We start from the raw sequence: 144,179 nt of genomic DNA on the forward strand, positions 1-144,179 counted from the left end.
TTTTGTGTGTGTGGTGCGTGTGTTGTGTGCAAAACCCAAAAGCTTTGGATATGACCCTCAGAACACACAATTGCAAATTTTAATGTGGCAGAGAGAGAACATGATTAAATATACCAGGAGCATGTTCTTAACTCTGCTTCGTTGAATTTTCATCAAAATAAAATAAAATGCCCCTCTCATGCCAGAAGAAGGTGCGCCTATCTATTCATGAGGTCAAAGTCTTAGCATTTTATATTCATGTTATTTTACAAAATTACCACACTGCACTCTAAGAATGACTCTGAGTGGCCCACAATCTAAAAATATGACTTAAAAATCCATCCCTTACAGAGCTTCCCTTCCCACACAAAGCATCCCCACTAACCTCTGTCAAAAATGGCAAAGATAATGCCCATAATTGACCAGGAGATTTTAATCCAGGAGATTCCAGTTTTCTCTCTCCAGCCTTTGCTCTTTAAAAGGGAGCAAGGTTGGAAAATACTGGTCCCAGCCCTCAAGAAACACAGTAATTTGTAGCATGCAATTCAGATTTTATACACCAGTGTTCATAGTTTTGAATGCTCTCCTTCAATAATTTTGAAACCTTAAGTAAACCAGCATATCAGGGAAAACACACATGTAACCTTTCTCCTTGATACTGCAAACCATGGGTGGGTGTCCTGGAACAATCAATTTCTTAGTCGGACAAAAGCATTTCATCCTGCCTGTGGAGATTAGTGAATGGAAAAGACAGGAGAACAATGGAACTGCTTGTCAGGTGTAAGGAGGTGAAATATGGCAGCAGATGCAGACAGGTAATGGGTGGAAGATGGAAAGAAAAATGTTGGCCATGCTTGCTTTTGAAACTGGCCCTGCCCAGAATTGGATTTAGCCCCACCAACTACGGATAAGAGGTTCTCTGCCGAAAAAAATTCTGCAGAATTCTACTTTCACCCATGCAGGGATATTATGCTGGTGCTATTGTTATTCTGCAACGCTTTACCTGGAGGGTGTAGAAGATAATGCTTATCTACAAACCAGTCCAGAATTCTGCCAGTTTACTTTTGTACCTGATCATGCATCATATCTAGATTGCTTCTAGACCTAAGAACAGTTTTACTGGGGCTGATAAGAGAATAAGCAGATGGGGTTTAATTTTACCTGATGGTTGTTCTTCCTGGCCAAAACTTGGTTCTGAGTAGTAATTTTCCTCTCCCCAACATAAAATTTCCCAAATATTGACCCTCCCACCAATATCCTGGAAGAGATGACTGATAAAGCCCAGGACTCAGAAACTCCCCATGATGGAAGTAGGGAAAACTCCCCTCACCTTTCCATATCTTAATTTGTTCCCTTGTAACTTTGGCTCCTGGTTTCCTAAGAAGAATAGGCTTAAGTTTTATCCTGCTGATCTTGTGACGATCAGAGCTAACATCTGGATAAGAGATAAAATGTCATGGGTAGGATTAAAAGGGAGAATAATTTTTAATTAAATGCAACCTGTGCAGGAAGAAAAGATTAAGGAGGGGGAGAGTGTTGGAAATATCTCCATCTGGTCAGTTGTTTTAATAGGGCAGGCAGCAACCTAGGTATACTAACTTGCCAGGCACACTGCTTTAAATACCAAATGGCCATTTGAACTAACATCCTGGCTATTCTAAATTCACACAGCAGTCTGTCTGTCTGTCCATTGACACATATTCTGGCCATGCTCTGTAAATGAATGATTAGAATAGATTTCAGTTTAGGAGGTGGAAACACTTTTTAAAAAGGACAGACTCTGGGTGAAGTGATGAGGAAATAGTTCAAAAACAAAATTCACAGTATTGTAGTGACTTTCTATAACTCCATGGTGCAGCCATTTTGGAAACGCCACCATAAATACAATTCTGGGTGCTGAGCTCAAAAAGCGTTACAAAGCTGGGAAAGGTTCACCAAAGTACTGGTAGATTGAGAATTTTTGAAAACATCTTGACAAGAGATGCCACCCAGCCACCCTCCACCATGCTATCGATCTCCTGCAGTGTGGCTTTATGCTTATCCTGAGTATAGCCTCTCTGCCTTCACCTACATCATGAAGTTATCCATAGCTAACCATGATGTACTGAATTAAGCCTTTTTGAGGCGTGGTTCCATAAGAAAACTGTGCAATATATCTTCTCACAACACACTAGAATAAAATGTGGTTGGGTAGCTTATAGTCTCTTGTGTCTTATGAACATAGCCACTGAGTCTCCTTGATTTGCCCATTTCATCTTCAAATGCACTACAGGTAGTCCTCACTTAACAACCATTCATTTAGTGACCATTTGAAGTTACAACAGTGCTGAACAAAGGAACTTACAATTGGTGCTCGCACTTACAACCATCGCAGCATCCCCATGGTCACGTGATCACAATCTGGGTGCTTGGCAACCAGCTTGTGCTTACAAAAGTTGCAGCGTCCCAGGGTCATGTGATTGCCCTTTGTGACCCTCCCAGCCAGCTTCCAGCAAGCAAAATCAATGGGGAACCACTTGATTTGCTTAACGACTGTGTGATTCGCTTAATGACTGCTGCAAAAAAGGTCATAAAATCGGGCACGACTCACGTAACAGTCACCCTGCTTAACAATGAATTTTCTGATCCCTATTGTGGTTGTTAAGCAAGGACTACCTGTAGTGCTCCACTCTCTCTCTGACATAGAACAACTCAGGCCTATTTTCACAGCACTTCCTTCTACTTGGTATTCAGCAAAGACTAACTTTTCCCCATCACTGGTTGGGCACGGCCTGTTCATTCTGAGGTCTTCAAAGTTCTGGATGCAATTCCTTTAGCCCCTTCAAAAATTTCCACCAAATTATAATTTTTGATGTGATTGAAAGGGAAAAATATATAATATTGGAAATAATCAAAGTAACTCTCTTTAATTAAGAGACTTTCAATTACATGTAGATTAATTTAAGTCACATTAGCTTTTGTTTTGGCCCCATCTACTTTTCAGAGTCAATCTCTGGCATAACCCTAGGTTGGTTGTGGGTAGCGCACATCTATGATAGGAAAGAGGAGACAAAGCTGCTTTTCACTTTTGTAGTCTGTTTGGTTTGATACTTGATATTTAATTTGAATTGACCTTGGAACCAACTATTCCTCCAGTCAGAAGTATTTATTCCCCAAATAGCTGAAGCACAATGTTTAAATCTGGTGTATGATACCATCTTCCTGGCTACGATCCTATGACCCCCTTCATGCACGTTGACAAATATGTATGAGCAAACACTATGAGATAGCAAGCAGATTCAAAAGCAAGTCTGGGAAATGTAAGTTGAGGAACCTTGGAAAAGGGTTGGAGCTTGGAAAACCTTGGAACAGTTGAGTCTAAGGGAAATGAAGGAAAGCAGGAAGGAGATGGGCGTACAACAGAAATGTACAATGGTAAGAGAGGCAGAAGTCCACATATTGGTTTGGAATAATAACCTATCAAATCATCCTGATGTATAACAGAATCACAAAATGAAGCTGGCTTCCGTCCATTTGGGCAATATACATAGTGAGACTGCTTTGTCGTGCCGTTTTTAAAACTCTGAACTAATGGGTACTTTGGCAACCGTTTCCAAGCCTGAAATCATTATTAATTCCTTTAGTACTGTAATAACATTGATGGAGATGAACTCTTATAACATTGAAATTGTATAGTATTTAGCAGTAATTAACGTCCTCTAATTAGGAAATGTTGCCAAGTAGTTTTTCTGTGCTGGCTCCATGAGTAGTTAAGTGCAGCTGGATGAAAATTAGCCACAAAGGGAACAGCTTGTGTTTTATGTGAAGTTTGCCTTTGATTGATTCCAAAATATATTTGTTTAATACTTCTTCATTATCAGAAAGGGGACATGGAGTTATCAATGTTAGAGAGAGCAATGAGACCCAGTTCCCTACCACCCACTAGGCTAACCTGATGGGGTCAGAAGCTAGAAAATTCACCAACCAGTCTTACTAGCTGGTTACTCTTCCAGAGCTAGGAGGTTTGGAATTTAATATAGCTATTGCTATAGAAATTGAAAGTAGCTGACAAGTGAGTTAGGGCAAAGAAGATATTGGTTTCATTTTCAATCTGCTGAAGAGCTTTGGTTGGATGGGAGATGAAGATCGTTGATGCCAGCTTGCCACTTTGGGATTGGCTAGCACTGGTCAGTCCCAAAGGCCAGTGATAACTGCCCTTGGCTTCCCCAGCGTGACAAAAGGTCATGCTGTTAATTGGGTGGTAGAGACATTAAAATAGCGTCTACTATAAGAGGTTCCATTATAGTTTTGCTGGGAAGATGTAGCTGGTATTTGGAGTTGCTGGCGGGATGAGAAGTATGAATTCCAGAAACTGCCTGGTGCTTTCTACACTTGATCCTAGCCTTTGCTGGGCCCTGTGCCTAGAAATACTCAAGGCCTGTCTTAAATGAGCTTTGAACTTCCCCACGTAACTCATCTAAAAGAAAGAAATGTCTTATTTCAAGAATGGGTAGCCTTGCAGAAGGCTTCCCCCCCCCCCCCCCCAGTTGTAATGTTTAGCAACTTGTTTCAGGCTATGATTTCATTGTATTGTGTTGTATACTGACACAGGGCAATATGGCTGCAGTGTTTCTGTGATCCTTGAGTATTTGATACTAGACCTTAGGGCACTATTGGATGATTTATACTGAAATGCAGAGCAATAGATTTATCATTTTTCCAGAATGCAGAGCAATGGATTTATTATTTTCTTGGCTCAATAAGAATAAAACAGGTAAAACACACACACACACATACACACACACACACGAGTGAATGAAAGAGAGAACATTTCCTGTTGTATGCAGTAAATGATTCCTGCACTAAACTGCTGTTGCATGGGAAGGTGATCACATATCAGGAGTAGAACATAACCTTACTATACAGGGATTCCAGGTTTAATCTCTAGGATCTCAATTAAAACAACAACAGATGCCAATTACTGGAACTGGATTCTTGCTAAGAATCTGGAGAGCTACTGTTTGTTGGAAGACTATACTAGTTAGGATATATATATATTTTTAATGCATTGGATCAATAATGTTCCCACCATGCCTCAGAATTCCTGGTTTTGCATTGCTGGGAAGTTTCATGTGAAAATTATAAAGGGTAATTTAAAGTGGCTTGCTGCTGGGGACTTAGCGAGAAGAACCTCCAGTATAGAAGGCTGTCAGAAAGATATTTTTGATAGACCTTCAATAAAACAGCAGCTGTTAGAAAGGTTGGCATTAAAAGAGAATGGTGATGCACCTCATTCCCATTATAGGTTCACACATTGCATTAGGTTATGATTAACTTTGATTATTTGAATAAACTACACTGGGCTGGGTTCTCAAATATGCTAAGCTACATAGACAATACTTGGGTTGAAAAAAATACGCTATAGCAAACCAAGCAAATGACATGGCTTAGAGCAGTGTTTCTCAATCTCGGTGGCTTTAAGGTATGTGGACTTCAATTCCCAGAATTCCCCAGCCAGCATGGAATTCTGGGAATTGAAGTCCACACATCTTAAAGCTGCCAAAGTTGAGAAACGTTGGCTTACAGCAATGAGCACACTGGTCTATGTATATTAGAAAGATTTGTATCTTTGGGCTATCCATCAATTCAATAATTATTATCCCATGTACCCAAACAAGCCTATGCATTAGGTAAGCTTGCCAAAGATCCCCCCGTTTTAAAAAAGAGGGGTTATTTGATAACATTGCCATAAGTTACTTTCATTTCTGCACGTTTTAAATATTCACAGCTAATGCTCTAAAATACAGTTTTTTAAAAACTGCAATTTAACCTTGAATATATTCAACAGCAGGCCATTGGATCTTGCTAAATCTTGTCCCCCTCCCCTAAAATCTTTGTCCCCTTACTTAATGGCACCCCTGTGGTGTTGTGTAGGCCAGACACCGGTGATAATGGAGGTTGAAGAAGAAATCTATGGAATAATTAGCTGGTATAGATGTAACTGAAGAGGGCTTTTGTTAGTAGCAAAGGCTGCAATCTTTGGGAATTTCTAATGCTGTCTGGAACACTCTTCTTGGTTCATTGTGAAACTTCAGAGCATATGGTGCTTCTGCTGGTAGGTGTTATTTCAAAGTTTTCAAATCACACTATGAGAGAGTCCCTCTGGTGAGCTCTTGGAATGCTTAGCAACTGTGAATTGGAAGTGACAGAATAGAGAAAGGGGGACTAAAAAAAAGCAAGCCAACGATACATTCTGTTTCCAAGAAAAGAGTACAAAATAAATCTATAAATTGAGACAGCTTTACAAGGGGAAAAGAGAGGCCAACGTTCCAAAGTGAAAAAAAAATAATGCCTAGATTGTTTTACCCCCTACTCCTTGTGGAGACCTCCCCTCCCTGCAAAAGTCATCTAAATGTTAAAATAAAAATATGGTCACTTTCTCATGCTGACATGGTGCACTAACATGTAAATTCAAACAACTGGCAGATAAAATATGGAGTCGCTTAAGATAGCTCTCAAGGGCCAAGTGGCTTTGTGGAACGATAAAAACCCTGTCTTTCTGTTCAGTTCTATCGGGCAGAAAAATCTTTGCTCAAATAATTTTCTCATGTTCAAAAATCAAAAGGAGTCTGGGAGCACCTTTTCAGACTAACAATTTTTATTAAAAGGCATAAGCTTTCAGAGGCTACAGCTCCCTTCATCAGATGCATGGAGGGACTTTTCACCTTACCATTTGGCACTGTCCACATACCTGGGGGTGGGGGTGGGGGTGGCAATGAAGTACTCTACCATGAAAGATTTCCTATCTAGAGCATGGTTCATTATTTGAAATAATTGGATGGATTTATTGCTTTCAATCAAATGGCAAAACTAATCAGCTACTATATCATTGTTATTTCAATATTTGGGCTTTCCTACTCAGATTATAGGGGGGAAAGGAATTATAGTGCCATAAGATACAAGAAGGAAAGTGCAAGAACTCAAAGATAGGGTCTGCCCTGGACTTCCTGGAGTCTTCAATAGGCCCTGGTGCTTCTTATTTATCACTAGGAAATGCTTCTGGGCAACCCAGTAAACCGCCTCTCATCCCTTCCTGATATCACTCTCCTTATCTCAAGGATCTCCAACTCTGATTTGGAGTAAATCTTGGTCTCCAGAATATGATCTCTGGTCAAAAGCTATTTCTGACATTGCAATCCCCACATGTAAGTTATTTCTAAAATAGGGGGCATTTCCTTTCTTGTCTTCAGGAAGGCAGTGGGCCATGAAGATTGGGCAGAAGTCCCCTCCCGCCAGTGGGGTGGAATTGTGCACTAGAAAGGAAATTGCATTCCAGCGGTTCCAGTTACACCATTATGGAAAGCTCCACAGATTTATATTTCCCGCTGTCAATATTGGTAGGAAGGAGCAGAAGTAGACTTCTAAAAAAGACTTTCACTGGGGTAAAAGTCTGTCTTCCATCAATCCTTTTTTGCCAGCCTAGAGTCAGCATAACTAATTCCCTCTCCCCTCCCCCGCTGAAATGGGAAAGGGAAAACACTGATATAGCAAAAGAAATGTTAAATTGATCTTCTTAACACACACATAAACACCCATGTGGGCAGCGCTTTGCAACTAGAGGGCAATCTGCCATTTTGCACACATACACCCCCATTTAATTGCCATTAGCACTGCACACTGTAAGCTTTTGAGAGAAAAAAATCTGAATTAGCTTGCTATACTTTTCTTTTTATAAAGCTAATTTGGAACCAATTCTCATGCAATAATTAAATTTTCAAGTTAAAATGGAACCGAAAGTAGAAAACAAAATAAAATAACCTGATTGCAATGAAACCACTCAGACAGAATAAGTAAAAGTCATTCAACATGTAGTATTGGCAAAGTACACCAACAGTTAATTCTAGAAGCTAAGTATCTAATCTAGTCTTCTCTGGAGAAGAGCTTTGGAGCTACAACCAGCATGAGATTGGTTTTTGAATGTAATCAGCACATTGTTGCTAGTCATAATTTTGACAGTCTTGATAGCTGGTCACCAATAATAAGGTAATTAAAAATTAGCATTTGCAGGTTTTGTTGATCAAAAAATATTCCCAAACTAAACTTTATGTTGCCAACTTTGCTCATCATAGCTATGCTTAGACTGTTTACAAGACAAATATTTTTGTGGAAAAGCTATAAAACAGGGATAGGTAGCCTGGGGTCAACCAGTGCTGGATTCCAACTCCCCTCAGCTTCAGGAATAAGATATGCTGTAGTCCAGCTTCTACCACAAGGTTGGCATTCTGGTGCCCTTTATGAACCTCACCTCTCATTCAGTTCCAGCCAGCATGATCAAGGGCAAGTATTACGGCAGTTAAAGTGCAAAGCATCTGGAGGGCACCAACTTGCCCCACCCTTGCAATCAACTTTACATGTCAAGACAAACCAGCCATCTTGTTATTGATATAGGATCTCCTTTAGTTATAGTATAATTCCTTGGACAGGGGAGGAATACTATCACCAATAGAATGTAAACAGATCCTGTATTTCCAGCTGTAGAAGAGAAAGTAAAAGGTCAGTAGGAGTCATTTTAAAAAACAAAACAAGCTCTAATAGAGGAATGTGCTGTTGGCAGGAATTAAGATAGGTTCAACCCTGGTTCCTTTCTGCTACCGCCTGTGGTAAAGTTCAGACAGATACTAAGTGTGCAATATTCCAAGGTTTATGTTGAGCACAGTGTTTAGGATACCAGACTGATGTTTCCGTGGGCTCTCTTGAGACCATGAAAGAGTGTGATATCTGAAGCTTATAACTACAGGTTGGAGGAACAGTAACATAAAGGCTGCATTCATACAGCCCTAATCCTAGCCAAAACTGAACAAATCTCATTAGGACTTGTACAATGTGTGAACTCAGATGCATTCTTATTTAAACTGTTGTAGTTACTTCTATTATTTGTAAGATTTTCATCCTGTCTTTCCTCCAGGACTTCAAGGCAGAAGGGAATCCATACATTTATTTTTTCCCCAATGTCTCCTTTTTCCAGTCTATTTTTTCTCAGGATCTCTATATTTGAAAATACACTAGCTATAGTTCATTGGACTAGGAATATTTTTTTAAAGCCACACGAAGCTTTATATTTGTTTGGGTGTCATTTTTCTCTAAATGTTTGCACCTTTGCCTACAGTTTTACCTATGTACAATTTTTGCAGTAATGTCCCCAAATAGCATGCACTACATTTTGTACAATTAGTCCATAATATCTTTTTTTTTAATTATTGACAATCTGTATTGTGTTTGGAGACCTTTTTTTAATTATCGCCATTTCATCTATTGGTTCAAAAATTCAAAATTAGATCCTTTTGTATTTTAATGCTAACTAAACTAATTTCTAATCCAGTGTTTCTCAACCTTGGCAACTTTAAGATATGTGGACCTCAACTCCCAGAATTCCCCAGCCAGCCATGCTGGCTGGGGAATTCTGGGAGTTGAGGTCCACATATCTTAAAGTTGCCAAGGTTGAGAAACACTGTTCTAACCTATTCTAAGGCTATCTAGCACTCTGTCCTCCAAATCTATCTTCACAGCAGCAGACCTATGAGGTGGGTTAGCCTGAGAGCTGATGACTGGTCCAAAGTCAGCCATTAAGTCTTCCTTGTAAAATTGGCTTTGAACTCACTCCTTAACCATATAATCTCTGGCTCTCAATTTTACTTCACTTTGTACAAATCAGCATATCTTATGCCAATCAACGCTCTTGGTTTTTTGGGTGGTAGTGGTTTAATTTTTTAACATTACAAGTAGAACAGAGAGCAAAAACAGACCTGGAATAGATCTTTAGAAACAGGTGTGACTTTGGAATAGCCGTATAACTCCTTTTCTTGTTTGCCTTCTTTGCAAAATTCCCTTTGCATCCATCTCACCTTCTTTGTTCCTTCATTCCAGACATGGGGCTTTGATGGCAGCTGTGCTGTTTTAAAGTTTTATCTCTAATTAAGAAATGGAATATTCAGCAATAGTTTTCACATAGGCCAGCTGTATCTACAAAGGATTTGCTATTTCAGAAGCACAGGTCCTCCTCTCTCCCCCATTTCTGCAAAATCTGATGATTGCTTCAGATTTATTGCTTCAGTTTTTATTAAAGGTAAGCTTGTCTGTTCCCAGTTGTAACCTGTAGTCCTTGATTTTTTAAAATGCACTACTGGATGGAATGTCAAACAGTTTTCTCTTGTTCAGTGTAGCAACTGTTAAATGTCCTTGAGTTTTTTTCCTTGTGATTTCTAACATACGTTCACATATCATATTAACTACAGTGTACTCTGCAAACCCTGGTTTATAATTAATTGTGTGAACTCAGCTGTGGCTTCTACAAGAAACCATAGTTAACACAACATAAAATATAAGCCAAAGTTTACAAACTACAATAGTTGAATTTACAGACTATGCTAAAGCAGTGTTTCTCAATCTTGGCAACTTGAAGATGTGTGGAGTTCAATTCCCAGAATTCCCAGAATGCTGGCTGGGGAATTCTGGGAGTTGAAGTCCACACATCTTCAAGCTGCCAAGGTTGAGAAACACTGTGCTAAAGAGAAACCAAACCTCATTATAATATAATATATGGCTTTAGCCAACTCAATGAAAAACAATGCAGGAAATCATAGGAAAGCAAAACTGATTGTGCCATCAAATCAGTGTCAACTTTTAGTGACCACAAAGATAGACCTTCTCCATGATGATCTGTCTCCAACCTAGACCTTCATACAGTGCACTCACAGCTGCTGTAATTGAATCCATCCTCTTGCTGGTGGTTATCCTCTTCTCGTTCCTTCCACCTTTCCCAATATTACAGATTTTTCAGGAGAGCTAGATCTTTGCATAATGTGTCCAAAATGTGCTAATTCGAGCTGGGTTATCTGTACCTTGAGTGAGAACTTTGAACAGATTTGCTATATAATTCATTTGTGTGTTTTCTTGGCTATTTGTAGTATTCTCAGGAGTCTTTTCCAACCCCAAAGTTGGAAAAGTGTCAATATTCTTTCTATTCTGCTTCAAAGTCCAAAAGTAAAGCTACTTGCCTCCTCTCTGAGACAACTTGAAAGATTTATGCATCTTCCTGAATGTCTCAAAAGTAGCATTTGGTGTTTATTCAATAAACCATGCCTTCATACAGAGCACTAAGCCACATTGTAGTTTGTTTGATTGTGGCTTAACATGTAACAAATCTTACCATTGTGTTTTTAGACCATGGCTTGTCTAAGCACATTATGTGAACATAGTCAAGTCTTGCTTGTTCCGCAATCCATGGGGTGATGTGCAGATCCAGGCTGATAGGCACAACCTCTAACCTCTTTACAATGTAGCTATTCCCTGGTAACTTTGCTTCTTATTCTGTGGGACTAACATATCTCCCTTAAGTGAAGACAAGAGTGGACACAGGAGAGGTAAAAATGTACTTTCTTATACTCTTCTATCAGATATATCAGGAAATGGGTTGAGATGCATGTTCTTACAAAAGCATTGGGGTCTTGGTAACCAAGGCAACCTTTTTGGGTGGGGGTTGCTTCAAGCCACATTTTTGGATGCCTGTCTCTTGCAATGCCAGTAATTGTAGATGAAGAGGCTGCTTGTTATGAAAGGCAATTAGCACTTGAAAGAAAGAACAGATTTAAATAAATGGGGTGTGGGGGGGGGAGAATTGAATGGTCCATTTCTAAAAAATGAGCTAGGTACTTTGGAGGGGGAGAAGGGAAAGCAGATGCCATGGTTTTAGTGTCAGTTTCCAATGAATCATACTGCAGCTAAACACAGTTTGACTCCAAAGAGACAAGCCTAGGGTAAGTCTAGGCAGAGCAAACCAGTAGGGCGAAGGAAGGAATTCACTGGTGGAGTAACTATGGCATGCAAAGCTCTACTAACCTGCTGCAGCTGGGGCCAAAGGGTCTTTTTCTATATTTTATCTTTTTATCTCCTTTTCTCTCATTGGCCAGAATAGCAGGAAATTAATGCCAAGGGCTGGCACACTCCAATAGCATCTTGAAAATCTAGCATGAAATCTTAACATTGGGGGTTAGGCAAAGCTTCTATTGCATCATCGCAACTGGCATCTTCTATCATACTCCATGGACCCCCCTGCTTAGCCCACCATGGGCCCATGTTGTCTTCCAATTGCCTAGTGTTGCCTCCCACCACTGACAACCTCCCAACACCAATAGAATGTCATTGGCAGTGATATTTTAGGTTTTCTACTCATGGAAGCATCTGGCTGAAATCATCTAGGCTAAGCAGAGTTGAGCCTAGTTAATGCTTCGATAGAGGACTTTTTGGGAATCCCAGGGCTGTAGTCTAGACTGGGAAGTGGAAGAAGTATCCTGGAAGAAGGCAATGGCAACATTCTTCCATGTTCTTGCCAAGAAAGTAACATGAATGATTTCATGTTTTTCCAGAAGTCACATTTAGGTTGAAGGAATCTTCACCTGGGAGAAAAACAGTAGTGGGAGGTATTCTCTACAATTAGAGCTTCCTTCTAATGCAACATTTCTCAAACTTGGCAACTTTAAGATGTGCGGACTTCAATGGCTGTCTGGGGAATTCTGGAAGTTGAAGTCCACACATCTTAAAGTTGCCAAGTTTGGTTACAGCACCTAGAGATTGGGAAGTCAAAAAAGCAGCCGAAAAGACAGTGCAAACTACTTCCATGATCCCATGTAGTGCCCATGTAGCCATCAGGACTTGACTTTGACTTAAAGGTGACCTTTTAAAGGTTACCATCAGCATAATTGTAAACTGTGAATAGCTTAGGCTGTTTAAAGATCTGCCTTCTCCCCATATCAACCTGTGGTAACTTCTGAAGGCTCTTTTATATGTCTCCAAGACTGTGAGATACATCTAGCTGGAATTACGGAAAGGACTATTTCAATGCAAATAGTGCAAAAACAGAGGGAGGGAACATGTGTTTCCAGATGTTGATGAACTACAACTTTGAGAAGTTCTTAGTAGGTTTGCCTATGGTTAGGGATATAGGACTTGGAATTCAGTAACAGCTGGAGAACCCATATGTTCCCCACCTTCAGGCTAGGTTTTGGCTGGGCTCATTTTTTGAGAAGCTATCTATTACTTCTCATTAATTATCTGTTAAAAGTGAGTAAAGATCAAACAAAAAAAATGCTTTAGGAAGAGATTGACTATGTAAGTTTAATTTAAAGTTCTATCCACATTCTGTTCTGCATATTCAGTTGCTTTTGTGGCATTACTGTTTTCATGCTATTAATGATTAAACTATTTATTGAATTGTAAACTGCAATTCAGGGATAAAGCAGGGAATTATTTATTTATTTATTTATTTATTTACTTACTTATTTACTTTTTTTGTTTTAAAAATCCTAGTCTGAGCCTATTTCCTCTGAAACCCCTCTAGTTCAGGATGGTTTTTCTACCAAGCCTTATTCTGAACTAAGTCGTACCTCCATAGATTAGTCTACTAAACCACCTACGAATTTATATCACTAGCAAGACTCTCTTTTTGAATTGCACCTCTAGATCCAATTTTCACTAGCTGATAAAAATGACCTGTATGTTTCTGAAAGCAACCTGCATGAAGTGGATGGTGCTTATTTATTGTCAGAATTAACTTCTTTCTAAAACCATAATATCTGTGCTGTCAAAGTTGGTTCTTCCTCCAAACGCCTTCCTTGCTGATGCTCAGCGGGTGAGAGTTGCATTTATAGCTTCCCAGAATAGAGTTAATGTTTGTAAGTTTCCACTCTTGTATGCCTACGGATAATCATGGTACTTAGCAGATGGTGCCTATGTGTTTCCTAATGCAATGACTTTTATGTGTGCAGTTGTCATAATTAAATAATGGTTCCCCACACCCACTTGTGAAACAACAGTCCAGAGATGTAATTCTGAAAGAAGAGAAGATGAATATTTCTTGTGTTTGTCCTAGGAATGTAGCACATTGAAGAAGTATCCCATATAAATGAACACATCCTCATCTCTTTCTTATCTCTTTGTATTCTTGGTTAAATGGAATCTGAAGAGCAGGGTGTGGGGAATGAAATCTCCAACACACAGCAAGCATTTTATACATTGTAGAGCTGGACACAAATGGCATTTTGGCTACATTTGTAGAGAGGGAAGGAACTGGGCTGATGATTTCTCTGAAGTTCTCAGTGGAAAATGGAATTCTTTAATACTTTTTCAAGGGCAGGACTCCTCCTAGTGGTGATGATAGACCCATGTGTGAACAAAGTTCCTCGGAGGAATTTTCTCTTGATGTCTTCCCTTTAGGATTTAATGGAAATGTGGGAAACCATGGAGGTGCAAACTGTTGGAAAGATTAGGGTACAATGAAAAGCAAGATACTCATATCCTTTCCCCACCTTTTATCCTAGTAAGTTCAAGGAACCCCACATTCCACCCATGAAGATTTCTCCATAAATAAATGTCTAGTCTAAATTATTCATCAAATTACATGAGAACTTTTTAAAAAATGCAGAAGAATTTCTCTATCTGGCATTAATATGTAGCCACAAATACCAAGGCTAAACATGGGTCTAAAGGATGGTTGGAAAACCAACCGATAGATCAAGGGTAGCAACATTATATCCACTGAATGTTTCCCAGTGTAATTCCTGCAGTCTCTTCTGTTTGCCCAAAGTGGTTGGGAGAGCAAAAATTTGGGATGGCACAACTTTGCATAAAACCAGTTGTAAATCTTGAAACCCGACCACTAGATGTTTAGCATCATGAAATATTCCATGGAAACAAGAAAGCAGTGAACTGGTAAATCTGAATATCATACAATATATCATCTAGGCAAAAAGCTAGTTTAAGATCAGGGTTTTCCCTCTTGCTTCCCTCCCTCCCATTAAAGAATCTTAAGCAATATGAGAACATTTTAAATAAATGAATAAAAGAAAACTCTGATGTAAGGAGGTTGTTGTGCTGTTTCCTGTGTTCAGACCAGAAAAGCAATTGCATGTTCAAGTGTTGTGATAGTTTAGCATTTCCCAAAGTTGAAGCGCAATATAGATTTTATACAGAGGAATCTATAGAGGGAGGATATTGCCTTATCTTCTATTACATCCTGAATGAAGGATTGTTGGTGGGAAGAAGGTGTCACACTGCACTCAGAGAAGTTTTAGCTTTAGTTGTCAAATTAGTAGTTGGCCCTTTTTTTCTGAGAGGTAATCAGTCATCTACAATGGAGTTTTGGATTCAGAATGGAACCTGAGAGATTTGGGCCGAAGTAGAGAAGTAAAATCCTTTTTCTCACTCCATCCAGCTAGTTTACCTTAGTTTGAAGTCACCTTCATCAAGCTTTGTTTGGGGCAGGGAGAGAAGAGGCAGATAATCCAGAAAGCACAATTTGGGGAGATAAGATAAAGAAAGGATGGGCGTCACTTCTCATCCCCAGATCTCTAAACTGAACCCCTATTTCAGCTTTACAAACCAACTGACATATGTGTATTTATTAAACATCTGTGTGTCTGGTTTCAAATCAGCATGGCTGTGAAATGCCTCCCCCCCCTTTCCCTAATTTAGGCTGTTTCCCACGTGGTAATTGCAGCTATTACTCAATAACTTGAGGACGTATAACTGCTATCATGGGTCGTTTATCACTGATCATTGTCTCTCATCCCATTAGGCAATTACCAAACAATAGGATACAAGCTGAAACATGATAAGCTCTTATTTAAATTGAACCTGTTCTGACATACATTAAACTTTCTTTTCTGATATTCATTATCATCTAGAGTTTTTTGTCATCTTTCTTTCTCTCCTCTGAGCCTAGTTGTCAACATTTGGTTTGAACAATGGGGGCCAGAATATACTAAGCCATCAGCTCTGTTTTTCCCTAGCCCTGGCAGAAATAAAGGTAAGTTTTCTTCTTTCCAGAAGTTTAAAATAAGGTTGGGGCATTGAGCTGCCCAGAGTCACCCACTGGGGGAGATGGGCGGCATACAAATTTAATAAATAAATTTTGAGTAATTACAGCCTAGATGGCCATCTTGAAGCAGAGACAGAACTTACACCAGCAGGAAGGCATGGATTTAACCCAATATTAAATCACTAAACTAGGAATGGATGATTAACTTCCTAGCCATCCCAAAGCGGCCTTGGCTTTCTCGATGTGCCTGTTCCAATTGGTTCTTTTTCTGATTAAGGGCCTTAAAATCTAGTTTGGGAGCATGAGGAGGTAGCCAAGGAGGTCTTTTGAGTGCAAGTGATGCCTCACTTTGGGAATTCTGGAATGTGGGATTTATCTCCCCATAGGAAATATGCTGTACCAATTACAGTCCTCTCTCTCTCCCTCTGCTCCAGGTTTAGTTTAGTCTACCTCAATCCTACTCAGAAGAACTTGAAAAGATTACCTACCTTCTTTGGCACTAGAATCTCTAATGTGGACAGAATGTAGGCAGAAAGTCTTCTGTGCTTAGGTTTTCATAACACACATTCACACAAAGACTAGGCTAAAATGGACATGTGGTAGGGAACCTAGCCATTGTTTTAGCATGGTGTGGAAATAACACTACACATTAAGCTATAATATGATTCATTTGTCCAAGCATGGCATGTTAAGTGAGCAGAGCAATTGTGTCTTGCTAGGGTTAAACAGGTTGAAGGAATTCAGCTTCCTTCCGCTTCAGTTATTTTATGTCCTGTAAATGGATAGTGAAGTTTAGTATAGATAGTCTGGTTCACTCCTTAGGTAGCACTGGAATTCATTGTATCAGGATGGAGTTGGGAAACTTCCTTAGTTCTTTCACATTTCAGTTTAGGTTCTAATAAAGTTCTCCATGATGTTCTTCTTGGAAGCTTGTAGGGCTATGCTTAGTGGATTTAAAACTGGTTGATGGATTTTACCCAATGAGCAGTCTTCCATGGCTCCTCTTTGATTTCCAGAAGTGATAGGCCAACACTAGGTTAAATCTTGGATCCAGAAAAACCAATAAAGGAGATGCTCAACCTCAAAGGAGATGTGTAGAAAATACAACATTTGGCAGAAAATGGAGAATGAAAGAATCGGGATTCAGAATGATCTTGACAGGGTATAGACTTGGAGTGATATTAATGTCAATAGACGTAGAGTGTTTTTATGGAAAACAATTATGTTACATTTTGTATCATTGGAGGATTATGGTGTATCCCTTTGCTGGGGTTCCTTTACTGCAAATCTTATTAGGAAAGCCAAATGCTAGATAGGTTTAGGACTGAATGCATATATCCTGTAAGTTTTATTTTAACTGTGATTTGTAAATATTTTGTGGTGTTCGTAGATTTTATTCCTTGTGTATTATTTTAATGGCTGTTTAGTTCTTATTTGTTAATTTTTTAATTGTGATTGGACTGTGCCCAGTGGAATGTGTATGATAAACAACAGTTTTTTATCATTTGTTGGCTTTTCTTGTTTATACATTTATACAAAACATTTACATCTCACCTTTCCTCTGTGAGCCAAATGTAGGTGACAGCATCACCTAAAATAACAACACGATTAAGTTCATGTAAAAATAGCTTGGGCCAGGTGATAAAACAACTCGTGAAATTCTAAAGCAGCAAAGGGGAAGGGAGATGTTGCTTTTAAAAATGATCAGAGATAATTCAGCCACAGTTCAGATGATTTCCAAAAGGGAGCAATAATCTAGTTTTTCCTCCCATCCCACAACGTGTTCATTCGTTCAATTTATATGGCCATCCATCTCAAACTCATGACAAATTCTTGCCCTGCTTCTCTTCCTCTCCTTTCTCTTAATTGCCCCAACCTATACTCTTCTGTTCTTTCTCTTGTCTTTTTTCTTCCCACTTTAAACACATTTGAGTGCACTGCAGATCAAAACTGCGCTCCTACCTAGCCAGCAGTTTTGTATCCGCAGAAGACCTCATTTGAAGGGAGGTCATATAGTAGAAAGAGGCTTGTGCTGATTTTTTTTATTTCTGAAGAAATGTGTGGAATCCAGTTTAGGGCCCTCTCCAGGTTGCAGGGCCCAGAAAGCCTTGCTTTAGCAAGGGACATTACAGGGGACATTGGGAAGGACGCTGTAGATTATTGTAATAGGTTCCTATAGGAGAAGATATTCCTTCAAATGATCTATCTATCTATCTATCTATCTATCTATCTATCTATCTATCTATCTATCTATCTATCTATCAAATTTGTCGCTGCCCATCTTATGAAACGACTCTGGGCAGTTTAGAACAAGGTAAAAATATCCAAACCGTAGCTTGTTTTAAGGGTCAGGCTGGAGAAAGCTTGACCCTTCCAAAGTTCACTTAAAAGACTGAAATCCTTTGAGCATGGAGAGGTTCTTTTGAGCCCAATCCATGAGCGTGAATACGCTCCAGATCTCTGGCAGACGATTTTCTTCTAAGAACATTGCAAGCAACAATAGTTTATTTTTAAAAAGGTTAAAAATGTCCTGTAAAAATAAATTGTTGGATTCTTCTTTGTGGTGGTGGTGACTGTTTTTCCAGACGTGCGTGTTACCATAAATATTCTTCCTACCATTTTATAACTTCTGGAGCAGACTGTAATCTGTTTAAAAAGAACATGAATCAGACTGGTAAAAAATAATTGGGGTGTATGCGTATTATAGTAAAGCTGTCAAAAAGTTCTTCTGGTTATGAAAAGCTTTGTTGTTATGACAATTGCATTATCTATTTTCACTTTTGAAGATGCTTGCAGGGTTCTGTGCGATCGGCCAAAAAAAAAAAAAAAACCCAGCAGGAATAATTAAAACAAATGGCAAATGAAGTTGGGGAGAACATCTGCAAAGACAGATCTCTGACAGAAAGCTTTAAAGTCACACATGTGAAGTGACAAACTTCAAACAGGATGAGGTATGTATGTGATGCATGCGTGCACACCCGCACACCCACGCAACTTGTCACAGAGGACTTCACCGCTCACCACCTGCCACCAAGGACTAGCATTATCACACAGTCAGTCCCAGTGCTGTAGATCTTCCTCTTGCTGCTTTCTCATTCAATTCATCACGAAGGGCACAAGATGCCACAGACACTTTTGGTGACTGAAGCCAGAGAAGTGTTTCATCATGCCTTATTCTCTTTCAAGAACTACCCATGCTGTTCTTATCACAAGAAGTGCTGCAAAAAAGCACAGCAGGAAATGGGGGATCTAGACCCCTGCTGGATATCTCTGCCTTCCAGACAGACCTTTGGAATGGAATTGCAAGGATGGGCCTGAAGGAGTTCAAGGCATGATGGGATCGGTATCAGACCCTAATTGGCCACGTGGGTTGCCCTGGGAGATGATTTGGAAGTTGGTACAAAGTATAGTTTGTCCATGAGTGGCATACAAGATCATTGTGGGCTGCTGCACTGATCAAGCAAGATGCCATTTAGGTCCTGGGCACAATAAGGAAAAAATGTAGGCAATTGTTTCTGCTAGAAAAATAGTCTTCAGGGTTGGAAGGCACTTGGTAATGGAGGCCAGATCTACCATTTTCCTTCACCCTTACCATGTCTTGCTATGGAAATGATAATAGCTAGGCACTCGTGTCAGTCAACCCCCAGATGCACTGGGACTGTAACTCCCAGAATATCCCAATCAACACTATTTCAGATTTTGCAGTCCCAACATCTCTAGAACAGGGTTTTTCAAACTGTTACTGGGGGTTTGTGAGAGACTAAGCCCACTTCTCCCAAGTTCACCCAAACTCAGCCAACAGCATCCATAAAAAATGTTCTAAGCCTTAATAAAAAATGTATTGCCCATTCTCTGTCACTGTGCTTTGTCTCTTGATTAGGGGTTCTGAAAATTTTGAAAACCTCCCTGCTGTAGAGTATGCCACATCTGAGAAGTGGTCGGAGCTGAGCCAACATTGCTGGGAATTTCCTGATCAAGCTGAGCAAGTGGTTGGTGGAATTATACAGAAGGCTCTTGTGTTCCTTTTTATTCTTTCCAGCATAATGGAAAGTTGGAAAGAGATTATTTAAAGGGATCAGGACTCTCTGTCAGCAGGATAACCTCTGAAAATGGAAAAGAGTGTGACTAAATTTGGAAGGAGAAGCCAGTAAAAGAAAGACCATGTTGAAAATGGGCTGGATCCAGCTGGGGGCTGCAGAAAAGAGGGAGAGAAAAAACCTCCAGGGCAAGCAGTTAGGCAGTGAATCAGCATGTTGTCAATTGCTCCATTCGAAGCTGTCTTCCCTCTTCCATTCTAGACATGCAACTCAGTGCAGACCTGGAAAGAATTCCAGAAGCCATGCTTAAAAGTCAGCAGTAAAAGTACAGGTAGTCCTCACTTAACGACTGCAACTGGGACTGGCAACTCCATTGCTAAGTGATGTGGTTGTTAAGTGAAATGTCACATGACTGTGCCAGACTTATGATGTCAGTTCTGCTGTGGTTGTTAAGTGAGGCACATGTGACCGCAACTTGTGACTTCCTGCTGGCTTCCCCGTTGACTTTGCTTGTCAGAAGCCAGCTGTGAAGCTCTCAGATGGTGATCATGTGACCCTGGGATGCTGTGACTGTCATAAATGCACAATAGTTGTGAAGTGCCTGAATCATGATCGCATGACCATGGGGATGTTGTAATGTCATAAATTCGAGGACCGGTCATGAAACTACTTTTTCAGCACTGTCATAAGTTTGAATGGTCACTAAACAGGGCAGTTGTTAAGTGAGGACTATCTGTAGTAACCTTATTGAAAATTGACAGCTCTGGCCCATATAACTTTCTCCAAAAGTCCTGGAACACTGGCACATTCAGGATGCTCAAGGGCAAAAACGACATTCCCTAGCCAGTGTTCAGCAACAGAAGTGCCCCATATGTGATCTTAGAAAAGAAAAAGATCGATCACGCATTTGTTTTGTAAATTTGCCCACTTACATGCAAAAAAGATAGACAGGGTGGTAGAAAGCCATGTGAGAGTGGATGGCAGAGTGTCAACGAGCAATCTTACCAATTTATATCTAGCTACGCCCATCATGGAAGCTACATTGTGAAGGTGCAAGCCCCATCATAATTTTGTGAAGGCATCCTTAATAAGTTTTCAAAATTCCAGCTGTGCTCACCGGTTTATAAAGGGCGCTTACTCTGGTTCAAATCAGCTCAGATCTGATTTCAAAGTTCTTGGACTACAGTGTCTATTACTCACTCACTCATTTATTTATTTATTAAAACATTTAAAAACTCATCCAGCTAATACGGATCTTAAATGCATCAACTGGAGATGATCAGTAAAGTTGGGAAAGGCTGTTGTAGCTTCAAATCCTGTTTCTACCTTCCTTTGGGACTTCCTTTTTTTTTTTTTTAACTCCTCACTCTCAAAATGTATCTTGACCGTTCCTGACATTTCTCTTGGGCTTATGATTTAGAATGAAGTATAGTGTACATTAAGGATACCATGGGCTCTTTTAGACAAGGATGACTATTTCTTTAAGGATCGGGATGAGTGCCCTGGCGCTCTCATGAGATGGCAATCTTCAAATATCTGAAGGGTTGTCACACATCAAAAGGATTGAACTTATTCTCTGTTGCCCAGAAGATAGGACCAGAACCAAAGTGTTAAGCTTACAAGGAAGAAGGTCCAGGCTAGACAACAGGAGGAATTGTTTTACTAGAAGTCTTCAAACAGAGCTGGGTGTTCATCTGTCAGAGATACTCTAGTGCAGTGTTTCTCAACCTTGGCAACTTCAAGATGTGTGGACTTCAACTCCCAGAATTCCACAGCCAGCCTTGCATCTTGAAGTTGCCAAGGTTGAGAAACACTGCTCTAGTGGATTCTGCATTGAGCAAGAGGCTGGATTAGATGATTCTTTGGTTACCATTTCAATATTTCCTGAAATATTGGAGAACAATCGCTGAGCAATAACTGGATTACAGTTCTTCATGCTCAGTGACTGACTAAGAAGAATGAGTGCTGTTTGGCTCTAATGGATTACTCTGAGTTTGGGAATGAGAAGGAATATTTGCAAAATATTGCAGGATTAGAACCAATATAAATTCCTTTCTTCTTATCAGTCCAAGGAGGAGCAGCCTCTCTGCTGTATCAAGGGGCAATTAGGAAGAAGATCAAAAGCGTCAAAAGGCCTTTAACATTCTCAAGAATAAATAGAGGCTAAAGCACACAGATCCAGTTTCCAAGGTTTTGTAACCTAACCCCATTTCCCTTGCAAAAAGAATCTGACTAATAAGAATCAAAATCTGGCTTTATTGATTGTACGCAGTCATTAGGCACTTAGCGTTGGTTGACAGTTGTCCGCGAGCATTAATCCTGACGGAATCAGGATTGCTGGGCATTGGAAGGCTGGTCATCTAGAAATACCCAGGATTCACTCATGGAGCAGATATTTTGTGTGCAGAATGCCAAGTTCAGTGCCCAGCCTATCCAGTTAGTGCTAGGAAAGACTTCTCTGTAACTCTACCGAGCTGCTGTAGAGAGGCAATATTTAGGTAGTTGGACCAATTGTCCAGCTTCCTATAAAACAGCTTACTGTGACCCTGTTATATTACCTTACGATTATCCTTTTGGTAGCAATATATTAATGGGCAAAATACAACATTGGACACTAGGTGGTGCTGCAACAGTGTTTGCCAAGCAAGCGAAGGGACAAAATTTAATAAATAATAGAGCCAGGAACAGAGATGAGAGAAAGGAGAGCGGGAGAGAAGGTTATTTGATAATCATGTGCTGTTGAGCTCAAATGAATAGATGGTTTTAGATTTTAGCACTCCTGTCCAAAGTAGAGATAATCAAGAACTGCTTATGAAGATATCTGCTTCCCTGGCCAGTCATTTCCCATCATTACAGCCCATTGCTAAGAAACAGAGACAGATGCTGGAAAAAGTTGGAAAAGAAAAAGTACAGTTGTGGAGGAATAGATGCTGCTAGAAAAGGTACTCACAATTTGTGGAGGCCCTTCCGCAAAGTGATTAGCCCTAAAGATTTCTGCCTTTAGGACACCCCCCCCCCCAAAGATTGGCCCATTTTGCAGGATTCAGGTCCCAACGTATAGAATCAGCAATTGGCTGGAAATCAGAATAATTTACTGGAACAGCCACACGTAGTCTGAAACATCAGAACAGCTGCATGATGGCCCTGAGGTATTTATTCATTTAGGGATAGGGATAGCCTGTTTTTCTTTCAGAAAGTACTGAAAATGGCTGAGTGTAATCATAAGCAGAGGGAATGGTTCAAAGGATGATGACATTCACCCCGTACACTAATCTTTGGATTGCTAAACTGTAATTGGTTTCCTGGAACACACCTGGCTGCGTTCACACATTACCCAAAGCCATAAGCTGGAGTGGCTAGGTCCGTGCATCACAAAACATACCCAGTCCAATGGGTTTACGACACACCAAGCCAATTGAACCTTATGATGTCTTACTATGTTTTATTAGTTATTTGCATTGGTGGGTCATCCTTCCTAAGACTTTCCTCACTAGTAATGTTTTGTACTGTCTCCCAACCATCACTCTGACAATGTAGCAGTAATAGGTTATATTGCTCAGTGATAATTGGATGAAGCGAGAAAACACCATCAATCAATGGGGGAAATTGTTGGAAGCGCTTAGCCTAGCTGGGCTGATCTCAAAAGGCTAAACAGGGTTGGTCCTGGCTGATACCTGGATGGGGGATCACCAGGAAACCCCTGGCTGTAAGCTAGGTGGGAAAAACTTAAAAGACAACAGCAGACCATTATCGTTTTGTTGCCAAGAAAACAACATGCATTGTTTACATCATCAGAGCTATCCCAGCTGAATCTCAAGTTGGATTTGGAAGTGGGGTCTAGAAACATTGTTCTGGATAAACATTTCACATGGGGATCCCTAGTATAGCTTTCTCAAATTATCCCCCAAATATGCGTGTGCACATGTGCGCGCGCGCACACACACAGAGGTTTTCTTCTGCAAATGTGAAAGCCTCAGCTATGATTTATCTGATCTCCTGGGAATAACGTCCACCAGCATTCCAGAGGCATTGCTAGAATCTTCGTTCTTTCCTTTGTAAGTGCATTAAAGACAGTTTGTATTCGAAAGGTTAACACTGTTGTGAAATGCTCCAGACTCTGACAGCCTGCTAAGAGGTCTGACAGAGCTCTAAATGGGTGTGTGTTTGCTCCTTACAACTCTCTCCCCCAATACTCCCATAGGTGTGAGTCAATCTGGGGACTCTGAAGGGAAGGAAGAACACTTAAGAAGCCAATTAAGAGAGAAAGAGTTTTCTCATCACATCTCTGCTTTATGCCCCAAATATTTTGTTCCCTTTTCCTCCCCATGACCACCCCCCCAGCCCATCTCAAATGACACACTAATTACAGAGCACAGAGGGTCACTGTTTGGTTTTTCGAGTGAATGTTTAATACAGTTTCCAGGCCAGAACAACCCTTTGCCATCTTTGATTGTCTTAAATAGAATAAGAATTTATTTTGAAGGTATGGAGCAGAAGTGTCCATGGAAAACCCTGTTGAAGGGCTGACAGATCCTTCTAAGAACAGCAGTGTTGGTTTCTTTGGCACAAGATAGCAAAACGTTTAGGATGGGCACTTCTGTATGATTTTCAAATCATATTTTTCTGAATAAGCCATAATTAGCTGAACTTATGCAGCATGCCAAGCCACATTTCATGGTTTAAACCCAAATCCCAAATAAACCAAACCATTATGATTTGTAAACTATGCTTTGCAGTTTAGTGTGATCTGTGATTTTATTCAATAAACCATGATTAAAAATAAAATGTTTGTACAAGTATACAATCTATGACCCAGAGCCTACATAAAACTTCTAGTCCCTTCAAAGTACCCCATGATTTTGCTATCCACATCTAGCAGCAAAGACCCAAATTTTGGAGGCATAATTGGGGATTTCCCGGGAAGTAATGGCGGACTGGAGGCAGAACCGATGACTGTGGCAGAACAAGAAGCTGGCGAATGGATCGGCGCTTTGAAATTCCTCCCCGGATAAAGGGAAGGACCTGGAATCTCCTATAAGCACTCCATACAGAGGCTCCCTGCTAGGAGACCATAGAAGAGTAGTCCCCAGTGGGTTTCAGAGCTCTGGGAGCCAAGGGAAAGTCAGCTTTGTCCAAAGTGCAGTTTGGAGCCTCCAAATGGACACTGGGTTCACCCACTTCCTTTCTTAATCACTTCGGGAAATTGCTTGTTAACTGATTTTTGGATATTAAGACAAGTTTCATCACATGAAATCATGAGAGTGATTCTCCTTCAGTTCTCAATGAAAGAAGTTTCATGTAAGTTTAAGGACTTAATTTTTTATTTTGAAATAAACAGCAAAAGGGTGGTTAGAATGTTGATTTGGAAAGTTATAAATGGACTAAGGGGCCAGATGGATTGGAAATAAGATTTTGAAATTAATTACCAGAATCCTTCCTGTGGGTTGTTTAAAATCCTATTTAAAATATATGAATATTTTGAATCTAAGTGTAAGAAATCTTCCCATGGGAAAATGTTGTGGATTACAGAAAAACATGATAAGAGGAGACTTTGCAGGCTGGACACTAGAGGCAACGGAAAGAACTAAAGATTATAATTAAAGGAGAAGATACCCACTAATACAGAATGAAGAAAAATATTTTAACTTTGGAAGAATTTAAGGATATTTGGAAACAATGCACTCAGAAATTTCTTTTAAGATTGTCTGCTACCATAAAAACGGGTTTAAAAGAGAAGATAGAAGAGGATATGACTGCGAATCTGGCTGTTTAGGATTTGGATTTAAAATGACAAGTTACAAGAATGATATGGAAAAAGATGTTACACTGGATTTACAAATGAAACCAGCTGATGTCTTAATAACTAAAGGGACATGCAAATAATAAATCAGAAGAGGCACTTGGATAACTTTCTTATCTTGGACTTACCAAAAAGATGTGTTATATTTATGAAGGAGTCCCTGAGAAAAGACAAAGAGAAAATGAAAAGAAATTAGCTTTTGGGACATTATTTAAAGGGAATAAACATCAAGATTTTTAAAAGCAAAAAGAAGGAATATAAAGTTGGCTTATTTGATCAAGGTTAAAATATATATGATGTTCCTTTAGTAGCTTGGAATGGGTTTTTCTCAACCAGGACTGAATGATAAAGCTTTAAAGATTTGTTTATAGATAAGATATGGGAAGAAGAGATTTTTTTTAAAGCTATGGTGTTAAAAGGAAAGCAAAGGAACACAAAGTTAGCTTATTTAATTAAGATTGGGTTTATCTGATCAAGGTTAAAATATATAAGCTGTTGTTTCTGGTAGCTCTTAATTGACTTTTTTTTTTTTTTTTAACTAGGGCTGAATGAGGAGGCTTTAAAGATTTGTTTATAGGTAAGAGATAAGAGATGGGAAGAAGAGGTTTTTTGCTGTATTTTTAGAGAAAGTGATAAATTACTGTGTTAAAAGTAAAGGAGTATAAAACTGATTTATTTGATTAAGGTTAAAATATATATGTTATTATTTCTGGTAACTCTTAACAGACTTTTGCTGATTAGGACTGAATGATGAGGCTTTATAATTTGTTTATTGATATGAGATAAGATATGGGAAGAAGAGATCTTTTGTTGAAAGGTCAGAGAAGGTGATAAATTACTGAAATTGTTTGTATTTGTCTTGATGGGGGGGAAGTCATTTCTTCTTATATATCTTTTTCCTTTCTTTTTTCTCTGCACTTTTTATTCTTTTTTTTCCTTTTTTATATTTTACTTAGTGTATATTAGTTTTTTAACTTTCTATTTTTAAGCTTCAGTAAAATTATTGTAAAAAAAAAAACTTTGGGGGTATAATTTTCTGAGTTTTTCCAAAGAAATGACAAAGAAAAAGGTTCAGCTCAGCATAATATATACACATATATGATTGATGTCCTTGCATGACCCCTCACACCCCAGTAGCCCTCAGAGTCAGGGGGAAAAAAAGCTCATATCCTAACAAGTGTTCGAGGAAAACTGTTTTCTCTCTAGAGAAATGGTCTGTCATGTTCCCAATGCCTCCCAGCTCACATTTCATCCAACTCACCTTAGGAGGAAAAGGAGCAGTACCACATTTAGGATTTACTGGAAAACACATTTCATCTGCTAGGCTGGTGTGGTGGCATGGTCCAATGAAGGCATTTTAGGCTTCTCAGGGCATTTGCTAATACTTTCAATAATCAGTTCTTCCTTCCACCACCCCGTGAGCAGTCTCTCACTAGAAATGCTTTGCAAACCAACAGGCAAATGTATACAAATACCTAATGTCAATTTTATGGGCTGTGTATAGAATTTAAAAACTTATTTGCTTTTTGTGAAAAGAAGGGAAGAGCTGTGGAGGACATTAGAAACTCTGTGAGCAGTAAACTCTGCAACTGGCAACTTTGAAGCAGGGACAGTAAATGTTGATTGCCTGACTGTTCAACCACCAGCCAGCTACGTTTGGGCATTGATTGGCTGAAAGTGCTGCCTGAAAGCTCCAGATCTGAAAGTATTTTTACTCTGCCGACGATGAGGACGAAGCAGAAAAATCACAGATGGTTTTTTTTTAAACACACATTGGAAATAATTTGCAAATGGTGTGGTTGGGCAGAGTTCTAAATTACCTTCTCTAGAATTCATTCTGTGGTTATCACATTCTCTTTGGATTTCTTTACAACCTTTCCTTCAAAGCGTGTGCAGCTTCTACCATTTTTGTATCCTAAATAAGTCTGTTCTCCATCTGATTACGGACAATCTCGGACAGTATAAATCTGGTTTCTGTCTTTTGCACTGAATATTGACCTATACCATAAATGATAATTTTTTGAAGTGGGGTTTTTCAACCAGTTTGCTTTCTGGGGCTTCTGTATTTTAGTTCCACTCCAAAAATATATTTGTAAATATAATAAAGCTAAGGAAGAAGGAAGTTGATAACAATGACACCAAATACAGGTACAATATTAAACTTCCTCTATAGTACTAAACCCACAGCTGCTTTTTAAAAACAGATGCTCCCTGGAATAAAGAAAAGTCACATTAACACACAGCACAGGTGGTGTCTGTGATAATTCTGCCCCCCCACATGTCTTGGGGGGCTCTTGATGCATATGTTGCTGTTATTTATAACCCCCTTCTCTGCCTCTCCACTTTATTTAGCACTTGCCTTGATCAAAGCAGATAATCATTCTCCTCCCCTGACACAGGCAGATTCCAGGTTTGAAAAAAAGGAGCTTGACAATGAAGTTTGGTAATAGGAAAAGAGATCCCTTACCTCTCACTTATTTGCACTGGCAGTTCATTAGGTAGATCCTGGACGGACACATAGAGATGTCAGAAGGTGTCTTCCACGTTTGTAAATTTGGCAGAATGCAGTAAGAAAGAAATGATGTTGTAGCACTTTGAACTGATAGAGGGGAAAACTTGCCCTGTATTAATACAACGTTACATGCCAGGGAGAGGGTTGGGTGACAACCTTTCCCCTGAAATGCTGATTTCATTTTTTAAATGAGCATTTCTTGCCAGGAGTGTTCTAGATCAGTGTTCCACAACCCCAGCAACTTGAAGATGTGGGGACTTCCACTCCCAGAATTGGCAAATTAAGTGCCTCTTCATTTTGGATGCCCACTTTGGCTAACGGGAAAGGACCTGTGAAAGCTCAAATAATCAGAGCTGTGCTTGCAGGCACCCTTTCAGCCCTTCAGAGTAGGCCGGGTCAGGACACAGATTCCACAAGGACTACTGGATCTCAGCATTACGGAATCTTGAAAGCCTGTCAGAGTTTCTTTCTTCCCCCCTTATACTAAAGAGAATCAAGGTGGGCCAGTCTTGAGTTTCTTTCTCACTCCCTCCTCTCTTTTGGGGCTAAGCTGATCTTTATTTAATGGCTGTTGCATTCCTTCCTCAAGGTTATTGCTGTACTCCACTATACCTGACCCCCGGAGAGTCTGCAAACACAACTCTGTCTTGGTTGCCTCATGCCTTCTCCAAGCAGGGAAGACCCAGGGCAGGCTGAACTGGGCAGAGCCATATTTGGAGACAGTCCAGCTGAGAGGCCTGCAAATAAGCCTGAGTCTCAGTTGGCCATGCCGTTCCTAAAGGGAGACAATAGGATGTAGCTGAGCTTACCAAAGCTATGATTTGTGCACACCACCTCCTGGAACCCTTGAAACTGGATGTCATAACTGGGAATTAAGTTTTGGCTTCCACCTGTGTGACATCATCTGGTCTACATAAGAAGAATGGGGAAAGAATCTGATCCTTGACCTTGATTTTGTTCCCCACCCTTGGCATACTTGAAATAAATTATTGAACAGATGCGCTGCATTGCATTACGTTGAATTATAACTTGTCCTTCTGGGAAGTTCAAAGTGGTTCTAATATAATTTATTACATTTCTTTTATAAACTTCCTCCAAGGAACTCAAGATTGCTCATACGGTTCTTTACTATCATCTTAACTTTGCCCAAATCTTAGGAATAAGTCTCACTGAATTTAGTAGGATTTATTTCTAAATGGACATGAACAGGAATATGCTGTCATTGTATGAACTGCAAGCCAGGTAGCCCCCTGAGTTGCGCATTACAAAAATGCAATTAGCAGTCTATAATACGGGAATGGTGGTAGTATTGGATTACAGCATAGGCTGGTTTTGTGCAAGAAAAACTTAGGACATTTTAAAAAACATCCAGTCCTGTAAGATCAGAATGCCGTATGCTCGCATTGGAAGTGTAGCATTGCCATCGTTGACTCAACTCCTCCAGTTAAATTCAGCTGTTCTAATAAATGTACACAGATCCGGGAAATAAGCTTGTTGCTCCTCTCCCGTGCAAATCTACTGAAATTGCCAATTGAAAAGGGCAAAGTGTACATAAGAACAAAGAATAGCCAAAGAATTTTCCTCTCAGCTCAGAGGCATCATAAAACTTTATGGAAGGTTATGGCTTCATGTATGGGGGGAAAGAAAGGGGTCTCTCTCCCCCCCCCCATAAGCCTTGTAAAGGTCAGCAGTAAAATTAATCAAATAAAATATGATAGGTACTCAAAATGTGTTAATCAAAGCACTATTGCAAAATTGATCAACTCTTCTTCAGAAAGTCTCTTTCCCTTTCCGCTCTCTCGTCCCCATGTGCAGTAGAGCAAAACAGCATCCCAAAGGATTTACTTTTAGGAGTTCTGATCTCAGCGTGAAACTGGGTATAACACGATTTATGTTGACACGGCCAGCTCTCGCTTATTCCTTTTCAGATGGAAAATGGCTTCAACTCATCAGGCAATGCCACTGCAAAATAGTACAGGGGAAATTTCATCACTTGGATGAACTTATTTATGGGGACAGATGTGCATGTGTACACACACAGAGGGAAATGCACAAAAGGAATTTGGTTCAAAAATTTGAGGCCATCTCTAAAACACTAACCAGGGAAATTAATCCTAAAACAGCAAAGTAATTTTAAGCACAAAATGATGGCTTGGGATGTGTTATCAAATTAATATCTCCCTGCTTCAAGCAGGTGATTGGAGTTGGCAACATCCATCTTCCTGGGGCCATTTTTTTTTAAAAGGGGGGACAGTTGTCCTAAGCAGATGATTAAAGGTGGTGGTAACCCCTCAAGCATTCTGGGAGCTTTTTAGAAAGCAGGTAATTATCCGAGACCTTCCACATAGCAGGGTGCTTCATGCAAATTATGATTCAGGGTTTGAAAAAGAATCTGATGGAGCTATACTCTTCATTCCAGGCAGTAAAACCATGAATGAATGCTTGGGAATATCATCTTTTGGGTGTCCCCACACTGTTGTGTTTCCTGGGCCATTGACTGCAATGAACAAAAACCAACAGAGGAAAAAATTACATTGAGAGTGAGAAGCAAAGAAAGGGGAGGCGATCAAATAAACATTCGGTCACAATGTGAAAAGGTGTCCGGCCCAGCCCAAGAACAACAGGAAAACAATCCAGCCAAGTTCAGTTTTTTATTACTTACCCCTTTTAGACAGAATCTTGCCAGACTAAATCTGTACTATGCTAACCTAATAGATATATTTTGGGAGAATCTAGGGAGAGGTTATCTTAAGTCTCTTCTTCTTCCCATGCTCCTGCTCTGGACTGTGTTGCCTCTTGTCTCCTCCTTGGAATGCACTCCCTCCTTCCTGAGAATCTGGATCTCTACTGCATTCCATCACAGCACCTCCCCCTTTGAAGATACATTCCATCACTAAAGGTCCTACAAAAGGGGGATTTTTTCCCCCTACTGAGCACCCATTTGCAGTCAGGCAAGGCATTCAAGATAAGCTACCTGCAGAAATCTGCTTCCTGTCTTATAGACTTCAAGCAAGCATCTCCCAATCTAGCAAACCATCACATGTACTATTTCACAGCACCCAAGACTGGGGGCTGGGGCTGATGAGAGCAGTAGTTCAACACCTCATGAAGCTGGAGTAGACCAGGGTTTTTCAAAGTTGCCAACTTTAAGATATATGGACTTCAACTCCTAGAATTCCCCAGCCAGAATTCTGGAAGTTGAAGACCACATATTGTAAAGTTGCCAAACAACTTTTGAAAAACATTGGAGTAGACTGATGTATATGCCAGCAATGTCCCATTGTTCTTAGCAAAACCAAACAGAACAACTAGGTAGCCAAAGGAATAAAAGAACCCATTCCTTTCTCAGTTGATCATTTTTATTATTTTCAACCCAATGGAAATGCTGGGGGGTGGGGAACTCGGTAAAGATCTGTCTGTCTTCCAGTACACTAACTCTCCCAAAATTAGAGTGAAACTAAATCTGATGTGGGAAAAGAAAGACAAAATTTTAAAATGGACTGGATCCAGTGGGGGTCCATGGAGAAATGAAATCCATAAAAAAATTCTCCTATGGGAGAGGCAGCTAGGTAGGTAATGGCTCAGATTGATGGCGAGTTCTATTCTATGCTCTCCTCCCTGAGAGCAGAGCTTTGATTAAGGGTTTGAAAAGAATTCCAGAAGCCATGCTTTGTAGACTTCCCCTGCCTTGTTATTTTACCTCATTGTATTTTTACTGGTGACATTTTGAAGGCACTCAGAAGCTGGTCTTCTCTAGGCAGGATACTGTATAAAATGGCAAACAATGCTTTAAAAAAATCTTGCAGATCATATAGACAAATTTAAAAAATGCAGAGTAAAAACCATACCAACGATAAGACCAAAATACCCCTAGCATAAAAAAAAGGGGGGGGGTGAGTATTTTAATATACTGAAAGAGTTCTTGAAATATCTGGAAGAATCAAAGGCCTTTAGCTAAAAATGCTAAAGGGCATTGACAAGATGAGAATACCACCAGTGAAAAAAAAGACTTCTCTTATAACCACCTGATTCACCTCTTAGGCAGGACAAGTAGATAAGAAGATAATGTGTAAGAGCCATCTGGTCTGGGGTAAGTGGCTTTTATCTCACTGGCTTTCTAATGTGAGTATCAAAATTGATCAACATGTTATGGGCATTACAAATGCCTCTCTCCTGCTTATCTACAATAACAGTGATCAAGAATGCACATAAGAGGCCTACAACAGGCTAAAACAAAAGGTTCTGGAGAACATCCTGTGCTTTTTATCAATAAGATGAGCAGAATGACGCTGGTCTCTTTTTGCCCTGGTTTGAGAAAGACACTTCTCAGTTTCCTTTCCTCACAAAACTACCAGCGCATTTCAGATGGATATAACTGAACCAGGCATCTCTAGTTCTTTGAAGTGGATCCTTAGTTCTATTTTCTTCTTTGCATTTCAACATTTGTGATGATACCTTATCCTTCCAAGCCATATACTGTAAGTGGAAACATGGATGAAGCACAAACTACTTAAAAAAATTAGGAGGATGTGTAAAATATTTATGAGTGGTTCTCCCTTTTCTACTATTTTCCTTTTTATTACAAAATAGAGATGTACAGTGCAATAAAAAAAAATAGACAACACCATTTATTTTTCATGTAAAGTGATACTGGCCATGATTTTTGTACATACAATGACGGTTTATGCTTTAAGACATATGTAGCATTGTAGCTAAGGCTAAATACATATTATGTCGAATGACTGTGTCAGGTATCCTGAAGGAACTGGGAAATTAACTTGCTTTAAAAAGAGAAAGAAAACCGATCTAAAACCAGGAAGAAAAGGCTGCCAGTTTGGGGAAGAAGCAGATTTTGAGACAAGTCTTTTTTCTATTCTAATTTGCTCCTCAGATTGTGATATGTTCTGAATAATTGCAACAATACAGCTGCAATCACTTAGAAGTTGTTCAAGCACAGGTGTGTTGGTGTAAGAGACTGAGAGTTCTCACACAACATGCTTCACCAAGTAACTGAATCGATACACAACACCGAATCATAACCTAACCAAATGGATTGTGTTTATCCCCAAAATTCATGAAGGGTAGCACTAACCACGCCTGTTATGGACATGCAGCCACCAGGTTTGTAACTGATCTGGTTTCCATGGGTTGCATGAAGACAGCTAGGATCTGTCTTTATATACTAAGTGACTGAAAAATAAACTCTGAAAGCATGTTTCCATTTTCTTCTGCTCTTGAATGTGAAGCAAAGGAAACTTCAGACGCTCTGGGGGTTGTAGTGCAGATGGGATATTCCAAAGTGTGGCATTTGGAACAGAAGTGTGAAGTTGGTATGAACTTGAGGACACATGGTATTTATGTGTCAAATTTTTATACCCTGATTGGCAATGAATCCTCTACTGAGACAGAGGGTAAAGCAGGATGAGGAAGAAGCAGTCCTGGTTAACAGCACCATGATGGAATGGAGAAGATGGCAGGGCACGGGAGAACTGCCGGTGTTTTCACAATCAATCATGTCCAATGAACACACCAAACAGGGCATTGCTATCTCTGTTTTGTTATGACACCAAGCAGGATACTGAGTGCCTTGGCTTATTGTGATGTTTGTTCAGGGCCCCTCTGTGGAAATAATGGAAAAGTCAAAGAGGCTGGAGAAATAGGAGGAGACTGATATTTTTTCATGCATTCTGCATCTCCAGTTACAGAGGCTTTCTAGAACATGTACAAGTCTACCTTGGTAAGCATCTATACTTGTACATTTCCTTACTTCAGACCCACAAGCTTAATGTGTGGATGTCAGGGATGTTGCTAGAGACATGCAACAGGTTCAGCAAGTAGCTTGGTCCTTCAGTGTGTGGATTGTATTTTCATGTGACAAACCAAGCCATCTTTGATTTACATAACATTTCTTTATTTAGTAGATCTGCACCTTACCTTTCATTCAAGAGCTCAGGGTGACTTCCATAGGAGTCTCCCTTCATATTTTCCCCCCACAACAGCAACCTCATGAGAAAGACTGAGAGACAATGGCTGGCCCAAAGTAATGTATTGAGTTTTTGGGGCTGGTGGACTTGAACCATCAGGATCTCCCCAATCCTAGTCCAACACATTAACCAGTATCCCACAATGATGTATAGACTCTGCTGCAATGTAGGCAGAAGAAATATGCAAAGGGATCATTTATAAAAGGAAGGGATTTCTGCAAAGCTACATCTGAACTGTAAAAATAGGATAATCCTTTTCAGGAACTGTTTGAACTAATGGCTGTTTTCAAACAAGTGATTTAACATTGCCACTTGAAATGATTTCACCATCCGTGGTTTCCCTCCAAGCTATTTACAATTAAAATTCAAATAAGGTCAGGTATCATCAGCTATTTATGAAAAAGAAAGAACCTTAAATTAATTTTTTTTTGCTTTGTCAACAAGCCAAGTAACCGAAAGGATCCTCAATTTCGTTTAATTGCAAGGGGGGAAAAGTTACAACAGCTGGATAGAATAGCAAAAATGATCATTATTCATTTGGGTGCTATCCTTACACACAAAAATAAGGTGCTCTCCATTCCCTAAGATATTTCTTTCTAATCCCATAAAAGAATCTGTCTTTGATTTCAAGTGGAATTCCTGCTGTGCAGGTTGCAACGCAAATCTAATTTGTGTGCAACAAAACCAAATGGGTTGAAATGAACTCTGCATTCCAAATATGTTTTTGTTTAATCATTGCCTTTCCTCATCTTTATAATGAATGCACAATCAAGTTATACTTCAAGGGGGAAAAAACAAGAAAAGTAAAAGAAAAATTGAGGGATGAGGGAATGATAATAAAAGAGAGCATTTGCTACTGAGAATTGTTGTAAGCTTCTGCTGCTGGCAAGAAGCAAGTGTAGGAAGGACATGAGATGTTCACAATTGTGCTGAACTATCTGAGGGGGGAAACGCAATGGGAGAAATGCTGTATTGGATCAGACCCTATCTAATCCAGCATTCTGGTTTCACAGTCCCTAACCAAATGCCTATAGCAGCTTAAGAGAACAGCTGGTACTCAGAGGCCCATAGTCTCACTTATGGATATACTCTAATAGCCATTAATATCTTCTACAAACATGTTTAATACCTTTTTAAAGCTGTCCAAATTGATGGTCCTCACCAATGGTTAGGGTGGTAAATCCCATGGATGAGTTATACTCTTGGTGAAGAAATACTTCCTTCTGCCCTACCCGATTCTTCCACCATTCAGTTTTATTGCAGGACATTGAGATCCAGCATTATGTTCCTCACCTTCTATATGATCTTCTTCTGCAAACCATGTGTAATTTTATATACCTCTGTCATGTTTCCCCTTTACTTGTTCTTTTTTCACCTAAGCTAAAAATCTCCCATTTTCTCATAAAGAAAATGATCATGTATCTGAAGTTTTGTTCCACAGTTTCTAGATCTAGGGTCTTCATTCTGAAGTGAAAAGGGACCAAAGTTAATGCAAGCAAATACAGCCACAGAGTCTCTGACTAACGTGTTTCAGTAAGTTGTGGGGACCCAGACATTAGAAGTTCCTAGATCTAATATTTTCCTGCTCTAAAAGCAAGAAAATGCCTTTTTGGGGAACAAAGTCCTGTCTGTACCTCAAAAAAAAAAAAAAGAAAAAAAGAAAAAAAATTGAAATCCTATCCAAAGCTTGTTCAGTCAGTAAGATAATGACATGTATCCAAGACTATCAGCTTGTAAGTTTTTTTCTTTTAGCACCACAGATCTATTTAAAATAAGCTGTCATAGTGCCAACAGGCAGTAATTTCTATCTACCAACTCCCTCTATTTCATTTTACATATGCCACACCCTAGAAAAAAGGGCATTTATTTTCCCACTCTATTTTTTCCCTAATTGTCTATGTTATGGTTGGATAACAGAGTGGGATGTATACCCCATGTTTTTGTTTAGAAGATGACATTTAGTTGTTTTCATGTGTAGGTGAACACTGAGGTGCACAGAGCGAGCCGATGTCACTTCTTGGCCTGATGACATGAGGAAATATACATTTATTGTTTTAAAAATTGTGTCCCAGAATAGTGAAGATCTCAGCTGTCATGAATTCAATCCTTGGCCACAGGATGTGTCCTCTGTTCTTCCAGTGTAGCTCACTGTCTTGCCCATAGCAGATGGAAAGAAGATCCATTTCATTTGGATGGAATCATCTGAAAAGAGACCTTCCAGACTAAAACAAAAGATGATGTAGGATGTTTCAGGAAGGATAGGAAATGGCCAAAGTATTTCTTTCTCTAACAAGAAGACTTTCTATTCATAGTGGCCAAACTATATCCAACTCATAGCCCTTATCAGGATTTAAGAAATGCCTGAGTACATGTTATGGAAATATTGGTCCTGATATGAAAAGCCATGTTCTCCATTGCTTACACAGAGTTACTGCCCATGTGGTTTTACTTTATTTAGCTAAGTTGCTAGCTCATTTTCTTTTTCTGCCATTGAAGTGAATAGGGGCGTCTTTATAGGTGAAGCAACTCAGTACACACACAACCAGAAAGAAACAGAAAGTTAGGAGGCAACCAGGTCTTCAAAATACTTAGGTCCATTCAACACATACATCTAACCATAGCACAAACACACCCTGGCAATTTATTTTTTTCCTGCTGTGTCCCCATGGCATTACTTTCATCTCACCCCCAGCTCTTGAGTTAGACAGGCTTAAGCTGTCCTTAGCTGTGCCTGTGTTAAAGTAGTGTTGCTCCTTTTATTCCAACACTCTCCAAGGATGGCCTCAAGGTACATTCAATCTGTTGGCTTTGTCTTGGAGAGAAGTCAAGAGACTAGGAACAGAGATAGTAAAGGAAGAGTAAGGATCAGCAGGGTGGACAGCAACATTCATACAAGTATAGTTATTTGGTGATTCAAGAGTGTTCTACTCAGCACTAGGGAAAAGCCCACAGTGCCCCCATTCTAAGTGTTAAGCATCATGTTTCCTTTGTAGGCATTTAGAACTCAGAGTGAAAGTGATAAAGACTACCAAGGCACAGGAGATACAGTTAATTTGAGATCATCTTTAAACATTATATAGTTTCTCTGTGGCTTCATATCAGTGGAGATGCTTTGCTATTCATGAATTTTCTGTTTTCTCTTTTGTTCTCTTTTTCGGTCTTTGCCTGTTTGTCTTGGGTCAGGATATTAACCACCTGGCACTTTCAAGACCCAGTTTCAATAAGAAATTGGAAATGCGTATATATACATATATAATGATAAATGTTTTATATCTGCAGATATTTCCATATATTAAAAGTATACAGGTAACACCAATACATGCCAAGTATTGAGTTATCTCTCAATGAATGTTATTCATACTGCATTGTTTCCTAAACAACTCTTCTGAGAGTCAAGATTAGAAAATCAGATCCAAAACAGGTGCAGGAAGAATCTTCAAAAGTCCAGGTTAAACAACGTTATAATCTGCTTTCATGCTGTGTTTTATTTTCTACTACAATTGCAACCTGGTGTTAGAAATATGAAGTTAAAAAGGCAGGGGAATGGAAAGGAAAGTGAGAAGTCATGAACGTATGTCTAGAAGTTTAATAAATGTGTCAAGGCAACTTTCAAGTTCCAAAAAAGCTCATCTTTTGAACCATTTTATTTGCTGCCTTCTGAAATCCACCGGGTTTAAATCAGTCCTGCAAGATCCTTGTTATTTTCTTTGCCTACTCAGACCTTGTGCTGTGCTTGAATACAACCCGGAGAGTTATATTTAAAAGACAAAGTTTCATTTAATACATTCCAAGAGCAAGAAATGAGACCCTGGATTTTTAGGGGCTCTTGATTTCTATGGCATAAAAAATAATACCACGCATTTCTCAAATAAGTTAAAATGGGTGGAATGAGGAACAACAAATGATTGTTTAGCTCTTTCCCCAAATAAACGTATGAAAGCAATTCCCCAGATAATGCAGATTCTGTACCCAGATAAAATCAACATATTGATATAATATTTGAAAACTGCAATAATTCCCACTGGCATAGAGTTATTTTGCTATTCCTTTAATTTAGCCCACTTGAATACCCCCAAACCCACCAATTTTATGGGAGATCAGATGAAGCATTAGTGATCTGTGATCATTTATCTATGAAATTGTCTCGTTTCTACGGGTTTTTTTTTTAATGGGAACAATTCTATTATTCTGCACTATATTGACAGAGCAATTTTTATCTAATAAGCTCCGGGAAAGCTAGTCAGGCAGTAGGAAAACATTTTGTTGCAAATTCTGTCCACCCTCCCCAGGAACAGATTGCTTCTTGAGTTGTGTTATTATTTGTGCAAGGCTGGACAGCTTGAGTGTGAGAATAATTTATTCCCTGTACATTTCTAATTACAGCAAAAGAGGTTCGATCAATGACACACTTGTCCATCTTGTTCTTTCTTGTCTTTCAGGCATGGTTGGCTACAGCTAAGTAGACAGACCAGTACAAAATACACGAGAAACACAACTCTGTCAGAAAAGGACTGAAGTGCTACTGTTAATTATTCTGGACCATGTGCTCGTTTACAACCCATCTAACATGAGAAATTGTCTCTGAGGTGTCAAACAGCATCACTTACGTAAGTGCAGGGGAAGCAGTAACAAAATGTTTGAGTGACTGGATTTGGGTGACCTGCCAGAGACCCACACCAGAAGCTTTGAGATTTAGCTCCCAATCTGTGTCTTCGAGTTTGATGTTGAATTTAAATTGGGACTCGCTATCTAACTGTTTCTTTTTTTAATGATAAAAAAAAAATCCCCATGAGTCCAATTCATTTGTTAGAATGGCATGGATCTACCTTTGCCTTTGCAATTATTTGTTTAAATCAAACCTAGGAACGCAGCTGTCATTCTCTCTTCACTTCTCGCTCTATAAAATAAGCAGGAAGAACAATGATTCTTTTGTAGCAACCCATCTTCATGCACGTTGAGTTAGCATATGAATGAACAAGATGCTAAGAAGGAAATGGAAGGTTTGCCTTCTTAAGAATGAGGTAGTCCTGCACATTTCTGACCCCTTTAAAACATCCCAGCTCTGCCTGTTAAAACAATCAAAGGATGGTGGTTATAGCTGGAAGCTATGCTTGTTTTTTATTTAAATGTACAGGTTTATATCTATTTCTCTATTTCTTGAGAGTAATTTCTTTTTTCTACCCATCTATTGCATAATTTTTTTCTGCACTACCTTGAGAAGAAGTTCTTTGTTAGAGAAACTTGACAGAACAATATGAGGAAAAGAACTTACGCATCATTAAAGTTTGCCCAACATTTATGGCGACCTATTGTAGTTTAGGCAATTTATTAACCACAAGAATATTGCATAAAAATGACAGCCTGATTTAAAAAGAAAGATTGGCTTACCAAAGATAGGAAACGTTCTACCTGATAAAGCATAAGCCTGTTTAATTAAAAAAAAAAAAAAGCAAATGTTTATCCAGATGAGCCCTGCAAGAGAAAGAGTTCGCATGCTATGTGAACTCAGGCAACAGTTAAGTAGTGATTCCTTCCTCAAAAAAGCTGGGTGAATCCTCTCTCCCCATTTTTCAGGTGTCTGTCTGTGTGAGATCCTTTTGGCTCCACAATAATCAAAAAAGGATTTTTGAAGAATCTGATTCTGCCTTAGTTCCTTATGCTAGTGAAACGTTTGGGAGTACGGAATCAACACAAGCCAAATCAGGTAGAAGTTATGGTGACATTCTTCTTGGTGAAATTATGCTAGAGTTACAGCTAATGGTCACCAAGATACAAGACAAATCAAAAATCAAAAGGTCTTATTCACATGAATAGATTCCTAGCCTTATAAGTATCAGGCAGGGAATAGCCAAAATAGTTTATATTGGTCAGATTTCTCAGCAAATACATGGCAACACAATTCCTAAATTTATAAAACATGCAGAACATGTCCAAAACAATCATATTATGGATTAATACGTTTGATCGTTTGGTACACACACCATGCTAAGAAACAAACTTCATCCTACTCAACCCGTTTAAGACATGCAAGCCCAGCCGAAGACTGAACCTAGATTCACTGAATTAATCTGTCCAAATTCACCAACCCATTACATTAATTGCCTAGTCATATTTCGGTATGTTGTGTTATCTCAAAGCAGTCTTCATGAATTGGCAAGCTTTCTTTGGCCAGAGAATTACATTATTATTCAAGGACTGTAGGAGATGTGACCATGGGATCTCCAGGGTGGTGGAATTGAATCCAGCCCAGTTCAAGACAAATAAAAGCAGAATAGTTTGTTCTTAGGGGAGAATTCATGGATTGGTTCAAAGGACAGAGCCAAGATTCTGGTGGTATATCAACCAATCTGGGGATCATAATTTTTCCTGCCCCATCTGACTAGTGTCGTCTCTGAAGGACAAATAGGATAATTCTATACTATTGGTGTGTTGGGGGGGGGGCTTCAATATTCATACCATGTTTGCTATGGTGAGACCTCCTTGAGACTTCAGAGTAAACATGGCAATCACAGAATTGCCTTAATACCCCATTAAGCTCACATAGTCGAAGGACACGGTCAAGGCAAGTATTCGCAATTGAGTAAGGGGTTGATGGCTTAAAATTTGGGTGAGGAGTGAGACTGCTACCTAATGCACTTTAAATTGGCAGAAGCTCCCCTCTGCAGATTTGGGAGATGAATTAAGATATTCAGCCCATGGAAAGTTATAAAATCCAAAGGATTCCAGCCAACTGGAAGGTTCTGAAGAGGCTTCCGTATGCCGGTACGGAAACCTCCTGTGTCTGCTGGAAACACTAGACATAATCTCTAAGCAAAGACTCACAGCTGCTTCATTTCACCTTTAAAGCAATGGGAAGAGTGTTACTTCACAAAACAACTTTGAAGTGCTGTTTTGCAGAAACCTTTTGTGGAAGTGACGCTCCCCTTCAAAGCTTTGCCCAGCCCTACTTAAAATGCATTTCCGTATTTTATTTTTTATTTATTTTTTATTTTATTATTAAATTTATATGCTGCCCATCTCCCCCAGAAGGAAATGCTTATTCAGGGATACAACTTCCCTGGATCAGGGGTGTATCAAAATTCCTCAGAGTTGCAGGTCCTCAGTTTACAACAGAAACTGACAGCTCAAGTAATAGGAAAGCACAGAGAGGGGGTGACTGGACAGCTGGTTTTCAACCTGTTCTTGAACGGATTGTATTCTTCTGAAAGGGCAGGTGCAGAGTCTGAGATCCTTCTTGGTCTTATATTATTTCCCTAGAAATACATGTAATTCCAGGGAGCTGGAACATTTTTTACCAATTTGGGCTGGTTCACCAAATAGGATGTTTCCTCAATAGATTGGATTCCTGTAGGATATTGTATTTGGGGCTGGCCTTGGAAATGTTTTGGACGCATTTAGGTGTTAAGATTCTCACTAGTTTGGATGGGAACATCTTATACAAAAAGAATTCTCTCAGTTCTGGATCCACTATTAAAGCCTTATCCCCAACCTCTGAAAGAACGCTGCCTCTTAGTTGTATACTGAAATCTTTGAAATGCTTTCAAAAATGCTGTTGCTAGAAAACGTTCCTGTGGGCTTATACAAAAGGGCGTCTTGCTTTGTGGTCTCTAATTTTGCAATGCTGTTCCAAAGGAAACCCAACTGGTACCAATCTTATGTTTCATTGGGTACCAAATTAAAATTTATATACATAAATTGCATATCACCTAAACTGATTTTAGATTGGCTGATTGCTGTTTTGTTAGCAGGTTGCATGAGAGCTATGCCTCTGTCAAACTGTATTACAGTATTGTGCTGTTTCTGTAATTTTAGATATAAATCAATTTATGATTGCCTTTTGTGATGGAACAGCATGGAATCGAGAGAGAGAGAGAGGGAGAGAGACCCATCTCTCTTCTCCAAAAGCAGCAGGCATCTGTAAAGAAAGCATTCCTTTCAGCTAATTGGTATGACGATAGGACTATCCTGTTCTTATTTACAAAACTACAGATTTATGTCAAGCAAAGCCAATTATGCTTAATGTTTAAACTATTGCAGGTGCTGAATGACTTTGTTGCTAGGCACTGGAAATGAAAAATGCTCTTTTAACACATCTCATTGCAATGGAGAGCATGTGCTCCATCATCAGTGCAAACTGAACAGATGGATAGCTTAAACCCTGCACTGAACTCCCGATACTTCTTCTCTCCCCCTTCTTCCCTTGTCTACCTGAAACGATGTCCCACATGTTTTCTCTTGCCTTGTCGTCCTGAAATTATTCACTTTTGAAAAACCAAAAAATGAAGTCACATAACTTACATCTTTCCTCAGGTATGTTTAACTCATTCAGAACATGCTTGGTCAAGTGTTGTGTTTTGAAAGAATGTTGACTTTGCTGCTGTAGACCAGAGGGATGGTCTAAGCAATCTCATCTCATCTCATCTCATCTCATCTCATCTCATCTCATCTCATCTCATCTCATCTCATCTCATCTCATCTCATCTCATCTCATCTCATCTCATCAATGGAAGGGAAAAATTGTTAGGGGGGAGTCCCTCTAGTGGTGGTGTGTTGTTTGAACTGAAAGGATTGTCATAAAAGTTCCCAGAGTCACCCCCATCAAGTTCACAAATGAAGACAGTTGTATCAATCTTTTTCTGTGCATATAGTGGGTATTTCCACACTACCACCATTTCTGCCTCCCAATCCTTCCAAAGCAGTTTGAAGTTGATCCACGAGTGACTTCTCTTCTGATGTCTCTCAGTGCTGAGAATAAAAAGCAAAGATTCACCACTCCATCCTGAGCTGCTGCAGGTCCTAAACAAAACTTTCCTCCCCCTCGCTCTTGCCAAGAGAGAAATGAAATAAATTGCTTGCACACCATCCAAGTTCCTGTTTCATGCAGCATCCAGATGCCTTCACCCCCCAATGTTAATTGTTTCTAATTGAGGAGTTCCCATAAGTGGAGACAAGAGCTGCCCATATCTTGCAGCATTTCAAAGAAAAGGGTATTTGCAAGGTTAGCCAGATATCAATTGGCTCTGCTCTCCAGCAGTGCCTATGTTGAGGTCCAGTGCTAGTTTCAACCCAGCACAGAGTTGCATCTGAAATCTCGTGTATTATACTGGTGAGGATGAGACAAAACGGGGTGTTGATGATCAACAGGAAAGTGAAAAATAGGGTTGGGAAGGTCTTGGGTAAAGTGCAGAGGATTATCTTTAATTAGTTGGATAACAGAAAATTTTGACTCGTAATAAATGGAACTGCTTAAAGGTTTTAATATAGTGGAGATTTTTTCTAAGGGATAAAAGTCCAGGACTTTAACTTTTTAATGTATTGTTTCATTTATTAACAGAACACTGACCTGTCCTGGCAATTTAATGTTTCCTTTTCTTTAGTCACTTCTAAAAATCACACTCTTAGCGTTTTTCTGAAGATTACATTTTTCTGCAATGCTATTGTTTAGTATTCTTTGTTGATGGAGTGGGGAGAAGGATCTCTGTTCAAAACTTTTCTTCAAACATTTGTCTTGGGTGGCCCTGCACGGTATAGCTCATGGCTTCACTGAGTTACGCAAGCCCCTTCGCCACGACAAGGCAGTGATCCATGAAGGGGACTCTTAGGTATATGTTCTCCTTAAATATAAGGATGACCAAAGCGATGACAACAGGTACAGCAAACAGCTTTAGAACTGACATGCAGATACTGAAGTGGTGAAGAGCTTCTGTCATTTAGGACTATCAACAGTAGAAGAACAAGCATTCAAGAAATATGCCGCAGACTAGCATTTGATAGAATAGCAATGAAAGCCTTGGAAAGATATTCAGATGCCATGATATGTCTATGCCGACAAAGATCAGAATCATGCAAGCAAGCAATGGCTTTCCTTTTGACAATCTATGAAAGCAAAAATTGGACTTTTTGTAGGATACAAAGAATACTGACACTTTGAACTTTGCTATTGGAGAAGACTCCTGAGAACACTATGGATAGGCAAGAAAACATACAAATGAATCATAGAAGAAATCAATCCACAGTTCTCATTTGATGTACAAATGACCAGGCTCAAATCAGCATATTTTGGACACAAAATCCTAACTTTCTTGAGAAGTCCATAATGCCAGAAAAGGCGGAAGGAAAGAAAAGAAGAGGGCAACCAGCAGCAAGGTGAATGGATGATTTACAGCACTGATGGATGCACCTCTGGAAGACCTGAAGGGCCTGATTGGAAAAGATCATCCAGGAGTATATCTATCTATGGAATCACTAAGAGTCAACACTGACTTGATGGTATGTAATCAATCAATCAGTCAAATGTTCCCTAAGTTTAGGTTGGATTTGCACTATTTTCTTTCTTTACCCACTCAGATTAAAGCATAATGGTCAATCATGAGAACACTTCCAAATCCATTATTATTAGAGAGCATTTGCAAAGTATCCAGTTAAAAGGTGTAAGAAAGGGAAAGAGAGGAATATAAAGCATCCAGTTCTCACACTTTCAATTTTATCAAGAGCAAGTTTTGTTTTAAAGCAAGCAGATCTTTAGTTACCCTTGCAAGAACAAGCCAAACAAATAAGTGGTGTATTACAAACAAGGATTACTCACAATATATTGTTTGGTGGTAAAATCTATGTCCCCATCACAAATTATTGCAAGAGGTAGGGTGTACAGCCCAGACCTGGTAGACCTTTCTCCTTCCTGCTGCTTTACTAGTACAAATACATTCTCCTTGCACTACTGCTATACTTGACATCAGCAAACAAAGAATGGTTAAGTGCTAAACTTGGAGTTCCATGCTAAACCGATCTGTGTATTATTCTACACTTGTTGCTGCACACTGCTGCTAACCATTGTTCATGGTCAATTTCCTTGGTTTTCATCCAGCCAATGGCTGCCAGGTGAGCCAGGAACTATAGCAAATATGCAGGTGTTCAATCATTTACAGCAGAATCAGTAGGCAGTACAAGATTAATTCCTAGAGTTTGAACAGAGAATGTAGCAGCAGGCAGAGTTTAAAGTCAGCACAAGAATCAAAGACAAGGTATTAGCAATAAGGGTAGACCCCAAAGTTCAGTTAAGCCAAAAAGCTGTAGGTAGTAGCTGTAGTGGGTAATCCCATGACCCTGAAGTTTTTGCTCAGACTGCCATCCAAAGCTCAACTTTGGTCATTAGAAAAGATTTTGCAAAGTTCTAACTCATGAGCTGGACCTTGCCCCTGTAAATAACTCATGAGAATTTTAGTATATTAGTTATACACTTATTCACTTGAACATTGGCTGGACATACACCTTTCGTTCCCTTTGTCACTGTGAGATGGACTTCTAGAATCCTTGAGAAGAAGCAGGAGACTCCTATTCCCTTAGAGACAGTCCCCTTGTATACACTCCAGTGTGATGGAGTTTATAAGGGGACTGTCTCTAATGGAACAGGAGTCTCCTGCTTCTACTCAAGGATTCCAGAAGTAACTGTCTTCTTTTTTCATTAAGCGCTACATCTATCTCCAAAAAATAGTCTTCCAAAGGGAAAGTTGTACAGTGGGAATTGTAAGAAACATTAGTTCATTCTAAAATGACTTTGGATCTAATAAAGTTTCTTATAACTCCCACTATACAACTTTCCGTTTGAAAGACTCTTTTAGAGATAGATGTTTCTGTACATACAGGGCTACCAGATCTGGTCTGCAAAACTCTGGATGACCACTAGATGGCAGCGAAGAGATATACAGAAAAATCTAACTCTTTGATGCCATTGTCTGGATTTCTGCAGTCCAGATCTGATACCTGTACTACATATCGAACATGACATTAGAAAAAGTCAACTTGCCTTATTAAAAGGCTCTGTCACCCACGAAACACTCTTTAATAGGAAAAAGAGTGAGATGTATGGATTTAGAATCATTCAAATGTAGGTCCTGAACTTATAGAGATAATTTTTACAGAGAGAAGCAGACATGAAAAAGATAAACTACAATCCACTATTGCTAAGTCAATCCATAAACAAAGAAAGGAACACATTATTAAAAGTTGACAGACAATAATCTGAAGACAGAGTGGACCAAGTTCTCAGTCATTTTCAGAGCATAAGTTCACAGGAGAGTCTCCATCGGGGACAAAGGAGAGGGGCAATCCAGGATGCTATCATAAAATGTAAGTGATTTCTCATGCTGTAAAAGTTGCTCCTGAAGAAGGCTCCCTCTGAATCCTTCATCATAGTCTTGCTGCAGATTATTATATCTGCAAAGCAAAAATAAATTAAACCTCTTTTGTGGTGCTATAAAATATATGGATATGTTTAATGTCTTCAAAGTCTGATATAAGAAAAAAAGAGAGAGAGAGAAAGGGAGAGTTGCTAAATCAAAACAATGGTTCATCCTGGCTGTCAGGAACATATGGTCAGATTCTTAATGTTGAAGGATAAAGTTGTGTATCCAGAAAAAGTTTAAGAGTGGAAGATGGAGTCACCCATCAACCCCCAGCCTGGATAACTTTATGTTCTCCAAACTTTCTTTGTGTAAGTGCCAACTATCCTGGCTTGAGAAAACTATGCTCCAAAGAGCCAAGCAATGTCATGATCCCACACCATCAGATTCAGCAGCTTCTAAACCATGGAAGACCATTTTATGGTCAGAAACCTCTCCCAGGCAAGAGAGACAGACTAGTCACCCAGAGTGAGATGAAGTTGTGTTGCTGAAGAAAATTTAGAGCGGATTTGTATGAAACTCTAACTTTTGCTCCTCAAGGATCTGTGTAAGATCCTATCTTACACAAGAAGCATAGACTATGTAACCACAGGATCAGGTTTATTGTCTGTTATCTGCACAGGAACCATTTAAAGTAGCCATAGATGGATATTTCTTCAACTTACTGGGCAGATGTGCTCTACAAAACACTAACATGCCAAGAGCTGAATATTCAAAGACTTACTTGTATGAAATGGTCCCGAAGCCCAGTGTGTTCATGATCATTAATGAGGCCAAGAAGAAGTAAAATCTCTCAAATTTACCCTCATTTAGAATGTTCGGAAACCACTCACCTAGAAGGATGGGGAAAATATATTTATATATATATTGAGAGGGATTCCAAAAAAGAAGAAAATTATTACCAAATTCTGCCTGCAATGGGGCCTCCTGGCACATTATTGCAGAATTATTTTTCTGTTATGGGTTGTGGGTCTGTTACAGTAGACCTGCTTATTCTAAGATGCACTGGGCAGCTGATAGCCTTCATGACACCCCAAATCTATTCTTGGATTCTTAAAGCTCCTTAAGATAACACTGCCAAATTCAGCAGCAACATGTCAATTTTCAATGGTTCATTTCCCTCCCTCTCCCTTAAAAAAAAACAAAACAAAAAAACCTTAAGCAGTAAAACAGATTTATTAAACATCTGGGAACTTTAATGCACCTATGTTATGCCACAACTTAAGAAAAGGGGAGCTCTACCAACTCTGGTGACATCTTCTCTTCTAGATAATTTATGCATTGTTTGGAAAAATACATTCATTATTATCTTGTATTCTGTTATATTAATACTGAATGAATTTAACTTCATGTCACAACTCCTGCTCTCTTTCCTGATTCGGTAGGGTTAAAAATCAACAAGGAGTTGGCAATCTTTTCCATTACCTGCTCTTCCCCTCCAAAACATTCAAAATCTCACAAGATTGCCAAACCTGATAAAACTTCAGCACTCTCATCCCAAATTCTTATGAGCTTCTCCGTGAGATGGCTAACATTGTACAAGAGTGGATAACATTGCGAGGTTTTGTCCATTTTTAATTTTTAAAATTATTTTTATTTTAAATGAATTTGGGCATGGTGTGGTTTATGTTTGTAGAGGAACTTGGAAAGAATCTTGATGAAGGAATGCAGAAGTCATTAATCGAGGGAAACAACAACCGAGTCCTGGGAAAAGTGTGAAAAACTCAAAATAACTCCATCTCGATTCTGTTTGGTATAAGAGGGAGCAAGTGGAAACTCTGGCTGGCTTTCAATATTCTATTATTATACTCTACAACAATAAAGTAGCATTCTTGGAATCCTTGAGGCATCTGTTTCTTGACCAGGCCTACCTTGAAGGACTTACAATGTTGGAGATCCAGATCCAATGGTACTGACTCTTTAGCACCTCATAACCTCTATACCAGGGTGTAGATAGATTGCTAAGGATTGTCTATCACTTTGCCAGCTCTTTATCCAAGAGGCAGCTAATCTCAGGTTACTTCCTTCTGCCTTGTTTCCTAGGCATATACACACTCAGCACATGTTGTTGGACTCTCCTCTGGGTAGGATGTAGCTAACTAGGTGCAAGACCTTTCCTATCTCTAGAAGAGGGGTCCCCAAACTCTTCAGCTCATCAACCCCTTCATGACACTTCAGATTATTCATCAACCCCCAAACATTTATTATATGAAAATAATTTAATAAATACTATTTTAACTAATAGTATTGTGGATAATAATAACAACATCATCATTTACCACTTGGATAGTCCCATTGACCCTTGGGAGTCGACCACTTTGGGGAACCCTGCTCTAAACGTATTTCCTGCCAATAAATATCTTGTCTGTTATAAAATCTGCTTCACTAATCATTGCTCAGGTTAGATTCCCCTCTCAGGAATGCTCAAATAGACACACATAATGCTTCAACCTCCAACAGTTTAGGTCCACAACAGTCACCCAGGTCCCTGACACCTTTAGATCCCATGTTGCCTATTCTAGATTTAGAAATATCCATTAATGATTTTGATTAAACATGTTGCAATAGTATCAGCCCAGCCCAGTCCTTGTCCCTCCAATCTTCTTCCACCTGTTTTTATCCACTTAATAACCAATTTCCTTGACAAATCACCACATCTTAACCCTCCTGTCAGGGGATGTGCAGAATAATCAGCTGAGATTCAACTCACATGTGTGAGTTTTCTGCAGGGCAAACCTATTGACCACTAGGAGCAGTAGATGGAGGGAGAGCAAATGGGCTCTGAACATTTATTTCCTTTCTTTGTCTAAATGTCAGCCCTTTGAGGTAGTTCAGACTAAGAAACCAGAATCTTTAATACTAAGACTACTTTTATTGTAAAGTTACAGTAACAGAATCTTGCAAGTCTGAAAGCGCTTCCCCCTCCCCTGCCTTTACTTTCCAGAGAACTAGGGAGGGTCCCTCCTAAGATGCTTTCTCCACCTCCCTTCCTGCTTTGGACTCAGATTTCTCATATCAGACCATTGTCTAGGCTGCGGCTCTTCCTCCTGTCTCTTAAGGTTATTTGCACAGCCCGTTACATCAAAAGACTTATTTGCAGGTCTCTAGGTAACATACCTCCTATTGGTTTGACTGATATTCTCAGAACTGTCTTATTTTCTTTCTCTCAACTTCCTTCTGCTATTGAGTGGGCAGTTCAGGTTCTCCTCTACCTTGATCTTCCTCCACAATGGCAGAGAGCACACTACAGGCTCTCAGCCATAGACAGGCTTAAGTAACTTAGGCTTTCTTATCAGTATATTACTTTTAAAATAAAGCTGATTTTCTTTCATGCAACACCAGCCTCAAGTACAGTTTCTTACAAAACCGATGCACCTAGTGTTGGTATTTTTCTCTACATGCATTATTTTGGAAGTGTCTGCACATGGGATCAACAGCACCAAAATGGTGGCCATAACCAGGTGTTGAAACTGCACCCCTTTTACGCATGTGCAATGCATGCAGCACACATTAAAAGGGTGGGCTTGGATCAGGCAGTTGCACCCATCATTTTGACCTTGTTTACCCCCTGTGGACAGCCCTGCATCATTTCCACTGCTAACCAACATACTCAAGGGTATGCAATTCCATAGACAAATTTCAAGATTCCTTCTGGCCATTTACTTGCATCAAAGCTAACATCAGAAGGGGAGGGGCCCTGCTAACTTTGCATTTAAAATAACCAGGAAAGCTTACTGTATGAGCCCTACAAGGTAGGCCAGACCAAGAAACCAATGCCATATAGGTCTAAAACTACTTTTATTGTAACAGCTATAGTAACAGAATCTTGCAAATCTGGATGTGCTTCCCCCTTCCCTCACTTTATCTTTGTCTGTACTAGGTGGGGGCTTGTCTGAGATGATTTCTCAAGTTATTTTCTTGGCCCGGGCTCAAGCCCCACTTATCTGACCATTGTTTTGGTAGCAGCTCTTCCTCCTGTCCTTCAAGACCCTTCCCTATGCCTCTACACTGAACACACTCTTTGCTGTACGCTACAAAATAGTAGGGAAATGTTGATGTTGGGAAAGATGTATTGATTGTTATTTTATTCACATGTAGAAAAATAAATACGTAATACACATACAGACATATGCAAGGAATGTTCAGACGACCTTCCATGCCCTCAGAGAAAGTGTGAGGGAGTTGATGGGTGACTGAAAGGATTTTATGCATGTAATTAATGCACGTACATACACTATGAATCTTTTACACAGCACTTTATGCATATGGAATATATGAACAGTAGGAGTTAGATTCTCATTAGATAGCTACCAGTCTAGCTCCCTTGGCATTCTAACCTCCCTCATGTGTTTCCTGAAGATGAGTCCCCAAAACTCTCTATCAAAAATCATAAAGTATGCTTTGGCAGCTGTGATGAGGCCAGTGGGATGTACATGGGTGTCATGACATCATCACTCAAATGTACTTGCGTCAGATACCATAACACAGTTGCATAATTGCATCATTTGCACAAGTCATTGTTTTGACATCATTGTGGCTTGATACAGGCACCACTGAAAGCATACTGCACATATATGACATGGAAAGAGAAGGGAAAATGAAAGGATGTATAAATTATTAAGTCCATCATTCTTTATGTGCATCAACATTTGCAGTGCTAAAATGCCTAGAAGGAGAAATAAATTTCCACTTAAGGATATGCAGTGGAGACATGGCGAAGTCATACCTGTTTGGAGATTCCAATCTAACTGCCATATTTTAGGTTAGCATCTTTGCATTGGCTCGCAGAATTAAAAGAATCTAACTACATACAAGTTAGTTTTAAATTAAAGAAAGAAAGATAGCTACATTTACTGTATATCATTAGCAAAACAGCTTCTGCTCTTTACAACAGCTTGGATCAAACTGTTCCACTTCCACTTTAGTTGGAAAAAAAAATTCAAATGTTGACAAACAGTGCATATCCAACAATCCATTTCTGCAAATTCACTATAGATTTATCCTTCCAATATTGCATGACAAATTATTTTTGCCACCTCCCATGAGTGGACATTCCATCATCCTTTTCTTTGATTCCAGATACAAGCGATACAGCCAAGAAGAGTATATACATAATTGACATGAAGTGGTCTGTTGAAACACATGTGAACAATCCTGGGGATATCAGTCACAAATCTGAAAATAAAAAGACAAGGCCAGTCCATGTGACTTAATGTTCCAATTCTTGAATTGCATCTGCTGATTATACCAATCCTTATTAAAAAAATATTGGAGCTGTCCTGAGCAACACTACCAAACAACAGATCCATAAAATACTAATTTCAATGGACGCATAGAGACGAATTTCACATTTTTAAAGATCTTCCACTGATTTGCCTAAACAGGGATCATAAAAAGAGAACCTTGAATGAACTAGTAAAATAGGAGAAGTGAAAACTTCCGTTGCCATTGTACATTTCTTGTTAAGGAAACTTCTTCCTTTAGATCAACACAAGCAGGCTGTCTGTTTTCTCTAACTGGCTTCTTAGACAAAACCGTCCAGAGTCACTGGGAGTTGGGCGGCATATACATTTTAATAATAATAATAATAATAATAATAATAATAATAATAATAATATAATAATAGTAGTAGCAGCAGCAACAACCACCTACATCTGCCAGCCATCCATGTAGCTCCTCCCTTTAAGTCCATTTCTACATACCATTTCTCAGGGATGTGGAATACTTCCAGAGTTTTGCTTTAAAAATATGCCAGCTGACTGAGCTCCTAGGTGCTATAAATGTCTACTTTAGTAGCTTATAAACTTTTAGAGCCATCATTCGCAATCAAATAGTCTCATTTTACACATCTCAGTGAATGCTGGGATGAAGGAGCGACCAAGTGTATCAGATGGAAGACTTATAACGTATATGAACTTCTGAGCTACAGTTCCTCTCATCCAGCAGAAAACAGCTAGACAGAATCACCTGCGTGGAGCTTAAAATGTGAACTGTCCTTGTTTTCACCTTCAGGTGTGAACCCTGCTCCTATTTTGCTTTTATTTGGTAGACAGGAAATCATTTCAATACAACAGTTCCCAACCTCACACAAAAATATTCCCAGTCCTGTTAAAATGATACCAATGCATCAGAACAGTCAAATATTAATGTCTATTTTTTTAAAAAAAAAAGATCCTCCAAGAACTACTTAGCAAAATCAATAAAAGGTTTAAATATGAAGCTTTATGAAGGAATAGTTCCCACTAAAAACTTTGCAACAGTTATTCATAACTTTATCATATCTGTATAGACTACTACAATGTGCTTTACATGGAGCTGCCTCTGATTAGTTCCTGGAAGCTACAACTGGAACAAAAATGTGTTGACACGATGGTTGATAGGTGTTAATGGTCAGATACATATTACATCAGAACTCAAGGCCTTGCACTTGTCTTTGTATGTACTTCATGGGAAATATTCCTAATAATCCCACATCTGGGGGCAGAGGGGTCAAGAAACGAAGAAGGTGCCATTGTTCTGTTACAGCACTGATATTGTAAATATTAGATTGGCCACCACTGTGATGGCCTTCTGAAAAGATGTTGGCACTGAATGATAGGTGGAAGTCTTTGGACTGAATGTCATCTTATGGTTAACTTACTGAATGCTGAGTTCTGTGATTACTATATTATGACAAATTTGTTATGAGAGGAAGCCTAGGGTATGATTGTTATTGTGACGTTTATATTTTTGGGGTGCTTTCTTGTTTAGATTACTTACTGAATATCTTTGTGGATGATTTAACTGTTGTCAACTGCCATGAGTGATAGTGAAACTGGAGGCATACAAATTTGATAACTAAATAAATATTTTAATTAATTGTGGGTAAAGTTATAAGGATGTAAAATAGCTACTCTTTTCAAAGTTTTACCCTGAAAGAAATGCTAGCTTTGGATATTATTGGCTGGTCAGAACATTGATATTATATAGTGTAGCCATTCAAAAGTAATTCAGTAATTTGAATTGCTGATTTTGCTGTCATAAGAGCAATGTTTGGGTTGTGTTTATGAATGGCATTTTCTGTCACATTTCATGAACTGTGAAGATGTAAGATGCTATGAAATATAGCATCTTAAGGAGAACTGCAGATCTCTTTCAGATGCTATATAATTTTCTAGATAAAATCAAGTTTCATAAAAATAAAACTGAAGTGTCAAAAGCTCACAATAATAAAAGGGATAGCAACCAAACTGAAGCGGAAGATATGATTGGAGGCATTTTTAGTAGCAAAATTAAAAAAATAAATAAAACACTCATTGAACTGCCATTAAAAATCAATGTGTACAATAAAACAATCATTATCACCATCATCATCTTAAGCTTTTGGAAACAAAAAAGATAGATATTAACAAATGTCAGAATCTTGATGGCTATATATCCTGTTGTATCTTGCTACAACTTCTCTGAAGATCCCTGCATAATACAAACTTTGAGCAAGGCCTCAAAAACCAAGGGGAGATTATTTAGGAAGAATATTCCCAAAATTCTGAAGAGCTTTTAGTATTAACTAGAGGCCATTATTGGGGATCATCTACACAGTCTGCCGTCAACTAGAAACTTTGGACATTTTTTTTTTTTTAACCATTGGTCATTTGCTGTCCGTTGCTGTCTTCTCAATTCTGGCTTTGTGTGCGTTCATTCTTAAGGCTTGGTCTTGTGCAGCCAGAATTAGCCTCTCTGTCTCTTCCTTCAACTTTCCTGCTCTTAGCCAGTGCTAGGTCTTCTTGTTATCTGCTTTGTCTGCAAATAACGAGTGGACCACCTAGTTAGCTGCTGCAAGAAGATTGCACAGACTGACTACAAACAACGGCATGACAAACTGCTCTGCTTTCCATGTTAGATTTATAGCAGTGTTGTCCAAACTTGGCCACTTTAAGATGAGTGGACTTCAACTCCCAGAATTCCCCAGCCAGCATGGCTGGCTGGGGAATTCTGGGAGTTGAAGTCCACTCATCTTAAAGTGGCCAAGTTTGGACAACACTGATTTATAGTCTCCTCTTTAGCCTAAGACTTCCTACAATAGAATCTTTCTTTCTTCCTTTTTTCTTATGAGGATAAAAACCTCAAAGATGCAGGCCTTTTTATTGAAGTATCTAACCTTTACTTGCCTTTTTGGACACTAAGCATCTGTCTTCTCTAGATATTCTTAACTTATTTGGTTCTACTTATCACATGTGCTCTGCAAAATAGGCAGTGAATGAACTAGAAGATTCCAATCAGGATACCTTAATTTTTTTCTTACATATCCAGCAAGCTGTCAAGGATGGATAGATCATTTCTGGTAGCAGCCTGAACACATCATCTGGGGAAGATGTTGACCATCAATTTCAATTCCATTTCCCCCCCTCTTATGTCAGAAGTTTGAACTGCTTGATTGCTGCAGGCTTTCCCTGATTTCAGCTTTACTCTACCTCCCTCTCTGAAATTCCCCACCTATGGGACATATGTACTAGCCTGAGTTTGACAGTTGCCATCTTGGACTACAGCTTTGAAGAGGAGGCTATGGATTTGAAAGCTCAGGGTTGTAAATATTGTACACAATGAAGCCACTCTCATGACAAAGAGAAAATCACAAAATTAAAAGACCTGCAAATAGAAGTAGAACAACTGTGGCAAAAGGAAGCAAAGATAGTAATAGGTGCCTTGGTGCAATCCCAAAACACCTGGAACACCTGGAGCATCCTTGAACACCACCGGCGTTGACAAAAATCACCATCAGTCAATTGCAAAAGGCAGCTTTACTTGGAACAGCTTCCATCCTGCAACGATACCGTTAACACCATCAAGCAACAACATCTGCCTATCCCAGCTCCTTGGGAAAGACTCGGTGGGTGAATAAAAATGCCAAATCCAGTTTAAACATCTGGCTGACTGTGCGACCAGCAGTAATAATAACAAATGGGTTCAGACCAAATTCTTTCACTCTTAGCAACCAACTCAAATCACAGTGTTCACATTACAACTTTTGGAAAAGTTACTTCCATAACATAGTGTGCACGAGAAGGCGGGGGGGTGGGATAGGGTTTATCACATATCTCATTAAAATGTCAAGGGAGGCACAAGAGCCTTAAGAAACCAGTTTCCTCAGTGTATACTGAAAATATCACTGTCACTTGTCATCTGTTTGCACTCATCAAATTTCTGAAGAAGTCTTATTTTATCATATTCACACTGTCTTTCAGAGATATGTTAAAAAAAGTGATTAGCACCATTTAAGGCTCTGAATGAATATCTTATCCACTTTGCCAGTAAAACACAATTCTGGATGAACAAGATGCTACTGGATGCAAAAAAGGTTTAGGTATTGGAATTTCTAACTTCTGTGCCCATGTGGGTCTGGGAGATTTGGATTCAAAATTAGTTCACAACCAGTAAATTGGACAGACTATTATAAATTAGCATCACTTCCTTAGAAAGGCATGCAATCAACAATTAAAAGGATATAACATTGGTAACATCTGTTTCTGTACTAAAATCTCAGTATAAAACTAATCACAATCAAATTTCTTTGAAAATTAATGGGATACAAAATAAATTTCACTGAGACTAAAACATGGCTAACCTTTTATGGACTAGGATCCAGAATGGTATTCCTCACTCAGATAAAAGTAAATAAATAAATACATTAAAAAAAAGAAGTGCTCAGGCTTTTTACATGGTAAGCCAAACAGCACCGTATCCAAATAATAGCAGTAATATATAAAACAATAAGGTTAACCAATAATGTATAAAAGCTGACCATTTGTGTGACATATTGGAAAAGCTGGAGAGAAAAGGTCTTCAACCAGCAAGGAGATATCAGATACAGGTAATTCTCGTTTACTGACCACAACTGAGACCAGCGACTTGGTCATTAAACGAAGTGGTCACTTTCCTTTCCTTTACAGACCTGCAAAGGTCGTAAATGCAAGGATTGGTCACAAAGTTACTTTTTCATCACTGTCATAGTTGTGAATGGTTGCTAAATGAGGCAGTTGCTAAATGAGGCCTACCTGTAAGATGCCAAGTTATCATCCCTCCCCCTCTCCCTCCCCCCATGGAAGACTCCACATTCACAATGCTACAATAGAATATGGGATTTAAAAGAACAAGTTCTTCCATTCATAAAAACAAGAGTATGGAACTCACCTCTGCCTCACCTAACAACTTTATGAATACAAATACCATCTACACATTGTCACTCAACTGGAAGTAAAGGTAAAATACTTCCTCAAATTGAACTCTACTTCTGGTTCCTCAAGTTTTATTTGGCAACAATGCAACTAATCCGACAATCTCAATTACACTTGGGGCTCCTTGGAGATCAAGCTTTACAATAATTTATTGACTTTTGTAAGCATAGCAGCTTTTGCTTTATAAGGTTTACATAGCAGCTTTGGCTTTTTTAAGGAATAAATCTATGACTTTCTGTGATGACAGGATTTTTCACATCACTATGAAAATTCCAAAAATTGACTGAGAAAGGAGAACTGAAGCTTTATATCACTGTTAACCTGGGTCACCTTACACTGCTATACTAAGGTGAAAAGGTTTATATTGTATCTTTATGTTGTTTTACCTTTGCACACTACCTTGAGTCTTTTATTTGTCAGCCCATATCTAAAAATCTAAATAATGAATAAATCAAATCCATGGCAACCTTTATTTCCTAAATTTGACTAGCTCACTGCATCCAAAGTGAAAATGAGGAAAAGTTTGTCTTCTTTGGGGGAGAGTGACTATACCAATTGCATGTTAGACAGAACAACTTATTTTACAGGAAGAGGCCAAAACACTGACAATTCTAACTATGTTCTAGAGGTGGGTAGCTGCAGGCCACATAAGGTTCCAAGACACCATTTTATGGCCCATCAGAGCATCCCAAGATCACACACTGCTGGTTTTGGGTGGCACAATTTACTATTTTGTTTTGCTCCCCCACCCCAAAAAGAGGCAAAGTTTCCATGCCTGTTACCCATGACATCATTGGTTCATGGCGCTTGGCTTGAAAAGCTGTCCACCCCTAATCTATGCCCATGGAGCTTTTTCAATTATACCTATATGTGCTATGAAGCAAGCACCCATAAAACCTTTGGAAGTATACTGAGATAGCTCCAGGGTGGAATAGTTGTCTTCTCTGTAGGAAGACTGGCACATTTGTTCTACCTAAGAGGCCATGAGAGTTAATACTGCCCCATGAACATATGAGAAAAAGTTATGTGAATGAAACCAAATCACCTCATTTTGCTTCATGACTGAAATCAAGCAAAGTGGAGAATGTTTTAAACAGAAAATTAGATCTCAGTGATGTACATGTTATTATCTTAAGAAAAATCACAGAATCCCATATCAAACATAGAATCTGGACATTTTTGCTCTTATGACGATAAAGTTTCTTGCTCTTATGACAGTTGAAGAAGTTATACTGTTTATATAATTATATAATTATACTGCCATATAATTACAACTATATGGCAAACAACTTCTAGAATCTTACAAAAGAATTCCAATGGTTGGAGACAAAGCTCCAGTACACCAGTATCTCTTATTTATGTGAAAAGTAGAATATGTTATGCAAAGCATCTGACAACCCAGGCATATATTTAGGAAAGAAAGAAATTTCCTCTCCTTAATTGATTTATACAGGTTGCAGAAAGCTTTTTCTTCATGCAGGATTGTGTGAGGTTGGAGCTCTAAATCATTAACATTCAGTTCTGTGTTATGGTGAAGATGCCAGACTACAAACTTGGAGAACATGAGTTTTAGTTCTCTCTTAGGCCCAAAAGCCAAGTGGGTGATTTTGGACCAGTCATTCTTTCTCAGCCCAACCCACCTCAAAGTGTTGTTGTTGTGGAGAAAATAGGCGGGAGCATTATGTATACTGCTGTGAATTGTACAAATAAAGGTGGGATATATAACTAATAAAAGATGGGATAAATAGAATAGATAATACAATAGATTAATAAAAAAAAGACCCTTCAGGGACCAACACTCCAACTCCATAGTAAGAATTGCATTTGTAGATCATCTTCAGATCTCACTAACAATGTGGAATGCCCTGTACACAGTGGTTTAGATTATCACCCCTGTGCTATCATTTCTGTACCAGATGAAGACATTTTAACTCTCCAAGGCTTTTAAACATCTATTAACTTTTGTCCAAGTTCTTAATCTCTTTAAGCTTCAGTGAATTTTCACTGACTACCATTTAGGTGAGCCAGGTTTTGGCCACAACACTTACGATATACCAAGACACATTTGTATTTTTACAATCTTTTGAAAATACCTAAAAGGACAATTAACCATTGAAAGATGGGGTAGAAATTTTAGAACATAACATTATTAAATGTTGTTATTGTAATATTTAGCATCTTTTGAATCCGTTTTACAGTATGGGCTTTGAAAAAAAATGAGATCAGCCTCTGACTTAGATAAGGGGCATCTTTCTTTGCTTATGAGATATGAATAATATATTTAGATTTTTATCCCACCTTTCTTCCAGACAAATATTATTCTCACAATCACCTGTGGGATAGATTGGGCTAAGATGTAGGTGGGAAACCTGCACTCCTTCGGATATTGAAGTCCCTGTCTGTTGAACACACGATCAGTGATAAAGGATGTTGGGACTTATAGTTCATCATCATCTGAGATGGCACAAGTTCCCTATCCTAAGGCTAAAAGATGGTTATTATCCTGAACACTGAAGGCTAAATCCTAAGGCTGAAAGTTGGTTATTAGAAAGCTTCATGACAAAGTAGAATTTAAACCCACTTCTGCCTGGTTCTAGTCTGGATTAGAACCATGACTGCAATAACTTCTACAAACATTTCCCCTCCACCTATATTTTATATGTTCCTTCAAGTGTAACAGGGCTAAGCATCACACCATTGAATGATATTAAAAACAGGCCCAGCAAAATGGCACCACATTAACTAGCATGTGAAATCTGCCATTGATACGTACTCTTACTATGCCCATGCCCACTGGCAAGAATGCATCGTGATTTCTTGGCATCTCAAGAAAGTGTTTGACTGCAACATTTTGCAATCAGGAGAGCAATAAAAATGACACCTTAATTTAGAAAAAGAAGGAAAACGGGATAAGGAATGATAATATATTAAAAAAAAAAGACTATGAAAAATAAGTAAGATGAACATAAATCCTCAATTCTCAAGTAAATTAAAAAATGACTGTGTCCCTAGTTAGACGAAGTCCCCGTTTTCTTAATCATGGTTTGTTGTAGAGGTTTGCAGTATAACTTCAAGAGAGGCTACTATGTTGTTATTGCAAATTACTTTCAAAATTGCTATCAAATAGTGATTCTTATTAAATGCATGATGAAGAGTAATCATGCTAACTATATTTAATTTGGGTTAAGTGAAATAATGTTTAGTTTTGCCCTGACTTGATCTTCTATTTTTAAATTATTGCCTACAACATGCCATTCAAAGGTAATATGTGGCCCTCCAATGGGAAAAAATGTGCATACCTTCTTTATTGAATAAAACACAAGTGTCCATATTTGTATAATATGCTAAACTAAAAAAAGGGGGTGAGAACTCATGATTTTTTTGGCCACATGGACCCATCAGAACTAAGATTACGCCACCAAAATCCTGTGCCAAAGTGATTTAATTTTGATAGTGTGGGCTTTCATATTTTTCAAGACCAGCCTAAGACTGGTCCAAATCACCATTTTTCAGGCCAATTTTGGGTTTAAGGGTGAGAATGGAAGTGCTCTATTATCCTCCTTAAAATACCAGCTCATGCAATGAAAAATGGTCCAAAATCAGCCCAGAAGTCAGGTGATTTCCTACCATTAAAGCTCTGGTAAAAAAATCAAAAGTTCTGTTCCACTCCTTTTGGTGATACCACTGTATCATAGGTTGGCTTCCTATGGCCAGGAATTTTAGGAGAACGAGCTGAAAAATCCCTGACCGCTCAAATGTTATTTATTTTGTCATAAACCATGATTTACACAATGGTTGGATTCACCCAATATTCTTAACCTACAAACAAGCAGATCACACAAATTTTAGTACTGGTTTTTCCTGTCTCTTCTCTAAATGCCATGGTTCAAAATACCGGTCTTGACTTGAAAGACCCAATGATCTGGAATTTTATGAGTTGAAGGACTGCCTGCATTTACATGAAATCCAGCTGTCCTTAAGAAGCCTTCCACAAAGGCCTTCTTCAGATCCAATCAGACTGGTAATCCCACAAGATCAGTTCACGTCCGATGTATCTCCTGATCTCTGCAACTTTTTAAAGAACAACATTTGACTCTACTCTTATTTGCATTTAATGATTATCTAAATGTTTTTCTGAAAATGTATGTCAAGCTGTCCTAGGATAAACAGAGACTGTTTTAAATGAAAGCATGCTTTTGTTTTTAATACTATATATTTTCCCCTTGAAATTTGTGCTGTGGTTGATTCTGTGTTTATTTCTTGCTTTGACTATATTCTATGCTGTTCTTTTAAAATATTATTTATAATATTTTTAGATATTTATAATCTTAAGTGCTTACAACAAGCCATTCTGGAGAAAATGTTTTGAAATACAGCACAAGCATTTCTAAAAAAATAGCTGAAATACTTTTTTGTTTTGTTTTTAGTTTTGCCCACCCTATGCTCTTATAGTGTAAGGTAAGGACTCTTAATTCATTTTCAGAAGAGGTTAAAAAAAAGGAGTCCTGTAACAGCTCCCATTAATTATTCCACCTTTCAAAATTGGAATGATTCATTATATTTTGAGGAATTCAGCCGTAGCTTAGTGACCCATCTTAATCATGAAAAAAAATCAATTCACTGCAGGTACTTAGACTTTGCTACACATTTCTAATGGATGTCAATGGTCAATAGGAAGAGGATAAGAATAGCTACTAAGAAAAGGGGGTGAGGGAAAATCACCTATCTTCATTTTGGCAGCAAGAACATTTTTGGTGAATTACCAACAGATCACTACAGGAATTTCACCAAGCATTCACATCTGATTGTTATCCTTTGGTTATCAATCTATTTATCTTCATTTCATAATGGGATAATAAGCTAGGCAGCAATAGAAGAAGATGAAAAGGAAGGAGGTGGAGGGCAAGGAAGAGGACAAAAAATAACATGCAAAGATGTGAATGTTCTATTTCGTTTTTCTCATTTTGATTTGAGAGGTGGAGGTGGTCTTTGGTGACATGAGGGAATAAAGATGTAGCTACAAATACAGCCAATGTGGTGGTGTGATTAAAGTGTTTGACTAGGACTATGGGGACCCAGATTCTAGTCCCCCTCAGCCATGGAAGCTCACTGATTGATTTGGGGATAGTCTCTCTCTTTCAGGCCAAACTACCCCATAAATTTCCTGCTCTGGGGAAAAAAAAGCAGGAATGGAATGTACCCTGAACTGAACTCCTAGAGGAAAGATGGGACATAAATCTAACAAATGTATAAATAACTGCCTTTTCATTGTTATTAAATAGCATAGTATAGCATAGCAGATAATACTAAAAGGCTACCAGAACTTACTATTTTGACATTTCTATGTTCTTATTAAATCATACATGCGTAGATACACAAAGCACTTGCACAAGGACTTATAACCATTACGGTGTACAGCGGAATCAGATGGGATAGGAATAGAAGCTGAGGAAGATTGGATGTGCAGACAGGCACCAAAAAAGATCTCATGATGATCTGCTCCTACTCAAGTGAATGGGAACTGACACGTTTCTTGACAGTAAAACACTTGACAGACACTAAATGGCAGTCCCCTATGCAAGAAAATAATAGGAAAAAATACAAAGGAATAGTCAGATCCAGACACAGCCTATATATACAGGATACTTTACCTTGTGAACCAATGTAAGTTGTTTGGATAAGGAAGGCCCCCATGATACAGCCAGCTCCATTGAAGAAGGTTAAGATTTGCATGGCAACCCCACGAATTTGGCCTGGCAGAAATCTGAATGTAATGAAGGCACCTTTGCAAAGCAAGGGAAAAAATAGTTATGAAGGAGAACTACACTGGGGATGAAGAGAGCCAGGCTAGAGTAATGGTTAGGGAGGTGGATTGGGACTAGGAAGACTTAGCCTGGAACTCATCCTCAACCGTAGAAGCTCAATCGGTATTTTGGGGGTCAATCGCTATCTCTTAGCCCTGCGTTTCACAATATCAGCAATTTTAAGATGTGTGGACTTCAACTCCCAGAACACTGAGTGGGGAACATGCTGGCTGGGGAATTCTTGGAGTTGAAGTCCACACATTTTAAAGTTGCTGAGATTGAGAAACACTGACTTAGCCCATCCTAGCCACAGGGCTGATAAGACAATAAGCATGGAGAAGAGAATACTACATATTAGGGCTTTTGCATGCTTCAAAAATGATTTGGAAGAAGTGCTTTGGACTTCAAACAGGACAAAAGCAGCACCTCTCTACTATTCATGAAAGTAGCCTGATTTTTTTCCAGACTTCTGCATGATCCTGAAAAAAAGATGCCGCTCCTTTAAGGAACACTCACGTTTTCCTCCCAAAGTCCATGCAGAAGCTTTTTAAAAAGGCAAGTATCTTAACAAACAGTAGAAAGTGATCCTATTTTGACATGAAGCCTGCTGAAGCACTTCTTTGGAATCATTTTTGTAGTTTACACAGATCTCCTATGTATGTTGCCTTGGGGTCCTGGAGGAAAGACAGGATACGTAATGCAGCCAGCAAATAAATAGGAAGGGATGTTTTTGCTCTAGCCCCATACTTGCAGCAATGCAATATTTGCAAGACAAGCATAGTTTTGTGTTCTGAAGGGAAGGGGAGAGGCAGGACTATATCAAGGGAATACGATGTTTGCTTCATTGGTCACTGGGCTTCCAATGGCACTTTTCCTTTCTCCACAGATTAGAAATGGGCAAACTGGCCCTGTGCGAGGGAGACAGCTGAAAAGTCCTCCATCCATAAAATTGCCACTGAACCCTCATAGAAAGGGCTATTTGGTTGATTTTGGAAAGGAGCATCCTGGGTCTTGTAGTATACTGAAGAAATGAAGGAGGTTAACCTGATCTTCAGCTCCTTTGATCACATATAAGGAACGGAGAGCCCCACCACGAGCCATAAATCAGACACTTCTCCCAACCACAAAGAGCATTATCCTTGAGCGAGCAATAATCACAAGGATGACTAATAAAAGCTCTGTCTGTAGGAATCATAAATAAGGCTGCCCAGAAATGTAGTAGAGGAACACCAGGGTGAGGACACAAATAAAAGAATCCGTCAGCCATCCCTAGTCAAACAGAAGTCTTTCTGGGTCTAAGTCAGTTGATCTGAAGATGAAGAAAGGGAACAGAGAAAGCATCTTACAGGTGGGAGTCACCAGAGTTTCTGCCACACCGAGCAAGAGGTACTGTGGAGCCAGATGGAGGCACGACATAGAGGAAACGAGGAGAGCTTTGCCTGAAAGTATCTGCTCAACCAGAGGAAAATGCTTCCTACGTAGTTCAAAGAACCCCGCAACAGCCATGGAAAGGGCAGCAGACGTGTTACCTACAACTGAGAATTAAACACAAAGAACAATTCATTTTGTATGGAAATATATACATTATAAATTGTAATCTAAATACCATGCTGAGGGAAAAATGATTTTTTTAAAAAAAAATTTCTAAATATTTGCTATCTTAATTCCCAACTTATACCAGGCATTTTTCATTTACCATCTCTTCAGTTGAAGAAGTTGTATTTTATCTGCATCGCTTATTATGGGGAAAAGGGGAGGTACATTTTCTACACCTCAAGCATTTTTGTAGCCATCGCTTTTACAGATTTTGAAAACTCTTCTTCTAGAATAATCAGCTGGCTTGCTCCTCTAACTGATGAAGGCATAAAGGTTTTACATGGCAGCTTTGCATCAATGAATGTCATTTCAGAAAACTACATGGATCAAGCGGGTCATGTTGCCACTTAAGTGTTTGATGGCCGTATAAATGACATGTCTCTCAGAAGGCAGCTGAACAGAGGGAGCAACGTTCTAGAAATGAGGACTATTTTCAGCAATATTAAATTTTTAGAAAGCCAAACAAAGCCTAATTGTCAAGCGGGTTAGATCAAGAAAACAAAAAACCACATAGTCTCAGTCGGTACTTTTAATGCTCCTTGGGGTAAACCCAGAATCTTGGGAACCACAAGAGGCCGAGTTCATTGGGGTGGAGTCTCTTTGAAAGATCTGAAATGCTTTTCCCCAGGTTTCTTGCCACCTGGGCCACATTGCCAATTTATGAGTAAGCTGCCAACAGATTCACCTTCTGTCTCTTGATTGTTGATGTCTATTGTCCCTTCCATTCCTTTCCCAGCCTCCTCACAATGTCTCACACCAATACTTTTAGCTCCGCTCATTATATATTAAGATTACTAATTAATATATCATTTTGGGCCAACACAATGCCTTACTTTAGGCATCTATAATACACATTGGAACTATGAAATTATGGCCCATTCTTTACCAAGTAGTGCACTCAGGTGTGAACAGGTGTTTTGCACCTGAGCTACACACACCTGAGCTTCATTGTCCACAAGTTTCAACAGATTTTTCTATTTATTCAGGCAGCAGCCATGCCAAGAATAGCTTCTGTTTTTAGCCATGCATTTACTCTTCTAGAAAGGGACGTACATTTTGTAACTCTGTAAAGCAAAACAATATTCTCTCTGCATTGACCTGAACCAAATTTCATACTGGAGTGCTTTGAGCAATCTATCAGTTCTGAATGCTGCAGAAAAACATTCTTTCTTTGGAATATATGAAAAATTGTGGGGGAAGGAGGAGAGGGTTTTAGTTTCTAATCCTGGGAAACAACTAATTTCCAATCACAGTTTCTTGGAGAAGGGATATGGATACAAACACTTTATTTATTCTCTGCACTTAATTATTATTTGTGCTTTGAACAGGAATCTCTGAAGAACTTTGGTGGAGCCAGTGAGAGAAGGAGGTAGCTTGTGACTTCCCACCATCCTCATTCCACCAATACATCCTTATTTCAGCTTCTCAGAACTTATTTTGACAATTTCCTTCTCCATTTCTCTCCATGTCCTAATGATTCTTCTATAAGTTACTTTTCACGTAGCAGTATTTTTTTTTTTTTTGGTTAGTCCATCTTCAGTTTTGTTATGACTTAGTTGTGCTTGCAATGTCACCTCCCCTCTCATCCAATAAATGCTGGGAAAAGCATACTGTATGCTTTCTAAAAATTCATGCAAGTTTACAAACCACTGGGTGCACTGTACCAATCAAAGTGATTCTGGAAAAGGAGGAATCTGAACACCAACTGTCTCTTCTGTGACACCAAACGAAACACTGAACCTTTCAAACTTTTGCAGCATCATTAGACTTTAGGCCAACATGTAATTGGAAGAATTGCCAGCATCGTTATCCGAATCTTCTTTTCTGCAGCTCAATTGAGACATTATTTTATTTTAAATCCTGAGTAATTGCCACCTGCTGTTTCATGTGCTTCTACTTTGCACAAAGCTTAACAACAAACTTAATTAGGCTAATTCTAGTCAGATTAATACTTCCTGTCTTTCCACACTGCCTGTGCCACATGCTATGTGGCTGCCAAATTAAATGGACGGATACAGGAAATGTTGATTCTAAATGAGCGCGTGCTTTAAAATGCACTGCAAGATGGGAGGTAGCTTAAACTGGGTGAGTATTCCAAAGGATCCATTCATGCAAATGGGAAGCTGTTCTAGTTTAGAAGTAGACATTAGCTGGAAATGAGGAAAGAGGGGCAGATCACAAAAGCAGAATTGCAGGAAATAGCCCAAATCTGTAAGGATAGAATCAGGAAGGCTAAGATTCAGAATGAATGAATCCAGGAAACTACCGACAAATCAGCTTGACATCAACACCTGGGAAAATCCTAGAAAAGATAATCAAGCAGTGGGTTTGCAAGCATTTAAAAAGGAACAAGGTGATTACCAGAAGCTGGCATAGGTTTGTTAAAAATAAGTTGTGCCAGACTGATCTTATTGCTTTTTTTGATAAAGTGATTAATTTAATAGATCAGTAGGATGCTGTGGTTATTGTGTACCTAGATTTCAGTAAAACATTTGATAAAGTTGACCTTAGCCTCCTCCCTAATTGAATGGAACAATATGGGCTGGAAGGTCTCACTACGAGATGAATTTGCAGTTGGTTGAAGAACTCTACTCAACATGTGGTCCTTAATGGATCCATGTCTACATAGGAGGAGGAATGCAGTGGGGTTTTCAGGGTTCTGTTTTGGGCTCAGTGCTCTTCAACATTCATATAACATTTGTATAAATGACTTAGAAAAGGAGATAGAAGGGTTGCTCAGCAAATTTGCAAAAGGTACAAAGCTGCGGGGGATTGTCATCAACTCAGAAGACATGGTCAAGGTTTAAAAGGATCTGAATAGACATGAACATCAGGCCCTCTCCAACAAAACACTATTCAGTGGTGAGAAATTAAGATGCAGAAATCATGGAAGGAAAAATGTATGTAGGAAAAATCCAGTGCACAGGTTTAAGGGTCTGGCTCAGCAATAACATTTGTGAGAAGCTCTGGGTGACCTGGTAGATCACAGATTAAGCATGAACCAACAATGTGCTGTAACTGGTGAAAGAACCAATGCAATCTTGGGCTGCATCAACAGAGTAAAATGTCAAGATCACAGGAAGTGATAGTACCACTCTACACTGTAGTAGTCAGATCACACTTGGAATACTGTGTCTAGTTTTGGTCACCACAATGCGAGAAGGAAAGAGAAGAGTACAGAAAAGAGCACCAAAGATGATGAGGATCTTAGAGGCTAAATCCTATAAAGAGTGATTAAAAGTTAAAAGAACTGGGTATGTTGTTGGACCTTAAAAAAGCAGGATAGGAAGAGTATTGACGCTTTTGAACTTTGGTGTTGGAGAAGACTCCTGAGAATACTGTGGACAGCCAAGAAAACAAACTGATGGATCTTCAAACAAATTAACCCAGAGTTCCCACTTGAGGCAGAAATGATCAGGCTCAAATTATCCTACTTTGGACACATTATGTGAAGACCCAGCTCTCTGGAAAAGGCTCATATAATACGGCCTTTTATTTGAACAAAACAGTACAGTTGAGAACTGCATATATGGATCTGATTGGGGTAAATTGTAGGGGTAACACGGAAATATGATTTGCATTTTCTTTGACTTATTTCTTTTTATTTTTAACATATGGCCTTATTACTGTTCTGTGTTTTATATTTTGTATTGTGATATGGCCTAATGGCTAATCAATAAAGTATTACTGAATGGAAATGGAAAAGACTCTAGTGCTGGGAAAGGTGGAAGGAAAGTGAACAAGAGGGTGACCAGCAGCAAGGTGGATGGACTCAGTTACAGTGACAATGGGGGTGCTGCTAGAAGACCTGAAAGACCAGGTTAGGGACAGATTGTCATGAAGAAAATCTATCTATCAAAAACAATTTGATGGCACATAATCAATCAATCAATTAATCAATCATAATCAAGGGGAGGCATGCTAGCAGACTTTCAGAACTTGAAGGGCTGTCACAGGGAAGAGGAATGTGCACTTATTCTCCAAGGGTAAGACAAGAACCAACGGGCCTCTAAGACCCTCATCATCTTACAGAAGTCTTACAGAGAGAGATCAAAACTCAAAATAAGGAGGAATTTCTTGGCTTTGACAGCTATTAAGCAGTGAAACAGCCTGCCTTTGGGAGTAATGGGGACACCATCCCTGGAAGTTTTCAGTCAAAGTTTGGATAGCCATTTGTCTGGGATGGTCTGAGGGTTCCACCCTAGACAGGAGGTTGGGCTAGAAGACCTCTAAGGTCCCTCCCAACCGTAGGATTCTATAATTGCCTCTACCTTGAGCTGGAGAAGACCCTCTAGTGTTCTGAAGGCAACACTGTGCATTAAACTCCAAAAAATTGGTGGAGCCAATAAAAGAAGTGAACAGAACCTGGATAGTCTTTAGAAAATAATATTGAAATTTTGCTCTAGTTTAGGAACCAATATACTGATATCAAGGTAAACCCTCCCTCAAATCAAGTCTGTTTCCTGGTAAATACTTCAGTACATCCACATTGGTCTTTTGGCAACAACATGGAAATTATTTCCCACTGCTATCTTCTGAGAACTTTTTTTGACTTTCCAATCAGCTTTACAGCCCTGAGATTTCCTAGCAGTCTCCCATCCAAGTACTAATAAGCCCTGACCTGCTTAGCTTCCAAGTATAGACAGATTGGCCAGGCATTGCTATCTAATGAAGTCATTGGCATATCAATTTTCCTGGCTATGATATGAAAGTGGTTCACCATAATTTTTTTCCGGGAAGTTTTTTTCAACTTTTCAATTGGTCTACAGCTCTGGAATTTCCTAATGGTTGCTTATCCAAACACTAACCAGATCTGAACCTGCTTAGCTTTTTTTAAGGTTCCAAGATGCTGTCACCTACCTGGACAGATACTGAAGAACCTTGTTTTAATGTTGCCTTTGCCACAGCATTGCAAAATGGCATCTGGCAGGTTACCATCTTGATCCCAGCTTAGAGCTCTGCTCAATCATGAGTTTTCTCAAACAATTTTGATGATAACTTTGTGCTCTTGTGGGAACAGGTCTCTGGTTTGGGACCTCATAAGTCAACTAGTTTCCCATAAGACCCAGGTCTGATTTATAACATTGCAATTAACTTCTGAATGTTTTATTGCTGGCTTTGGGCCATAAAAAGGGCACCTTCTTCCTTAGATCACTCTACTTTGAATTTGCAAACAGCAGTATTAAGTGGAGTGATATTTCAGCACATCATGGCCTAAACTGCTTTACAGGAATCTCATGAAAATTGACAAAATACATGTGCAAAATAATCATAACATTTCCTCAATTTGACACATACATTATTTAATCACTAGAAATTATTTAATAGTTATTTAATAATGAAGTTCTCCAATGATGCATAGCTAGGGATTCACAAATACTAATATTGTCCAGTATTGTCATGAGATACTCTCCATCACCTCATTAATTTTGGATGCCAATATCCTCAAAAGCAATAGCTTTTCTTTAGAAATATAAGCATTGTTTGCATCTTTTCATTTAAAAAAAATGATTTTATATATATAATCAGGAAAAGAAGCAAATATATAATAAAGAAGCAGATTATAATAAAGAGGAGGCTCACAAGCATTATAAAATTGACAAGGGAAAGAAAAAAAATGATGACAATTTGCACTTTTTTTTTTAGTACTTACCAATACAGATCATAGGATACCATCCACTTGTTTTGGCATTCAACAGACAAGCATTGACACACTCGAGAAGAGGAGCCAGAATTAAAAATGGTAAGATGCTTATTAAATTCATGGCAGCGATTGGCAAAAGAAATCCATTCAGATTCAAATTTGAATGCATTGTCTGTAGATAATATCCTGATGGAATCTGAATAGCAAAGAGAAATGCTTTAGTCTGGTTGATGACCCAAGTTTCTTCCACTCATAGAAAAGAAAGTTTTTCTCCATTTTCTTTACCCCCATTTTTGAAGGTGTATGTTTCATTGCATGCTAAAATTAAAGAAAGAAGAGCAAGAAAATAGTGGAGAAAAAAATATTGAAAATCATTAATACTTTAAGCACATTTATCTAAACAGCTTAATATAGATTTTTTTAAAAAAATCAGAAGTCTTAACAACAGAATAGTTTGTTTTTTAAAAAAGGATGATTTTTTTGTAGTTGTATTAGCCCATTAAACTAATTATTTCTTCCTAGTTAACAATTATGTATATTCATCTTATGAAGAACTGAAACAGGACAAAGGTCTGGACAGCAGAAAGAAAAAAAAAAAAGAATAGCTAAGAGGTGGTAGCTGCTTATTAGAATTTTGAGAATTAAAAAATAACAGGAAAGTAATCACAGGTTATAAGCTTATTAATTTAATAAAAAAACATGACTTAATTCAAATCTTCTTTACTGACCTATCCTTCATAAATTTAATTATTTCTGAAAACCACTAAAATTAGGGGTTATAGCTTCATTTATTTTTTAAAAAAAGCAAATTCAGTTCAGTAAAATACTTCTTTAAACTTTGCTTTTTTCTCTTATTGGTTTTCGTTATGCTAACCAGGCATTTTTACAATTCAACAGAGGCATTTCTTGATCAAAAATTGGGTATGAAATAATTTATGGTACTCTAAGTTGTTAATGGTGTACTAAAATAGGATATCTTTGATCTGCTAGTTAATCAGAATTTGTTGGCTATCCACCTGTATCCTATTACTTATATTACTGTGTTTTCTTTCCTTATTCTGTTTTCTATATTCCTTTAAATATGTACTTCTATCAGCTTTGTTCCTTTTTGCTTCTTCTTGAAATTATAATAATAATAAATGAATAAATTTTAAACAAGGGAAAAGACTCATGTATTATATAAAGGACATCATCTGCAGATGGGGGTGTCAAAGAAGATATAATGGTGATTCTGAGCACACAATGGCTGCCCCCCCCTTGACTTTATTGACCACCCACCTGTTATGGAATGGAATTATGAAGGCCAGGCTCAGGGAGATAAGCATTTTCTTAGCTCGCCAATTGAGCGTGGGAACTACAAGAGGATGAGACTGGCACCTCCCTGAGGAATTCACACTGTTGTGGCTGCCTGACTGGGGAGCTGGGGTTTCAGTCTGGGAAGATTCTTGCTAGAGGTTGTAGCTAATAAACATAGCTGGACTGAATTGGCATTGTTTCTAGGAGTTCCTTGGGCTAGGCCTGACACCACCCCACCCGGAGCAATGCCCCTGGAGCCCATCTTTTCTCAGTTCTCAACTAATCACAAGGCATGAAACGCCAGTGATAGGGGCAGGAGAGAAAAGATCTCCTTCTCATCTGTGTACATTTGTATGATAGAAAATTGGTTTATAAAGTCCAGGTATAAACAGACTTCACTCTGATAAGATGCATCTTCTTTTTTTACTAGAATGCAGAGATCTGCCAAACAAAAACAGTTGCAAAATGATGGTTTGAGCCAATTACTTCCTCCACGTAGTGAGCCACATGCTGACACAATGCTTACGTATAGGTACAAATCTATATTTTAATTTCTACCAATCAGATATTGCAACAGCCTAATTTAGAAGGAGATGACTTGGTTGTGAGAGAGAGAGAAGGGGAGCCAGAAAACCTTTCTGTTCTAGTGTGAATCATCACTTGATCTAACTTCTACCCACCCCAGATAAGTCATTTTTCCTGAAATTCAAGTGTTATAAACAATTTAGCTTTTTCTCCATAAGAAAATACTCCCTGCTTCTTGATTTTTTTTTGTTTACTTTGATCACTTTCAATTCCTCTTCCAATGTTCATTTTATCCTGTAGAGCATGTTTTTTTTCCCCCAAACATGCTGGCTGGGGAATTCTGGGAGCTGAAGTCCACACATCTTGAAGTTGCCTAGTTTGAAAAAGACTGCTGTAGAGGGAACTATACAATAAAGTTCCTGAATGTTTCCACCACTTAGCTATATTTCTAGAGAGCTTCCTTGGATCATCCTAAGAACAGAAGAAGAGGCTTTCTAGATCAAAGCAAAGGCCTTCCTGGTCTAACACTATCAGTCCTGCAGTAGCAAACGAAATGCATTTAAGAAGCTTAGACAGTAATTGCTGTCTTTCACTCTTGCTCTTCAGCAGCCACTATTCCAAGCAGGCTGCCTCTCATTCTGGATGAACAACATTTATAGCCATCAGGAGGAGAGACAGACCTCTCCTCCATAAATGCTTTGTCCCTTTTCAAACCCATCTACCCAGGTGACCGTTCTCACATATATGGCCAACACATTCCGCAGGTTAATTACACATGGTGTGAAGTACTTCATCAGGCCCAATTTTTCCCAGCAGATGACCTTGCATTCATTCAGCTCCAATTCTGTTGGAATTGGGTGGCTATAACAAAGTTGAATCAATAAATAAATAATTAAAATTCTATCACTGCGAGTAAGAGAGAAAAAGTTCTTCCTGTCCACATTTTTCATGACAAATAAGACTCTATCAGTCATGTCTCCTGCTCCTTCCTTCACTCTAAGCTAAAAGGCCCCCACTGTTGTGGCCCTTTCTAAAGGGAGCTACGGTAATCCCATAATAATTTTGCTTGTCCTCTCTGCATCAGGCACATTAATGGGTTCTAATATGGTGGACTGTGAAATGCATTTGAAACATATCTGAGCCTTGCTTCATCCAGTTGTTACCAAAGTGATAGAACTTCATTATTCAGTTTTCCCTTCCTGTTATCTAGGCCTTTGTGTTCTTCCAGTTTTTCATAACATGGACATATCCATATTCTAACAAGAAACCATGAGTTTTACAGATGAATGTGAACACACAAAAGAAGATTCCATTTTGTGTCTGAACCAACCTAATTTAAAACAAAAGAAGAACTTACTCACCTGCATAACACACAATCTATAGAGGATTTGAAAGGCAAATAAAGGAAAAAGACGGATGAGCAATTTTGTGTTTTCCACTTGTGTTTCAGTGTAGTGGCCTCCATAGTTTTCCTTTGCATGGTCTAGCCAGTTTGTTACGTTCCCACTGAAGTAGCGGCATTGTACGCAGCACACCTTCAATGCATTTATGACTATGCCACAGACAGTCAACAGGCAACTACCTAAGAACAAGACTGAGAGGTTAATAATCTGCAGTGCAGACTTTACAAGACTGAATCTGCCTGCTACAGTATCTGGCACTCCTTATCTGAAAGCTTTGGCAGATTTCAACTGGTGAAGAAGCTAGGTCAGGTTTGTAGCTCTGGTTGCTTAGAAATATCTTTCCACAACAAAATCCAATCTAACAACTGAAAGGATTAAAGCATTAATACCCGGGGCAGAAGACATACATTTTATTAAATGTACCATAGAATGGACACCCTTAGTTCCAGCAGGAGTTGTTTGTAGACTGTGCTTCACCACAGAAAAAACAGTAAGATGCTGATGTTAATCACATCCATGACAGATCTGCAAAAATACCCAACTTTTTCTTACTGTTGACAGTTGCATCATTGAAAGCTGAGGACCATCTCCTAAGTGAAGGATCAGTATTACAACATCTGTAGGCATTATGGTAGCTCCAGATGGCCTTCACAAATGGAGTCCGACATTAATTTTCAAAAAAGGAATGAAAATTGTTGAATTTTTGAATTCCTCTCAAACTTCTTGGGTGTTTTTGGGTGAGAATGCCAAGATCTGTTGACTTCCCATGATTTAGATCATTTTTGGATATGTACCTACACTAAAGACCAGCTATAAGATCTTTCTGGTCCAGCCAAGATTTCCAGACCACTGATGGGGAACGCTGATGATCAGGACTTAATGTGGTAGGCAGCCCTTTAAGTAGTTTGGCACTAAATTAAATAATGGTTTATTCACCATAGCGAGCATCTCTGGGTCTGGAAAGCAAGTCGTAATCAATGCCTATCTATGTCTGAAAGCATAAGAGAGGAACTCAACAGAGTGCCTAAAGTATATAGTATAGGAGACAAACAGCAAGAGGAAAGAGTTGGTAATTGAAGTAAGGGATTCTCAATGATACTGCACATAATGAGAGTGGTAGACCAAGTACGTAAACAAGCAACAACCCATCAGGCAGTGTCCTGGGATTGATTTTCCTAGGTCACCTGATTCCAGGTAAGAATTGGGAGAATTCCAGGCCAGGGTTGCCTCTGGTTCCTTATGCTGTCCAACAACCTTTGTGGCTAAAGATCCACATATCTGTCAAATTAACGTTCTTTCCGTTTCTTACTTTCACCATCTTAAATTTATTTCACCCCATCCTTTTGAGGGTGCGTTTTTTAATTTCTGTAATACATGCAAATTGTCCAAGAAATACAATTTTTGCATGCCATTTCCCCTAATACTATGTCCTTTTGCATACTCTTCTCAGAAATATGCATTCTTTTATGCACTTTCCCTAAATATCCAAATTTTAAAGGCATGTCCCTGAATCAGAGATCTGTGCCAAACAATCTGACAAAGTAGGAATGTTGAAGGAAAATCTCAGGCTGGGTTATGACATTTATTTGTGAAGTGAAAATTAGATCAATTTGCAATGAAACAAACTCAAGGCTTCTGGAAAATGCACACTGCTATGGAGCCTGATATTTTGCACCTTGGGAGAGAGTTTCCTTTGATGCTCAGGTGCCACATCGGCCTATACCTATTACAACTTTTCCATTCATTTCAGCTGAAAAGGAAACTGCAGAAAAATGATTGCAAACATGTACAGTCCTGTCTGGTGAAGGGGGAATCCCGTTTTCACTAATGCTCCATGCATACTTTGGTCTTTGCTGGGGCATAATAAGGACATTACTGTGATCACCTCCAGACCTACACATAATACATACTGGAATTTTGGAACAAAACTACAGGAACAGACTAAAGTATGTTTTATAAGCAATATTCCTTTCCCACCTTTCTACCTTTTCTCCTTTAAATCTTGGCTCCAGTGTTCTCCTCTGACCTTGAGTTAATCTATGCTACTTAATTACAGTAGTTTAAAAGGCTATATAGCTCTCTAGATGATTCCCCCCATCCCCACTTCAATCCTTGGTCAACTGCCAATTGTCAAAATTATAGCTGAACAAAGACATGCAAATGAAATCCTTGCTTGACATATGCTTGGCTCACATATGAAAAAAAAAAAGCTTCTTTAAAATAGAACTCAGTAATTTCTTTAAGGTCACCTATGGACTTGAATTATTGGCTTGAGAGAGAATTCTAGCCAACTCATCTTATTGGAAGAAGCTAAAACAAGGTTATAAATTTAGCTGTTTAGAAGCAGGAGAAGCCCTGCTTGGAAAATGGTCAAAAGGGATCTGAAAAGAGACAAAAAGAATCCCCAAGGAACAGTCATCATATCAAAAATCCACTGGGAAGGCAATCCAGAGGAGGTTTGGATTTACATCTGGGAAAATTTAGCCCAAGCGACACTTCTGTCATAACCCTGATGGCTGCTGAGTTTATGTAACAAACTGGATTATGCTAAAATGGGATTTGTAGGGTAATATTACCCATGGTCTGAGCCCGAGTTACCTCAATTAGGCCATCATTTTAAGTCATAATATAGTTTATTTCCTTGGGCAGTGCATGTTATATGAAACAGGGGAACTGTGATTTGCTAACCCATTCATAGGGATTAGTTTATTGCATGAAGCCAGACAGAGTACTCTAAAGAAAGTCCTTCCATAAAATAAGAATATTATTAATTTAGGAATTTCCTATGTTAACTAGACACTGCGTAACAATAAAATTCAGCCTTAATTCATTATCTGTAAAATGGGATCCATGGCACCCTAATTCACTGAATCATTGAAAGGAAAGTTCAGACCCTAAGACTGGTGCTATCTGCAAAATAATAACGATCAGGCACCTGAGGAAGGAGGAACCAATGTTCAATGGTGGCTTGGTCTAGAGGCTAAGGTATTGGACTAAAAACCAGGAGACTATGAGTTCTAGTCCTGCCTCAGGCACCAAGCCAGCTGAGTGACTTCGGGCCAGTTCCTCTCTCCCAGTCCTAGGAAGAAGGTGGCATTGGCATACCACTTCAGAAAATGCTCTCAGGTCCATGCAGTCACAGGAGTCAAGACTGACTTAAAGGCATCCCCTCTACACCCACATTGCTTATGACACCCTACAGCAGCCATTTTGTGAATGGGCCAGTCCCCTAACTGCCATTTTTCAAGAGCAATCCCAAAACAGTCTCAAGATTGCAAATATGTCTAGTAGGCCAAATTAGAAGGGCTTGCTCTTGTCTGTCTTCAGTTTCAAGTCTTTGAAACTGAAGATTGCCTTAGACCAGTGTTTCTCAAACTTGGCAATTTGAAGACATGTGGACTTCCACTCCCAGAATTCCCTGGGCAGCATGTCTAGGCAGTCACCCAGAATCAAGACTGATTTGAAGGTGCACCCCACCCCCCAAGCAGGGTCAGACCTGGTTAGTACTTGAATGGGAGATCACATTTCAAGTCTGTAGACTAGGGTGAGATGTTGAAAAAACATCATAGAAGAAAGCAGTGGCAAACGACTTCCACAATGCTGCTGTCCCCAGAAATTGCATGGATGTCTCAGCTGAGTTTGATCTGGGGGATTTTTATCTTTTTTTTTTTTTTTCAGAATAAATCTGAGGTCCTCCAATTCTAAATATCTAGAAATCTCAGCCAGCTAGGCCAACAGTGAGAAATTCTGGGAGTTTTGCCTGGCACAGATTTTCTATCCTTGTAATAAAGAATATGACAGTCTTAGGAGCTTAGCAATGAGAACATCCAGTTTTTTCCTATTTACTTTTAGTTCATCAGATTTCAAGGCATACCTTAGTCAAAGGCAGTATAACCGTGGCCTATATGTGAAGCTTTAGGTGCTGGAGAGTCCAAATTAGATAATTTTAAATGGCCAATTTTAAAACCTAGGATGTTCCCCCACTTGATTTAAAGAAGTGATTTAATTATCCATGTAATGTAATTGCTTACCTTTTGGAGGCTGATAAATCATTTCGCTACGTGCCATGTGAATTGTGATCAGTCCCATAAGGACTGAAACAAACGGAATAAGAAAGCCTAGGTTTTGGGCCACCGACTGCTGGATATAAGAAATGCTGACAAAGACAACAGCTGAACTTAGATTGACCAACCAATAAAACCTGTAAGGGGAAATGCCAACCATCATTATTTTTAAAGACAGATGAGAAAGAACTTTTATTTGTGAGAAGAAGCTGGTTTCTTTTAAAGTGGAAGTCATAGTGCAATTCTGAACATGATAACCCTGGGCCAACTCTCTGCTTGATCTTAAATTGGGCTGGTGATGCTCAAAAGAAGAACACTTAGATAAGTGTTACTAGACTGAAAATAGCTGATCCTTCTCTCTCCAACTATTCTATCTCACTCTCTGAAGCTAACCTATCTTCATGGGGTAAAGCTGACCTGAACGTAGGTCATGCTTGTGTGACCGCTCAATACTATATGTAGTTGGAATATCCCTTTTTCTCACCTCTTGGTAAAGCATGTCATCTGAGAGATTGGCTTTATTGTCCAATAATCCAATTGGACAGAAAAAAAATCAGGCATTTATTAGTTGTTACAATCCCCATGGTGATGACAAAGTCTAGCTGAAGTGACACTCAGCACTGGAACCCCTGAAAATTTTCTTACTTTTCATATGCCCAATTTGGCATGGAAAAGCTTTTTTTTTTAAAGTCTTTCTGTACAGAAGACCATTACACTATCACTCTTTCATTTAGCAAATTAGAAATATGAACCAGTTGGAAAATTACTGATTAGAAGTTTGAGAGTAAAATTCAAAATCCATAGTTGGTAATCTAGTTTTTCTCCTTGTGGAAGAATATGAACCAATCGATAGTTACTGATTACAAGCTTAATGTTCAGTTCTCAAATCCATAATTTTTGAAAGGACCAACCAAAACATAAAGGTAGGCAAAGCCTGTGCATTTTTCCAAACTCTTAAAAGGCTAGATTTTTTTTAAAAAAAGGTGTAGGTAATATTCTGAATGTAAGCCAGTGGTGTGCAGTAAAACTGGTGCAGACAAGAAAGGTTACAGTTGCTAATTGTAGGGAATTGAATCCTCTAAGATGGGGAGGTAAAAGAACAGAGGCACAGATTTGGGGAAGGGATAGGAATGGTTTTCATGCCTGAGGGACATAAAATGGAGAAGGAAGCTAGTTTTGGAAGGGTCAGAGACAGAGCTACCTCAGAAATATATATAATACCCCAACATTGGGTATGGCTGAGAATTCTAAGCATACTGTGGACAGTCATCAAACAGATCAACCCAGAGTTCTTGCTTGAGGCACCAATGACCAAGTTCGAATGATCTACTTTTGACACCTTAAGTGAAGACCCAGCTCTCTGGAGAAGGCTCTCTAATGCTGGGAAAGGTGGAAGGAGAGAGAAGAAGAGGACAGCCAGCAGCAAGGTGGATGCACTTAGTTAAGTGGTGATGAGTGCACCATTGGAAGAGCTGAAGAACGAGGTTAGGAAGAGATCATCATGGAGAAAACCTATCTATATGGTTGCTAGGAGTCAACATTGACTTGATGGCACATAATCAGTGGAGTGTGGGTATGGGGAGAGAAGGAAAGAAGAAAGGAAAAGTATTTGAAAATAGCCCCTCTATCTGCTGGCAGAAAGACTACACGTAGCCAAGAGATAATGGAATGACTCCTTATCCAAAGTCATCCAGAGCCCCTCTTGGTAGCCTGGCCAATGTAGAGCTAGAAGAGCTTGGAGTTTCTCCTGTAAGGTGGATTTGGTTGGGAGTGGAGTCATTTGGAGGACCAAGAGGAGGAGAAGCCAAGAGAATCAGATTGGAGGTCCAGTCTGGCAGAATGAGAGAACTACTACATGAGGCTTTTGCCAGAATAAATTAGAAGGAGGATATTTGCAAAGTGGTGGGGGGAGAGAATTAGTACAGGTAGTCCTCGCTTAACAAACACAATTGGAACCGGCAACTCTATTGCTAAGTGATGCAGTCATTATGCGTGACATCATGTGACTGCGATGGACTTACGTCACTTCTGCCACGGTCGTTAAGTGAGACATCACATGGCTGCAACTTGTGATTTCATGCCAGCTTCTCCATTGATTCTGCTTGTGGAAGCCAGCTGTGAAGTGTGCAAATGGCAATCATGTGACCATGGGATGCTGTGACAGTTGTAAATGCCTGCTGGCTGCCCGAATCTTGATCCTATGACTGTGAGGATGCTGCAATGGTTGTAAGTGCAAGCACTGGTTGTAAAGTTACTTTTTCAGCACCGTCGTAACTTCAAACAGTTGCTAAACAGGGCTGTTGTTAAGAGAGGACTACCTGTATGGAATTTTAAAAACGTACCTCATGCCTTAATACAATTTCATACTTTAGGCTACTATTAAAGTTACTGTTAAAGTTGCTCTTGCACATGTGTGTTACTGTTCATATGCCTGTGTATTGTTTCCTTATAATATAAATGAACGCTGTGAAAAAATTCATCATTAGATGCGGAACGTTCTTTGATTGGCCGCTCCTGGAGGGAGAGAACTCATTCCCTAGAGCTCCCCCTACTGGTGGAAGGTTTGGCAAGGTGAGATGAGAAGAAATTCTATAGGAGCCAAAGAGATGCTACTTAAAAGATCTTGGGGGCAAACAGCTCTCGAACTCAGAACCAGCTTCTTTTTCATAGTAAAGTTTACATAAACAATTACGGTATTAGATTTGGATTGGGGAAACCCTTCAGCTGTCACTTCAAAGACAGGATATCAGTGCATTAAATAAATAAACCCAATGTTCCAATGTAGCTTCTCCATCTTTTCCTCAGACCATTAAAAATTGTAACTTTTTTTTTTCCCCATAAAGACAGGAGCATAATCTCTGCAAGTGCATATACTTTCAATGCTACTCCTTCATCTTTTGAAAAGATGTGGTCAGCAACATTTTAAAAAATGATCACAACTTGCCAAACATTCACTGTAAACTTTGGGTAGGGTGTCATGAGCCTATATTTGTTTTAATTTGACTTTTAGCTCTAATGCTTTTTCAGTTAAATTAAGATCAACTGCTACATCAGGCAAATAAGCCAGAATTATAGCATGGTAACTATAATATTAATATCACAATCTTCTATTATTCTTTTCAGTCTGCTCTCCTTTCTTAGTTGCTACTAAACTGATAGTGATCAGAAAGGATTTTAAAAACCATTTTCAAGAAAATATATCATTGTATTATCACTAACATCTAGCAGCATGTTATGATTCAAGAAATAACATTAGTTATTTCCATACATTTATTATTTCTGTACACAATATTATAGAATTACAGCATTCTTTAAAGATCATCAAATTAGCTATAGTGTAAATCGTCACTTCCCTGTACGATCCTATACTTATATTATTTTTTTTCAAAAAAGTCTGTTCAATTTAATGACATCACAATATGATAATTTTCTAAAAAACAACTGTCCCATTGCCAATAAAAGACATTGGATGCAGTTCCTTGTTTCTAATCCTCCCCAATCTAAAACTGATAGAGCAATGTTTCTCAACCTTGGCCACTTTAAGACGGGTGGACTTCTACTCTCAGAATTGCTGGCTGGGGAATTCTGGGAGTAGAAGTCCACCCATCTTAAAGTGGCCAAGGTTGAGCAACCCTGTGACAGAGCAAATGTTGGTCACCTTGTTTTTGTCTCTCTCACAGTTCTCTGGTGATACCTGCTGAAAACTGAAAGCAAAATTTCCTGCTATTTTGATGTTGGAAACTGATGAAAACTATTTTATCAGCCTTAAAAGGAGGTACCACAGAGATAAAATCAAAGAAAGTCCCACCATGTTCCCACCCCAAACCCACTTTTACCCCCACATGTGACATGGCCTCATCCATTCTGTGGTCCTCTACCTTCTTCCCCCCAATGTCTTCTAAATGGCTGACCATCCTTCTGTTAAAGACTTGAATAAGCCAGCTAATTTTTCCCCTGACACATTTCCTCTGCTTTTCTCCATTGCTACTTCATCATTCCGTATTTCCTAAAAATATACGAACCAACTATAGGCTTTATCTTTCAGCTGGGAAGTATGTTTCAAAATGAATTAAATGCAATAATTGCAAGTGGCCGCATCTGTAACTAACTATTCATTTTGATGCACACATGCCCTGCCCAAAGATAGTGAATGTGCTTTTGTTTTAATTCATGAGGACTTTTGCTAGATCTCATCTCATCTAATTAATCTGCATATGATTAATAAACTAAAAGTGCAAATTTATGATTCTGGGGTATGGATCCTAAAAGGCCTTAGATTTTGTAGATCTCCTTCTCTGTAGGCACAGGCCTCTCAGAACTGACGGCCACTGGTGACCTCCTACACGCAACTCCATTACAATCAACTGCTTTGGTACGGACAAAGAATGAACATACTGTGGAACCATATACCAAAAACCCCTGCAAATGGGACAGCTGGAATCATAGTTCCCATTTTACCCTGGCTGCAACAAGCCCACTAGGATTTGGACATGGCAGTTTCTCCACCAAGGACTTTTGCCAGTGGCCTTCATAGGACCTCTGTTGGATTTTTTTTTTTTTTTAATCACAATGACAGCCATAATTCAAAAGCGGTTTTTAAAACCCCAGTAATTTTAGATCAAGAACATTTAAGGACTCCAAAGGTCAAGACAGAATCTTTGTATGCTGGAAGATGAGAGACTCTATGGATCCCCCAGTGGGTATTAACACTGAACTAAACAATCTTTCATCTTGTTAGAGCAGAATGTTAGTGGCTGAGTCAGACCAGTGTATTTGCCTAGCAGGCCAAACAGAATAGAGAGAGCAGTCGAAGAAAGGAACAATGATAAATCCAATTGGAGTGAATTTAGGACTGCAGAGAATCCTTTAGTGGTTGTCAAGAATGCCAGCAGGACACCTTGAGTGCAGGTCCCTGAGATTCTCATCCATTAAGATCACTACCAAAAGCCCCGAGAATGATTTTACCTTTCTTTAGATTATTTCAGCTCCTTTTCAATCATTTGTATCAAAAGCAGGTAAGCAAATTATCTTAGGGACACTGGGCCTCCCTAAGATAAGAATCCTGCAGAACTGAAAATAACTTGGCATGCATGATGTTTTAAACATATTATTGTTGTGTTTAATCTGATATGGTTTTGTTTTGTGTATTTTAGACCATGTTTTAATGTAGGCTTTTTATCAGTTGTTTTAATGGCATGCTTTTATTTGAAATCGCTTTGGGATTTTTTTTTTAAATGACAAGTGGTAGGACAATGTTATAAATAAAGTAAAAATAAAAGAAATGTACGAACAGCTGAGATTTAGGACAGAGTAAGATGTTACAAAAAACAACAGTTTGCTGCCCCAAAATGCTAACCCTTTCTCTCCCACTCCACTTCTCCAAAATGCAAAGTCCAAGATTATCATGTCACAGTGAGGAAGTAAAACAGAGGAATGGTATGTAAGGAGAGGCCAGGGTTGATCTAGCATCCAATGTCCCTATTAGAAGACCAGAATCTGAATCTGAAGGCAATATGCAATCTGTTGCTTTTCATCAACTAGCATTCAGTGGTATACTGTGCCCGAACCTACCGGCACCATGTAGTCCATGTAGAAGAAGTAATGAAGCAAGAGAAATCTGTAGAGTGGATAGGCCACTGGAAACCTACTTTATGAAGAATTGTAATTGTGTACCTTAGTGCTGTTCACATTAACTGGCAAAAAGCACAAAGTTTCAGATGAGGGCATTTCCCAGTTTACCTAGAGAAGTCATGAACTGAATCTAAGTCCATCTACATGCATAGAATCTGTCCTACTGTTGAGTTATCACCCTTTGGGGGCTGGAAGTCCTCAGTTTACATGTAAATGTAAGTCCAGATTTTCCCAGAGGTGTGACACACATGAAGCAGATTTATGTACTATTATATGAGGAATCACTACATATCACTCTCAGGTGTGGATTAATTTGCTCAAACTTTCAATCTCACAAAGATAGGGATTTGTTAACTCACTGAGCATTTCTGCTTACAGATAATGGGGAATGAGTACCTTAGATAAGCTTTAAAATATAAAATTGTTACACATCTATTTTAAATGCAGAGAAACATAGGTAAGTGTTCTTTCACTTCCCATCTTGATTAGTATATCCACCCCTAGCAGGAACAGAAATTAGAATTTGCTGAACATGGAAGAGGAAGAATCATACAGCTGAATGGCTACAAGAAAAGTCGTGGGCCAGAATCAAAAGGGATACGCTGTGTGCCAGAGCAGTGTATAATAATTATTCTGGAGAAAGTAGAATACAAAGGTCTATGCTTTAATTCTCATGGATTTTTTTTTTAATGTGAATACAGATTTTCTTTCAATTTTTTAGTTTAAGATCCACATTGGAATAAAGTCAATAGAACCCAAATGGGGACAATCCAGAATGATTACTCAGAAAAAACAAAACAGAACAAAAACATGAAACATTAAAAGAATCTAGTTTCTTTTAACAAGACTGTGCTTATCTTATGCACACAATTGCTACTGATTTGCACTGATTTTCAGTTTAATGCAGTCGCTGTCGATTTGCATTCTAAAAGTTGTACTTTTATGCGATTAAAAAAAAAATACGAATTCGTTTGTGAAGGTGGTCCATAAGGAAGCTGTACCGGGTACCAGGTTGGGGAAGCAAACAAACCATTCATACAAAATCTAACTTTTTTAAACTCTTGACTTCCCACTAGCTAAACATTTGATCTGTTCCTGTTTTCTAACAGGGGGATTCCTTTGTTCCAATTAATATCATATGTATTCACATCCCAGCTATTATGTGATTGTTGCTTGGTTAGAAGAAAATAATGATGACTCCAAGTGAAGCTGTGAGCAATTAAGGTATACCCAGAATAGGGACCTCAGAAGACAAGAAGTCAGATTAATAGTGCCTTGCAGTACAGGGGCCCCCAAAACTCAAAGCAATTACACGTTTTTTTAAAAGTCAAATTCAACATAGGCTCTATCCTCCTCCCTCCCATTTAGAGACACCCCCACCCCCAAAAAGCAAATGAAGAGGGGGAAGAGGCCAGGGCTGGTGCCTGGTTAAAGGAGGAGGAGAAAATAAAACACACGGTTGCTAGATTCACAGATTGCACTAAGCTATCATATGTGATGGGGTTTTGTATTCCCTTTATGTGTTGTATGAAGCCAGCCACTGTGTGCCACCATTTATAGCTTTACTTATTTACAATATTTATAGCCACCCCCAATCGCTCACACCTCTGGGTAGCTCACAGCGTATAGCAATACGAATAAAGGATATTCAACCTAAAAAGGAAAACAAAAACAAAAAAGTCCAGGAAAAAAAATCCGTTCAGAGAACCTAAACACACCCAAGAGGTCCATCACCCAGTCTGACCCAACTGGGGTTCATTCACTGAACCATATTTAAACAAACCAGGCCTTAATGTGATGTGCAAACTGGGTCTGTGTTTGTGTTAGGAGACAGAAAGAACCCAAGAAGGGGAACTGGAGGGGACCAGGAACTGGAGTAGATTGTTCTAAGAGTGTGAATGGAGCCTTGAAAGAACTTTGCTGAGAATTCTCTGTTAATTGTAGATTAACCACTTTTTAAGAGCCTTCATAGTTGGACACAAGCAACACAGATTTCAATAAATCTTGGTATGAGGTTTGTCCCTTTTGAGAGACAGGCGCCTTTCTTCCTCCCGTCTAGTCCTCATAAGAAACAGCCCTTTAAGAAGACATGTCTGGCTTGCCTTTCACATCTTTCCTCTACCCCCTTTTCCTTGGGTGCCGTGTTTTCAATTGCAATCAGCCCTGAGGAAGGATGACAAAGCTCCGTAAATGGTTTGCGGAGAGGTGGTCTTCACTAAATAAACCTACATCATTTATGGCCAATGAAGCTGCATGGAAAGAGATTTAGGTGAAATACTTCTTAACCCAGCATATAATCAATCTGTGGAGTTCATTACCCAAGACATGGTTATGGCCAGTAATGGGGACGGTTTTAAAAGGGGATCATATACATTCATGAAGGATAGGTCTATGCAGAGCTAACGGTTTTGGAGACCATATTCTATCTCCACGTTTGGGGCAATATGCCTCCATATATTAGTTGCAGGGGAACAATGGAAGGAGAAGGTCAGGATGAGGGTATTTGGAGAGGGTGGTTCAGGAACATTAAGGCTAAATGTAATGGAAGCATCTGAAATACCCTCCAAAATGCAAAAGAGACTTCCATTGGGAGGGCCACCCAAAATAGACCGGGGTTCTGGGAGCCACAGGGGAGATGCTGGTTGACTGCCTTTTTTGAATACCAGTCTAAGAGATGCAAATCAGCAACTATGGAGTCAAGGAAACATTACTTCAGACAACAAGCTTACAGGGATGGGGCCAAAGACTAAGCTATGTTTTACTAGTTCTATTATTACGAGAGCCAATGTGGTGTAGTGGTTAAGCCACCAGGCTAGCAACCCAGAGACCATGAGTTCTGGTCCCACCTTAGGCACGAAGCCAGCTGGGGGACCTTGGGCCAGTCCCTCTCTCTCAGCTCTAGGAAGAAGAAGAAGGCAAGGGCAAGCCACTTTGGAAAATCTTGCCAAGAAAACTGCAGGGGCTTGTCTGGGCAGTTGCCAGCAGTCAACACTGACTCGAAGGTGCATCATCATCATCATCATCATCATCATCATCATCATCATCAAAAATACTACAATGTGTGTTTCTTTCTTCCCCCCTCCTTTTTTTTGATACAGAAATTCATTTTCTCACCTGGCTTTCTTCAACTACCTTAAACTCCTACGCCCTGCTCAGATTACCTCAAGGATCTATTTTATATAAATTAATCTTCTCTTTTGTAATCAACACTAGGAAATGTCACTTTGATTAAAAAACCCACCTTCTCCTGAATTACTAGGACTGCAGTACAATAAATTCTCCTGAGCGACCATTTGGATGGGTCTTCAGCCTTAATTCTCTGGAGTCTTATTTAATCAAAATGATGTTGCTAATTAAGGATTAAAACCCAGAATTGAATTTTTAAAAAGGAAGATTTTTCTTTCTCGCTCTCTCTTTTGGGTAGGTCAAGGAGGAAGAATTTGCTGTGAAGAACCAAACAATATTTTTCCCTTCGGTAAAGCTGCAATATTTAGGAACAGATTTATTCCAAAAGGAGAGATGTCAAAGTAATTGGGAGGGCTGGTGGAAGAGAATAAAGAAGCTAAACTGAGAAAAACAATCCTCTAAGGAAACAAAAAGTAGCACATTTTCACGGATGCTTTAATTCTCAATAATAAAATGTATTCAGCTTCCTTAAAGCACATTTTCTAACTTTCTGTGCTCCTCTTCCACAGTCACAATGGAAATGTCAAGGTAAGGAGCCCAGCGATGAGACTAGGTCACATCTGAAACTACTATCAAATGATCCTTTTTTTCTGCTATCACATAACCACGTTGTTGAGATGCTTTCCTGAATTTTATTACGGGATAATCGGTAGCTGAATGGAGGACTTCCCTTTGCGACGCCCCTCCATTTCTGAAACTCATATAAGACACACATCTCAAGCAGGAGAGGCAGCCATGAGCTTTTACAAGCACCTACAGTGGGCTCAATTGTCTTCTTTTAATACTTCCTCTCCTCCATGTTAACACATGTGGAATTGCAGACATTGCTTAAGGGCAAGATCTACAGAAGCAGCTGCCAAATAATATCAATAGTGACTTTTACCTTCCTATTTAATCCAAAAAGAAGAATAGGCTATCAGTTTTACAATGCCTATTTTTTCTGATGCCGAAGTTGCTTTTCCAATTCTGCTGATGGCATCACATCTGGTCACCTCAATAAAGCTCAATTGCAATACTCCTGTCTCTCCCTGATGAAAATTTATCAAGTTGCATCCCATTTGCATGCTTAAAAAAGCCTCCTTATGATTGCCCAAGAAAGAGAAAGAAAAGCAGTTTTTGATTTACACCTCAACAATAACCTGAGTGGCTATCCTGAAGTGAGAACTTGGCTTTGTTAACAAGACTCCTAATGAAAGGATAAAAAGATCCTCATTAATTCCAGACCTTTGAAGAGAAGAAAGCTTCTTCCCATCTAGGAAGGATCTTCAGGCTTCTTGCTCAGCTGAGCAACTCTCTTCCTTTAGAAAAAGCTGAGCTGCCTCCATCATACCCAAGCCAGAAAACAAGGTTAGGTATATGTTTATATGAACTCCTATTTCTTCTCCTTGGTCCCGAAGCTAATTAACGTCCATGGACCCAATCACTGCAAACTTTCCTGAAGTGTGTGTCCAACATTTATTTTCATCTCCCTTGGAAGATGTTCCCAGTTCTGCTTTTAGGCCACTCTTAACCTTCCTTTCCCAACAAGCCTTGCCTTTGCTATTCTCTTTTCAATAAGTCCTACATTTCCAAAAGTAGTCACCTACCTTTGCTAGGAATATAGTAGATGTGATTTTATAGCTCAACTCTCTCTTGTAAACATTGTTTTCAACGAGTCTTACTGGATGTTTCTGCAGAGAAGGACCAGACACTATCTAGAGAAACTTCCTTTAAATGCTTTAACTTGCAATAAAATGCTTTAGAACTTTATAATTAAATATTCTTCAATTAACCTGAATTGCTCTGTTAAGGTTATAGTCACAGCTGAACATATCTAACCACCACCCTCCCCCATATTAAATATATGAGTGCGCTTTGCTAACCATTGAGTTTTCTGTACCTTTCCTGTTTATTGCACTTGTGACACGTTTGTTTTTAAACAAACAAACAAAGAAGTAAAACAACATATGAAGGCAACAGATATCCTCAGTGTTTGAGTCTTAATTTTGCATTTAAAATTGTGGTAAGATCATGGGGGAGACTTAGCCAAGCAGTAGTACATATGAAAAGAATCTGGGTGTCCTAGTAGATAACAAGTTCAACATGAGCCAAGAGTGTGATGTAATTGCTAAAAAGACAGATGCTATTTTGGGATCTATTAACAGAAGCATAGAATCCAGATCACAGGATTTCTCTGATCAGGCCCCACTTGGAATTCGGTGTCCAGTTCTGGGCACCATAGTCTAAAAAGCATCTCAAAAAACGAGTTCAGAGGAGGCCTACGTGATGGTGAGGGACTGGAAATCAAGTCTTGTAAAGATTGATGAAAGGAACTGATAATAATAATTGCTTACATTTATATGCTGCCTGACTCCCAGCAACAAATGAGCCATGTACCGTACACATTGTTTAAAGTGTTAAAAACAAGAAAAATAATGAGTCAAAAATGAAGAGTAAAGATGGCAAGGGTGATAAAACCAGATGGGAACAAGGAAAACAACCTACACAATCAAAAGTGGTCTTCAGTCACCCTCGCCAAAGGCCTGGGTGAAGAACCAAGTCTCCAAGGCCCTTTGAAACACCAGTAGGGTGTTTGACAGTAGGGTGGGGGCTGTTTGGATCTCAGAGGGAATTTTATTCCAGAGGGCAGGTGCTGTGGCAGAGAAGGTCCACTTCTGGGGTCCTGACAGATGGCTTTGTTTAATTCAAGGAACCTGGAGCACGCTGACCGTGCCAGATCAGGTAAACTGGGTAGATACTATAGGATACAGGCAGTCCTTCAAGTAGCCAGACCCTATGCTATGTAAAGCTTTATAGGTAATGAATTTTCTGACAGAAAGACCTGTCAACCAGTGGAAAAGGTTGCCTTATGAAGTGATATGTCCCCCTTCACTGGAGATTCATCTGAAATGCCTTTAAAGGATCCTGCATCAAGAAGAGTTTGGACTAAATGACCTTTGAGGGACTTTCCAATCCTAGGATTCTGTGATAAATTGGGTCATCAGCAATCATTGGACCCTACTGTTTGTCCCCTTCAATAATTAACCACATGAGTGAAATTCCATACCTTGCAACAAACAACCATTTTCAGATTTCCCAAAATGATACCCCTCTCACAGTTGACCATTTACAGCACCTGTACATGACACTGACCAGTAGAAAAATGACAGAAGTGCCTTCGATTTATGTTCATCAGGATTATAAACACTTAAAGGGCACACGATGGCTCTTATTCCTCCGGAGCCAAGGCAGGTGGCCAACAATGCAGTGTAGAAGAGGGCTTTCTGCTCCCTTTTAGCCAAAGTGTGAAGGACATAGTGCTTATCTATGAAAAAATCCTCGAAAGGAAAGGCCACCACAGGTAATAGGGCTGTACCTATAGGAAAAAAGAGGAACAAGTGAAAGCATAAAATAAACATGTCATTTTGGGAAGTTCTGAGGGAACATGTGACTTTTTTGAACTGGTGGGTGCTTTATAAATTTTGTGAGTGGGTTGTGGCTGCTCTGATAAAAGGGCTATTACAAGTGAGGTTGGGCATCCATAAAATGGCTGCCATGGTGGGCTTAGCTTGTCAGAAGATACAATTTACTGCCCTGTCACTCCCTCTCAATTATCTCAGCTGAAGCTTTGTCCTTCGGAAAGTCAATAGGTAGCACGCTTCCGAACAAAGCACAGGGCTGAAGCAACCTGCCATTCTGATTTTTAAACCCCCCCCCCCCCCGGGACCTGTGGTCGGACTCAGAGGCACTCTTGTAATAGATTATTTATTTATTTGTCAAATTTATATAGCCACCCATCCCACAAACAAGTGAAGTGCCTGTGGGCAGCACACAACAAGGCTAAAAACAATTCATTAATACATACCAAACAATTATTATTAATATTAAAAGAAACATTCAACATTGTAAAAAAAAAAAACCCAAAATAAAAGAGAAGAAGTATTAGGTGAAGAGATGTTAATAATATGGGGTGGGGGAGTGTAGTGGGTTTTGTATTTGGGTTTTTTATTTCTGTAAGCCGCCCAGAGACACTGTGAGTGAGTTGGGCGGCTATATAAATTGCTTAAATAAATATAGCCACCTCAATAATTCACCGGTCTCCTGGGGTCCCCAGGCCTGATGGCACAACCAAGTCTTGAGGGACTTCTGGAAAGACACAAGGGATGAAGCCAGCCTCACTTCAGGCGGGAGGATATTCCATCACGTGGGTGCCACAACTTTGGCAGGTCCAAGGCCGACCGCTTAGGACCTGCCAAATGTAGCTCTAGAGCCGACGGGACCCGCAGCGTGTCGTCTCTGCTGCTGAATTTTATTTATTTATTTGTGTGTCAAATTTATATGGCCGCCCATCTCCCACGAAGTGACTCTGGGCAGCGAACAATATTACGCTGGGTTATGCTGGAGGCATAATGAATAAATAATAAAGCTCCACCTTTAATTTTCTAAAATTAAACCAAAACATGAAATAAAGTCAGAAAGACTTGGGACAATATTGCTTACCCTTTCCTTAGCCCAATATCCGTATCAATTCCCTTAATCTGATAAATCTCTGCTTGTTCTCTCAAGGCCACTTAGATCCATTGATTATCCATCGATTACTTTCACAGCAGAAATTGCAGGAAATGCAACATACGGGCCCAATAAATAAAGAAATAATAGAGAGGCCAAATACGCTATTTCAAAGTATGCCGCTCATTCGTGTCTCCCATTTGGTACAGAAACATTCAGGTTTTAGAAAGCCATCATTTGAACACCATCTACATTTTGAAATAACCACCAGCAACAATAAGGCGCCCTGAGAAACTGATACCTACCGATAAAATGCAGCAAGGCACAGAGGTACACCAATCTGATCCGTCCCACTGGGTGTTCGGCAAGCCAGCCCATCAGAACTGGGGTCACCATGCATGCCCCAACAAAGCAAACGTTGAGCATGGCTGCCTCGTAATTGTGATACTCGAGCTTGATGGTGCAGAAAAGGAGCATGTTACAGACGATGCCGAAGAAAGTGAATTTTTCACACAGTTCCACCAGCAGTAAACAAACCATCACCTGGAATTCTTTCTCAAGCATTGAACCAGCCAGGCCAAGGGGATTGGCTTTTCTTCTTTCGTTCTTGGAGACGTGATTCAGAAGCTGTTCGTCCTGCCCAAGTCTTGAGTCTAAGAGAGGCATGGCTGGAGGGCTGCTGTGAGCAATGGGACGTGCTGTGTGTGCGTGCGTGCGTGCTTCCACTACCCTCTTCTGTAATTAACACATCAGTGAGAACTTTGTGTTAGATTCCAGACTCGGCCACAATTTTCAGAGCTTCTACTTCCATTCTTCTTCTTCTTTTTTAACAGATTCAAAACATTGATATTAATTTTATATGACGGCACAACTTTGGCAACCCCCCCCCCCCCAAAAAACCCTGTTTAATTAGCTTGTTAGGTAGCAAACATGATCTGTGCCCTCTCTTCCACCTACCTCCAAACAACAATTGCCGATTAAAATTATGTGAATCCAATACAATGTGCAGCAAACTTTATCTGTCTGTTACAGATAAAACACCTCAGCAAAATTCAAGTATTAGGATCGAGAAAATAACACGAGGCTAATATTCCGATGCTTTAATTAAGCAGCCACGAATGAAACTGGAAGCAAACAGATAAAGATGTGATGGATACATGTTACAGGATGAACAACAGCTTATCGTTATTACATTTTGTTATTTTCTTAGTTAAATCCAGATAAGAAAGTTAATTAGAAAAAAAGTATATTCCACTAGATTTAAGTGTAGTAAGTAGTATCTCCATCAACAAGCCTTCTTCCAAATAATTGCCAAGTGCTAATGAAAAGTTTGGGAGGCATGAAGGAAATCATCTGGGATATCTCCAAACCAAAATATATACATATTTCTCTGTTGCAACTTTGCTCTAATCTCAACCATTTGAGCAAGGTTTCCAGAAAAATGCTTATAGCTGAAATCAGCTGCAGTGTCAGTCTGCAGTTTCAACCGAGAGACTGTACTCGAGTACATGCTTTGCATGTAAAGAGGCCTAGGTTCAGCCCCCCGCATCTCCTGCCTGAAATCCTGCCAGTTGTTTTGGATCCAGACAACCATCAATCATGAATTGCTAACCACAGGACCTGAGTTGACAGAACATACTGAGTCAACACCAAGCAAACCACCTTGAGACTTAGCACCGTGTGTAAAACTAGCCATTGTGGTTTTTCATCCATGCTTTGTGGCTTAGCAGATGTGTGAATCCAGCCAGGGGGCCTTACTCAACCATCCATGATTAAATTGTGGCTTAATGAAATGTGTAAACCCAGTCAATATAAAATAGTCTCCTATGTTTCTAGAGATGAATATGTTGCAGCTTGTGTTCGTTTTGGCATTAAGGGACTCACTGCATTCTTTTTTACGAATGTTAATCCATTTAGGATCTTCTGGTTCTAGTCACGCCTTTTGTTTAGAGAAATTGATCTGTTCATTTACCCATCTACATAACCCAAAAATGCACAAATTTACACATTTCATTAAGCCACAATATCTTTCCTTCTCACTGAGTAACCCCTCCTTGTTCTAATATTCTTAGGACAAAACAAAACTTCCTTACAAACCAAACTACTCCTTCTTCTACGAGTGAAATACTTCTCCACCCTTTTTTGACGACATCCTGGGTGCAATTTTAAGGAACTTCATGCTTCTCCTGGAGGTTCCAGATATGGCCAGGTTTTCCTTAGAGCACTTTAAAACACAGCTTTTTTTCCATGCATGAATATTTAAGGCTGGGTTTCTCAACCTTGGCAACTTTAAGATGTGTGGACTTCAACTTCTAGAATTCCCCAGCCAGCTGGCTGGGGAATTCTGGGAGTTGAAGTCCACACATCTTAAAGTTGTCAAGGTTGAGAAACACTGCCTTAGAGACGTTACCTTTTTGTAACCTTCCTGTTTTCCTACCATTTATTTTGTCTTTTATTACAAGCAAGCAAACCTCAGCTAAGGTGAAAAAAGAGAACAGGTTCACAGTTCAAATTAAGAGCATACTGGATTCATCATTAAAATCATACAGGAAGCACCCTGGCTGGATTCACATTTTTTTTAAGCCATTGCTTAGAGAGCCATGGTTTCTTGAATAAACCATAATTGGCTGAGTTCCCACAACACACTAAGCCATACAATAGTCTTCATGGCATAGGCCAGGAGGTTTATGCAACAGGCTAAATTATGTACCAGCCAGGATTGCAAGGAGTCATCTAGAACTGCAAGGAGTAGGCCACATACACATGTGAGTAAATAGACAAACAAACCATGATTTACAAGCCAAAATGGCTGGCTAAACCGAGCATGTTATCCCCAAAAACCATATCATGGCTTAAGTCCATGGATCTCTTCCTCAACTTCTTTTCACAAACCAGGTAAACCTAGTTTATGCTAAAATAGATTAAATAACCTGCAAGCTCACCTCTTAATATACATTGCCTAACAAGTGACTTCCCCCACTCTTAGGTATGAGACTTCTTCTGGTGAGAAATACACACACCTCATCACTTTTTCATCTTTATTTGATTGGTGTCTTCAGCTGGTATTCATTTGAACTATAACTTTAAACGGAATGCTAGACGTTTCAACTCTTGTATTTTAGGTGATCAGAGCATATCTGTAAACTCCTGGTGAGGATGGTTCATAAAGTTAACCCTTTTTGAATAATAAACACAACCCGCTCACTTATTTATCCAGTTATGGCTAAAACATAAGGGAGCTTGTTTGGTTCTTGTTTAGAGCGCTCAGGGAATCCAACCAACTCTGGTTTATGAAAAAAAGCCCAAACCTTGGTTTAGCATGATATGTGTGAACCCAGTTTATTTATCTGGCTGGCAGCTTTTCCCCAAAACCTCCAGGAGAGGGTTTATTCCTACTTTAGTCCCTTAACTGCCTCTGACAGGGCTGGAACCTGGACCTTTCTGCACTGAAACCTCTAAGCCAGTGTTTCTCAAGCTTGACAACTTTAAGATGTTGGACTTCAACTCCCAGCATTCCCCAGCCAGCCATGCTGGCTGGGGAATGCTGGGAGTTGAAGTCCAACATCTTAAAGTTGTCAAGCTTGAGAAACACTGCTCTAAGCTAATCTCTTCAAAGCCTGAATGATTCAGTTTTTTAAAGGCTCTACATGAAAAGAATGTTTGATGGGCTTTTCAGTGGGTCTGAGAAGTGGCCAATCTTAAATATTTTGCTCCCTTGGACAAAGACAAGATGATGCCAGCTAGTCCTTCCACTCCATATGTAAAAGATGCAACTATCACATCTGGGCTACAAACCTATAGATAACCACTAGATGGTAGCAGTGGGTCATTTTTGGTCTCTCTTTGCTGACATCTAGTGGTTTTGCAGCCTGGATATAGCAGCCATAAGAAAGATTGGCCTGATTGACAGCTCAATTACATTTCACAGTGGTGACAGGGACAAGCAGCCAAGTGTGGTGGCCCAAGCATTCAATCAAACTACTCTGGAGGCTGAGACTGGCAGATTACTTGAACCCAGGGATTCTGGGCTGCAATGGGCTATGCCAATCAGGTGTCTGCACTAAGTTTGGCATCAATCTGGCGATCCCTGGAGAGCTGGGAGCCACCAGGTTGCCTAAGGAAGCACAAGCTTGCTAAACAACTTCGTCCTCCAACAGCTTCTGTAAGTTCCTTGCATCTCCAATTGCCTCACTTTGCCTAAAGGAACAGCCAGTTCAGATAAAGTTCTCACCATATGAAAACTTCGGTAAATACAGAGAGTTGTTGCATAGGATGAAAGATTAAGAAATGAGAGAAAAACTCAAGGGTGATCCAGTTAAGAATAGTCTACTTTCTGTCTACTGCAACAGGTTAAAATGCAGGAATTAGGAAAAGTGTGCAAAACCATTCCCAGAAAAAGTCCTCCCAATATACTTCTGAGTTTCAGGATCCATGAAAGATGTAGAAGTAAACTGGTTAGTGTTTAAACAACTTTTGCTATTGTAGCCCCTCATTAAATGGAAGGGAAGTCTATAGTCTCCCAGTTCTGTTCAGAAGAACCTCATTTTAATAGAAACACTTTCATTCAGTCTTATTTTGAATATTAAATTGGACTACTGAATCTCACCTGTTGTCTAGGCTGGTTTCACACCAAATTACTGTTGTTGAATTATACAGTAAAGGCCTCATTCATATACAGGCTGTGTTGGTCAATCACAATGGCTGCGTTTTCATGTTGTAAATGACATTATAGCTCAGCACGGAGATAACTCAGTCATTCAACAAATCATGGTATAATGCAATGTGTGAACCCATCAAATAAACTAGGAGAATAACACAAGAGATGGGATTGCAAAGGAGGGAAGAAATGAATATTTTTTGCAGGAGCGGTGGACAATACATGACTCTTCAGATTTTGGACTATGCTACTCTGGCACTAGACACATGGGGTGGTGGGACTTGCAGTTGAACAATATCTGGCGGGTGAGATATTTCTTCTTCCTTCTTTAAAGTTTAAATAATGAGAATCCTCTGGGCAGAAGACCAAGATGATGATGATGATGGTGATGAATATGATGATGATAGAAGCCTGCTATCCTACTAAAGTTAGGGAAAAGGTGTATGTATGTAAAGGGGGGAGAATCCTAAGAAATTTAACAATGCTGCTCCCCGCTTCTCTTCCCTCCTCTATCACCTTAATTATTGCCAAGTCCTACATTTCCTAGAGCATAAAAAAAAAAAAAATTAAGGAGGTACTTTGCCAAAGAAAAGGAAGGGAGCCTTCCCTCTGCAATTCAGGCTTTATCACTTACCTCTTAAATCTGAGATATTTTGCTTCTATACAATTCCAAACAGATATCATGCCCTCGAACTGAGGAATGATGGTGGTGTTTGCCTAGGCATACTTAGAAGAGAAAAATCCTTAAGCATTTTTTGAAAAATTAACTCTAGGGCAGATATTTGGTCAAAGTCCAGATGTGGTCCTGTGCCTGAATATTTCTACTCTTGATACTGTAAGCAGCCTACTTCAACCTGGTCTCCTCTGCATGGGGTAGATAATAGTCCCCATCATTGCCAGCCAGCAGATCCACTCTGGGATGGTAGAAATGACAATCCAATACTTCTAGAGGCCCCAGTTTGGGGCAGTTAATGTTGACCTTACCTTTCTGCTCTTGTTAGCGGCCAGTTGCTGAGCCTTCAGTTCTGTAGTGTTTTCTGAGGCCCAACCCTGAAACCACTTAGCCCATGGGAAAATGTTATGCACATTTATTTGGAAGTAAATCCCACTGTTCACAAAACGATGTACTTCTAGATAAATATGCAAAGGTCAGAGCACAGTCATCAAAGATGAGCATTAAACTAGACAGTTGGAGAGTCACTTACTCCCCCCAGAATTTATATTCTACACATTCAGTCTGTTTAGGTTAACAGAAGGAAATCCCTTCCAATTTACAGCATTACAAAGTATTGTTGAAGATTGCAGCAGACGGCTGGAATAATAGGAAGCGAAACCATTTGACCAAGGGGGGACTTTTCAACTTTAAGATTACAGTATGTATACTTTTAAATATTTTGGAACAGTGGTTAAGCCACTCTGTAAACTCTGGATATTTTTGCATGATTTATTGTGTTTCCAGGAAGAAGGGTTTCAGATATTGTGCAATATTCTTGGAAGATCAGTGTAAACTGAAAGGGGAGAAAGGGTGGAAATCAGGCAATAAAGACGTAGGCACTATAATCTTCCTTGCTAATTACTGGAGGCCACGATAGGGTTTGTTTGGGGTTGCCTTGTTGTATTGGGAGTCTAGACATTATGATTTATAAACCTTGGCTTATAACTTAGCATATTGTGTGACCACAGCCAAATAATAACAACAACAATAATAATACAGATAGTCCTCACTTAACAACTGTAATTGGGTCTGGCAACTCCATCACTAAGTGACATGGTCATAAAGTGTGATGTCACATGACCATGACACCTTACGATGGCAGTTGCAGCAGTTCTGGTTGCCATCTTTAACTGTGGTCATTAGGTGCAATGCTGCATGATCGCCATTTGTGACCTCCTGCCGGCTTCTCCATTGACTTTGCTTGTCAGAAGCTGGCAGTGAAAGTCGCAAATGGTGATCACGTGACCACGGGGATGCTACGATGGCCTCAACTACGAGGACCAGTTGTAAGTCTCCTCGTTCAGCACCATTGTAACTTTGAACGGTCGCTGAATGAGTGGTCATTAAATGCGGACTACCTGTAATAATTTATTAAACGTGTATACCATCCAACTCTCAGTGACTCTGGGCAACTCACAACAATCAAAGAAATTACAATAAAATTGATAAAACATAAAAAACAAAGATAAAGGATGGCAAGCGTGATGAAGCAAGGAATATCATTCTCCCTCACCCTCCCTTCGCAGCTCTTCTGAACAACAGCAGAGTGAGGCCTATTGAATAAAATATAGTTAAACAAAGCATGATCAGCACATTGAATGAACCTGTTGGTGTCTTATTCTCCCAGTCCATTCTTATTTCAGATCAGTGAGGCTTTTTCTCAAGTGTGTGTGGACTGAAGTCTCTGTTTCATACATACAAAGATTATGAAAATGAATTCTACTTCTCATTAGCAACCTCGCTACTGTAAAGTTTCCTAGAGCCCAAGCCAAGGACTTCTTTCAGTCACTTGTAGGCCAAATATTCTCTCTCCTTCCTTCCTTCCTTCCTTCCTTCCTTCCTTCCTGCCTGCCTGCCTGCCTGCCTGCCTGCCTGCCTGCCTGCCTGCCTTCCTGCCTTCCTTCCTTCCTTCCTTCCTTCCTTCCGCGATGTCTCTGGTGTTTTTAACTCGTAATCAGTCAAAGGGCCACAAAACCCACATGTAACTCAAAACATTGCCTAATCCTAACAAAGGCCTTTTTGCAGCATGATTAATCCCCATATTCCATGTTGGGGATAGAGAGAGATCTAGTCCTATCATGGAGTGCAAGAAAATTGAGATGATATCTGGATGATGGAGGCTTCAGCTTCTTGAACTCTGAAAAGACAGGAAGCAGAGATAACCGCTTGATATATTTTCTAGCCAAAAGAAAGTTTGGGAAGGCGCTTCCCAATGAGAAATGCTGAGCTGTTTCTGTAGCTGAAATTTGTTTCCCTTTTTAAAAGTAAAGTACACAAGGTAAATATGCATGCTTCAAATTAAAAAGAACACATCACCAATGCTTCCTAGGCACTTTTCTTGCAGATAGACGGAGAAATAGAGGAACCCAAAGTCAGGCCCCATAGACAATTTATTATGCAATTTATTTCATTTATTAATGGAATGTTTGAATTGGTTGCCATTTTCTTCTAAACACTTCCTTACTTGTTTGATGCATGACCTTTGAACTTTCCTAAGTACAGTAATATTTTCTCTGGAAAAAAAAGGTGATGGTTTATGGGGCCTGACTTTTGGCACACCCTGTGTATGTATGTATGTATGTATGTATGTATGTATGTATGTATGTATGTATGTATAGGTATACTACTAATGTTTTGGCACATATCCATGTTCAGCAATGGTTTTATTACCTTACAGCAGGTCTCCTCAACCTCAGCAACTTTAAGATGGGTGGACTTCAACTCCCAGAATTCCCCAGCCAGCATGGCTGGCTGGGGAATTCTGGGAGCTGAAGTCCACCCATCTTAAAGTTGCTGAGGTTGAGGAGCCCTGCCTTACAGGATACAATGAATGATACCATGATGCTCTCTACTGGCATCTGCTTTATTGTTTTACTTTTCTTTCTCCTTCTCTGTTTCTCTCTTCTTCAGCTTCAAACCAAACATATATAATTATATCTGTGCCAGGCAGTTTTTCATATATTCATAAGCTCTTGTCTTACTGCACCTATTTGACGTTTTTATAATTCAGAGGTAATTGCATTGCGATTATTTTTCATGATGCATGGTGAAGTTTTATATCGGGGAGTTGGCAGATATTCTTTATGACATTGTTTTCACTAATGGGTAAATTAGACCCAGCTTTATCATCTGGAAAGATTACTTTTTAAAAATCATATGACAAATGGTAAATGGGAGAAAGTGCTCAAGGTTCTTCTCCATCGTCTTATCTACTAAAATAGTATAGTGTGTGTGTATGTGTGTGTCTCTCTCTGTGGAGAATATGCAATTAGGTAATCAAGAACTCCCTACAACTGAAATATTAACATATTTAGATTTGGTTCTAGCTGCTCATTACTAGTAAAGGACAATAAGTATGATTAGGGTGAAGGAAAAATGCCTTTTAACTATAGTTCCATGGTAAACCATCTGCTCTGCTACAGAACTTCCAGATTTGATCCACAGCTTCTTCAGCTAAAGCTGAGAAAGACTCCAGTTTAAAAATCTGGGGAGACACTGCCAGGCAATGAAGACAGTTCTTTTAATTAGGTCTTTGCCAAATATTCACTAACTTAATTGTATTTTAACCTTGGCGATCTCTAGTATGGAAGGATGGTAAGTCTCACCTATGGTGCCTATGAATTGTTAGCTCGGTGAGCAAATTTACATACATTGGTAAACTCTTCCATTACATTCTGGGGCTTTGTAACTCGTGTGTATAACATCAGGATGGGGAATCTGAGTCTTCCACTTGTCACTGAATAGAGAAGATTCATTTAGTGTGGTCAGTGAGAGATGCAGGGAGCTATAACTCAGCAACTTCAGGGTACCCAATTGTTGATAAAAGTACCATCCCAACATAGTTCTATATATGTAACATCTTTGCACATGGAGTCAGTTCATAAGTAAGTATTGGGGGTGGATTGTAATCTTGTTCCATTCCCTGAATCTACATGGTTCCAGAGTGCCTGAACAGAGCTGGTATACCATTGAGCAGGAACCATGTGCAAATAAAAATTATGTTGAAAAATAATTAACACATACTTCATTATTTTGCCTAAATGATATTAGTTTCATACCTTTGGCCCAACTCAGCAATGATTAAGCCTAGATGCTTATATTTGTTTTTAAATGAATGTAAAACATTCTGAATTCTGTGAACTTACTTGGTGTTTTTTTCTACCCTTACCTAAACTCATATCAGATATTATGGCCCAGCAATACCCCTCTGAGAGCCACTTTGGTGTAGGGGTTTAAGGCACCAGGCTAGAAACCGGGAGACTGTGACTTCTAGCCCCACCTTAGGCAGGGAGAGGAATTAATTTCTGCTAAAAGTGGAACTTTCTTCTCCACTGAAAATTGCCTTTCATCCAATTACTTTTTTGGGGGAGGGGAGGGGGGTTGGAGCAATCTGTGCACAAACAGGCTGGATGGAGACTGCTTTTAAATGCGCTTCTCCCTATGAGAAAATAATCAGCTAAGCTAGAATTTTAGAAGCAATTTTGCAATTTTCTACCCAAATTCCCTTTTTTATTCAGCTACTTGCAAGAGGTCTCTATGATGTAGTAGAAAGAATGCTATGTAAATTGATTTAATAAATAAATAGACATCACATTCTCCAAAGGAACATCTAGGGAGCCAGCTTCTAGTCCCCATTCATCTGTAGAACTCATGGATTGATTTTCAGCCGGACTTATCTTTCAATTTAATCTATTTTACAGGATTGTTGTGAAGCTAACATAAGGTCAGGAAAGTCATGAGGATCTTGGTAGAAAAGCAAGAATAAAGTTTAGTGAATATTAAATACAGTCCATTCTCATGGGCCATCTGAATATCCACATACACTTTATATTCTTAGAGCTAAGAATATAATAGAATGAAGAGCTCATATGCTGCAGAGTAACGATGCAGCCATTGTTCCTCCCTATTTCACCTCCCAGATAGGCTGATCAGAGTTTCTTCTGAAAAATATATGTTCTTCTGTGCTAAGGCCTATGTCATAAAAGTTGCTTGCAAACTCCTCTCTATTATCTTGATTAGGTGAATAAGCTATCCCCTCTGTACAAGGATGCCAAATTCTATCCAGGTGTATGTTCTTCGGTATTTTGTAGAACGAGTCTCTATCCAAAGACACTTGATTTCAGAAGAAGTCTTCCAGCAGTCAGTGGGGTGTGCTAGGACTGCAAACTCAAAATTAATCTGAATTCAGTTACAATTCATGTTGTTGGATGAAGTCCCTTTTTAAAAGTAGCTGCTGACATGCGGCTGGGTGATAGCCTCACTTATTTAACAATCACCTTGTGTGTAGCTGTGTGTGTGAAAAGTGTCTGAATGAATAAAACACAAGGAGATTCTATGTGTTTGGGAGAAATGTTCCTAAAATGCTTGGGGTGGGGGTGGGTAGGGGAATAAATAGCCAGCCGAGAAATATTATCAGTGTTTCTGAAAAAGATAGTAAAGACAGAGTTTCTTCCTGAATTCTCCCGACTCTAATTCTGGTATTTTAAGTTAGTTTTACATAATAAACTGCATTCTCCCCCACAGTGGAACTCATATATACACTTTATAAAGATCTAGTTTAAATAGGAGTTACAACTCAACTAAGTCAATTTTAGAATAATGTATGCGTCTATCTTCTCATATGAGATTAACTATTCTCCATCTAACCATTTTGCTTCCCAAGGAGAAATGGGGTGAAACTGAGTTGATTTCGAGCCATTCAGGCTCCCTGATATTGTTTATTATTGAGAAATATGCTTCCTACGGGGAACATGATGCCTCTGAAATTGAATTGATGTCAGCTGGAGGGTAGATGTATCTCATTGCTTGTCTCCAAATGCACATTTGCAGTCCTTAACTCCCGGCTGCATGACGACTGAAGCACATGTGCAGAGAGTACCTGCACACGGGACCCACATGATAGAAATGGAGAAGTTTCCTGTAGTTTGGGGTTCGGGGTTCAGCAGCATCCAATGTGTCCTCTCTACTGAAGAAACTGTACATCTGCAAGGGCTACTCCCCCCCCCTTTCTCTTAGCAGACCAGGCTGATTATCTGCAGTTCCGCAAAGGGTTTAACACTTCTGAAATGCGCTGATTGTCTTTCACTTTCGTGGTTTTTCTCAGGGGATGCCTGGCAATATAATTGGGCTCCATCAGAGGCTGCTAATGTAGGTGGTTTTACTAATGACACCTCTGAACACTTAGAAGCAACACATTTTAATATGGACCCAGCTTTGCCAGTTAACATAGATAGCAGGTAAATCCTCAGGCTTAAAACAGAATATTCATTTCAAGGGCAACTATCTCATCCTTGCGTAATTTGATGCTAACCGCAAAATAATCTGGATGGAACGAATTGAGCTTTCTCCAGCCCTTTGCCTTCCAGAGGGGTTGGGACTATAACACCCATAATGCTGGCTGGCGATTCTGGGAAGTGTAGTGCCAGCACATCTAGAGGGCAACAATTTGGGGAAACCTGAATTAAACACATGGCGGCTACCAGTGAGAACGATCAAGGTCTAGTTTGTTGCTATTAACAGAGGTGGAAGAATTTCCCTGTGTTGGCGCAAATCGAAGCATTCCTCATCAAAGGAAAACTGGTAAAAGATGAAGGGGGGGGGAGAATTTTACCCACTCCTCTGTTTCTGTGGGACTCACCTCCATCCCCATCGTCCATGGCTGCTACTAATGTTCCTGGAGAAAAGCATCTTATGTGCACTTGCCTAAATGCAAAAAGCCTCAAAGAACACAATGGGGCTTACTCATGAGTAGGGATGGGTGAATGTATTAATTTCAATTTTTCCTTTTTGTAAAGACACAAGCTAAGTTTACTGAACTTAAGCTTAAGTTTGCTGCCATACATTTCTATGTCCTTTGGTGCAAATATGTATGCATTTTAATTTGCAATTTTTCCAATCTAACTTGGTTTTTCCAAACATAGTTGCCTAATGTAATGCAATTCTGCATATTATTTTTCTGAACTTCTGCATATGATACTGATATTGGCCTAATCTACTTTTTTAAAGCAGATTACTTAAAAAAAGTCTACTTTTTTAATGGCACACCACTCGGCAAAATTTGGAGAATAAGTACGTTCCTGTGATGGAATGGACTTATGAAGGCCAGGCTCAGGGAGATAAGCATGTTTTTAGCCCCCAGCAGGAGCGTGGGAAGTTCGGGAAGATGAGGCTGGCACCTCCCTAAGGAATTCACGGTGTTGTGGCTGGATGGCTTGGGAACTAGGGCTCAGTCTGGTGAGATTTCTGTCTGGAGGTTGTAGCTAATAAATGCAACAGTACTGTATTTGCATTGTCTCTTGGAGTTCTTTGGGCTGAACCTGACAGTTCCCCATCATGTATTCATTCACAAATGCACAATTAGGTAAGTTCCTGCTCAAGTGCAAATAAAATAGATTGTGCTGCCAGCTACTTCCTTCCATGCTCGCCCCGTTCTGTCAGCCCTGAGCCCAGCAAATGAAGGAGAATGTTTCAGGCTCTGCACTGTCAATGAAGTGATATGTAATGATAGTAATCTTGATGATAATCATTTCTGCGATAACCGTTTAAGGCCTCTTCTTCTCAAAGTGCTGCAAAGGCTTCACAAAGACAGCTTCGTCTCTAAGAAAACTAGAAGGGATAGAACTCCATGGATAGAAGGGTTTGGACAAGCTTCATCCCCCCAATTAATGAAACTTTTTTTAAAAAGTATTTCTTGGATTAAATAGCCTGGCCAGAATCCTTCCCAAGGAGGCATATGTATATAAATAAAATATGATTGTGCAATAAAGTAATTGCAGAGTTAGATAGCTAGATATGATACAAACATACATGCACCTGAGTGAGTTGAATACTATTTGGATTCCCAGAGTCTTTTGATTTGGGTAGACTATAAAAACTGTAAAATAAACAAGTTGTGTACTGCAAACACAAGACATGTGTTTCTGCAAATACTGTGTTGCCTCAACCTCCCTCTGGTTTACGGACGATCTTACTTTGATTTTATAAAGACCCACATTCAGCGCGTGACCATATATATCACGTGATGAAGGAAACTAGTGAAAATAATCCCGTGGATTGTGCAAAGATTTGGCAGGTTCCACATAAACTGTGGACAAAAATGATGAAGTCTTCTTTAAGTGAAGCTTGACCGCAGGCGACTTCCTGGACAGATCCACATAGCTTCTTGCATGCAGTTTGGAACTGGGTGACCACTAACACCTTTGGGGATATTTTTTCTGACTTCTTTGCCCTGCCTACAGTCCGGAAACTCCCTGGAGATCTAAACACCAATCAGGCTTGATACTGCTTAGGTTAGTACCCAAGGAATGCTAGCCTTCCTTTTCATCATTCCTTGCTCAAGGAGAGGACCAATGAAATGGGGTCCCATCCCAAAGGTGGGCAGGTCCATGGCATTCTCAACCTGAGTATGCCCACACCCATGGTGGCATTTATTAAAAAAATTGAAAATGGTTTGCAATTAAATAACAATAATTAAAAGCATAATTCATCAGAAACATGCACTAAAACATTACATGACAGCCAGTTTGGTGTAGTGGTTAAAGGCAACTGGACTTTAGGGAGACCGTGAGTTCTAGTCCCACTTTAGGCACGAAGCCAGCTGGGTGACCTTGCGCCAGTCCTTCTCTCTCAGCCCCAGGAAGAAGGCAATGGCAAACCACTTCTGAAAATCTTGTCAAAAACACTGCAGGGACTTGTCCAGGTGGTCACCAGGAGTTGAGACATACTCATTGGAAGATATATGCATAGAGAGAGAGTGTGTGTGTAAGCCATCCACATTGTAATCTGCCCAGAGAATTTTGGCTCCTGGGTGGTTTAAAGATAGAGATAAAAAATACGCAAAACAAAGACAAAGAAAGGGTAGCAACAGAAGGTTGAAAACCACATCACTATTACAGCCTTAGGAGAAGAAAAATGGGGCTGGAAGAAATGAGGGGATTCCAAAGTCAGCAATATGCCGGTCTTTGACTGTAATAAAGATTTGATCGACAAAGTCAGCAAGCTACCACTATAAAGGCTTACATCTGGGTAACTACTTGGCACACTTCAACTTGGGTGGGCACCTACAGCAGTTCCTCTGAAGATGAACTTGGGGGCTGGTGGAACATCTGGGAAGAGGCATTGCGCCAGGTTCTGCAGTCCCAAGCCATGAATGGCTCATAGTTTAAAACCAGTGCCTTGAACTGGGCCTGGAAAGGATCGTAATGAACTGGTACGATATGTCCACATCCCCCAGTTTCAGCCAGTGGCAGCGCTTTTGAGGAACTGAAGTTTCCGAACTATCTTCAAGGGCAACTTCACCTGTAAATTTGTTGCATAATCCTGTGAAAGATGCCGTATTTACAGCTGTCAGTCAACTAGCCTGTTAGAAATACAAATCGCTTTGGGAGAATTAATTGAATGCCTCCACCTCTGCTTCCTTCCCCTTCCCCTCCCATATAAATATAATAAGTGATAAGTAGGAAGTAGTAATAATAGGAAGTGACCCGGCAAGGCAATGAGCATGGTAGAAGACCTCATTCAAAGTAATTAGCAATCCATCATTTCCCTCCACTGCACCAAATTTTTATACTGACCTTGGGCCAAATACATTTGAGCTAGCACAGCTCGGTGTTAATTATAAATAATGCCTAAACTGCCTCCACCAAGGTTGGCCCCAGAAAAGATGGAAATGAATTTGGAAGTGGTTCAGAAGGAAGCCATAGCAAGGATAAGAGCATGACAGGGCATTCTGCGGAAATTCACCCAAATTCGCCAATGCGGTTGTCCAGATTCAACATCAGGAAAGCTGCATGTTGCTCGGGTTAAAGTGGGCTACGCTGTGTTTCTGGAGCTTGCTTAATTCAAATTGTTTAGCCTGGTTTCTGCTACTCATGGAGGTGAAAATAAAGCTTGTGAAAGCACCAAAACTGTAAACCTCAAACCAGCTTCTCTAATCTCGTTCCATGAACCACTACAGGACCAGAAACTGCTTTTTTCTTAAAATATCCCACCGAGAAACATTCAGTGTGGAAAATCCTATCCATGTTGTGAAACGTTATGTTCCTAGAGCAAAAAATGACCTCCTTTTTCAGCACATTGGCTCAATGTTTAGAAACTGAAATCTTTGTGATTCCTATAATCACACTCAAAGCAGAAACTTCCTTTCCTGCTTGTAGAAAGATAAGATAGTGCTTTCTCACTCGTTGGTTACTTTTCCAAGGCTGGAGATGGAAGGGGCCAAAAAAAAAAAAACCCAGACTAGAAAAAGCATATTTAAAGCAATCTAAGCACAAAACCCGATTAAAGATGCATCTGTTGTTTTTCATTTTAATTATTCACCTTTGTATATTGAGTTGGGGAAAGAATGGGCCTTCATTCATATCCTGCACTTTGACTACTGGTTGTCCTTAAAAAGTGCTTCATTTCTTGACTGTTTGCACATGACTCTGGACGTTCTTTTTCCTCTGCCCTGTGAAACCCCCTTTAAGCACAAATGCTGAACAACAGAGGGAAGGATATGGGAACAGGCGTCTTAGCATTGTTTCAAAAGGACAGAAAGGAAAAAAGAATTCCAAAACTTCTTCCAAACTCTAGTCTCACCCACATGGATTTTGATTGTACACAGGGGTTCCCACAGCAAAGGAGGGCAAACTTTAATTATGGAAAACTCTGCCCCTCAGTGACATCACTGCCCAAGCCCCTCCCTTACACAGGTCTCGTTCTTGCTTGCTGACAAAAAACAGGCCCACAAGCTCAGCCAATAACCAATAATTAATTGCCAATAACCAGCCAAGAGCATACAGTACTGGCTGTAGCCTGCTTGTGCTGGCCTGTTTTTTGCTGCCAAGAAATAATGAAACCATCATTCTACCATCCTCTGTTTAGATTTTTTTTTAAAAAAAAAATCTGGGAATCAAGTTATACCATTGGTTCTCTGATCTGCAAGTTGAGTTATGGCATCTGGGCTTCTTTTCTTTTGGTTAGATACGTTTCGCTGCTTCTCCAAGCAGCTTCTTCAGTGTAGAAAGTTGTTTGTAAATGTTACCCAGGGTGGCCGAGTTCCTCAGGAACATGATGGGCTCGTTAAAGGAACAATAGGAGATGTGATTAGTGTAGTGTAGTGATTAGACTAATCACATCTCCTATTGTCCTTTCAATGAGGCCATCATGTTTGTGAGAAACGCAGCCACCCTGGAAGACATTTATGGGGTCTCCCCAACCAACTTACTAGACTGAAGAAGCTGCTTGGACAAGCAGCAAAACGTATCTAACCAAAAGAAAAGAAGTCCAGTTGCCATGACTCAACCTCCAGATAATTCCACCTGGATGACTGAGAATCTTCATCAACATTAGTTCCCTGACTATAGTGCAGGGCCCCCCTGAGGGTACTCACTTGAAATCGTCTACTTTCTTACTGCACACCTTCCCCTCCCCCAGTTATCAAGACCCGCCCCTGCCCCTGCTAGTTTCACACTGTGTGTGAACCCAGCCTTAAGGCTGTAAACCAGACTTGGTGGGTTTATTTAAGGTGTGAAGCCCACCATGTGGATTTATGCAAGAAACCAAGGTTAAAATATGGCTTAAAGCAGAGGGTGAACCCAGCCAATAAACTGGAGTTCTATGGAGGTGATGCAGGAAGAAAACAGCTTTGCAAAACCCAAGAATGGAAGAGCAACTATTTTTAAAGCTAGATGAATAGAGTTGTTTAGATTCTATGGAGCCGACATCTCTTTCTCTGTCTGGAATGTCATTCATAACCTGTTGGAGTGTCTTGACTACTGTTTTGTTTTCTTGAAACACATTTCAGCACCTGAAATTTGAGCTCACTGATGCAATGAAGAAATATAGGATCCCTTTTACCCCAAAGTCCTAATATACACTTGTTCTCTTAAGAAAGGATCTCCCAGTACAGTGTTTCTCAACCGTAAGAAGCTTCTAGGACAGTGTTTCTCAACCTTGGAAGCTTTCAGATGGGTGGACTTCAACTCCCTGAATTCCCCAGCCACCATGTTGAAGTCCACCCATCTGAAAGCTTCCAAGGTTGAGAAACACTGCCCCAATGGCTGAGATATTTGCCTGATCTGAGTTTCCCAACTAGAAACTTTGACCTGTTGGCATTTATTCAGATAATCCCTCTCAACCCCAGATTCAGAAAAGATAATTATCTTGCAAGGTTACCATGATTAGTTAATCCTGCAATGAGAGTGCAAGAACTATTACAACACTCTTCCACAGCGGCAGCATTTTGTGTATTTGCTGATTCACCGGAGGGGAATTGCTCTATAGCTGTATGAATCAAACAGACAACTTGGGCAAATCTTGTTTAGAATGTGCAATGTTTTTCAAGTGGAAGGTTGTCGCTGGTCTGTGGATGGCATGCTAGGGAATGCATTTAAATAAATAAAAGCAAACAGCCCTATCCAAGGCATTGAAAACAGACTGTGCACCCTACTCAAGCCATGGGCTACTAATAGACTAGGTCAGTGTTTCTCAACCTTAGCAACTTTAAGATCTGTGGACTTCACCCTACTCAAGACATGGGCTACTAATAGACTAGGTCAGTGTTTCTCAGCCTTAGCCACTTTAAGATCTGTGGACTTCAACCCCCATGCTGGCTGGGAATTCTGGGAGTTGAAGTCCACAGATCTTAAAGTGGCTAAGGCTGAGAAACACTGGATGAGGTAAACCACAAACAGTTAAGAAAGAGTATCTTCATAGTTGTGAATTTCTCTAAGGCTCACAAGTATGGTTTCAGATCTTCATGAAGAATGAACTGAACCATCTACTGACGAGGTGACGGCCTCATTCTGAACTTTTCCTGGCTTTCTCTCTTTGTACAGAACCTCCCCTTTGCAACAGGAGAAACCCAGGACCGCAAGTGATGGGAACAGTGACAAAAACAAAATGGTCTGATGAGCAGAAGCCTCATTTCGCTTCCTGAAGCCACGTCTGGTAATGCGGGATTATTGAATGGGATTACTGATTGTGGTTTGTATAGCTTCTTGCCATGATAAGAGGGCTTAGCATGTTGTGTGGATTCAGCTGTTGTAATTTGTAAGCCATCATTTATGGTTTAGCATGTAGCGCTCACCCAGCAATTGTGCTCCTTCAAGAAACCATGGTTTGCTTAATGCAAGAAGCGAACATCGTCTTCCGCATTGTCAGCCACCCTGCACTTGGATGGGTGAAGAAACATTGTGCAACTCCCCGAAACAAATTGGTACAACAGTTAAATATGTGTGGCATGATGGGAAAAATTGGTCAATCTGTGCTTCTGGCTCAGCATTTGTACGGTCAAGCCAGCTTTGTATCACACAGTGCTTCTTTCGAGCGGGGTGGGTGGGAGAGAATGTCCCCAGTGGCTACTAATATCTAGCACAGGCCCATAAAATCATTAGGAGCAATGCTACACCGCAGCAGAAAATCTTTGCCGAAAGAGTCAACCTGGTAACGATTCGACAGAGGACGATGCATTCCTGCAAGCTGGCAGAAAAGTTCAGGGTGAAAAGGAACTTGGGAGGGGGCAAGGGGGGGGGAAGACAGATACTTGCACTTTTAAGTTATCTCTGCCTTTGCTGGCTAAGCAGATTTTGGTTATTATCATGACTCTCAATTGGCTACAAAGGTGGCTGTGCCTTGGGAGAGGAGGAGGCTAGAAGAGTACCATGGATTAATATATTCCGTGTTAATAGCTGTCTGAGATAAATCTTCCAACCTTTCTGCGTGTTCTGTGTCTCCTGCTCTTTAACACTATGTTTATGGAGGAGCTGTTTTATGGTGTCTTGGAGTCTCAGTGCGTCTATCAGTACACCTGTACACGCCGATGTGGAAGTGCATGCAAGTGCGTAATGAGAATCTATGAGATCAGTGAACCCCTGCCGTGCAGAGGCTGGCGAGCTGGCGTTGCAAAAGAGAAACTAAAGATCTGGGTGTAAACGTGTGGCAAATCCTACCAAGCCAAATAGTTGCAAAACTTAAGGCCGTTTGAGAAATGATGGGCATACAAAAGTAAAACGCTTCAGGCCACAAAATTGTTAAATTTTAGAATTTAAGCATTTCAGCTCTGGCGTCCACACCTTTTAGAGTGGCTAGGAAACCAATCAGCTTAGTAAAAATATTCATTTTTTTTTTTAAAGTACAACTCTCGTTTCACTCTTCGAAGAAACAGGATGTTAAAGAAGCTTTTCATTGAGAACAATGCCTATGGGAAACTTAAGTTGATATTTATTTATAAATAGGAAGGAATAGCCACAAGGGACAGCAAAGTTCTCCATTTCTCTTTGTCTGCTATGGGTAGCAAAAGGATTGCATTATTTGGAAACTCTGTCTACTTGTAGGGGCAGTTCAGATCACCTTGAGCAAAGAAATTCAAACCCTCCATTGCCAATACCTACCCCGACATTTACTACCTTTCAGACATGGGAACACTGATTCCCAGAATTCTCTGGCATGGCCCCATTGGTGGTGGAATTCTGGGAACTGAAGTCCATGTATCGGAGAACGTCAAGGTTGACAAAGGCGGTATAAGAGAATGACAGCATGGCCAGATTTCTGTAAGAAACCCCAGAACAGAAGACTTGGAGTATTAACAATATAACTGTGTCACAACTAGCAATATGAGAATGATGTTTAATTAAGATTGCAGGTTGACAGAGGTAGATAGCACAGAAATTGCTTGATCACAGGCAAATTGCCTGAAATTCTTTGCTCTCATAAGCAGATGTGTGGAGATCTAGATAATGCTATCAGCAGAGAACAGTTTTTTGCAAGGGGCAATGCCCATTAAAATCCAATTAGAAAGTCCCAGTCATAATCTTTGATAAATGGTTTTGATTAGTCATGCTGATTGCTTAATTAATGGGTTTAGCTAGCGGTGGGTGGGTGGGTGAGTAGGTGGAACATGGTGGCAAAAAAGCTGAGGTCCCTCAATTTTTATCTTTCAGCAAGATCTGCAGAGAGACAGCTGTTGCAATAGATTGTGACCGAAAGACATACTGTAATGTGGAACATGATTTAAATACTGGGAATGGTGGATAGGCCTGAAACTCACATGGGGCTGCTGGGATATAACAGTCTTCCCAATCTGGTGCCTTCGAAGTCTCAGAATTTCCAGCCAGCATAAGCTGCACTGAATTTCTATTTAAACTGAATTTCTAAATTAAATAGAGTTGCTAAAAGCACACAGATGAAAACTAGGAAGTACATATTTTCATGCATAGGCACATTAGCTTTTGTTTTGAAAGCCATGAACTTGGAGGTGAGGTCAGTTGACCCCTTTGAGGTATGAGCAGAGATGTACTGGGGTGTGTGGATAGAGATAAGAAGAGGTGGTGCTTTTCACTATTTAACACTATTCTGAAATGTACCTTTACCTGTAGATGCAGCAGCCCGCCTTACCTCATTGTAGTGCCCCCCAAATATTGAGGGACATTGAAGTGGGCTTTTGTTCCTTTTTTGCCAGTTTCCCTGTGCTTGTCAGTTTCACACACACCTTCCCCCATAAAAGACTTGGCTGCCCAGCTGTTAATCACTTTCACTCTACTGGCCTGCCTTGCTCTTCTCTGGAGCCATCTGTGCCTCTGGCATATTTTTGTATTTCATATTATTTTAATTTGGGAGGTGTCCAAATAGGGTGTAGGAGGAGAGGCAGACAAACTAGCTTAAGGAGGACATGCAGAGCCTTGAAGGGGGACCTACCTCACTCCCACTAGGTTGCCGTTACCAGTAAATGTTTTCACCACTGGCTGGTGGTAAGTTGAAAGAGACAGTAGTGAGGACAGGGGGAAAAGTCACAAGTCGGAGCAGCACTGTTCATTGGTAACTCAAAACATATGCATCAGAGGCCCCCCAGAGATTAGCAACATGGACAACAAATGTGGTGGTGGTGTGGTTTGGTGCCCATCTACTTAAGGGTGGGTAGGTAGCTCTTTAGCTCAATAGTAGGCAAAGGCCTTCGGTATCATATGTGAACGAAGTTAATTGTAGCTTGCTAGTAGTTAAATCAATAGTTTAAAACTATGTTTGAACCAAGCCATTTCTATTGTCTTCAACTGGATTTATTTTCTATTTTCCTTAGAACCACATAAGAGAAACATTAGGGGATTGGATGAAACAACCAACCAACAACCAACAAAAAAAATTCTAATTTTGGAATGAAACAGTCTACTGGATGTGTTGGAAGTTTGAGTGTTCTGTACTCCAGGAAAACAAAATCTGAAGCACAGGGAACAACTGGAATTAAAAACAAACCCTAACTTCCTTAAATAAAAAAAATATTCGAGCCACAAAGTAGATGGAAGAATCATCTATGCTGAATGCTATCTATCATCCAACTACAGAAAAATTGGCCAAGAGGATTTTTAAAAAAACACTATACTGGTAGGCTGGAAGATTTTCTATTTAATTGTTACTTTCGATCTCTGATATAAGAATACAATATTTTAAAACCCACAAAAATATGTTGGGAGATAAGAAGTACTCAGCATTTCATTTTATCGACATTTATGGCCACTACAGCAAAGCATTTCATTTTTTTCCCCTCCCCATCAGAACCAAAACCACTCAAACCATTCTGGGACAAATGATTTGAGGAGGCTGTTTTGTTCTGCACTTAGCGTAAAACTCTCTTAAAAAAAAAAAAACACTTTCCATGACCCTGTGTTCATAACTCCTCCATATTTTTTCTCTTTAGCAAAAAATAATTTGCGAATTCATTTAATGAATTTAGATTCTTAGCAACAGAATCTACGAGCTTGAATAGGCAAGCCGCAGTTTTAAATAAACACTACGCATAGTTAATTCCAGAGCAAAGAAAAGAGAAAATTTAATGTGCTCGTGGCATTCACATCAAAGGCTGCAATACCAACTGCATCAATAAACACATTAAGCAGCATTTAGGACAGTGTTTCTCAACCTTGGCAACTTGAAGATGTGTGGACTTCGACTCCCAGAATTCCCCGGCCCTGAACCAACCGGATTGCCGCACAACCCCCTGGATAGCGAGCTCTGAATGGTGCAAATCATGTGAGAATCTGACCTGTGTGTGTTGAATGTTGCATCAGGCCCCTTATGCAGTCGATTAAGAGGTTTCTTAAACACTCTTCCTCCTTGTAAGCCCTGCCCCAGCAATGGGGTTCAACTGGATATATGAAAAGTGGGGAGTGCATTAAAACAGGAGTCCAAAACTTGATTAAGCCACAAGGCCACCCTTGGAAAGCCACTTCAGGGACTGCCCTAGGAAACAGCAGGAGTAGATCAAAGGATTTTAAAAGCGGGCAGGGGAGAATTATGTTATGCAAATATTAATGTGGAGTTGGATAATTAACATTTAAGCATATTATGGAGACCTGGGCATCGTCTCTGATTGTTGTGTAAGCCAAGCTGACAGCACAGAGCATTATTTCTCAGCCTTGGCAACTTTAAGACGTGTGGACTGCAACTCCCAGAATTCCCCAGCCAGCCAGGCTGGCTGGGGAATTCTGGGAGTTGAAGTCCACACGTCTTAAAGTTGTCAATTGTTGAATAACCCTGCCATAGAGTCACTGAGAGTCTGGTAGCTTACAAGTTTAATATACATTTATTTTGGGGGGCACCGCCTGTTAAATGAACACCGCTGTTATGTTTCATTAACTTGGGTTTAGAATGTTGTGTGAACCGTGCCTTATATCGATCTCCCTCCCCTGCCCTCTCGGCTGATCCCACCTTTAAAACTCTGCAAGCACCGGTCCTTTAAAAAGCAGGGAATCAATCTTGTCTTCGTCCCCCCGTTTTCTGAGGAGCGCGCAGCTGGCTCTGCCCCCTAAACAATCGCACGAGAAGCTTTTTGCAACGAAGGGGAAGACGAATTCCCGACCCGCAAGCTGCGTCTCCGAGCCCGCTATTCCTGCTACGCTCGCAACGGCTCTCTGCACACGCCCTTGCGCCCTAACGTAGCATAACTGAAAATAAACGAAGCCAAGAAAGCGGGGCGGGGAAATAAGTCGGTTGCAGGGCCTCGTGGGCGGCGGCGGAGACGCCGAGCCAAAGGTCGGGCGCGTTGCAAGAGGCCGGCGTGAGAGCGGCTGGGAAACCACAAGTGAGCCAGTCGCAGCAGAAAGCCGGGAGGAGGACCGAGGTGCCCGGCAGTCAGCAGAAGCGGAGGAGCAAGGAGCTGCAGCACCCCGGCCTGGCTCGGTAAGCAGAACCCGGCGCTTTTGGCCCGCACTCGGAGGAAGGAGGGAGGGAGGGAGGGCGGGCGGCGGGGCTGGAAAAGCTGCGCGCTTTGGAGGCGCGCGCTCCTTTTCGCCCGCTGCGCCCGGAGAACGGGAAAGCGTTTTGCAAGAGTTGCGCCTGCTTCCTAGCCTGCTTGGTGCGACTTTCCTAAAGGATTGTGTGTGCGGAAAAGTGTAAGCCGGGCGGCGATTCCCTCAGACAAACGGAGAGTGCAAATATCTCCCCCCCCTTCCAACTGGGACGGTGGGAAACTGCCCCCGGGCACGCAATAGAGGCGCGCATGGAGGTCGTAACATGGAGGACTTTCGCCAATCCGGAAGCAGGTCTCCTTTGCGGCCTCAACCCCATGTCCTTCTCCTCGCTTGGTGCGGGGGAAGAGCGAGGGAGGGTTTTCCGAAGGGCTGCGCAGAAAGGCAGGGGGGTGCGCCCCACTCACCGCGCTGGAGGATCCCAGTGCCCTGTTGCACAACTTGGCCGTAGTTCGGGGCGTGCTTCGAAATGACTTGGAATCTGGCATGGTTGCGAAAGGTTGTGTAGAGGTTGAGCAACCACCTTACTTCGACTATGAAGGCTAAGCATGGGTTTCACTCAGCGCCAAAGAAAAGTAGGCCGAGTTCTTGCCCACCTGCCAAACTGGTTCACGTGAATAATTGCTCTGTCCTTGAGCATGGGCACTCCCCGACGTCAGGGGAGGGGGAGTTCATGTTTGCAGGAAATGTTCGTTACTTTTTGGCGCAAAGTGAGCTCTGCCTGCAAGACGCAAGCCAGATGTAACTTTTTCCACCTGTGACAATTAAGTTTCAGTATTAGCTGAACTAGGACAAGTGTGAGGATAAGGTGAAAAGGATTTAATGCGTGTTACCTGTTCTGGGGAGGAGAAAGCAGAAAGATAGAAATGCTGTCCATGCATATCATTTGTTATACATGGTCCTTTAGTTTATTAATTAACGTGAATTTATTAAATGATGATCAGAAGAAAGGTGCAGCAAAGGAACCTGAATCTCTGGAAGTTTATCCTTGAAAAATCTACAGTTTATCACTTTACCCCCGGAGAAAGTGCTACAGAAAATGGCTTTTTATTCCTTCTCTTGCAAAGGAATATTACGAGTTTTTTTTTTTTTTTTAAACCTCAGCCTGATGCTTGGATTAAATTCACGTTAGGTAGGTCGGGGCTAGAACAGGGCTATCTGCAACAAAGCAGGAAAGGTTATGGACAGGGCTTGTGCGGTGATGTAGTGAACATGCTGGAATGTCACAAAAGCTCACCTTGTTCCTTGCTTACCATCAAAAAACAGACCAGGCGGCCCAGCTGGCTTGTTTTCTGCTGGTAATTGCCAACTACCAGCTAGGAGTGCTGGCCTAGTTTTTTTGTTTTGTTTTGTTTTTTTGACAAAAAACAATAAGAACAATTATTTGCCAACTTGGAAACATAACAGATACTTCTAGATCAGGGGTTTCCAACCTGGGGTGCCCAACCTGAGATGGAATTTCAGGGGGTGCGACAATTTTATGCACTGAGTCAAAAGTTTATTTTTTAAAATTCAATTAGAATTAGAACATTAGAAATTAGATTTCTTCATCTTCAGATGTGATATTACTTTTGTAGGGGGTGTGAACATTAATCAAACATTTCTTAGGAGTGTGGATCATAGAAGAGGTTGAGAACCATTGTTCTGGATGGAAGACATTAAAGTTCTCTTGGTTAGGAAGAACTGCAGTGGTTAGAATATTTTACCACAGCTGAATTTTCTATTTCAAATGATTCCAATTGAGAAAATGTACTAAACAACTGGCTTAGAAATGCAATGAATAGTAAAAGGCCAAGGATAACATTCAAGAATTTGTAAGAGTCAAAATAATAAGGCAGTTCTGAATTTCAGGTTGTATTAATGTGCCAGTTGTTTTTTTATTATTTTTTTAGTAATAACAAAAAAGGAATAAAACACAAAGATACATACATTATAAAAAAACTTACATAACAAGTGCTTTAAAATAAGTGGAAAAATACAACAGAAAAAATAAAAATATAAAATATAATGTCATTACAACAGTAAAGTTACAATTCCATATATTTTTATCTAATGCAAATATGCGAGTATATGTGTTTATTTCTAATGCAATTATATAACCATCGTGCTTTTTCCTAACTTACTGTATTTTGTATAAATGAGTCCCATATTTCATTATATTTGTTCATACAAAGTCTACATCTATAAGCGGTCTGCTGATAGGTGGCAAGTGCAATCAGGTCTTCAATCCATTGAATAAATGGGGCCATGCATTTATCTTTCCAATGTTGCAATATCAATCTTTTGGCCATAGTAAGAGCATGGAGAGTCCATTTACATTGTCCCATTGTCAAATCCATGTACTAGGTGTATAATTCAAGGGAATATGATCCTTTGAAAATTTTAGCTTTTGTCACACTGTCACATTTATATTGTCCACTCTCTCCCAAAACTTGATAAGCATAGGACATTGTAAAAACATGTTTTAAAGAAGCATTATCTTTGTTATTTCTCCAACAAAATGCTGTCTTAGTCCTTTTCTGTACAAACATTATAGAGTCCAATATATTCTAAATATTATTTTTTGTTTTATAAGCCATAGTTTAAGGTCCATTGACACTCTTGCTATAGAAGTTAAAACACTCTTGTGTTGTCTAAGCAATATAGAAACCTCTAATTTTTTATTCCACTCATCTCTCAACATTTGTGTGTCAAATTGATTTATTGATAACAAATATCTATAAAAGCTAATAGTAGTTTTTTTAGTTTTAAAGGATTTAACAAGTTGTTTTGGTATCTCGGGTGTCTCAGAAGCTGAAAATGTTGCTGGTCCAAACTGTTGTTAACAAATGTTGTAGCTGTAAATATTGCCATTGGGTTACATCTGGTAGATGATATTTATCTCTCAACACAGCATATGTTAAAAATTCATCTTCATCATCTATCAGTTGGTCCAAAGTCAGTACCCCTGTTTCTGTCCAATTTCTCCCTATCACCATCTTTTTCCCAACTTTTAATGCTGGGTTTCCCCATAAAGTCAATTTAGTATGGGAAATATTAAAGTATTGAATCTTTTTTTATGAGACATTACGTTCCATAGTTTCTAACTGACATAATTGTTTCCAGAGATACTGGAGTTCTATTGTATTTAGTTCCTAATACTGTCCATCCAGCCAAAAGTGCTATATGTATATTCCAATGTTGCCCAAATCAGAAAATTAACAGCAATTGTTGTCTTCCAGTATTTAATACTTAACATGCCAGTTGTTTAAACACGTTGGTACCCTCTAGGTCAGTGTTTCTCAGCCTTGGCAACTTTATGGTGTATGGACTTCAACTCCCAGAATTCCCCAGCCAGCATGAATACTGTACATCTCCCAGAATTCCATTGGTACTACATCTCCCAGAATTCATAGCCAGCATAGTCTGGGAATGTGGGGTTTGATGTTCTAAAACATCTGATGGGAGCCCGGTTGAGGAAGGCTATCCTTAATTAGGATCTCATGCTGGAACTGGCTGATACATCTCTCATAGAAATAAAGCCAACTCTTGCAGCGTATTAAGCCATGATTTAATTGTGATTTACTGAATAAGTCCCAGTTGGCTAGCTTCACACAACATGCTAAGCCATGAACCATAGTTTACAGAGTACAGTGGCTGGGTGCACATGACACACTGAGAAACCATGATTTACAGGCCACAGTGGCTGGCTTTACATCACGCACGGAAACTGAACAAACCGCATAGTGGTTTAGTGCAACATGATTTCCCAATCAAAAGCTGCAGGCCTAGCTTTCTCTTTGGGCACTGGGTCAGTTCAACTTTAAGTCTTTATATGCAGGTCATAATCTAAAATTTAGGGACAGACTGAGATCAGTGGAAGAGGCTGGTTTTAAATACAGAGAATGTGAATCCAGAAAATACTGATTGAGTTGGGTTCTAACCATGCTTTTTCCCTGTAATTGCTAACTCAGATTTCCACTCAGAGGAATCTTTTGCTAATTCATAGTTGAGCCCATGGCACACCTTTGCTTTTTAAACCAAACTTCTTTAATTGGCCGCAGCAGCAGCTTAGAAAACTGTAAAGTTAGGCCTAGCTTATAAAAGGCCCCAGCTCTGCCACAGCAAACAGAAGCCCTTCTCACGAAGCATCAAGAGAAAAAGAAATTTAATTGATGAGTTTACAGCAAAGTGGAGAGGAAAAAAGATGTCTTCAATCAGGTGTGGGTGAAGTGCATTTTGATAAATGCTGTTCAATCAGCCTTGACTAAATGTATATTATTTGGTCTCCGCCCGCCCCCCCCCCCGCTGCAGAAATGCCAGATGAGAGAAAAAAGTTTTTGCTCATTTGCAACATTCTTAAGGGTGCAACCTTTAGCAAACAGGAGTGTTTGCAGATGCGGGGTGAGTTGGTCTGTATGCAATCCAGCACAGTGATTAGTCTGACTGGAGGTGCAATTGCTTGTGACCCAGTGGTGGTTAGAACAGTGAGGGTTGGGCCAACAGTTAAAACTTGGCCTGCATAGGATGTAAGCCCATGAATCTGGTCGTCTGAGGCAGAAATTCCAGAATGCAAGCTTGACTGTTGCACCAGAGGAATTTGTTGCCGTCTGTGAGCACCAGAAATTGACTGTGGGGTATGTTTGCTCACTTGGAAAAAAAAGGAAGGGAAATCCTTTAAGCTTCTCTGACCAAAGTGAAGGATGTTCCTTACTGACTAGAATCAAAACAACATCGTTTGCTGTAAAAATTGGCTTGTTGTATGTAATTTAATTTTAAATACATAAGTGTAATTCATAGGATTGGTGTCAGGATGTTAAATAATTGGCTCCAGCATGCAAAGAGGTTGCTTTTGGAATTGTGCATCCTTCTGATTCAACACAAACAACTGCTGCAAATGTATTTTTGTTTATTTGCATCTCTATGTTCAGGGCTGACTGGTCTCTTCATTCATTTAGTCATGCAGCTTGATCTTAATCAGGTTGTACAAAATCTGCATTTTGTATGGTGTTGGGATTCAGGTCTGGGTCAGAGACCAATGTCTGAGTCAGGGCTCAATCATGGAAGCTCATTGGATGACTTAGGGCCAATCGTTCACTCTCCCTATATATCCCCTGTAAATGGGGTATAAAACAAACATTCTTGGACTGGAAAGGTTGACATTACATACATCTGCATACTGTCTGGTTCATCTACCATGCTAAATCATCATGCTTGGTTTGGTTTCGGCTGAGGTGGGATCAGGACCAAAAAGTTATTAGGCCAGGACAAAAGCTGAATTAGATGTAATTTAATTTTAAATACATAAGTGTAATTCATAGGATTGGTGTCAGGGTGTTAAATAATCTCCTGTTTCTTCCTACACATAAAAAACTCTTTGTTAGGGACCTTCTCCAGTTGTGGCTAGTAATAGATAAGTCGTCATATATCTACCAGGTGGCAGAAATGGTGATATTGTATCTTGAATGTTGTATGCTTTTCTCCCTTGTGTTTCAGGTCTTTGGTGGAAATTGGCCAAGATGCTAAACTTGAAGGAATTAGATGCTGAAGTGACCCTGGCATATGTCAGATATGCAGTGATTCTCCTTGTGAAAATGATGCTTATGAGCACAATCACTGCTGTCTTCCGAATGAAGAAAAAGGTGAGAGATGATAGTATGGCCCTTGAGGAGGAAAAGCTCAGTTACAGAGAGTGATGGATGGGGTGAGACTTGGGAGCACAACTCTGCATGAAGGTGATAAGCCAAGAATTGTGGGAGTTGTGCTTTCAAACCCATTTAGAAAGCTCTAGGTGGATCTACACATGCTAAACCATCATGTCTTTGTTTTCTTTATTATGGTATAACACTATGTACAAATCAGGCCTCTGTTTTTTTTAATAAACCGTGATTCAAAATAGCCTGGTTTCACCTTATGTATAGATTTCTGTATTCCATTTGTGTACCCCCACAATACAGTCATGACTCTTGGGTTTACGTCGGTGTAAAACATCTACAGTAAGTTAAGATAAATAAAACATCCATGGTAGGTATGATAATAATAGTAATAATACCCACAGATCTGAAAAATCATTTGGACACAATCGGACTGGGCAAAATCTCATTTCAGCAGTTACAAAAAATTGCATTACTAAGAATAGTGCATATGTTTACAATAACTTTAGCTTTCCTAGATCTTTAAGAAGGACCAAATCCACTTAGAACTATCTGATAGACCAGTGTTTCTCAACCTTGGCAACTTGAAGATGTGTGGACTCCAACTTCCAGCTGGTTGGGGAATTCTGGGAGTTGAAGTCCACATGTCTTCAAGTTGCCATGGTTGAGAAACACTGTGATAGACTGTGTGTAAATGGCAATTTTTGTTGTTGTTGTTCAGTCGTTAAGTCGTGTCCGACTCTTCGTGACCCCATGAACCATATTGTGCCAGGCCTTCCTGTCCTTCACTGCCTCCCTGAGTTTGCTCAGTTTCATGCTCATTGTTTCAGTGATGCTATCTAACCATCTTATCCTCTGCCATCCTCTTCTCCTTTTGCCTTCAATCTTTCCCAGCATCAGGGTCTTTTCCAGAGTCCTCTCTTCGTATTAGGTGACCAAAGTATCTGAGCTTGAGCTTCATTATCGATCCTTCCAATGAGCAATCAGGGTTGATTTCCTTTAAGATTGACTGGTTTGACCTCCTAGCAGTCCAGGGGACTCTCAAGAGTCTTCTCCAGCACCACAGTTCAAAGGCATCAATTCTTCAGCGCTCAGCCTTCTTTATGGTCCAGCTCTCACAGCCATACCTTGCTACTGGGAAAACCATAGCTTTGATTATGCGGATCTTTGTTGGCAAGGTGACGTCTCTGCTTTTTAATATGCTGTCTAGGTTTGCCATAACTTTTCTCCCAAGGAGCAAGCGTCTTTTAATTTCATGGCTGCAATCTCCGTCTGCGGTGATCTTGGAGCCCAAATAAATGAATTCTGTTACTGCTTCCATTTCTACCCCTTCTATTTGCCAGGAACTGATGGGTCCAGATGCCATGATCTTAGTTTTTTTAATGTTGAGTTTCAAGCCAGCTTTTGCACTCTCCTCTTTCACCCTCATCAAGTTCTTCTTGACTTTCTGCCATCAGGGTTGTATCGTCTGCATATCTGAGGTTGTTGATGTTTCTCACTGCAATCTTAATTCCAGCTTGTGATTCTTCCAGCCTGGCATTTCTCATGATGTACTCTGCGTATAAGTTAAATAAGCAGGATGACAGTATACAGCCTTGTCGTACTCCTTTCTCTATTTTGAACCAATCGGTTGTTCCGTACCCGGTTCTAACTGTTGCTTCTTGGCCCGCATATAGATTTCTCAGGAGGCAGGTAAGGTGGTCTGGAACCCCCATCTCTTTAAGAATTTGCCACAGTTTGTTGTGATCCACAAAATGGAAGGCTTTTGCATAGTCAATGAAGCAGAAGTAGATGTTTTTCTGGAACTCTCATGCTTTCTCCATGATCCAGCAAATGTGGGCAATTTGATCTCTAGTTCCTCTGCCTCTTCGAAACCCAGCTTGTACCTCTGGTAGTTCTCGGTTCATATACAGCTGAAGCCTAGCTTGTAGGATTTTGAGCATAACCTTGCTAGCATGTGAAATGAGTGCAATTGTGCGATAGTTTGAGCATTCTTTGGCATTGCCGTTCTTTGGAATTGGAACGTAAACTGACCTTTTCCAATCCCGTGGCCACTGTTGCGTTTTCCAGACTTGCTGGCATATTGAGTGCAGCACTTTAACAGCATCATCTTTTAGTATTTTAAATAACTCAGCTGGAATACTGTCATCTCCGCTAGCTTTGTTGTTAGTAATGCTTCCTAAGGCCCACCTGACTTCGCTCTCTAGGATGTCTGGCTCAAGATCAGTGATCACACCAGCATGGACATCAGGGACATTAAGATCTTTCTTGTATAGTTCTTCTGTGTATTCTTGCCACCTCTTCTTAATCTCTTCTGCTTCTGTTAGGTCCCTGCCTTTTTTGTCCTTTATCATGCCCATCTTTGCACTAAACGTTCCTTTCATATCTCCAATTTTCTTGTAGAGATCTCTAGTCTTCCCCATTTTATTGTTTTCCTCAATTTCTTTGCACTGTTCATTTAAGAAGGCCTTCTTATCTCTCCTTGCTATTCTCTGGAAATCTGCATTCAGTTGCTTATATCTTTCCCTTTCACCCTTGCTTTTCGCATTCCTTCTTTTCACAGCTATTTGTAAAGCCTCATCAGACAGCCATTTTGCTTTCTTGCGTTTCTTTTTCTTTGGGATGGTTTTAGTTGCTGCCTCCTGTACAGTGTTACGGACCTCTGTCCATAGTTCTTCAGGCACTCTGTCTACCAAATCTAATCCCCTAAATCTATTCATCACCTTCACTGTGTACTCACAAGGAATATGATCTAAGTCATACCTGAGTGGTCTAATGGTTTTCCCTACATTCTTCAATTTAAGCCTAAATTTTGCAATAAGCAGCTCATGATCTGAGCCACAGTCAGCTCCTGGTCTTGTTTTTGCTGTCTGTATAGAGCTTCTCCATCTTTGGCTGCAAAGTATATAATCAATCTGGTTTCGGTATTGACCATCTGGTGATGTCCATGTGTAGAGTCGTCTCTTGTGTTGTTGGAAAAGAGTGTTTGCTATGACCAGCTTGTTCTCTTCACAGAACTATATTAGCCTTTGCCCTGCTTCATTTTGTACTCCAAGGCCAAACTTGCCCGTTATTCTGATTACTCCTTGACTTCCTACTTTAGCATTCCAATCCTATGATGAAAAGGACATCTTTTTTTGGTGCTAGTTCTAGAAGGTGTTGTAGGTCTTCATAGAACCGGTCAACTTCAGCTTCTTCAGCATCAGTGGTTGGGGCATAGACTTGGATGACTGTGATGTTGAATGGTTTGCCTTGGATTCGCAGTGAGATCATTCTGTCGTTTTTGAGGTTGTACCCCATTACTGCCTTTCCCACTCTCTTATTGACTATGAGTGCTACTCCATTTCTTCTAAGGGTTTCTTGTCCACAGTAGTAGATATAATGGTCACCTGAATTAAATTCACCCATTCCCGTCCATTTTAATTCGCTGACTCCCAAGATGTCAATGTTCAATCTTGTCATCTCATGTTTGACCACATCCAGCTTGCCTTGGTTCATAAATCTTACATTCCAGATACCTATACAATATTGTTCTTTACAGCATGGGACCTTCTTTTCACTTCCAGATACATCCACAGCTGAACGTCCTTTTGGCTTTGGCCCAGCCACTTCACTCTTTCTGGAGCTACTTGGAATTGCCCTCCGCTCTTCCCCAGTAGCATATTGGACACCTTCCGACCTGAGGGGCTCATCTTCCGGCGTCATATCTTTTAGCCTTTTAACATTGTCCATGGGGTTTTCTTGGCAAGGATACTGGAGTGGGTTGCCATTTCCTTCTCCAGTGGACCACATTTTGTCAGAACTCTCTGTCATGACCTGTCCGTCTTGGGTGGCCCTGCATGGTATAGCTCATGGCTTCACTGAGTTACGCAAGCCCCTTCGCCACGACAAGGCAGTGATCCATGAAGGGCGTAAATGGCAATAACAACAGTAATAATAATGGTAGTTGTAGTAGTAAGCCAAAATGGCATATAACTTCATTCAGTCACCTCCAACAATGCAGCACATTCAACAGAGATGGTGGACTCTTAGTTTATAAATGCTGTTCACATTTGCTTACCAGAAAAGAAAAAAATGACTACGAAATCTTTTATTTTGCTAATTCTATGATAGGTTCTCTGCAGGGAGGAGGTCAAAAAAGTCAACTTTTTTCTTATCATACCCTTGGGATACCCTTGGATGGCAGAAATCAAGATACAACCTTGGGTAGCGTTTCAGCGACTTTTTACGCCTCATGCTGACCTCATAATGTCTTCTGTTCTGTGGACCCTTCTCTTGAATAGGCATTTGCTAATCCTGAAGACACAGCATCAATGGGGAAAGGAGAGAATGCAAAGAAATATCTGAGGACTGATCCTGATGTGGAACGCGTACGGAGGTAATCTAGGAGCTTCTTATCAAGTATACATGTAAATAAAAAAATAATGTATGGGGTATTGGAGTGCAAAAGGCCCTCACCAATGTGCCTGAACTTCATTTTCAATCATTGGCTTAGAAAAATATTGAGAGTTCCTTCCCTCGGTCCATTAATAACCCTGTTGTTTCTTTGATGATCCTCTGTAGGGGTGTGCAAAATGTTCCGTGACTGTATGCTTGCACACCCCTATCTCCTCTCCTGGCCGTGTTTATGATAGCCTGTGCTGTTGCAATGTCTTGAGTTTGCATATTTAATTCCCACAGTCAATATGCCATTTAATTCACACCAGAAATGGGTAGGAGCGTGAATTGGCCATGCCATTGTTCCGGTGCTGATTTCTTGAATACAATCTGATGCTTCCCCTTTTCGTAACAAACAAAACACATGCACACACACACACACAAAAAACCCCAAGAGAGTTGGAAGGAAGGAGAAAATATCCCAAGGTTGATATTGAGATTGTCTTGTTTCCCTCAAATAGAAAATTAAGCTCTAGTTTTTATTTGGATGGCGCTTAATCTCGGAAGCTTATGAACAGAGCAGAGGGCGCTTAATTTTGAAAAAAAAACAAGCCATTTCTTCTTTTGAAGATTAATGCTAGTTCCAAAAGCAGTTGTTAATGTTACCAGTAGGGAAATCCTATGATTGGAACTGTCTTTATGCTAGGACAGTCATAATCATAGCAGATCTGGACTGCAAAAACCAGGGCTGCCACTAGATGGTAGCAATAGCTCTTTGTGGTCCCCTAATGGTCATTTGGATTTTTGCAGCTCAGATTGATTGACTCTTTTTTATCCCTTGCCAGTAAGCAAAGTTCTCACCACAATTTTCGCAAGAGTTTGTATCATGGGTATGTAGAGTTGCTGAATATGTCGAACTAGCATATCTTGAGCATGCATCCTTGAAGATGTGTCCAAATTAAATGCTGCACTTTCAGGAGTTTCCTACATGGCAGGCCTTGGAATCACAAATGCGATTGTCACATTTGCCAGAAAGTGGCCCAGAGTGGAAAGCTGACATCCCAGATGCAGCATGATCTGACTTGCAGGAAGCGTTTATTCCAGCTCCCCACCTTTACCCTCCCAACCTTCAGGATTTTGAGAGCAACCTATTCAGCAACACATTCTGTGATGGTCCTTAAATTCTGCTTTTCCAGTTGGGTTCATGCTTCCTACTAAAACTACTATAGATCACCATGAAGGGTGAATATAGCACTATTGTAGATTGTGAACCGTGAGTTATATTTTAGCCTTTTGAGTGAACTTAGCTATCTACATTTTATTCAGTAAGATAGGATTATGTAAACTGTTAGTGCCACATGCAAACTTTGCCACTCGCTCTCCTCATTGTAGCTTAGAACATTAATTGCTGTGCCATATCTTCTCCTCCGTCTCCATCCTGTTGAAGATATATGTATATGCATAGAAAATTGAGGGAAGGGAGCAATTAATAGAGGGATGTCTGGAAGATTGGGCCCAAATGTGCCAAGTTCTTTTAACTCAGTTTTTCCCCAGTCTGGTATCCTCCAGATGTTTTGGGCATCAATATCTTTTCTTTCACGGCATATCAGTGTTTTCCTTGCTGCCTGGGGACAATAGGAGTTGAAATCAAACACATCCTGAGGGCACCAGATTAAGGAAGGTTGCTTTAACTGATTTTTAAGATGGTTAGAATAGAAGAGTCTCATGTATGCAGCACTGGTTTAGATTACATGAAAGTGTAGTGTGTTTTCCAGGGCTGGAAAGTATTGTAGATGTATGGGCTTTTCTTTGGTACCAAATATGAAGAAACATCTAACACTGTGAATCTCCTTTGCTTCTTTCCCTAGAATCCATCTCAACGACCTTGAGAACATTATTCCATTTCTTTTCATCGGATTCTTCTACTCTCTTAGTGGTGTCACCCTCTCTACCGCTTTACTGCACTACCGAATTTTTCTTGGTTCTAGGATCTTTCATACCATTGCCTACCTGGTACCTCTTCCCCAGCCCAGTAGAGGTTTGGCTTGGGTGGTTGGTTACTTAGTTACCTTTTCAATGATATACAAGCTTATGATGGTTGGTTTCAGTATGTCTTAGAGAAGAAAGCTAACACCATGTTCAGCCTGATGTACTTTGGGGAGTGCCTTGTCAATCCAATAGAAGAGAATATATGGAGGAGTCCTTGGTGCTCTCTGAGCTTGATTGTTTGCAGACATTTCATTATCCAACTAAGTAATATCAGTGTGACTGAGTGTGGGGTTTGCTCCCTGTTTATATACAGTAGTTTGCTGTGTCAGTTTTGGTGGGTGTGTGGTTTTCTCCTTGGTAGTTCCTTGATTCAAGGAACTACCTTAATCAACAAACTACTAAGGAACTATCTTAATCAAGGAACTACCCAGGAAAACCACACTCCCACCAACACCGGCAGGGCAAGCTACTGTGTATAAACAGGGAGAAAACCCCACACTTACTTGCACTGATGATGTTACCTAATTGGGTAATGTAATGTCTGCAAACAACAGGCAAGCTCAGAGAGCACCAAGGACTCCTCCATTCATTCTTCCTCAGAGAAACTCCTTCATATCTGCCGCTCAACTTTCCAGTGCATAGTAGTGTCTCCTGGGATGTTGGACCTCTCAGCTGCCTTCAAGACCTGACACTGTAACCTAAAACTCTCCCATATTTCTTGCCATTGTATGCTAAGTCTGTGGTGTGTGGAGAAGCTGTCTTCCAAGGAAATTTGTCCCTGTTCCTTCTCTTTAGAGCATCACTGAGTGGTAGTGCAAATACTTTGTGTTCTAGGTACAACCTCTGGTATCATAAATAATAAAAAACACATAGAAGACAATGGTTATATTCTCTGTTTCTCTCCCTCCCTCCCTCCTTCCTCTCTCTCTCAACATGTGAGAAATTCAATGTGAGTGATTAAATGTGAGGCCATCATTCACACAAAGCATTGGCTGTGCCACTGAGCTAATATCTCTCCCCAGTTTGCCTTTTTTCAGAGTAACTGAAGATGGTTGCCTCTTTATCCTCTGATGATGTTTTAGGTAATGCCTGTGCTTATGCAGTCTTTTTCAAACAAGATTGTGAGCCATGACAGCAAGATGAAGCCAGCATACATAGAGGCAGTTTTCTATGGAAGTGTCAGATGTGGAAGGCTGACAGTAAGGCAGTGGTCTCTGACTTAGGACCATCCTGATGTGCTGGGATCATCAGTGGTTCTGGCTGGGAGTGATGAAAGCTATAGACCACCACATTTGAGACCCCCAAGCTGGGGATGGCTACGACAAGGAATGGGCACTTTCTTCGCCCTTCCAGTTGCATCAGTTTGATAGCTGTTGGCAAAAAAAAAAACAAGGACCAGTTGGATTTCTGGTGTAACACATCCAGTGTTTCTTGGGTCTGGTCGCAGAACTCCCTTGTTTCAGTGCCATGAGAGGAGGGAGGACTTCCCCCCACTTTCTAAGCCCTGGAACCTGGCCTACAGTAAGTGATGGTGGAATGCTCATTTTCTAGGATATTAATTCTTCAGTTTGTAATTTTTGAGAAACTGCATTATCTCCGCAATAAATGCAGACCAGATGAGAAATGAGAAGCAAATAATGGCTTATTCTGTGTTACATCTTGAGTGGTCAAAGTGCAGCCTTGCAGATGGCCTCAGATTACAACTCCTTTTAACCCTGATGATTAGCTATGCTAACCGATGGATATTGGAAGTTCAGCAGTACCTGGAGAGCCATCCGTTTCTATGCTTGTAGATCTGGGAAGTAAACAGTACTCTTGAAGCTCACAAAGCATGTCTCAGTTCCAGCTCTTTATCCCTGTTAACTTCCCATCTTCACCCTGATGTGAGCACTTGTTTTGAGCCTATGGTTCCTGAATAGTAATTCAACATCTGGAGAGCCATACATTCCCCACCCCTGTTCTAGATTTGAGATTTTATGGCACAAGGCCATAAAAAAACCAATACAGAGAATTTGCCCAGAAAGTATGGGCTTTGAATGTTTCACTTTGTTTGACATTCCTCATGTTCCATCAGCATTCCAAATACTTTTGTTAAATTTAGGTTGGTTTCTGTTCCAGTTTGTTTGTTAGATATGAACCTTGTGAGCAACTTCCTTTACTCCTGCCTTCTCCTTCACGTGTTGTCTTAGCTCAAACTGCTTGGAATGGCTCATGCAAGCTTTAAGATTTTTAATGTGCACCAACTCTCTTTTGAGGGCATATATGAATGGTAATTTTCTACATATGCTATTTTGGGATGTATCTTTTTGAAGCATAAATAATAAAGACAACAGCAGTAAAAAATGTGTTCGAATTTTTGTGGCTGTTTTTTTTTCTTCTTGTCTACAGTTAGCAAATAAGATGTCACAAAGAATCAGGGACTCAAAGCATCAAGTTCTTTGAAGAATATTTACCTTCATAATAAGATACTGCAAGCAATGCCAGTCCTTGTTGTAAAAGAGACTTTGATACAAATAGGTGTTTTAACCAAGTGCTGGAATAAACACTGAGAATGAAATTTCTCTTAGTCTAATGTAACGTATAAAAAGACAGGAAAATGTTTTAAGTGGCTCTTATTATGTCTTAGCTTTCTTGTAATTTTCATTTCCTATAAAACAGAAGGGGCAATTGGACCCTTCAAATCTATCTCCAGAAACAATAATACATGCCCAGTAGCTTATATATGTACTAGGAATGGGTAACCAAATTTAGCTCAAGGATTGTCCTCCAGACCGGGTAGCATCAAGAAAAAAGCCTGAGAAAGGGCTCTTTCTTGGTATAGAAAGAGGGACAAGGAGAAATCATCTCTGCCTTTTTAGGCAAGGCAAAGTCTCCATCAGGTCCTAGAACAGGACTTCTGAGCACTGAGTGACACACTCCATGAACTATATTATTTCCAAGAACAGATATGTGGCCAAATGCTCAGAAGTGAAGTACAATGTTTCTAATCTGGATGGATGGGAGGGTGTTACTGAAAAGAATCAGGAGACCTGGGGTGAGAGTGTTGAGCCTCTTATTTAAGTAAATTGGAAGTACCAGGCTTGACCTCTCTTCCTACCAATACTGACTGGAACCAGCCATGGAGAAAGAAGGAGAACCACTATAACAGAGTGCCTCCCACTCCCTGCAGTCAGTCCAGAAAGAGAGCATGATTGATGGTATCGAAAACCACTGAGAGCGCAAGAAGGTCCAGGATGATTGCACCTACCTTACCCTGGCTTCACCACAGGTCATCTCCAAGTGCAATTGATGCTGTCCTTGAACTACATCCCAGCCTGAAACCCAACTGAAAATGGTCTAGATTAGTGTTTCTCTCTCTCTTTAAATAAATTTTATTAAATTTCAGAAAGATTAAAATATAAAAAGGAAAAGAAACAGAAAAGAGAAGGTGTAGAAAAAGAAAAGTAACTTCTGACTTTCCTTGGTACAGGTATATAGAATACATTCAGCTCTTACTCTAATATCTAAAGATTTACATAGAAAAAATAATTTTAATCTAACATTCAAAAAGGTCATAGAATCAATCTATTTCAACAATACATATGATCAGTACAAGATATATCTATAGGTATAGATTAGTGTTTCTCAACTTTGACAACTTCAAGATGTGTGGACTTCAACTCTCAGAATTCCCTGGCCAGCATGCTTTATTCTTCACTCAAACTGATCAGTTGCTCAAACTGATTGGAGTGTCTCATGCAAGCTTTAAGATTTTTAATGTGCACCAACTCTTTTGAGGGCATATATGGTCATTTTCTACATATGCTATTTTGGGTTGTATCTTTTTGAAACATAAATAATAAAGACAACAGCAGGGAAAACAAGTTTCTAATTTTTGTGGCTAAAATCACAGGATTCTATGCTCTTCCATAGGAGTCACAGGCTCAAATTCTTCCCAAGATAACCTCCAACACCTAAACTGGACCAGCCCCAGTTGGAGTACAATTCCAAGCAATTTTATCTGCTGAATGCCTAGAATACTCCTCACAGTGCCTCAACAGATGCTGTTGGAGTTTATTCCTCCCCAGCAAAAAAACAAAACAAAACCCCAAAATGAGCTGCTGGCTGGCTATCAGCAGACTGATGAGAACAGAGAAATGCCTATATTTGCTGCCATTATCACCACAATGTAATCCCTAATATGGGCTCTTACATGGCTGTTATGGCTGTATAAGAAATGCTTGTGGTGATATTAGAGGCATATTCATTGGGGACATGCAAGAAAGAATATGCAACTGAAAAAGAATAGATCAAAGACCAAAGTGGCTGTAAGGGTATGATCGTAAGTTATAAATAATAGGAAAAAAAACCAAATCAAGACCCTAGAACAAGTAGATTAATTTGTGTACCTTGGCAGAATGTTTAACAAAGATGGGGAAATGGAGAAATTTTTAAAAAGTGCAAATACTGGTAGAAACCTATGTTGCCTTTGAAGAATTAAAGTTTACTGAAGTAAAAGGGGCTGTGTGTAAGTTTGTCCACTATTTTATATGGTTTTCAGTTATTAAATTGAATGTTGTGGGTGGTCAACAAGAAGAGATCAGGTCAAGAATGAATGGATGCTGAATGAGTTTGGATTGAATACTCGAGTGACCAGTATGAAAAGACTATATAAAGTTGGTTTGGTCACATAGAATGAGGATTAAAACACAAAGCAAACGTATAAAGGAAGAGTGAATGGGTCTGGAGTATTCATGGAGTGCTTGCTAGCTGAAGCTAGCAGGGACCAACATTTCCCAGGCCAAACAGAATCGTAGCTCTTTTGCAGTCCTCCTACAACCTTGAAGCCAAATATTCATTGACTCAGAAAAAGCCTTGGATTGAAACTCTGGAGCATGAACTAGGGTTCTCTCCCCCAACCCCCTATATATAATTTTATTTTTTATTATTTTTTTTTAATTTATTATTTATAAATTATGTTGAGTCTGTGGAAGCTTCTGCTGTTAGGCAGTCACAGAATGCAGAGTTGAGTTTCTGCAGAGTAGAGATTATGTCCTTGGATGGAGTTGATGAGATCCTGAAAGGAGAAGCTTAAGAATCAAGAAGCAGTGTATGAAGCCATGTATGGATATGGTGAAAGCAAGAATAGTTTGTAAGAGTAGAAAGATATGGAGAGGGAGAGTACATGGTTTTGATATGAACTAGATTTAGCTATATTTCCTTTTCTTATGCCTTTAATTTCTATGGCTTATTATTTCTTAATCTTTTTCTGCACTTTGCATTACATTGCTTACTCTGTCAGAGAATAGCACAATTGGTATGGAAATGTATCAAACTGACATAACATGAATGCTACTCTGGATTCCTCAAGACCCCAACATGAACTTGTTTCCACATTAGTAAGTTGGGACAGTGGATTGAGATGTCCTATGAATGCTAAGAAATTTGAGAAAACAGGGTAGTCTGTACATAGGAAAGAGCCAGCATCTTCAATTTGGTTTCTCCACTTAGGCCAGCTAGCTTTTATGATATTTTATTCTGGAGTTCCTACTTCTACATGGGGCACGATATCTCTCCCTCTTTATCCTGTATGCCTCTGAGTGTCAGCTTCTCAAAGTAAAAGGCACCCCTAGTTAAGACTCAATTGTATTGTTTAATTCTCTCGGTTGCAGAGGAGAGAAGCAGACTTTAAGATAAACAACAACAACAACAACAATGATTTAAGGGGAAAACCCAAAAAATATAAATTATAATGGAATAAAATACAGTTTTATTGCAGCTCAATTGTTAAGCCACACTTAAACTTTGACCATATGGAATCATAATGTCTTATCTTACCATTCTGTCAATTCAGTCAGTTCAAAGGCTGAGAGTGCACAACCTTTGGTATGTGACATGACAGCCTCCTTCCAAGAACACACAGCAATCTTTTTTTTTTTTTTACTGCAAGCCGGACTTGATAGATCCAAATTCTTCATAAATAGATGAATTCCAAATTTTTGGAATACATGTATTTTTGAAGTTAACATCTTTAAATCGTAACTTCCAGGAAGTTAAGTTCAGTGTCCTCTGCCAGTGTCTGGAAACTGTGTTGACGGAGAGGAACAGATTTTGGCTCAGTCCTGCCAAGACTGGGTGGTTGTGGATTTGGGGCCCCTTGGACTTCAGTACTTTCCATCTTTATTCTTAGATGGGGTTGCACTTCCTCATTCGAGACTGGTCGTAATCTGGGGGGTCATCTTGGACTTACAGCTCCTGGTCAAAAAGCAGGGGGCAGCTGTGGCCAAGAGGACCTTTGCACAGCTTCATCTGGTGCTCCAGTTGCATCCATTCCTGGATCGGGAGCCCCTCCAGATGGTCACTCATGCCCTAGTCACCGCACCGCAATTGGACTATTGTAATGAGCTCTACATGGGACTGCCCTTGAAGACTACTTGGAAGCTGCAGCTGGTGCAGAATGGCACAGCATGGGAAGTGTTGGGCATATCCTGTTATGCTCATATAACATGTATCTTCCATGAGTTAATTGCTTCTATGTTAATTCAAGGTGCTGGTTGTCACCTTTAAATCCTACATGGCATAAGGTTATTTGGTTGTTTGAGGGACCACCTGTCTCCCATGGTTTCAGCCTGCCCTGTAAGATCTGGCATGCTTGTTTTTTTCCTGGTTCTATCAATTAATCATCTAGCAGACTCAGGAAGTTGTTCTTCTTTGTTATAATGCTTGCCCTCTGGACTATCATCCCGCCAGAGATTCAAATGTGGCCCCAGTGGTCCATGAGCTGCACTGCTTGCCAGTAGGCTTCTGGGTACATTTCAAAGTGCTGTTGTCACTTTTAAAGTCCTTCATGGCACAGGGCATGATTATTTGAGGGACCACCTATCTTGGGGCACTTCAAGAGCAGCCTCATGTAGAACGCATTGCAGTAGAGCAGTTCTGAGGTGACCAGGGCATGAGTAACTGTCTGAAGGGCCTCCTGGAGCTGTGAATCCAGGAAGACCCTCCAAGTTGCACACTAGTCTTGAATGGGGAAGTGCAAGACCAACGGTGCACCCCATGCAAGACCAACGGTGAAAATGTTCCTGATCCAGAGGAATCCAAATACCCACAGACACTCAGTCTTGTCAGGACAGAGCCTGCGGCTGTCCTTCCCCGTCCAGGCTTGAACAGCCTCCACACCAGTGTTTCTCAACCTTGGCAACTTGAAGATGTGTGGACTTCAACTCCCAGAATTCCCCAGCCAGCATGGCTGGCTGGGGAATTCTGGGAGTTGAAGTCCACACATCTTCAAGTTGCCATGGTTGAGAAACACTGCTCCAGACACTGGGACAGGACTTTGACAACTTCACCTGCGCAGCCCATGATTGAGATATACAATTGGGTATCATGCACATACCCCGAACTGTTGGATGGCCTCGCCCAGTGATTTCATGTAGACGTTAAAGAGGAGGGGAGAGAGGGGCTGTGGCACAATCTCTCTCCTCCTGTCAGCACCAACTGGAACTGACCACTGAGGAAGGAGGCAAACCACGGTAGCACAGGGCCCCCCACTCCTCTTCCCTCCCCTCCCCTTTTCCTTAGGTGACATGCATTTTAGAATGCCAGCCTAGGAGTAGGGACTGTCTGGCCACTTACATTTGTAAGCCTCTGAGGATTTTGGGGTAATGAGCAGATTAAAAACATCCAGAGGACATACTTGCATGCAAAATATGAAGTGTATTTAATGTAAAGCACTTTTTCACGAAACAGGGGTTCACTGAAACCTGAAAAGCAGCCAATTCTTTTCCCCCCAATATATGCCATCCAACTACATCATCATTTTTATCATTGCCAAATTTTATGGGCCGCTCCAAAGTTGTATTGTTTTTCATTATTCCTAAACACGGCACAATGTCTGCCAATTCCCCTTCCTAGTTTTAGCGCCTCTGACGCTACTTTTTGTTAAATAAATGATTGAGACCTGCCACTAGATGTCTCTCTTTGGCTTTTCGTGTTTTGCAGAAAGAAGCCACTGCATATCCAGATTGTGGAGTAAAATAGGTTTGGATTTCCAGTCCTGCACCGAGAAAATTGAGGTTTTAGGCCCCGTAGTAACATGGCTCAAATAGTTCCAGAAATTGCAGTTCACGAAATAAATGAAAATAGAAATGTTCTGAGAAAATATAGAGCTATTGCTGGTTGTGGCTGTAACACAGCAGCCTTTCTCCATTTTGGCATGTGAGGCGATCACAAAAGGCCTGCTGGAGGACATTTGGGGGGTTCCAAGTCCCAATACCTCTAGAGGGCATCAAGCTGGAGAAGGCTATATCAGTAGAGGTGAATATGTGTAGCTCAGGGTTGAACTGTGGAGTCCTTGGGTTCTCTGAGCTTGGTTCTTTTCTTGCAAACGTTTGGTAACATCTTTAGCACTGAAGATGTTACCTAGCCGGGTAATGAAACATTTGCAAGAAAAGAGCCAAGCTCAGAGAACCCCAAGGACTCCACAGAAGGTTATATGTTGTCTAGAGAAGCAGATGCCATTTTCTTTCTTTCTTTCTTTCTTTCTTTCTTTCTTTCTTTCTTTCTTTCTTTCTTTCTTTCTTTCTTTCTTTCTTTTTTTCTTTCTTTCTTTCTTCCTTCCTTCCTTCCTTCCTTCCTTCCTTCCTTCCTTCCTTCCTTCCTTCCTTCCTTCTTTCTTCATGAACTTCTGCAACTTGACTAGACACAATAGAGGAAAAATACTGTAACTGTATCATCAACTGGAACCCACTGGATGGGTTGGCCCAACACACTAGATTAGGGCACAATGAGCTTATGAACTCAACCAATGCTGAAATCAGGAGTTGTTAGATCTGTTTGCAGTGTCTGAGTGTGGTGAGCTACTGAGGAAGCCACAGAGGCACCTCAGTTCTCCCGTTTTGCTGTCCAGCTGCCATCAGGGTGTAAACCCCACTGTAGAGCAGAAGGAGCACCATCATCTGGAGAACAGGAGATAGACAAGCACAGCCCATTGGCCAAATGGTGACCCCAGCACCCTTTCGTGCTTCCTCCAGCACTCCTAGACCTTCTTGGCATGGGTGAGGCTAAACTGTTTATCCTATTTCTGAGGAGAAGTTCTGCTGAGTTTGATGTTGAGATACTTGTAACTTAAGTCTTATGAAAAGGTAAGGCATCCATTTAATCCCCCCCCCCAAAATGACACACACACCCCTCACCACAATCAGGGTAGTTAATCCCATTTGGGAGGTTTAAGAGGAAAATTGATATCTGTATGTAAGGTATAAGTCACCCACTTGCAAGATTCTGTTAATGTAGTGTTAGAATAAAATAGAATTTAGCTTATCTGGTCATGTTTCCTGTTTAGTCTGCCTGGTAAGGCTGCTACTTGCAAGTCTGAAAGTACATCTCTTCCCCCACCCCACCCCCCGCCCCTTTTACAGCCCAAGAAACTAGGGAGGGTCTCTTCAGAGCCTCTTGCCCCACCCCCTTTCCAGCTGCAGGCTATGCTGTCTCTTATCTGTCTGTTCCCTAGGCAGCATCTCTTCGCCCCATCTCCCAAGGTCTTTCCCACATACATTACAATACACCAAAGAACTGAGGACAATGCAGCAACAAAGTTTATAGGCATGGAAGCAATAGGAGAACTATGGGACTGGATGCTGTTGAGGATTAATTTGTGATTGTACTTTGTGGCAGTGATGGCTGCAAAGAAACCATACAGTACAATGTTGAATTGATGCAACTCTTCATAGTTGCCAAGGATAGCCAAGAACGCTTGCTTCCCTGCTTGAGGAATGAGATGGCACCCCTTTTTTTTCTGTGTGCAAAAGTTAAGTGGACTGCCAAAGGAAAGCTAGCTTAGAGGGCACAGAGCTGCCCACATAGTCCTCAGCTTTCTTCTCTAATATCTCACTGTTGCCTCCCAGTTCTTGCCTCCTAGTTGCCTCACTCTGCCAAATGGTGGAGCCAGCCCTGATTTTGGTCCAGTGGTTAAATCTCTGGAGTGTAAGAGCCTGACCTGTCAAAAGTCCATTGTGACCAACTAGCTGGGCAATTTACAGATGAATTAATTCATACCTATGGGGACTTGCTTCTTATGATAGATGCTGGCTGATTCAAATCAATATGTGACATTCATTCCTGTCCGTAAGTCACTGCTTGACCCTTAGCTCCATTCCCTACAAGTCTTCACTCTTCTCATGGCTGATGCTTGATCTTTCTTGACAATATCACATGTTCTCTTCTGTTCTTGAATCCCATTGGGAAAAATGCATGTTAGCAGTGAACACACATTTACAAGAGCATATTGTCATTTGTCACCTGATTTGTACAGGTGACTGGACCTGGGCAGGCAACTATGTTCTTCAGATCCTTTTGGTCTGGGCTACGTGTCTGTAAGTGCTGGGCTTTAAGAAGCTACTGATGGAGACCCAGAAGAATGAATTCAGGGCTCATGAGCCACCAGACATAAACATGGAATCAGATTTGGTAGATGAGGCTTACAGTTGATGTTTCCATATCATGGAGACCCAGTTACATATCAGAGTCCCAAAAGAACCTAGGTACATTACATTGCCTTAGTAATATTTCAACCAATCTTACAAATGATGTAATTTTGAAGAGCAGGTATACTGAGCAAAACACCTGGGTCTTAAACGCTATCTTCTGTGATTTTTGTTATCTTTTGGAGGATCATCTGAGAGAAAGGGTGATTATTTGTAGCTCCTGGATCCCAGATTATGGACAAGTGGACTAAGCAATACAGAGTCCATTTGCACAACCTGGTGATGAGATTGCTAATGATGCAACTCCTTTTAAAATCGTGTTTCTCATTTGGACACCACAGCACATCCTTATTTGTATTTCATCTCCTTTCCTTGCTACTTTATCTCTGTCCTCCCTCACTGAGAAGCAACCCAACGGACAATGTTTTAATCATTGGCTGTTCCTATCTGAACTTTTCCGCATCTATTTAGTATTACTTTGCTTTGAGGCAGGGACATATGGAAAAGTTATTTTTAATTCTCATGGTGAGGCTCAATTACTTAAAAGGCATTTTATTCCCATCTGCCTGGAAATAAAGCATTCAAAATCTCCTCTGTTTTCACAGTAGAGGAGAAACAGTCTTCCAAACAGAACTATGTCTCTTATTTGTTTGGGGTTTCTAAAACCGTTTCCTCAACTGATCCTCCCACCAAAACTTCTTGCTGCCTAAAGTGGAGAACACGTTGGTGTCCTCCATGGAGAGAAATTCTCCCCAATTTCTCTTGCACAGAATCCAACTGGACTTTTGTGGACCCAAGGCAGTTTGGGGAGCACCGTATGCCAAGTAACATATAAATTAGGTATGCTATGTGCCAGGGGTTAGGGCCCCAAGTATGTGAAGGGTCCCATCTCTGGGCTGTGCTAGCGACTGTTGGTCGTGCTATTTTCCTCGGCTGCTGTGTATTTGTGATTGGAATTGTTTTTAATTTATCTTAAGATTGTTCACCACCCAGAGTAATTTCCTGAGATGAGTGGCTATACAAATTGAATAAATAAATAAAGTAATAAATAAATATATAGCTCCACCTCCAAGAAATGCAAACCTTTCCAGAACTCTGCCTAACGGTAGGGCTGGCTCTAAATAAAGACTAACTTGTACGTGAATGAGCAGTAACCATGTACCAATAAAATATGTATTATATTTTAACCCCAAAGAGCTCAGAGTAAATCTATAATTGCTCTCTACTTCTTATCTTCACAACAACCCAGTGAAGTCATTTGGCTGAAAATGGGCCACTGGGCCTTTGGTGAATGAATGGTCACTGTTGGTCAACACATTTACACTGTTTAGGGTTGCTTATGTTTTTTATTGGATTTTTATGGCCTTATTGTGCCTTGATGTTGCAAACCGCCCAGAGTAATTTTTGTGGATCTGGTGGTCTATAAACATGATCAACAAATCAACAAAGAAACTGGCCCAGGGCAAGCCAAAACCCCCACTCAGAGCTGGCTTCATCTTGAGTACATTATACAGTGGTACCTCGGGATACGAACGCCTCTACTAACGAACATTTCGGGTTACGACCAGCTTCGGCAGGAAAAATTTACCTCGGGTTACGACCAACTCGGGATACGTCCAGAGTCACGGAACGGATTAAGTTCGTATCCCGAGGTACCACTGTATCAGCAATATTTTAATTTATTTGTTAAACTTGTATCTTGTCTTTAGTTCAGCTCAAGTCATCATACCCAGGACTTTTTTCTCAATTTTGTGATCCCAACAATAACTCTATATATGTTTTCAACTATGCTATCCATTTCCAGCGCTTGTCTTTCAGATATGTTTGTGAAATCATTATTTCCAAGTTTCTTTTCAGCTAAAGGATAATATGTATAATTTGTTTCCAAACATGCCATACCAGAGTAAGCTGGGGCAGAAGCCAAGAAAACTTTTTTTTTTTTTTTTTGCTGTTACTGCCTTTCCCTTTCAGCTTTATAAATACTTCCCTGCCATGGAGATGAATGGGAGGGCGGATAACTATGCCTGCTGCTTCATCTCATTGCCCTGGAGTAACAGAAAAAGACCTGGAATTGCTGTCTTTTTGGGTGGCAGACACATCTGGCACTTGGAATTCCATGGCTGGGCATGGACAATCTAAAGATCTTGCCTGTTTTGACTACCACCTCCCCTTAGACCAGTGTTGTCCAAACTTGGCCACTTTAAGATGAGTGGACTTCAACTCCCAGAATTCCCCAGCCAGCATGGCTGGCTGGGGAATTCTGGGAGTTGAAGTCCACTCATCTTAAAGTGGCCAAGTTTGGACAGCACTGCCTTAGACCTTCTGTATGGCATCCTTTCAAGTATTGGAAGAGCACCCACCCAGTTATCTTTTCTTAAGGATTAACCTATCAGGTTCCTTGAGTCTCTCTTCATAGTTTCATCTTCATTGTCTTTCTCTGAACCCGTTTTTTTTCCTAAATTCTTCTTAATATGTGGTGCCCAGCTATAGCACTTGATGTGGTCTAACCAATGCATAGCAGAGTAGAATGATTATTTCCCATCATTTTGAAGTTGTACTTCTATTGATGGAGCCCAAAATTACATTCATTTTCTTTGCAGCCACAGCACACTGCTGGCTCATATTTGGTATGCAGTCAACTATTATTCCTAGATCTTTTTGGCAATTATGATTACCAAGCCATGTGTCTCCCATCCTATATTCATGTATTTGATTTTTTTTGGTTTCCTAAGTGAAAAACGTTGCACTCTTAAATTTAATACTATTACTTTCAGCCCATTTCTCCAATATTGTTTTGAATATAGTTTGTGTCTTCTAGGGTAGTGTTTCTCAACCTTGGCAATTTTAAGATGTGTGGACTTGAAGTCCCAAAATTCCCCAGCTAGCCTTACTGGCTGTTTTAATCCTTCGCCTGCTTCAAACACACAGAGAAACACACACTGTTTAATTTAACTACAGAATTGTCTCAGTTTTTCCCTCATACGATTCTCCATCTTTGTTCTTAATTGTTTTCAAAGCGCTTAACTTCCTTTGGGGAATCATTCAGCAAGACAGATTTCAAAGAACTGTTACAGTAGAATAATTTGGCAGGATGCTAATTGAGGCCTTTATTTATATTTTAAAAAGACCTTTTTTTTTTTTTAATGCAGTCTTACGAAACCCATGCTGGACACTGTCTACATGGATAATGTCATTATAGCATTCAGTCACTAGTTGGCTGTGGACTTAGAAGCATCTGGATGGAATCAAAGTTTCGATTTTTAAATTTTTTTTCTGGACAGTGGCTTTTGGCACATTGCCATCTTCTGTGAACATTATTTGAGCATCTTCTGTCAATGTCATTTTTTATTTTGGCTGGTAAAGTCCATGGCTTGGTAAATAAGAAAGTATGGGGAAACCCAAGCCTCTGAAAGAATTCATGAAATTATATACATAGTTTTACTGCCTTGAATGGAAAGGGGTGATCCACTAGACCAGTGTTTCTCAATCTCAACAACTTCAAGATGTGTGGACTTCAACTCCCAGAATTCCCCAGCCAGCATGCTGGCTGAGGAATCCTGGAAGTTGAAGTCCACACATCTTAAAATGGCCAAGATTGAGAAACACTGCACTAGACCATTCCAAATAGTGGACCAGACTTCCATTGGTGGGACTCAGTAAAATTGTTCCCATTGCCTTTTCTCTAAAAACACACTTTGATGAAGGGACTGCATTACATTAGGCCATGTTTTCACACTGATAATTCAGTACTGGGCTCTTCTCAATTACATCGACCCGTCCCATCAGGTCTGGCAGAAGAGGTAGGGAGGAGTCCCATTGTGGAGGATTTACATCTGATGGGACCCAGGAGATTAACCTTTTCTGCCATGGCACCCGCCCTGTGGAACATCATCTCCCCCTGAGGTGAGATTGGCTCTATCTTTCCCAACCTTCTGGAAATCCCTTAAAACCTGGTGGTGTCAACAAGCCTGGGGATCGTAAGGGAATGGTAATTCAGTTAGATAGCTCCCTTGTTTATAATATAGCCTTTTATAATAATATTAATTTTTTGGCACTTCTGAATGTTTTTAAAATTGCTTTTATGGTTGGTTGTACGCTGCCCAGAGTCACATTGTGGGAGATGGGCGGCCATATAAATATGATAAATTATTAATTAAATAAATAAATAAGAACAGCATTTTTCTAACTTGGCATAAATCCTGCCTTCCAATTTGGTGGATTTGTACAACATACTATGGTTTCCTGAGCTAGCAATATCTGTTGGCTTGTGGACACATCAGATTTTGCACTGTGTGTTGAGAGCAGTGCTTCAAATATGGATGAGTTCAGGATTTGGTTGGAGGGCTCAGGGTTTAAAAAGGGTGAAACAGGTGCCTAAGGGTGCTAACATCCTTTAACTCCCTCTAGATGTGAAAAGAAAAGAAAAGAAAAAAGAAAAGAAAAGAAAAGAAAAGAAAAAGCTATTTTTGTGTCCCATACACTTGGACTGCAGAAAGCCTGTTGATGGACTAGACAAAGTCCATAGACTACACATTTTGCATCCTTGCCTTAAATAAATAAATAAATAAATATTGAGACTTGAATACCCACAATATTACTCCTTCCCTCCCTCCCTCTGCTTACATAACAACACTCCGTTTCTGAAGACTCCAGGCAGCTTACAAATAATATTATTGGAAGGCTCTACTCTCAGTCACTCATGCCCTGGTCACCTCCCAAATGGATTACTGTAATGTACTCTACATGGGGCTGCCCTTGAAGAGGATCCAGAAACTTCAGCTGGTGCAAGATGCAGTGATGCGGGCAGTCATGTGTGCTCCTAGAAGTGCACATGATACACCTCTGCTCTGTGAGCTGCATTGGTTGCCGGTTTGCTTCTGGGTCCAATTCAAGGTACTGGTAGTTACCTATAAAGACCTTCATGGCATGGGGTCAGGTTATCTGAGGGACCATCTCTCCCTGGTTATATCTACACATCCCATCAGGGCCAGCAGGAGGGGCACATTGCAGGTCCCATCGGCCAAGGCGATTCATTTGGTAGGACCCAAGAGGAGAACCTTTTCTGCTGTGGCACCTGCCCTTTGGAACATCATTCCCCCCAAGGTGAGATTGGCCCCAACCCCATTAACCTCCCAGAAGGTCCTTAAAACCTGGTATTGACATCGGGCCTGGGGATCCCACAGAAGCATGGAGCCCACTAAATGGTTATATTGTTTATACGTTTGGCATGCACTCTTCTCTGTTTTTTGCTTTATATAGTTTGAACTTTTTAAATTGTATTTTAATGGTTGCTTTTAATTGTTTTCATCATGGGGGGGGGGGGTTGGTTATTTTAATTGTGTGTGCTGCCCAGAGTCACAAGTGTGCGATGGGCAAGTATATAAATTTAATAAATAAATAAATAAAATTATTGCAAATTATGCCTCTTAAAAATAATAAACAAATTATAGGTCAAAACAAATTATAGGTCAAAAATCAATATAACACCAAGAAGGCTGATGTGACACCATTGAGGCAGTGGGATCTTTAAACATCCCCAAAGGCCTCCCTGAAGAGCCATGTTGTCATGGCTCTTTGAAAGTACAGCATAATAGGAAGAATATTCCAATTATTGGTGGGTTGGCTGCTCAAGATGCAGGGGCCACAACTGAGATGGCTCAAGTTCACCCAACCTTCAGTATTTTGAGTGTCTGGCTCAGCATCGAAATCCAAAGCATCTTTGACTGGACCTCATCATCTCACCTCCAGAATTACATCTCAGTGATATAAGAGCAGCCATCTGCAGCTATCTTTAGAGGAAAGAGGAAATGGCTTTGAGGAACAGGAGGAAGAGCCACTACCAAGACAATGCTCAGATAAATGAGGGCTGAGTCTAGGGCAGAAATATAATTTGAGAAAACGTCTCAGGCAAGCCCCTCCCCAACTGACATGAAGATAAAGGGAGGGAGGAAGGGAGGGAGGGGGGAAGCTCATTCAGACTTGCAAGATTCTGTTCCTATAGTTGTTACAATAAAAGTAGTCCTGACCTACATGGCATTGGTTTCCTCGTCTGATCTACCCTGAAGGGCTGATAGTATCTCTGGTTTGCCAATCCCTAAGTCTCATGGGAGGGATTGTCTCCTTGGGATTAAACTGAAGAATTCCAGAAGCTGCAAACACTCCACCTGTGAGAATTTCATCAATGTTTTCTTCTCCTTGGAAAGGGATTTCCAAAGCAAGCATCCTGAAGAAGTGGAACATGAGAATGGGGAACCTTGAAGAAACTCTCCTTTCTCTCAGCCATTCTATTGAGATGGCTGTTTCTGGCATGAAGCACAGTATAGTTCCAGTGGTGGAAAGTCTCAGATTTTCCTTTAGGGTGATGCTTCCCATTCCTGCCTGCCATCTTGGCAATTGCTGCTGTTGCTGGAAATTAAGCATGTGCTTAAATGCTTTGATGAACAGCTACTGGAGCGCCTCAGCTTCTCTCTTTATTACTCACTTTGAGTATTGGTGACACATATGCTCCTTTACAAGCCTACCCTTGTAGTAATTTTCTTAATGAGAATGGCAATTGGAAGGAACATTTTCTACAAAAAAAGAAAATGACACACAAGTGCTCCTCTTTATTTCCCCCTCCTTCTTCTCCAGCTATTCATTATTCACAATCAAAAGGAAGAATTAGCTTTCAGAGTGATCTCTCCAAAAAGGGGTTATCATTTCGAAAGAGGCACTTCTAGTGCTAAGGAAAAGAAATGGGGGGAGGAGGGTTAGAAATGAATTGAGTGGCTCACACAGGCTTACAGAGGGCGGACAGGAATTGCATTATGAAAAATTATTAGCAGACAACTCTCGGGGACAACATATAATTTTATTAGAAAAGACAGGGAGAATTTGTCCTCCGAAAAAAATCTCCACTTTGTGTAAGTTCTTGAAATCGGGCACTTTCAGGTGGGATAATGTTGCATAATGCATGCACCTTCTTCCCCCCCAAAGTTAAATGTTGTGCCTAGTGCATGCTTCAAATTATAAAACAAGAAAAAGACATGGTAAAAAAGAAGTCAGTGTATTCATTAGGCAGGGGTTTCTCCTCCCTGACTGAGCTGACCCAGCTACATGAAGCCATGATTTGTTGAGTAAACCCTAATTAACCAAGATGCCAAGCTGTATACTATGGTTCACACACCACAGAGTTGCTAAGTCAAACTCAAGCAAAATGCATTATGCCTTCTTGTGGCATATGAAGCCAACCATGGACTGGCTCGAATACTGTGGAGTCTGAACAAGGCCAACAGTGGATGGATAGAACATGGCTGAACTCTAGCAGAAGCAGATCAAATGCCCAAAGTTCTAGTCAATACATCCGAAGGGCACTGGGTTGGAAAAGGCTGTTACAGTTCAAAGCAAGGCTTAGGTATATGGAGTGAGAATGAACTCCTCAATGACCACTTCCATGTCACCACCTTGTGATCCCAGGTGGCATTCCTGAGAACTTGCTGGAGTGATAGAAACAGTTCCTTTCATCATCCTCCAAAGCCACTATCTCTTTTTCTCCACTGTTACCTCCCCACTCTTATCTCAGAAGTGGACTTTCATTACAGCATCACCAACCCAAGCAGTAGTTAGTGGCATACTGTTTCTGAAGAGAGTCATTCATTGGTGTGAGAGACAGTGGGAGGAAGATGGGGAAAGAGGAGTTCAGTTTACAGGATGTGAGAAGAGCCAACATAGCCCAGATGGGAAGAAAGCGTTCAAAGAGACTCCATTTTCATTGTTTCCTTATAAGTCTGCCTGGGAATTTACTCTTGCCATTTTCAAAATGTTTTTACCCCTGACTAGCATTAAAGATGTCTTTCTGAAATCCATGCGGTTCTCCCTAGCTTGGTTGGCCAACTATGTAGGGCTTGACAATTAGTTCTCTACCCATTGCTCCAGATCTGACCCCTGGAGGTACAGTGG

The 144,179-nt window shown here is 40.1% G+C and overlaps 2 protein-coding genes across 3 annotated transcripts; one reads left to right on the top strand and one right to left on the bottom strand.

The window, feature by feature from the left end:
- Positions 1-37,449: 37,449 nt before the first annotated feature.
- On the bottom strand, positions 37,450-90,855 carry SLC15A5 (solute carrier family 15 member 5). The gene is made up of 9 exons (XM_007422978.3): positions 90,495-90,855; positions 88,834-89,056; positions 76,852-77,021; positions 72,779-72,999; positions 69,606-69,792; positions 63,703-63,891; positions 62,204-62,335; positions 47,066-47,174; positions 37,450-46,375 (listed from the first exon to the last, which is right to left on the bottom strand). The coding sequence occupies exons 1-9, from the start codon at positions 90,853-90,855 to the stop codon at positions 46,228-46,230; spliced, it is 1,740 nt and encodes a 579-aa protein (XP_007423040.1). The 3' UTR covers positions 37,450-46,227.
- Positions 90,856-113,480: 22,625 nt separating this feature from the next.
- MGST1 (microsomal glutathione S-transferase 1) lies at positions 113,481-128,123 on the top strand. Of its 2 annotated transcripts, none has more exons than XM_088141315.1 (4): positions 113,481-113,711; positions 119,255-119,400; positions 123,696-123,790; positions 125,658-128,123. In XM_088141315.1, exons 2-4 carry the CDS (start codon positions 119,278-119,280, stop codon positions 125,905-125,907), a joined length of 468 nt encoding a protein of 155 aa, XP_087997441.1. In that variant the 5' UTR covers positions 113,481-113,711; positions 119,255-119,277; the 3' UTR covers positions 125,908-128,123. The 2 variants fall into 2 exon arrangements, with proteins under 2 accessions (XP_087997441.1, XP_087997442.1); XM_088141316.1 differs by lacking the exon at positions 113,481-113,711 and adding an exon at positions 113,838-113,923.
- Positions 128,124-144,179: the final 16,056 nt, after the last annotated feature.

The sequence above is a fragment of the Python bivittatus genome, unplaced genomic scaffold (genome assembly GCF_059951505.1).
Source record: "Python bivittatus isolate LINGU-HERP-01145 unplaced genomic scaffold, Pbiv_v1 ctg000330_np1212, whole genome shotgun sequence".
Classification (NCBI taxonomy): domain Eukaryota; kingdom Metazoa; phylum Chordata; class Lepidosauria; order Squamata; family Pythonidae; genus Python; species Python bivittatus.

Excerpts from the sequence above, each read along its gene's own strand:
- SLC15A5 (XM_007422978.3), bottom strand. The coding sequence starts at position 90,855 with ATGCCTCTCTTAGACTCAAGACTTGGGCAGGACGAACAGCTTCTGAAT. Across the intron at positions 73,000-76,851 it reads GATTTATCAGCCTCCAAAAG|GTAGTTGCCTGTTGACTGTC; the intron begins GTAAGCAATTAC and ends TCTTGTTCTTAG. Across the intron at positions 46,376-47,065 it reads TTCGGGACCATTTCATACAA|ATATAATAATCTGCAGCAAG; the intron begins GTAAGTCTTTGA and ends TTTGCTTTGCAG.
- MGST1 (XM_088141315.1), top strand. The coding sequence starts at position 119,278 with ATGCTAAACTTGAAGGAATTAGATGCTGAAGTGACCCTGGCATATGTC. Across the intron at positions 119,401-123,695 it reads TCTTCCGAATGAAGAAAAAG|GCATTTGCTAATCCTGAAGA; the intron begins GTGAGAGATGAT and ends TCTCTTGAATAG. Across the intron at positions 123,791-125,657 it reads GATGTGGAACGCGTACGGAG|AATCCATCTCAACGACCTTG; the intron begins GTAATCTAGGAG and ends TTCTTTCCCTAG.